Below are 121,507 nucleotides of genomic sequence, written 5' to 3' on the forward strand. Positions count from 1 at the left end.
CTCATAGTTCTAGTGGTTTCAAGATAGCCCAGAAAGATATAGTCAACAGTTTTCGGACCTAGTTTCTTTCTCTTGTGTTCATGAACAAGCACCTTAGCAAGGCACCCCCATACACGAAGATACTTAAGACTAGTCATCCTGCCTTTCCACAACTCCAAGGGTGTCTTTTCCACGTGTTTCAGAGGGATTCTATTCAAAATATGGCATGCCGTATTTAGAGCCCCTCCCCACATGTATTTAGGCAACCCAAAGTTAATCAGCATACTATTAATCATATCTTTAAATGTTCTGTTCTTTCGCTCAGCAACCCATTCGACTCAGGTGTGTATGGTGGAGTAACTTCATGAACTATACTTGTTTGCACAAAATTCATTAAAAGTGTTACTCGTATACTCAACACCTCTATCAGATCTCAATCGTTTAAGTAACTTACTAGTTTGTTTTCTACTTCAGTTTTATATAAAATGAATTTACTAAGTGCTTCATCCTTATGTCTAAGTAAATAAACATAAAAATATCTACTACTATCATCTATAAAAGTAATGAAGTATCTAAACTGGTCCTTGGTCAACACACCACCAAATTCACAAATATCAGTGTATACTAAATCTAACAGGTCTGAATCCCTAACAATGTTATGAAAAGGCCTCCTTATTTGTTTAGCAGACACACATACTTGACATCTAGAATTCTTTTCTATGGTATATTTTGGAATCAACTATAAGTTCATCATATTATTAAGAGCACCAAAGTTTAAGTGACCTAGTCTAGCATGCCATATATCCGAGGATTCAACACAGTTAACAGAAGGAATAATATTATTATTCAAATTTTCCAAAACGGGTTCAGCATTAATAACAAAATAAACCATTTGACAAGTAACCCTTTCCAAAAAATATACCAGTGTGAATAAGAACTACTTTATTACACTTGAAAGAAATTTCAAAACCACTAGAAACTAAACAGATTCCACTTATTATATTTCTATGCATATCGGGAACATGATGCACTCTAGTCAGAGATAGTATACGCCCTGAAGGGAACTTCAGATCCACGTTTCCTATTCCAAGTACTTGAGCGGCACTAGCATTCCCCATCTTCACAGTCAAGATATGACTCTGTTGATAAGATACAAATAAACTAATGTCAGCATAAATATGCACATTAGCTCCAGTATCTATCAACCATTCATTTGATAGATATGTAGAAAATATTACAGGGTTGTAGGATACATACAGGTCAACGTCGGTTTCAGAAGCCGTAGCCTCACCAACGACCATGTTCACTACGGGCCCACTTGCGGTTCCAAGCACAGCATTCGCTTGCGCTACCACCCCGGTATGTCACAACAATTTCAATTCATCAATTAATGGACTATAATAAACATATAAGTCTTTTGTCGAACCCGTTGGCCCGGGAATTTAAAGAGGCATGAACATATATATAGAGCCTTGGTACACATAGAGGGAGGAAGATTGTACACAACAACCACCACAAGCCATACATTATCGTCCTTGGAAGTTTATCAAGAAAGGGGTCAAATCCATCAGTAGAGAGCCTGAGCCTTACATTTCAGATCTCTTTTTAAAATCTTTAAAATCTACGATCAAATTGTTTTCATTCATCTCCATCCGCAGTGTGACTTAATTCACCTTCAACTGTAACTCTATCATGGTGCCCTCTCATTGCTTGTGCAATCTTCTCCACCATGAATAAATGCTACAATCTCATTGTCATAGGAAAGTAATGCAATATTTTCCGGGGGATCTTCTGCTTTTTTGGATCTTTGTGCACTTTGTACCGGTCCTCATTGAAAATATCACACTTTGCCTTATTGTGATTTTCTTCTAAAATAACATGCAATCATTCTTGCAAGCATCAATATTTTCATATTACATATTCAATCCTTTAGTCATCTTGCGCACATTGTAGTAGTTTTCAGGCAATTTATGATCTTCAGGAAATATAGATTCAATGAGGTGAAGCAAGTCATCAAAGCTATTATTACTGCAATTATGCTTGTTTTTCAAACGAAGTATCTTTAATACAAACTCAAGTGTTGTGAATTTGGCATTGTTTGGATAAATTGGTTCAGAAGCAACATTTATCATCTTGTAAAAATTTCATGCCGCTTCATTCGATTCTTCCTCAAAATCCTCATAATCCACAAAATCATCATCATGCACATCATGCATCTCATAATCTCTGTAGCTGATGTTAACAAAACTCGTTTCCGCCTCATCCCTCGACACATTTTCCTCCCCATGACAATCCCACCTAGTATACCATTGCATGATACTCAATCGATACAAATAAAGTTTCACGCTACTAGGAAGTTTATAGTATTGATTCACACAATCTTTGCGTGGACATCTTATAAGTCCATTGTCTTCGACTTTAAGATGTTCCATAGCAAATTTAATGAAACTATCAACACTAATTTTATATTCTTCCGTTAATTACTTTGCCTCATCAAATCGATTACGACCAATCCAATTATGATCGAATGACATCTATAAATACAAACAAATTAATATTAGAAAATTATACTAATTAACAAATTCAAGTAATTAATTCATTAGACAAAATATTAAAGATAATTATATTAAAATTAATAAATATTACACAACTTACAATAAAAAAATTAACAAAAAAATGACGGGATCGCTAAAAATTATACTTATTTGAAGATTTAAGATGATTACATGAAAGCTTTTATGGATAAAGTAGAGGAGAGAAGAGAGAGAGAAAATGATTGAAGGGGGTGATTTTGCAGCCATTGGAAATGGAAAGGGGATGCAGTAGTGTTTATAAGTTCTGGCATTTAATACGGCTACAACAAGTGGTTAACAAAGCACGAATAAACATGACCATGTACAGTTGTAATTAAATAAGTTAAAAACGACATAACAGCATTGAAAATGAGGGCGACCCAATACAACCGACTGGTGTTGGAAATTAAATACAACCGAAGAAGATTGTAGGTAAATACAACCATATTCTATTGTAATTTGCTTGTTTATTTTAAATTTATTTTAAAATGTTTAGGAAATAGAAGTTTTAAAAATATTTTTTTTAAACTTTTCAAATTAAAGAGACTCGTACGGTTGGATTACTCAAAAAATTCAAATAAATTATAAACTCCAATATCAATAATTAATTTTTAGCTAAATTTTTAAATAGATTTAAAACTAAATACAATGGGCGGCAGTTGTTTTTACAAATACAACCGACTATGCTTGCAAGAGAATTTGAATTGGCTGAAAAAAATGGATCCCTTTCCCTGATTCTCAACCAAAAATTCAAATAACCCGGGAGTTTTGCCGCCTTTTCAAAAACTGAAATATGATGGATTTCGGTCGTATATGTTCGCAAAAATTTAACAATTTGACGGATTTCTTTCGCTCCTTTTCCTTTTGGCTAAATACGACCGTATCAGAGAAGGCGGTGGTATTTGTGTCTAAATATGACAGCCTTAATACAACGGCTTCCTCTGACTACGAACCTCCGGCGTTGTTTATCTTTTTCTGGCGGGAACTTGAAGTTTGACCCGATTGACTTTACAAACGACCGTAAACCGTCATATTTAGCTACCGTTGTATTTAAATGGCCGTTTTTAGCCTTTCTTTCTTGCCATTAATATAAATATAAATATATATATATAAATATATATAATTAGATCAGATTATTAACGGATTAGATCATATCAAATTCATATCCTATACTTATCAATACTTATCGGATCGAATTTTATTTTAGATGATTCATATTCGTATTATTAGTTTTCGGCTAGGATTCGGACAGAATATCGATTCACGAGTCACCCCTACTTGGATGTATTATAAACTGAACTTGCGGTTTCTAGGAAAGAAGTATTTCTCTGACGACTTGAAAATGAGGCATACAAAATAAAATAGTGCTGATAGATAACTAAAATCTAAAGTAAATTATAAATACTTTGCTAAATCTGTACCATGTGGAAGCCTGCAGCAAGTCAGAATGTGAACCAGTTGAATTTTATTAAATCAATTATTTAATTATTTAAACTGAAAAACATGCGCACCTGGGCAGGCATGGAAGGCCAGAAAAATAAAATCCATTCAGTATACAGTTCTCAACCCTAACTTTAATATATTTTTTTAAAGAGAAAACTGGGCTGAGGTTTACCTCTGCTATCTTAAGATTATAATACTTTTCTATAACATTTTTATAATAATTGAATCTCTCACTATGTATTTACAAAAATAACCTCCACTTGTATTGTATTTGTTTTAATTTCAGGGTTGTTACCTGAGGGTGACCCCTCAAGGCTAGCAATTTTTTTTTAATATATTTGTTAAAAGATAATAAGACGATAATCGAGTTTTCCTCTACTATCTTGAAATTTTAGCAATCTTTTTTTTAATATATTGTTAAAAGATAAAAGACGATAATCGAGTTTTGCTCTACTATCTTGAAAGTTTAGAATGATTGATTAATTAACATGGTATCAGAGTTTAGTTTAGAAAAGTAGTCGGCTCCGAGTTCTCTCACCCTTATTTATTTAGTTTAATATTTATGATTGATATGCGTATTTGTATTGATTATATTGATTATATTTCTGATTAGGTTGTAGAAATCACCCTGATTAAAAATATAAAACACATGATTTTCGAACTCACTATTTTTCAAGATAGGTAGGGCTGAAAAAATACCTGTTAATTTTTATTTTACAAAATTAGTCTAAATTTTATATAAACTGGGTCGTGGTTGTTGCCCACAACGTGTGGGGATAACTCCTTGAACAATTGTTTTGCATGAGTTGTCTAAATAACTAGTAGAGTTCGTATATTGTTTTCTAGTTTTGGACACCAGAAGTATTAAAACATTTAGAAATACATGCAGGATGCAGCTACTTGCCATCAACAATATTTCTTATTTATTCTTGCTGTCATTAATAATAATGGACTGTTTCTTTATACCCAACTTGTAATTTTTACTTTAATATAACTAATTATATATACTAGTTAGTAACCCATGCCAAGAAGGGGGTTGAAATTATATACTTGTATATTAATTTAACATGTTAACTTTTACTAATAAGATTATTTAAAAGTAAATTGATGCTTGTATGAACACTAACAAATAGAAATTAATGTGAAAAAAGTATACAGAGTTTAGAAGTCAATTCGTGTTAGTTGAGATTTAATTATTAAAATTTTAGTTATATAATTTTTCTAGTGAGTACCAAGATTTGGTAATTTTGTGTTCTAATAGAACATGATTTCGCTTATTAATATAGATAGTTGATAACTCGTGCGCAGAAGATTAATATATCGAATTAGGTGCGAAAAAACGGATCAAAATTAATATATTAATATAAAATATTAAATTGGTACTTACAAAGTATAATTGTGTAGTTAAAAGGAATCAAATCATCTATGAAATTTTTCATAATAATTTTAATTCTGCATTATTTTACTAGTTATAAATATCTATAATATTAGTTTTGTTTGTGTGAAATGAATTGTATAATTATCTTATGAACAAAATATTGTTATTTTATATAATTTAATATTAATTAATATTATTTGATAATTATTTTTAATTACCTTTTTCAATATAGTTTATTAAATATTACTTAAGTATTGATAAAAAAATATTTTTCAAATTAAAAGTAAATATACGTTTGGATGAATATTAACTAATAAAAGAACAAAATTTAAAGATAATAGAAGTCAATCTGTGTTATGTGAGTACAAAAAAACATGGTTTCGCTTATTAATAAAGATTATAGATTTAATAATCTCATGAACCAAATATTTGTTATTTTAGATAATTTAATTTTATTCAATATTATCTTATAATTATTTTATAATTAGTTTTTTCAATATAGTTTATTTAATATTACTTAATTATTGATATAAAATATTTTCAAATTAAAAGTAAATAGACGCGGATAAACACTAACTAATAAAAAAAAGTTTAGATAAAATAAGAGTCAATTTGTTTAGATAAGTACCAAAATTTGTTACTTTGTTATTTCGGTATTTTCTGTATCAATAAAACATGGTTTTAAATAAAGAGTATAGAAGCAATATATTTGTAGTTTTGCAGGCAATTGTTGACTAATGGTAGAGTGAATTTCAGTACCTTTTATAATGGCTTCTGTTTAGACTCTTGGTTTAAAATTTTGAAAATGTAATGTCAACTTCAACAAAAAATATAGTGTATCATTTCCCATTTATTTCGGTTTCAATTCGTTTTGTGTATATAGATAGTAGTACACACGAAACAGTTCCTGTAATTTAATGGTGTTCCGTGTCGGGTCATATTTAACCCATATGTGTGTTAGTTTCGTTTTCGCCTATAGACACAAAGCACAAGGAACGGGGACACGAATGAATTATCAGGTCTAAGTATTTGTGATTTGATAAAATATACTCTCTCGTCCTTAAAAACGTTTCTTATTTATATTGGACATATTTAATTTCGTATTATTATTAAATATAACAACTTCATTGTATTAAAGTACTCATAAATACGAATCCAACAAAATCACTCATGACTATGTTTGATGTTATAAATTAGACGTAAATTAGTAGTCTATCGTTTAACATGAACAGTACAAAAAGTCAAAACGGGAAGAATATTATGGGACGGATTGAGTAATGAACAATAACAGTAAAAATGAAATGATAATTGGTATGAAAAATTAAAGATGAAATGGAACTCCATTATTGAACTCACAATCTATGTATCTATCGATCTCTATGTGTATCTGATTGACAGTCTTGTTATTCTTCTATCTAACTAACTGATTGTATATATACAAGTGAAGTAAGCTTGACATTAGCAAAAGTTGGTTACGCAGGTGGCCTTCTATTTGTGTTGGTTATGATCGGGTACAATGCTGAGCTATGGTAAATAATATGTAGCTGCATCATGGAGGATTAATCTCAATAGTATTCACGAGGAATTTCATGGTTTTACATCCTGAAACCTATCCACATTAGTTGCTTGGCTCAGAACTCCATTGAATCAGAATCTTGTAATGATTATGTATACTTTTAACTGTATTCAACAGTTACTGTCAAAAAAATGTTGCTTCTTGTCTATGTTTTTTTTGTTAATCTGGTATTCAGGTCAGTTTTCGCCCATATCAACTAATCCGGAGGACTACTAGCACACTCGTAACCATCAAACATGGCAATCAACACTGTTTCACCTCAAATGGACCGCGTAGAATACAAATATTGCCGATGAATAACAACCCTGAGTGACTCAAAGAGAAACAGGAAGATGCAGAACAGAGACTTACTCAAGAGAAAAATCCTTGAAATTTAAGAATTAACGAAATGATCTCGAATTTTAAACATATGTCTGAAATTTGATTAAACAAAAACTTCTAAATTTAATTGTCTTTTGGGGTTGTTATTAACGGGAGACACAAAGCTCCCCAATATTCTGCAATACCTCGGTCAGTATAGGACGTTCATGAGGACAATGATCACAACAAGCTAAGGCCAGTTGCAAAAGCTGAACCATCTCGTCCTCGGCATGTTTATACTTAAGGAGCTCAACATCGAAAACCTCAGATGTCCATTCTTCCCTCACAGCAGATTCAACCCACCTTGGAAGATCAACATCGTTTTCTTTCAAGAAAGCATGAGTAGGCAACATGCCTGTTAAGAGCTCCAGTAGTAGAACCCCGAAACTGTAAACATCTGTTTTCTGAGAGACTTTGCGAGAATTGGTTACCTCTGGTGCCCGATAGCCACGATTGGGAATGGTGTCAGGCCCGTACAATTCAGCAAGTCCAATGTCAGACACACGAGCCTCGTGTGAGGTAGTAAGTAGGATATTCGATGATTTAATGTTTCCATGGGAAACTGCTGGCCCTAGTGAGTGAATGTATGCAATTCCACGGGCAGCACCAAGCGCAATTGCTGCTCATGCAGCCCAGTTTAAGGAAGTCCTGCCTGCAGCTTTGTTTTCTGCAACAAAACAAAATTGAAAAAAAATCCGTAAAAGGAAAATTCAGAATGTAAACAATATCGAAAGGAAAATGCTTGATGTACAGAATTGTGTACATAATGACATGAGGTGAATATTAATTGGAATGGCCCCCCTGTACTCACATCAACAACACCATTTAAAACGCCCCACATCAAGTGCCATGTCATGTCATTCTGTACAATTTTTTTGTACAAAAACACTACTCAAATCGAAAACCAAAACAAAATTGCATGAATGTTCTCACCATGCAGAAGTGCAGATAAACTCCCCATTGGCATGTAATCAGAAACAAGCAGATTCTGGCCTACACCATATGAATATGCTCTCAGAGGCACCAAATTCTCATGATCCATACTTCCAAGCCTCTCAATCTATCCCTATATACTTTCTCTGCTACCTCCACCTCTTTCAATCTCTTAACCACCATCACCTCTTCATTATCTAAAGTCATCTTATACGATATCCCGAATGCACCCTTCCCTAACACCTCAGAAAAAGCTCCCAAAAGATCATTCAAATCAGAGACCACGTCTGGTTCCCGAAAGTACACCAATTCACCTCTCGCCTTCTCATTAACTTCACTTTCTTGACATGACCTAAGAACCCTAGCTTCCTTATTTTTACGACGACATACAAGCCATAGAAGACTAACAAAGATCAAAATAACCTGATAGGGTATAAGAGACTCGGCTAGGATTCAACTCGGATCTAAAGGATATCAGGCTCGATCGATGGACCGAGACCCCCTCTCCCAGAACAATCAAATGGAGAGACCAGGCCCGGGCCCATCCTATGACCCGGATCCGGATCCAACAGGGAGCCCGGACCTAATGCCCACCCGGATCCGGATCTGGACTCAGACCGCCATGCACGGGGTCCCATCAAACACATGCACACCCTACAACCCGCCAAGGAGGGGTACGTGGGCACGTGACTATGAAAACTATCAACAATCGACATTCCAGACAAGCACGGCGCGTGTCAGAGGCTGTTAGGACACTCTGGAGGTGGTCCTCCCCTGGACACGTGTAAGCAATCCGCCCAAGCCAGGCGTCCTCCGCTCTCAAGATCCGACGGCTCAGGTTTAGAGGTAACTACCCCTAAACCCTACCTTGGGGCTATATATACCCCCAAGACTGAAGGGTTTAGGGGTTGGAAAATATTTTTCTCTTACACTCACACACTCTCATACACTCAAAACACACAGCAGCCATCACATATAGACACACATACAGAGCAGCCTCTAAATTACATAAATATATACCCTCATCTTCTCCAAAGCCTGTTCTTATTCTCACACCAGAGGCGCCGTGGGAGCCAAACCCCCCTTCTGGTGTTGTTTTGCAGGTGCCCAACCAGCAACTACACCTCATCCACGCATAGAAGGTCCAGGAACGCCGTCGGACGGAGCCGCCCGCTCACCGGAGTTATCATTTGGCGCTAGAAGGAGGGGCGCTCCATCCTTGGGTCTCGGTGCCCCTGGATTCATCTTCATCAGCAAACTCTTGAGAGAGTCCATTTTCAAACCTGTAAGAACATAAACAACCAAACCCTTTCTTGAATATGAATGTTCATTTTAGCCACGTTTGTGTGAGCTTGTTGCTTTAGGCCACGTTTGTGTGAGCCCGCTCTTGTTTGTTAAGTTTTAGTTGTTTAGGGTTTGATAATCTTGATAATCTTGAAGCCTGGGGTTTAATAGTCTTGGTGATTTTAAAACCCAGAACTGTTTTAGCTTGCATATTTTCTTTTGTGTTCAAGAGCCTGCTGTTCTTGTTTGGTATTGTTAGAAAAACCCAGAAAATTTGCTTGCTGTTATTCTGGAAATTTTTTGTAATCTTCAAAAAAAAGCAACCTCAGATCCACATTTGTAGCCTCAAATCTTGGTCAGTTGTTTGTACATATGGGGTGATGGCAAGAGCAGGAAAAAGTACAGCTGGTAGGCCCTCCGCCAGTACCCATATTCAGGATCAAGACCCCTCTCAAGTTCAAGAACCTGGAGGAGACAGGGAGACCTTCCAGGAGCAACCACTGACACAGCATACCCCGATCAGGGATGCTAGAAATGTCATAGAGCTAAATCAGTACAAGTACACCAATGTTCCAGTTGCAGAGGAACATATGGCTAACTTAACAAGCCATGAACTTGCTGAAGCAATCAGGCTCTACAGAGATGAACAAGCCCGGGCTCAGATGGAATTTGAACAAGATGATGAGCAAGAAGAGTCCGGGGACTCTCAGCAATCCAGGAGATCTGTCTTCGACCGAATTGGGGCCAAGGCAAAAAAGAATCAAAAAGAGCCTAGTAAGAAGGAGACAGAAGCAACCAGAAAGAAAAAGTTAGAAGAAATCAGAGAAAAGATAAGAAAAGAAGAGGAGGAAAAGCTGGAGCAAAAAATTCAGAAAAGAATGCAGATGGAGGAGGAGAGGCTCCTAGCTAAAACAAGAGGAAAAAGAACTCGGAGGGACCCTACCCCCGAACTCATTTCCGATGACGAAGAGGAGGTTCAGAAAGACCTCAAGGAAATGATCTACGAGCTCCAGAGAAAAATGGAGAAAGAATCCGGGGTGGAAGTTGGGGAGACCCTCACGCCCTTCAGCCACTCCCTAGAAGCCATCCCCCAGCAGAAAAATCTCAAACACTACAACTTTGATTCTTTCGATGGCTGGGGGATCCGGAAGAGCACCTCAACTACTTCGAACAGATAGCTCAGATATACTATTACAATGACTTGACGAAATCCAGATTCTTCGCCTCGACCCTCAAAGGGGGGGCTCAAAGATGGTTCAGCAGAATCCCATCAAGAAGCATCCACTCCTGGAAAGAATTCAGAGAAGCCTTCCTTAGAAGATTCAGAGCCAAAAAACACATGAAATGCACATGTGCCACCTGGAGACAATCCGCCAGTATGATAACGAAGCACTCTCAGCCTACATGCGGAGGTTCCAAGAAGCCATCAACAAAGTTTCGAATCTCGATGAAAGGGAGGCTCTAAGCATATTTCGAAGAAACCTGGATCCAGAACACAACGAGAGGTATATTGTGGAGTTGATAAACAAGGAACCCCAAAGCCTAGCCGCTTCTTATTCTATGGCAGCCCGGTTTATAAAAGAAACGGATGTTCTCCAGGAAATGAGAATGACTCGGAATGGAGGGAACAGGAACAAATCTTCTGATGACCGACCGAAAGGGGGTTACCATCAGGAGAAAAAGTTCAAACAAAGCAACCAAACCCAGAAAATAAATGTTGTACAAAACACCCCAATATTCCAAAGATTGGGTCCTAAAATAGAATCCAAAAGTGATCCCGGTCCCCCTAGGCAGCAAAGGGAGCCTAGGCAAGAACCAGAGTGGACACAACTAAATAGGACCCGAGAAGAGATACGGAAGGAGATCAAGGGAAAGCAATTCTACTATCCTCCAAAGCCAATGCAGACTCCCCCAGAGAGCAGGCCTTATAACAGGCAGTGCGACTATCATGAAACCCATGGACACAAGACTGAAAATTGTCTCTCTTTAAAATACTTCATTGAAGATCAAGTCAAGAAGGGGAACCTGAATCAATACATCTCAAGGGAGAAAAATCAGAGAGAGGAAAGGCAAAGAAAAGGTAAGAATGTGGTAAATGTGGTCCTGGGAGGCTCACACTCTCCCCCTAGGAGCCCGGGCTCAGGAGATGAGGTATTCTCAATTCAATCCTACCCGGAGATGATGATCTCATTCAGTAGCAAGGATTATGAAGAGGTCAACCCAAATCACAACGAAGCCTTGGTGATAACACTTGATATCTTTGACAACGAAGTGAGAAGGATGCTGATTGATAATGGATCTTCAGTAAACATACTCTTCAAGCATATTGTGGACCGGATGAAGCTAGGGAGCGTGCGCTCAAATGAATGCCGAGAGGACCTCTGTATGGGTTCGAAAACAAATTGGTCCCGATCCAAGGAACTTTGTACTTGCTAGTGATATTTGGATCGGCCCCAAACCAAGTTACCCATGTGATTAAGTTCTACGTGATCAATACTCCCTCATCTTACAACGGCATAATCGGGCGCTCAGCCTTGACCAGGATCCAAGCAATTGAAAGGAATATGTCCTAAGTCCAATCATGTATTAGGATTTAGGAATAACTTTTATGTAATCTGTTTTGATTTCATTAATATTAATAAAGACTTGTTTTGTTTTTATTACGGGCTTTATCTATTTAAGTGTTTAAAAAAATATACCATAGTTTAGAGTAAAGCTTTTTATGGATTATGATGAGATCATAATAGTGAGATCTAAAAAGATGATAACTCTAAACTTAAATAGTTCCTGGTCATAGGATTACTAACTGGTAATTAATAATCCGCAAAGATCGGTACATACTATGCTTGCTTCATTATAAAGGATGTCTGTTCTCATAGACATTTGTGTGATGACACTATAGCTAGTATGTAGGTGCTTATTATGGAATAAGTTCACTGAACATGACTCGCCTAGCTGAACAACTGATGGAGTTCACTCACGTGTCAGCAGTTGTTCGCTAAGTGATAGTTGTACAAGTATCCTTAGACTTGAGGTCATCATAGTCATCTTGTGTACACTGAACTATGCTTTGGTTTAGTTCTTAGTCTCCAGGGACAATTATTAGGGCTCTTCTGGGTATAGGAATTTGTACACGAAGATAGTGTATGATCAATAAAGGATCTACCCCTTCCAGTGAAGGAAGCGAATGTTCAAGGCTGATCCACTTATGCTAGTTCAGGAATCTCTGGCCAGAGTAAATGAAATTAGAAAGGAGTTTCTAATTTGCATAGAACTACGCATAATAGATGGTAAGCAAGTGATTGAATTAGATAGGCTTGACACGAGATCCATGCCTTGTATTTAATCGGGACATTGTAGGGTAGAAGGAGTTTATTGTACAGTAACTATTCACTGACAGGTTCTTGGTATTCTAAGCAGTGAATTCATATTATCCGGATAGTCGCGATATGTTGAAAAGCATCACTCACGATGTAGAATAAATGTGATTAATTAATTAATCATATTTAATAAATTAGAGAATTTATATAAATAATGATAAAATAGTTTTATTATTATTTATTTCTACTACCGGCTTAATATTGAACCTACAGGGTCACACCATAAAAAGAGAATGATTTTTTGGTGGAGGAATTAATTAATAATGGCTAATAAATTATTTATGAAATAAAATTAATTGGCAAATTTAATAAATTGATTAAATGAGATTTAATTGATTATAAATTAATTAAGAAAAGTTCTTAATATTATTAATTGAGGATTTAATTTTTGGAAATTAAATCAAGAGAGATAATTATTTCTAAAGTATTTAGAAAAAGGATTAATAATTAAAAGGTGTTTTAATTATTAATGAGAATAATAAATGGGATATAATAATATTATTTATGGGAAAATTTCAGCTGAAAATTTTGCCTATAAATACACTATTATAGACCATATTTTATTCTTACCCCAGAAACCCAAAAGTTTCAGAAAACCAAATTCTCTCCACCTCCTCCTCCTCCTAAAAGTCGTTTTCTTGGTGGATACCGGTGGAGTGCTTCACACTTGAGGAGCAACTGCTAAGGATCTCTGATCGTTATCTCCGAATTAATTTTAAAAGGTTAGATTCGATCCCTCAAATTTTTATTCACGATTTATATGCTTTTATTTGGATTTTGTATGTGTAAAAGTGTTTTTCCACGCCCCGCTGCGATTAAAAATCCAACAATGGTATCAGAGCATAGGTTGTATGCATATACATCTGTGGTAAAAATTTCAGAATTTTATGTGCTTGTATGAATTAATTATGATTTTTAGAAGTTATATCATGGATTAATTTTGTCTGATGAGAAATCGTTTCTCAGAATATTTTGAGTGTTGATCTGGGTTCTACAAGTGTTGTAGATCGTCTGGGTATTTTTTCCATAATTTTAGGATGTATAGATTTTTTATTATGAATTTTTGAAGTTCTTAAATTTAAATTCGTAATTAATTAATCATATATATATATGAATTGTATGTATATATGTTTGTATATACATCTGCTCTGCTGGTTTTTCTGTTGATGGCACGGAGGAGACAGTCTGACAGCACGCAAACCGAGGAAGAATAAGGCGGCGGCGAATCGCTGTAAAGGTCAGGACTGCGCGTCGACCACGCGCGCGTGGGGCTCACGCGCTGGCGTGCCACGCGCGGCGCGTGGAGACACGCGCTGGTGACGTCGTGCTGACGTCATGTTGACGTCATCATGCTGACGTCATGCTGACGTCAGCACAGGGGTTCAGGCGCGTGGGGCGCGTGAAGCGCGTGGTTGAATGTCAGACACGCGCCGGACAGCGCGTGTGCGCATGTCGGCGCGTGGGGAAGCTTGTTTCGGCGCGTGAGGTCGCGTGGTAGCTCCGTTTTGGGTGATTTTGGTGCCGTTGGATTCGTATTTTCGAGACGCTTCTAATGGTATTATTTGATACGTTATGAAATTGTTTCGAACTGTTTATAGCTAACAGAAGTGTTTTTTAAGCTATTTTAACTGTTTTTAATTGCTTTTAAATGCTTCTTGTGATACATAGAGATGTATATTGCTTAGAACAATGTGCTAGATGATATAACATGCCTACCTTGATGTTGATTCATGTTGATATATGTGATATATGCTTAGTTTATCATGCGATGATAGATTTAGGTGAACTTAAATGAACATAAGGCGTTTGTTAGACAACCTAGTATAGTGAAATTGTTTCATAACCTTAATAATAATATTATGAATACAATCATGAGATTGTTGTGAAACACGTAATTGAATATGAATTTTGATATGAGAGAAAGGATGATTCTGTCAACAACAGATTTCTATCTGTAAGAAAGGGTTATTAAGTGACGCCTCTTGACAATGCTCCACCCGATCTGGGAATCGTCTGATTATTGATTATTGATTTGAAATATTTAATTTAAAAGGAAGAATCTCTTTATAATATGATTATGATTGTAACGTAATATAATCCCTCTAAAATTAAATAATATCAAGTAGTAATTGGCCAATGACACAACGGGCTTGTGTCGGTCATAGCCTTCCAACATGATAGAAAAGTAGTTCTTATTTTTGAATCATTGTCGGTTCGTGCTACAGCCGAGGGCTTTGATTTCGAAATAAGAAATACTTGTCTATTACATAGAGATGTGTACATTGAATAAGAATCTAAAGGTCGGTACGTGCTACAGCCGTGGGCCTTTGGGGACTGATTCAACTGTACGGAATGTTGGGTTAGACTTGACTTAGAATATTGAGTTTGTCGTGCTACAGCCGAGACTCAATTATTCAAGAGGCTAAAGTTTGATTAGGGAATAACATGAGATGTAATTGACAAGAGTTGTCTGCCTATTGAACATTACATGGCGGTTCGTGCTACAGCCGGGGTCGTGTAATGGAATGTAGGATCCCTATTCCCACTAGCATTATGAATGCTTAATTTTTCATGTAGGGGTTGAATAAATTAGGAAAACTAGTGGGAGCCACTTATGAATAAAGACCCGATTCATATAGTGTTTTGAAATGAAATCGAATATTTGCTAAGTGTTGTTATGTGTTTATCATTTACAGATTTACTTTGTACGTTATGTCTTCTGCACTATCACTCAGGAGCATACTAGATGCTCACAAATTGACTGGTCCTAATTATGCTGACTGGCTTCGAAACTTGAGAATTGTTCTCAGGATTGAGAAGCTGGAATACGTGATTGACTCACCTAAGCCTACTGAACCTGCTAGTGATGCACATAATGATGAACACGTTGTGTATCGTAAGTGGATAGATGATGCAAATGTTGCTCAATGCATCATGCTAGCTTCCATGAACATTGAGCTACAGAAGCAACATGAGCATATGGATGCTCACACTATCCTCATGCATCTACAAGAGTTGTATGATGTGGCAGGGAGGACAGCTCGATATGAGATATCGAAGGAGCTGTTCGGTTGTAGGATGTCTGAGGGATCATCTGTGAATGACCATGTACTTAAGATGATCAATTTGATTGAACGTCTTGGACAACTTGGTTTTGCCATGGATGGGGAGCTGAGCCAAGACTTGGTCTTGCAATCGCTTCCGAGTTCGTTCTCGCAGTTTGTTGTGAACTTTCACATGAATAAGTTGGATGTCAGCCTGCCTGAACTCCACAACATGTTGAAGACTGCGGAATCGAATTTTCCCCCTAAGAAGAGTTCTGTTCTTCTAATTGGTGAAGGTTCCAATCCTAAGAAAAGGAAGAGGAACTCTTCCAAGAAGAAGAAAGTAGGTGAGAAAATGCCGGTTCCACCAAAAGCTGAAGACCCCAAGAGCAAAGTTGTTTGCTTTACTGTAACAAGGTGGGGCACTGGAAGAGGAACTGCAAGGTTTACCTTGCAGAATTGAAGAAGAAGGGTAGTGAGACTACCGCTTCTGATTCAGGTATGTTCATGATAGAAGTGAATATGTCATTTCTACTTGGGTATTAGATACCGCCTGTGGTTCTCATATCTGCAATTGTTGCAGGGACCAAGGAGAAGTAGGACTCTTGAGGAAGAGGAGGTGATTCTACTGATGGAAATGGAGCAAGAGTTGCTGCTAGATGTAGAATCATTTCATTTACATATGCCTACGGGCAAGACATTGTTTTAAATAATTGTTATTTTGTTCCCTCGATTGTGAGGAATATTATTCCCATGTTAGACTTGGCTGGATTTTCATTTATTATTGAGAATAATGAATGTTCTATTCTTAGAGATAATATTCTTTATGGACGTGGTACTTTAAATAATGGTCTGAATATATGTGACATAATTTACTTCAGATTGAACAAACTAATAAAAGAAAAGGGATGATGAAAATCTCACTTATAGTGGCACTGCAGTCTCCATTTAGTAGACATGGAGAGAGGCTGCAAATTTGCTAGGAATGGTACACACAGATGTATGTGACCAATGTCTAAGCAAGCCATGGGTGGATTTTCATACTTCATTACTTTCATAGATGATAGATCTAGATTCGGATATGTGTTTGATGAAACACAAGTCTGAGGCCTTTGAAAAGTTCAAAGAATATAAGTATGAAGTGGAGAAACAACCAAACATAGTATTATAACTCTTCGATCAGATCGAGTGGTGGAATACTTTAATGGAGTGTTTCTAGATTATCTCAAAGTAAATGGTATAGTCTCCCAGTGGACTCCTCCAGATTAGTATCTGAAAGGAGAAATCGAACTTTGTTAGACATAGTTCGGTCCATGATGAGCTATGCAAATCTTCCAGTATTCCTATGGGGTTATGCATTGGAAACCTCAGCATATTTACTGAATAAGGTGCTTTCCAAAATCTGTTCCTCAAACTTCGTATGAGATATGGAAAGAAAGGAAACCGAGTCTTAAACACGTTAAGATTTGGGGATGTCCAGCTTATGTCAAGTAAGTTGACCCAGATAAGCTGGAATATCGATCCGTAAAATGTAGTTTTGTGGGATATCCTAAAGAGACTTTAGGGTATTACTTTTGCACCGATCATCGGGTGTTTGTCTCCAGACATGCTACCTTCTTGGAAAAGGAGTTTATCCTTGAAGGAAACAGTGGGAGCAAAATTGAACTTGATGAAGTTCAAGAAGCACAAACTACTACAGATCAAGTGGAAACACCTGTTCTGACTGAACAACCTTTTGTGGAACAGCCCATTCATAGGTCAGGGAGAGTGTCTCGCCAACCTGAGAGGTAATATGGCCTTGTCATTGAGAATGACAATGAGTTGTCAATCATTTGATGATGACGACCCTGTGACCTATAATGAGGCTATGAGTAGTGTTGACTCAGAGAAATGGCATAGTGCCATGAAATCCAGAATGGAATCTATGTATACGGTATACAAAAGATAGATTATAGCAGATGGCCAGGTGGAGACCTTAAGGCCAGGCTTTTGGGAAAAGGATTCAAACAAAGGCAATGGATTGACTTTGATGAAACTTTTATGTAGCCCTGTTAAAATCAGTTCGGATTTTGCTTGCGATTAATGTGGTTTAAAGCAAGCTTCTCGTAGATGGAACATCGTTTTGATGAGACAATCAAAGAGTTTGATTTTATCAAAAACGTGGATGAACCATGCGTCTACAAAAGGGTTAGTGGAGCGCGGTAACATTTCTTATATTGTATTGAATTAGAGTTGACACACACAACAACATAGCAGACCCACTCACAAAGCTACTTTTTGAAAGTCACTTTGATCGTCATAAAGATGAGATGGGTATTAGATACCAGAGTGATTGGCTTTAGTACAAGTGGGAGATTGAAAGGAATATGTCCTAAGTCCAATCATGTATTAGGATTTAGGAATAACTTTTATGTAATCTGTTTTGATTTCATTGATATTAATAAAGACTTGTTTTGTTTTTATTACGGGCTTTATCTATTTAAGTGTTTAAAAAGATATACCATAGTTTAGAGTAAAGCTTTTTATGGATTATGATGAGATCATAATAGTGAGACCTAAAAAGATGATAACTCTAAACTTAAATAGTTCCTGGTCATAGGATTACTAACTGGTAATTAATAATCCGCAAAGATCGGTACATACTATGCTTGCTTCATTATGAAGGATGTCTGTTCTCATAGACATTTGTGTGGTGACACTATAGCTAGTATGTAGGTGCTTATTATGGAATAAGTTCACTGAACATGACTCGCCTAGCTGAACAACTGATGGAGTTCACTCACGTGTCAGCAGTTGTTCGCTAGTGATAGTTGTACAAGTATCCTTAGACTTGAGGTCATCATAGTCATCTTGTGTACACTGAACTATGCTTTGGTTTAGTTCTTAGTCTCCAGGGACAATTATTAGGGCTCTTCTGGGTATAGGAATTTGTACACGAAGATAGTGTATGATCAATAAAGGATCTACCCCTTCCAGTGAAGGAAGCGAATGTTCAAGGCTGATCCACTTATGCTAGTTCAGGAATCTCTGGCCAGAGTAAATGAAATTAGAAAGGAGTTTCTAATTTGCATAGAACTACGCATAATAGATGGTAAGCAAGTGATTGAATTAGATAGGCTTGACACGAGATCCATGCCTTGTATTTAATCGGGACATTGTAGGGTAGAAGGAGTTTATTGTACGTAACTATTCACTGACAGGTTCTTGGTATTCTAAGCAGTGAATTCATATTATCCGGATAGTCGCGATATGTTGAAAAGCATCACTCACGATGTAGAATTTATATAAATAATGATAAAATAGTTTTATTATTATTTATTTCTACTACCGGCTTAATATTGAACCTACAGGGTCACACCATAAAAAGAGAATGTTTTTGGTGGAGGAATTAATTAATAATGGCTAATAATTATTTATTTATGAAATAAATAATAATTGGCAAATTTAATAATTGATTAAATGAGATTTTTGATTATAAATTAATTAAGAAAAGTTCTTAATATTATTAATTGAGGATTTAATTTTTGGAAATTAAATCAAGAGAGAGAATTATTTCTAAAGTATTTAGAAAAAGGATTAATAATTAAAAGGTGTTTTAATTATTAATGAGAATAATAAATGGGATAATAATAATATTATTTATGGGAAAATTTCAGCTGAAAATTTTTCTATAAATACACTATTATAGACCATATTTATTCTTACCCCAGAAACCCAAAAGTTTCAGAAAACCAAATTCTCTCCACCTCCTCCTAAAAGTCGTTTTCTTGGTGGATACCGGTGGAGTGCTTCACACTTGAGGAGCAACTGCTAAGGATCTCTGATCGTTATCTCCGAATTAATTTTAAAAGGTTAGATTCGATCCCTCGAATTTTTATTCACAATTTATATGCTTTTATTTGGATTTTGTATGTGTAAAAGTGTTTTTCCACGCCCCGCTGCGATTAAAAATCCAACATCAATCACCTCCATATCACATTTGAAAATCAAGTTCCCAACCCCAACCGGGGTAGGAGAAATCAAGGGAGACTATGAGGTAGCTGAAAGATGTTATAGCCGGACTCTGGTAATGGCTCAGACCCATCAAGACAACAAGAGAAAGACTGTCGTGCTCCGGAAACAGCAAAGTATTAAGAAATATCGCCAACAATCAAGGGATGACGGGAGAAAAGAAGTTCAGGTCATAGAGACCTTCTCAGATCCAAAAGCAACCAAACAAGGCTCAGAAGAGCAAAAAAGCAACCAAGTCACAGAAGGGATTGAATTGAGCCTAGGCCTTGGCCAAACCAATCCTACTGTGCAAGCAACCAACACAGAACAAATTGGAAAAAGAAACAATAAAGAGATGACAGCACATGCTCAGATTTAAATGAAAAAGAACACAGAAGCTCGGATCCAGAAGATGGTATCAAATACGGATCAATCCAAGATAGAGGCCGCTGTTGAAACAGAAACAATTCTGATCAGTACAAGCGATCCTTCCAAAAAGATAAAGATAGGATCCGGGCTCGAGGCTAATTTTAGAAAAGACCTGGTGTCACTACTCCAAGGATACTCTGATATATTCGCTTGGACCCCGAAAGAAATGCCCGGGTTGGATGAATCCATAGCGATGCATAACTTGGACGTCAACCCAGAGAGGAAGCCAGTCAAGCAAAAGAGAAGAAATTTTGCCCCGAAAAGGCAGAAAGCAATCGATGAAGAAATTGAGAAACTACTGAAAGCTGGAATAATATGCGAAGTCAAGTACCCGAAATGGCTGGCAAATGTAGTGATGGTGAAAAAAACAAACGGAAAGTGGAGAATGTGTATCGATTACACAGACTTGAATAGTGCATGCCCCAAAGACCCGTACCCCTTGCCAAATATTGATTAATTGATCGATACAACCTCTGGGCACGTGATGCTAAGTTTCATGGACGCCTACTCGGGGTACAACCAGATCAAGATGAATCCCAGAGACATTCTAAAGACAGCCTTCATCACCCACAGGGCGGTCTATGCCTATGTAATGCTACCGTTCGGATTGACTAATGCGGGAACAACATATCAAAGGGCAATGAATAAAATCTTCAAGGACTAGATTGGAAGGAATCTGGAATCATATGTCGATGACATGATTGCAAAGTCCACAAGCATCCCCGGGCACATAGGAGACCTGAGAGAATGCTTCGACAACCTGAGAAAGTACTCACTCAGGCTCAATCCAGAAAAATGCACATTCGGAGTAGGGGCAGGAAAATTTCTTGGATTTATGATAAGCAACCGAGGAATTGAAGACAACCCAGAAAAGATAAAGGCAATCCAAGAGATGAAGGCCCCTAGAACGCAAAAAGATGTGCAGAAGCTAGCAGGGTCACTGGCTGCACTAAGAAGATTCATCTCCAAGTTAGCTGAAAGATGCCTACCCTTCTTTGACCTGTTAAAAGGAGCAACCAACAAGAGAGAAGTTAATTGGAGCCCGGAATGCCAAAGCGTATTTGAAGAAATCAAAAGATACCTTTCTCAACCCCCTGTGTTAACAAAAGCTCAACCCGGGGAACCCCTATCCCTTTACCTGTCAGCAGGGGCCCTGGCAGTTGGAGCAGCCTTGATCAGGGAAGAGAATGGCAAACAGCAACCAGTTTATTATGTGAGCCAAGTGCTAAAAGATGCAGAAACCCGGTACCTGAGGCTAGAAAAGTTTGCTTTTGCCTTAGTCACAGCATCCAGAAAACTCAGACACTACTTCCAGGGAAGGGAGATACGAGTTGTAACAAATCAACCATTAAGAAAGATAATACACAAGCCAGATGTCTCAGGGAGGTTGGTAAATTGGGCAATTGAGCTAAGTCAGTTCAACCTAAGTTTCATTCCTAGAACAGCAATCAAAGCCCAGGCTCTAGCTGATTTCATCATAGAATGCAATTTCCCAGAAGAAGAGCCCGTGCCCATGTGCATTGACCCTGAGAGAAACACAGATCAAGAAACAGAAGTCTGGGCTCTCAAAGTTGATGGTTCTTCAACGAATGAAAGATCGGGAGCCGGGCTCATCCTAAAGAGCCCAGAAGGGTTCACAATCCAAACAGCGATCTCCTTTGCATTCTCAACAACAAACAACCAAGCAGAGTATGAGGCCTTGATTGCAGGATTGAAGCTAGCAAGAACACTCAGGATCCAGAATCTCAAAATCTACAGCGACTCCCAGATCGTCGTAAAGCAAACAGATGGCGAGTACATAGCCAAGGATCCAGTTCTAACCAAGTACCAGGCTCTGGTCCAAAGCTACCTCGCCTTGATACCAAAAATACAAATCATCCAAATCTGCAGAGAGGAAAATTCAGAAGCTGATACACTATCTAAGCTTGTTCAAAATTCATCAGACCTGGATTGCTCCGTCTACTTCGAAGAATTGCAGAAACCAAGCACAGATTCTGAGGAAGTCATGGAAATAGACAACAGCCCGAATTGGATGACCCCATTCATTAACTACTTAGAGAAGGGAGAGCTCCCGGAGGATAAAGGGAAGGCACAAAGGTTAAAGGAAAAATTCAAAATTCTTCATGGAAGAGGAAATACTCTATCGCCGGACCTTCTCCTCCCCAATCCTCAAGTGTATAGGCCCAGGAGAGGCACAGTACTACCTCATGGAAGTTCACGAAGGAATCTGCGGGGACCACATGTCCGCAAAAGCACTAGCTCACAAAATCATAAGGCAGGGGTACTACTGGCCTACTATCCATCAGGATTCAATAGACTTTGTGAAAAAATGCAAGGAATGCTAACTCTTCAGCAATGTGACACGGGTGAGCCCAGTCCTACCTTCTTCAGTCTTGTCACCAATCCCATTTGCTATATGGGGAATTGATATCATGGGACCCTTTCCCAGGGCCAGAGGAGACCTCAGATACTTACTAGTCTCAATTGATTATATGACAAAATGGGTAGAGGTAAAGGCAATGAGAACAATAAACCAACAAGACTGCATCAAGTTCATGGACAACATATTGATGAGGTTTGGGATCCCGAGGATACTGGTCTCAGATAATGGTCCATAGTTTGTTGGTTCAGAATTCGAATCCTACCTTCAAGAAAGGGGCATCCGGCACAAGAAGTCATCAGTAGCCTACCCTCAAGGAAACGGCCAAGTTGAAGTAACAAACCGAATACTTCTCAAGGGAATAGAGAAGAGACTCAGGGAAAGCAAAACCAAATGGCCAGAAGAATTGCCTAGTGTACTTTGGGCATACAGAACAAGCCCCAGAACAAGCACAGGAGAAACCCCCTTCAAGCTGGCTTATGGAACTGAAGCCATGCTACCAATTGAAGTAGGATCCCCCTCCCATCGAGCAATCAACTTTGATGAGATAGCAAATGAGGAGGGGCTCAGAACGAATACTGAGCTAATTGACGAAGTCCGAGACCAGGCAGTGGCAAGAACGGAAAAATATAAGCAGAAAACAAGAGAGCACTTCGGCAAGAAGTCCCGGGTCAAAAACTTTCAAGTTGGAGACCTGGTCCTTCGAGACACGGAAGCTTCAGACCCCACCAACACTGGAAAGCTAATGCCAAAGTGGGAAGGCCCATACAAAGTCAAGGAAGTTCTAAGGCCAGGAACATACAAGCTCATGAACATGGATGAGTCTGAAGTACCGAATACATGGCATGGACTCAGGCTCAGAAAGTTTTACCAGTAGAAAAAGCAACCAAAAGCAACCAGAACTTGTAGCCTATGGCAAGCAACCAATCTATGATCCTATATTTTGTATGAAAAAATTTGCAAATCAATGAAAAGAATTTTCCTTTCTTAGAAAGTTATTACTTCTAAATTACCAGTTATGGAAGCAAAAAACAACCCGAGTACCTTCTCATACCCGGGTTAGAAGCAAAAAACGAAAGCAACCACTATTTGCTTAGAAAAAACGAAAGCAACCACTATTTGCTTAGAAAAATTCTAAGTAAATGGAGCAATCACCAATCCGGATTAGACATACCCGGATTGAAAGTAAATTTAAAAGCAAAAAACAACCCGGATTAGTATTCAAATCCAGGTTGCAAAAAACCATTATGTACTTAAATTTTCCAAGTATATAAAGCAAAAAAAGCAAACATCAACCCGGGTGTGTCATATACCCGGATTGAAAGCAAATTTAAAAGCAAAAAAAAACAACAACCCGGATTAGCATTCAAATCCATGTTGCAAACAACAATTTTGTACTTAAATTTTCCAAGTACATAAAGCAAAAAAGCAAACATCAATCCGGGTTAGACATACCCGGATTGAAAGCAAATTTAAAAGTAAAAAATAACCCGGATTAGCATTCAAATCCTGGTTGCAAACAACCATTATGTACTTAAATTATCAAGTATATAAAGCAAAAAATTAAACATCAACCCGGACACGGTTCCATACCCGGACCATCCTTGATATGAACCCAATCCGGATTAAGGGCCATAACCAGGATCCGGATTGCTAAAAAAAAACACAGATCGAAGAAAAGCAATATTTTCTACAACGAAATAAGAGTTTAAAACACAATCCGGATTGCCATCAACCCGGAACAAATCCAAATATTACACAAGGTCCAAATCAAAGTACGACAAATGGGAAATCCTAGAAAATGAAATTACATGGGCTGGGCCCGAGAAGCTTAGCAAAGCTGGTCCGGATCTAGAGGAAGCTGGGGCTCGGACCATCATAGGGTTCCGGTTCCCCTTGACCCTGCTCAACTGCAACCTTTGCAGCAAGGAACTCCTAAATAAAGCTCTCCCAGGAAGCCAAGGGGTCAGTCTTGATATGGCGCTCGGCAACGACCCAGGACCTGCGCACCTCGGGAACCCCGGCCTGAGCGACCTCGAAGTCATAAACATCACTAGCCTTGAACTCAGCAATGATAGCCTCCTTGTTCAGATTTTCTTTAGCAGCAAGCTCGGCCTTGAGCCTCTCCACTTCCTTGGCCAGCCCCTCAGCCCGGGTCTCCGAATCCTTCAGCTTCTCGTTCAACCCGGCCTCCACCACACGGAACCCCTCCCGGGCCTCCTCCAGCTCACCCCTCAGGGAATCGGAAAGCATCTTCTCAGCTTTAGTCCGGTTGTTGGCCTCCTTGAGCTCAGTGAAAGCAACGTCGAAGTAAATGGATATTGCACTCCCAAGCTGAGAAACAAAAACACACATTGCTATTAGCAGAGCACAAAGTAAATTAGGGGGCATACTCCGGAAAACTAAGAGCATAAAAAATTCAGAATTACCTGCCCCATTGACATGTGAACCCCTCTTCAAGGCAGCAGTCATAATGTAGCCCTCAACCTCCTTCCCAATCTTGCTTCGAGGGGATACTGGACATGAACCTGGCTAGTCGATTTAGAGTTTTGGTGCCTATCTTCATGGCCTCTCCGTCGGGCCCTCGACCTTCCGAATCACATATAACCCGGTTGGAAACAACAGTTTTTCCCCGGGGTGGCTGTTCGGAATAGATTTTCTTTTCTTACTCGTGGGGCCACCTCACCGCCCGATCTCCTGAACCTCCGGGCTCAGACTCGTGGCCCGGATCCGGGATGTTCTGAGGGACGGAGGACTCGGCCCCTCCCTTAATATCTGCGGAGCCAGATCCGGGACCAGGGCTCCCTTACTTGTCTTAAAGGCCAGCCCGAGGGTGTTGAAAGCAGCAGCATATGCAGAAGAAGACATGATTTTCAGGAATTGCGGTTGAAATGAGGCAGACCTGTGGAAATGAAACAAAGGGAGATTAAATACCGGATTAAAACTTATGCAAACAGAAACCAAATTGGACTTTGATCCAGATCATCAAGCTGGATGAAAGAGATCCGGATCAGAAGCAAATTATATTCTAACATTAAAAGCAAACTGGACCTTGATCCGGATCATCAAGCTGGGTGAAGGACATCCGGATCAAAGGCAAAAAACTTATGCAAATAAGTTACAATCAAACTGGACCTTGATCCGGATCATCAAGCTGAGCTAAGAGATCCGAATCGAAGGCAAGCATCTAATCCACAATCAGAAAGAAAAAAGGAAACTTACATCCTAGATTAAAAATCAGGCTAATGGTTCATAAATGTGTCCCGAGTCGGCTGGAACTCGAGAGATTCACAGAAACATCTAATCTGCGTAACAGCCCGGTCTTCGAGCACAGCCGGGTTAAACTTAGTTTGAACCCCCTCAGTAGTAAAGTAAGGGAGATAGGCCAAGTCATATCCCTTCAGAAGGATTATCTCCCCATTCCAGTACTTCAAAGAAGACTGGTGCATTATGGGCTTAGCTCTACCCGGGCCGTAACCACACTCCGAGGCCCGGAACCTGATCTCATAAAAGGTTTCTAACTCGACTTGGACAGATAAAAAATCTGATGAAAAAAGCTTCAAGGTGGGCAAAAATCCGAATTTGTTGCAGCAAAGCGATGAACCATGTCATCGACTTTATCCCATTCGGGGTGATTTGCATCGGGGATATTCTGTACACGTGCTTACAGATGTGCTTGATAAACATATGGCACCGGGGGCTCCACCCGGATCTGAGATGTTCCATCCAGACCGGGACAAACCATCTTCTGGCTGATGATAGATCCTCTCATGGGGTTCAGGCCATCTCCACTCAATATCTGGAGTCAACTGGAAAGCAGCCCGTGACCGCCTCATTCATCTCACCCGGATCAGCCTCAGAAACGAGTCCTTCAACTGGTAGTGATCCCGGCTTATAGGGAAACGCAGCGAACATCCTCTCAAGAGCTTCCTGGTTATATACCCCGGGGTTGACCGTCAGGCTGTCTATCATATCTAACCCGGCTATAATTAGACCTCCGTTTTCGATCTCGGTCGGCTTCTCAACAAAGTGATACTTGACATCTATCCAGTACCCCTCGGGCCGTGAAGGGAACTGAGCCCCTAGGCATTTTCTTATACCTGAACTTTGAGATTATCTCGGCGGAAACAGAAGCTTTCTTAGCCATCACTACCCGGATATGTTCTCTACCAGATGAATCCGGGTCACTCTCCTCTCAGAAAAGTTTGGATAGCAGTTATAGACTTTTCTAGCCCCGCTCCTTGATCCGGACCATATACCTATTAAAATGAAGGTCAGTTAGCCTGGTCCCTAAATATTTTAATTGTTTCACTAAGAGGTCCGGATCAAGTGTGTTATGTTAGTATTAGCATAACCTAATGATCCGGACCACCAATGCAAGTCCAACCCGGAAAAACATCAACGATCCGGGATCATGCTAACTATAAGCCAAAAATATCAACTTATAACCGGATCCCGGTGGCAAGCACCCCGGACCCAGATCCAAAGCAACAAAAAACAGATTAAAAACACAAGTCATATAATCCTAACAAAACACCCCCCAGGATCCGGATCCTATACCCTCGACCCGGATCAAAATCAAAACCCTAACCCACAAATAGTTAACCCAAGAATCAAACAGCGAAATCCACCCTTTTTACCTATACACACATATATTTCAGCCAAGAACACGAAGAGCACAAACAAAAAAGCCAGGAAAACCGAACTCGAAAACTCAGTTTCGCACAAAAATACCAACAAAACAAGCAAAAATAAACAGATCTAAACAAAAAGCAGCCATACCAACCACAAAAAAGACTAAAACACTAATTGTTACCATGGATTCGAAGGAAAAGAACAAAATCGAAGCATGCAAATTTGGAAAATCTTTGAAAAAACTCGAAGATAAAGCAGAAGAAATCGAACAAGGGAAGAATCAACTTACGAGTTAAAAGCAAATAAGGAGACGGCGCACATACAGCGGAAAGATCCAAAACAAGAGCGGCCCTTTAAGAAACTTTTAGAGAGAAAGAGAGACTGTTGGTTTTCTTTCTAATGGAGAATAAAGAATGAATGAAGAGGAAAGAGCAGCCTTTATAGGCCCAAGAAAATGAACAGACCTGCCACGTGGCAGGGTATAGTTGGCTTGACGTAAGCGGTTACAAAACTGCATTGAAAAACCCATAATCATTATAAGACCGATTTTTTAGGAATTAACTGCAAAAAATTCAAATTCATGGGGGGGAATTAACCAAAAAAACGTTACAAATCAAAAACTTTTCAAATCCCACAGCCCACTACCCGGACCAAGAGCCCTAATCCGGATCTTCATATATTACTACTGGTACGGATTGGCCACAACCGGGAGCAGAAAATTTTCTGAACCTACTCTACCTTAATCCGGACTGAACCTAACACCCATATCTGGATTGCGGGGCAACCAGGAGTAGAAATTCCTCAAAGACAGCATCCATTCTACCTTAATCCGGATTGGCATCTACTACACCAGATCCGGATTGGGGGGCAACCAGGAGCGAAATCTTTCTAAGGCATCAACCATCCTACCTTAATCCGGATTGGCACCCACTACACCAGATCAGATTGGGGGGCAACCAGGAGCAGAATTTTCTCTGAAGCAACTATTCAACCTCAATCCGGATTGGAATCCATTACACTATATCCGGATTGAGGGGCAACCAGGAGCGCAAATTTTTTCTACCAAGGCGACTATGTGTAATTCTACTCTACTTCCCTCATCCAGAAAATCTGCATAAGGGAGTGGGGGCAAATGATAGGGTATAAGAGACCCGGGCTAGGATTCAACTCGGATCTAAAGGATACCAGGCTCGATCGATGGACCGAGACCCCCCTCTCCCAGAATAATCAAATGGAGAGACCAGGCCCGGGCCCATCCCATGACCCGGATCCGGATCCAACAAGGAGCCCGGACCGAATACCCAGCCGGATCCGGATCTGGACTCAGACCGCCATGAGCGGGGTCCCATCAAACACATGCACACCCTACAACCGCCATGGAGGGGTACGTGGGCACGTGACTATGACAACTATCAACAACCGACACTCCAGACAAGCACGACGCGTGTCAGAGGCCGTTAGGACACTCTGGAGGTAGTCCTCCCCTGGACACGTGTAAGCAATCCAACCAAGTCAGGCGTCCTTCGCTCCCAAGATTTGACGGCCCAGGTTTAGAGGTAAACTACCCCTAAACCCTACCTTGGGGCTATATATACCCCCAAGACTGAAGGGTTTAGGGGTTGGAAAATATTTTTCTCTTATACTCACACACTCTCATACACTCAAAACACACAGCAGCCATCACATATAGACACACATACAGAGCAGCCTCTAAATTACATAAACATATATACCCTCATCTTCTCCAAAGCCTGTTCTTATTCTCATACCGGAGGCGCCGTGGGAGCCAAACCCCCCTTCCGGTGTTGTTTTGCAGGTGCCCAACCAGCAGCTACACCTCATCCACGCATAGAAGGTCCAGGAACGCCGTCGGATGGAGCGCCCGCTCACCGGAGTTATCATAACCAAAGGCGTACCAACAACTAAGCCAATTAAACGCACACCCTTAAATTTCTTATCACCACCACTACAAGACTTAAGAGGCCGTCCACATAAACGGTTCCCAGCAAAAGCACTCTCTGCCTTACTCACAGCTTCTCCTGTATGTTACCAGTCAACAAATTATCCGAAACATTAAACTAAATTAAATCTGGCAAATCCAAATTTGGTATTTCACCACTAAAGCTGATTTTTCTCCAAATTCAAACTACCTAATCGACTCAACTTATTAAAATCACTTGAAATAGGCCCCGAAAAGTTATTAGAAGCCAAATTTACGCGAACTATGTTCTCCAAAGAAAATATAAACGCAGGTATCGGCCCAGAAAATTCATTAGACTCAAGATAAAGATTTCGAAGATCACTCAAATACGAAAAATCCAAAGGGAGTGATCCCGACAGTGCATTGGACCGGAGACTTCAACGTGATCAAGTTACTTAAGTTTCGATTGTATTTCAGGTATATGTCCTGTAAGGTCCCTACCAGGTAAATGCAGTTTCGATATTCGATGATTTGTACATTCTACTCCAAGCCACTTGCATGGGGAGGTTTCAGTAGCGTTCCAAGCAAGGGTTCTGCCCCCGACGGCGGAGCCGAAGGCTAACAGTGCAGCTCTGTCATTAACAAGGTCGGGTTTCACGGCGGTGAGTAGAAAAGAAAATACAATGGCAGCGCCGAGGAGGAGATGGTGACACTGACTCATTGTGGTGCAATTTTTGTTTTTCTGGTTCGAGAGTCGAGAGTTAATTTATAGATGACCTGCGTGAGAAGTGAGGACGTTACCTTGTCTTGTGTTGGTCCTTGTCTTGTGGATTTAAAACTTAGAAATTGTTTCCGAGATATGATTTGTGTAGAGAATGAGGAAAGTTTTTTTTTATATATATGCGATGTGCGAGGGTATATTTCCTTTAAATATTTTAGATGTAACAAAAACATTTGCTTAAAATTTTTAGAAGATTCTGTACCATTTTTTAGTAAGTCTATATTAACATGTACTTTACACATATTATATAACTTACGCATATTATATAATACTAACTTAAAAATCGTGCAGTGCACGGATTATTTTTAATATTATACTTTTTTACAATTTAATTTGAAGTGAAAAATTTAAACTCTGAAATTTATCTATTAGAAATTTTTGATAATATGATTTGATAATTATTTTAAATATGCATGTGTATAATTTACTGAAATTTTAGTTTGTAAAGAAATATCACTGATAGCAAGATTTAATTTTGTTGAAATTCAAAGGTGCGTTTATAAAAGATAATTATATTTTAATTAAAAGATAAATTTTAGCTCAAATCAATAGTAAACGAATTATCTTTACTTGATATACCGAACAAATCTAACTAATTATATTAAAATTTATTTTGGTTTAATTTGTTTAAACCCGAATCAATGATAAAAAGTTAATGTATCAATAATGAAAATTAATGCTAACCGGAATAAAAGTACATATTATTTTATTTTATCCGATATAGTTATTTTCTTATTTTAATTTTAATTTATCATAAATCAACTGTATAATTTTTTTTAGCCCGGATGAATAACATGTATTTATTTTATATTAGTCCTACGCAATTATACTGACTAAGGAATCATCTATATTTTTATTTTATTAAAATAATTTTGAATATTACAGAAATTGAAAAAACCCGTAATTATATAAACCCAAACATTTCATACATAGATCTTCAATCAAAAGGGCCGGATCTTAGTTATCCCACAATCCTAACCTACATTATACCTAACAACAAATTAGGTTGACTTTAATTTTATCTTAACACTAATCAATAATATCCTTTAGTTTGAATTTAATTTTAGTTTTAGCACAAATCAATAATATACATTGTTTTATTTTAGCCCTAGGCCCCTTATATCAACTATCTAATTACATTTATTTTGTTTTTAATTTTATTTTAGCTCTGATTAAATATTATTTTATTTTAAGACGGATAGATAACATATTTTGTTTTATTATTATGACATTATAGAGACGAACACATTATGTTATAGTCCCATTTGATATTATTATTTTTATCTATATCGGTAGTATTTATTATAATGTTTTATCCCGAGATAGCAAATCTTGATTTTAGTTTGAGACTCGTTATGTCAATCAAATCCAACTAATTATATTTATTTATTTTTGTTTAATTTCATTTTAGTCGGGAATGGATATTATTATGTTGAGACCAAATGGATTATAAATATAATTTTATTTTAGTCGGATGATATTATATATGCCAAACAAATTTACTTTCAATTTATTTTGTTTTAACTCGTTTATTTTTTGTTTTAGCCTAACATTATATCGACCAAACGAATTAATTTTCAAATTTTTATCAGTATTTATTATTTTATTTTAATCTGAGGCTGCAAATTCAACTAATTGTACATAATTTATTTTTATATTTTTATTTAGGAACAGATCAATAGTATAAGTTTTTTAATAATATATATTATTTTGTTTAAATCAAAAATCAAAACCATTAGATATATTACAAGTCTATTTGTATTTATATAATTATATTGTGAATGATAATGTAATTATGAGAATATTTTATTTTAAACACTACTATAATTACCGTGACCACACCGACTACCAACCAAATTTTCATTATTTTTAATTTAATTTTAATTCTGGTTAAATATTATTTTGTTTTAATTTGAATAAATAACATACTTTGTTTTGTTATGATGACATTATATCGACCAACACATTATGTTGTAGCCCGGTTTGATAATATTTTGTTAGCTATATCTGTAGTATTATTATTTTGTTTTACGTTGAGGTAACAAATGTTGATTTTAGTTTCACACCCGTTATGCCAACCAAATGTAACTAATTATATTTAGTTTCTTGTTTAATTTCATTTTTAGCCCGGAATGAATATTATTATATTTTAGACCCAATTGATAATATGTATAATTTTATCTTAGTTTGATGATGTTATATCTGCCAAACGAATTTACTTACAATTTATTTTGTTTTAGCACGTTTATTTTTTTTGTTTTAACCTGATGACATTATATCGACCAAAAGAATTTGCTTTCAAATTTTTATCAGTCTTTATTATTTTATTTTAATCTGAGCCTGCAAATCCAACTAATTGTATGTAATTTATTTTTAATTTTTATTTAGGATTAGATCAATAGTATAATTTTTATTTAATATTATATATTATTTTGTTTAAATCAAAATCATTAGACATATTACAATTCTATTTATATTTATATAATTATTATATGAATAATAATCCATTTATGATAGTGTTTTATTTTAAATATCATTATAATTACGATGACCAGAGTGACTACCAACCAAATTTTCATTGTTTCGTCTTTAATATAATAGTATAGATATAGATAGATAGATGGTATAGAAGATTGATAGATTGATTGATAGATAATCAACATATATTAAAAAGAATTGTACATAATATTTTTAGAGTAAGAATAATTTTATTTGGAGAAAATAAAAAAGACAACATATTTTACTTAAAAAGGTAGAAAATAATAGGAATAGTCTAAAATATTTGTAGAGAAAGAGTTATTTTAGTTGGAGAAAATAAAAATGGCAACATATTTTACTTATAAAGGTAATTGGTTAGATATTAATTAAATAAGAGTAATTGAGTAAAATATTAATTTTTTTAAGAAAGGGCAATTATGTAATTGAAGGAAGAACGGTAAAGTTTCGTATTTAATATAATAATACAGATATGTAAGTAATTCGACTTCAAAAATCAAATATTTTTTTATTTTGTTTATGTAATTGAAGATAATACTTATTTTAAGTATATTTGTATTTACATTAATAGTAAAAAATATATAAAATAAATATTTTTTACTGTGAACCCGTACAAAATATATTTGCGACAACTACTGATTAGAGGTGCAAATGGTTTTGACTTTTGCATTATTTTAAGAAACAGGGGGTTTTTGCATTGTGTAAAATGATGAGATGAGATTGTCGTTGTTGGAAAAAGGATGATGATGTTAAGAACATTAAAAATTTATGGATTGATAAAGTCAAAGAGCTTAACAAAGTCATAAGCAAACCAATATTTAAATAAAATAAATAATTAAATTGCTGAAAAATATAATTTACTAGTCATTACTGGTTATAATATTATTATTTTATTTTATTAAATAAACATGTATGTGATATTTAAAAGAAATTATTTTAATTGAGAGGAATAAAAAAGATAATGTGTTATAGTTGAAAACGATTTTTATTTCTTTTTCTATTATAATTGGTTACTAAAAGAAGTTGTTTTAGTTGAGAGAAACAAAAAGGTAACGTGTTATAGTTGAAAACGATTTTTATTTCTTTTTCAATTATAATTTGATTACTAAACGAAGTTGTTTTAGTTGAGAGAAATAAAAAAGGTAACGTGTTATAGTTGAAAATGATTTTTATTTCTTTTTCTATAAGAATTCGATTAGTAAGGCTAATAAATTTTTTAAGTAAAATAAAGGTAATTCAGTAAATTCAACGTGTACCAAGAAACAGGTACCGTACCAAAATTTTCAATGTTTCATCTTTTATATAATAGTAATAGACTAGCTTAAATCTCGTGCGATGTACGGGTTCCCGTTAATGTTTAAATATTTTATTTATCTCGTCATATTCTAATTTCTAAAATATTTTTTTTTAATATATAATAATTATAAATTCATAATAAAAATGTTGGAAATATTGACTATTACAGCAACATAGAAGCAGTTATATATAATATTTAACAAGCCAAGAAAACAATTAACGAAACAAAACATGTAGGTAAATAACATGCATATCAGTAACTATAAGAACGAAGAAAGAAAAGAAAGTGTACCAGTAACCATAGCTTTAACACAGTGAAAAGAAACAGAAAAGCAGTGGTAGCGAACCGGTACAATGAAACAAGAAAACTAATCAGCTGAGTCATCAGGCCTTGCTCGAAGCCCTGACTGCTCTTGAAGAGATAATTGCCCCCACCTGCTGCGTTGGGTTGCTTGTAATTCCTCCTCCAAGATAAAACAACTCCGGATTTGATGTTCACAGCAACAACAAATCCTACTTCGACTAGCACCTCAGTCACCGGGAAAAATCAGCAGCTTAAAATTGTGTTTGGGAGAGAGGAGAAAGAAGAGAGAAGAAGAGAATGATGGTGTGGTATATTTTCATCAACAACTTAGACCTCTATTTATAGTAGAGGCTAAGTGTAACTTGCCATCCTGACATTAATAGACTTTAATATAAGGAATCAAAACTCCTCATTCAATACATGAATCAAAACTCCTGATTTTGAATTTAAATAAAATATAACAGCTTTTGTATTTAATCCACACATTAAATCAGTTTTAATGTTTTTCAATTATGAATATATATTATCAGTTACATGTCCAGATTCATTGAATCTAACCCAGCCCACTTACAATGTGACCAAGCCCAACATAAATAATAACCCAGCCCGACTAATAAATTAATTCTGATTAAAAAATTATATGACAAATAAATAAAATCCTCACTTTATTTATTTTCAATGTGGGACAAATGACACATTCTCCATTTCAAGCTTTTACAAGCTACTAGTTTCAACTCTATTTCTCTATGGATTTCACTAAGAAATTACTTAAATCCATATATAAAAGTTTAAGTTCACATATCATGGAACAACTTTCAATCATTAAATTTTAGTATTATCATCAAGAACATAATAAAATTATGATCTAAAATCCATTTTTCTAACAATCCCCCACAAATCCATACAGAATTACGATCAGGTTTTTCATCATGACTTGTTTTTCAGAGTAGGTACCCTTCCGGATTTGAACCCTCCTAAGTCCTCTACTTCAATGGCTACCGGATTTAGATAGAATGTTTCACCTTGAATCTTAATCCATTTAGTATAATCATGTTCCATAGATGACGACAAGTCAACAGCTATGGTGCCAATCTACGGCTTTGAGACATTAATGGTCTTGTCTCGATCCTGTTCGTCGAATGCTTCAAGGAATAACCATTTCCTCTAATTGCGACCACACAATTACATTCTCTTAGTTGGGCATCTTCAGAGATATACTACTACTATCTCGTCAAATAACTTCACCCCATTCATAGTTTTAACACTCTTACTTTTCTAGCAGTGTCAGTACCTTCTAGGTTTACAGGGGATAGACTCAGATACAGTAGTATCATCTATGTAGCAAAGGTACTACCAATTCATCCTTATAGCTTGTTATTATCACATTAAATACACTTCGAGGGATCTCCTCTCATGTGTATTGGGTTCCCTACTATTGATGAATTATGATGGGTTGACAGTCTCATCCCCAACCTTGACTTGAGGACCACCGCAGGTTCCAGTCCCTTAGTCAAAGGATCAACTATATTATTCTGAGTTCATATGAACTCTATAGCTATAATCCTATCAGACACTAAACCCCTTATAGACTTGAGTCTAACTCGGATGTGTCTCTTTGTTTTAGCATTATATTTTTTACTGCTAATCTTGTCGATAGTTTTTCGACTATCACAATGAATAGCAATAGCAGGAAGCGGTCTGCTTACTACAGGTATCGCAGACATAAGTTCGTGTAACCATTCAGCCTTTGTCCCTGTGGCATCTAGTGCACACAACTCAGCCTCAAATGTAGACCGAGTCACCATAGTCTGTCTGCTTGACTTCCAGGATATTGCTCCACTTGCCAAGGTGAACACATATCCAGTCGCTCCATTGGAACCAGACTTCTTAGCTATCTAACTTGCCTCACTGTACCCTTCAAGCACATCAGGAAATCTCTTGTAGTGTAAACTAAGGTACATTGTGCCTTTTAGATATCTAAGTACTCTATCAAGAGCATCCCAATGAATTCTGTTTGGACAGCTTGTATATCTAGTCAACTTAGATAAAAAAATATGAAATATCTGGTCTAGTACAGTTAGCTAGATACTGTAAACTCTCAATAATCTGAGAATACCTTAACTGAGACACAGGCAATCCTGAAGTATTCTTGACAAGGGCAACTTTAGAATCATAAGGTGTACTAGCGATTCTACACTGTGAATAACCATATTTCTCTAGTATAGATTTCTCTATATAATGAGATTGAGTCAAGGTTATTCCCTCAGCTGACTGAATCAGTTTGATTTCAAGAATCACACTAGTCTCACCCATATCCTTCATTTCAAAATGCCTTTTCATGAATTCTTTTATCTCATTAATAATCTCAATATTGGTTCCAAACAATAAGATGCCATCCACATATAGGCACATGATAACACACTCACTACTTTTAACTTTAGTGTAGACACACTTGTCACTTTCATTAATCTTATAACTGAATGGCAATACAGTTTCATCAAACTTTTTATGCCAATCACTGGGAGCTTGTTTTAAGCCATGAATGGATTTGATCAACTTACATACTTTCCTCTCATTTCCAGATGCAACAAATCCCTCAGGTTGGTCCATATAAATCTCTTCTTCAAGTTCACCATGAAGAAAAATGGTCTTTACATCCCTCTGATGGATGATAAGACCATGGAAGGAAGCCAATGCTATAAGCATATGGATTGTTACCATCCTTGCAACCAGAGAGTATGTATCAAAGTAATCAACCCCTTCCTTCTGCTTAAAACTCTTAGCTACCAGTCTACCTTTGTACTTATCTATTGAGCCGTCTGGGTTCAACTTTCTTTTAAAGACCCATTTGCACCCGATAGTAGAACACCCGGGAGGGAGATCAACCAACTCCCATGTTTTATTAGAAATAATAGAGTCAATTTCACTCTTCACAGCGCCCTTCCAATGCCTAGACTGCGAAGAATCCATATCTTTTCGGAAAGTTAAAGGTTCGTCCTCGACATTATAAGTGATAAAATCACCTCCAAAGTCTTTAACTACCTTTGCACGCTTACTTCTCCTTGGTTTCTCTACTTCCTCAGGAATAGAGCTACTACTAGGTTCCGCCCCCACATCTGTCATCTTTTCCACATGATCAGGAATAAAACTCGATGTGTGAGTAGGATCTTCCTCGGAAGTCGTTTCCAGTCTTCATAGGGTAGACATCCTCAAAGAATGTAGCATCTCAAAATTCAACTATCGTGTTTGCCACTATACCATTTAGTCAGATTCTGATACCAAAAATCTCATAGTTCTAGTGGTTTCAAGATAGCCCAGAAAGATATAGTCAACAGTTTTCGGACCTAGTTTCTTTCTCTTGTGTTCATGAACAAGCACCTTAGCAAGGCACCCCCATACACGAAGATACTTAAGACTAGTCATCCTGCCTTTCCACAACTCCAAGGGTGTCTTTTCCACGTGTTTCAGAGGGATTCTATTCAAAATATGGCATGCCGTATTTAGAGCCCCTCCCCACATGTATTTAGGCAACCCAAAGTTAATCAGCATACTATTAATCATATCTTTAAATGTTCTGTTCTTTCGCTCAGCAACCCATTCGACTCAGGTGTGTATGGTGGAGTAACTTCATGAACTATACTATTGTTTGCACAAAATTCATTAAAAGTGTTACTCGTATACTCAACACCTCTATCAGATCTCAATCGTTTAAGTAACTTACTAGTTTGTTTTTCTACTTCAGTTTTATATAAAATGAATTTACTAAGTGCTTCATCCTTATGTCTAAGTAAATAAACATAAAAATATCTACTACTATCATCTATAAAAGTAATGAAGTATCTAAACTGGTCCTTGGTCAACACACCACCAAATTCACAAATATCAGTGTATACTAAATCTAACAGGTCTGAATCCCTAACAATGTTATGAAAAGGCCTCCTTATTTGTTTAGCAGACACACATACTTGACATCTAGAATTCTTTTCTATGGTATATTTTGGAATCAACTATAAGTTCATCATATTATTAAGAGCACCAAAGTTTAAGTGACCTAGTCTAGCATGCCATATATCCGAGGATTCAACACAGTTAACAGAAGGAATAATATTATTATTCAAATTTTCCAAAACGGGTTCAGCATTAATAACAAATAAACCATTTGACAAGTAACCCTTTCCAAAAAATATACCAGTGTGAATAAGAACTACTTTATTACACTTGAAAGAAATTTCAAAACCACTAGAAACTAAACAGATTCCACTTATTATATTTCTATGCATATCGGGAACATGATGCACTCTAGTCAGAGATAGTATACGCCCTGAAGGGAACTTCAGATCCACGTTTCCTATTCCAAGTACTTGAGCGGCACTAGCATTCCCCATCTTCACAGTCAAGATATGACTCTGTTGATAAGATACAAATAAACTAATGTCAGCATAAATATGCACATTAGCTCCAGTATCTATCAACCATTCATTTGATAGATATGTAGAAAATATTACAGGGTTGTAGGATACATACAGGTCAACGTCGGTTTCAGAAGCCGTAGCCTCACCAACGACCATGTTCACTACGGGCCCACTTGCGGTTCCAAGCACAGCATTCGCTTGCGCTACCACCCCGGTATGTCACAACAATTTCAATTCATCAATTAATGGACTATAATAAACATATAAGTCTTTTGTCGAACCCGTTGGCCCGGGAATTTAAAGAGGCATGAACATATATATAGAGCCTTGGTACACATAGAGGGAGGAAGATTGTACACAACAACCACCACAAGCCATACATTATCGTCCTTGGAAGTTTATCAAGAAAGGGGTCAAATCCATCAGTAGAGAGCCTGAGCCTTACATTTCAGATCTCTTTTTAAAATCTTTAAAATCTACGATCAAATTGTTTTCATTCATCTCCATCCGCAGTGTGACTTAATTCACCTTCAACTGTAACTCTATCATGGTGCCCTCTCATTGCTTGTGCAATCTTCTCCACCATGAATAAATGCTACAATCTCATTGTCATAGGAAAGTAATGCAATATTTTCCGGGGGATCTTCTGCTTTTTTGGATCTTTGTGCACTTTGTACCGGTCCTCATTGAAAATATCACACTTTGCCTTATTGTGATTTTTCTTCTAAAATAACATGCAATCATTCTTGCAAGCATCAATATTTTCATATTACATATTCAATCCTTTAGTCATCTTGCGCACATTGTAGTAGTTTTCAGGCAATTTATGATCTTCAGGAAATATAGATTCAATGAGGTGAAGCAAGTCATCAAAGCTATTATTACTGCAATTATGCTTGTTTTTCAAACGAAGTATCTTTAATACAAACTCAAGTGTTGTGAATTTGGCATTGTTTGGATAAATTGGTTCAGAAGCAACATTTATCATCTTGTAAAAATTTCATGCCGCTTCATTCGATTCTTCCTCAAAATCCTCATAATCCACAAAATCATCATCATGCACATCATGCATCTCATAATCTCTGTAGCTGATGTTAACAAAACTCGTTTCCGCCTCATCCCTCGACACATTTTCCTCCCCATGACAATCCCACCTAGTATACCATTGCATGATACTCAATCGATACAAATAAAGTTTCACGCTACTAGGAAGTTTATAGTATTGATTCACACAATCTTTGCGTGGACATCTTATAAGTCCATTGTCTTCGACTTTAAGATGTTCCATAGCAAATTTAATGAAACTATCAACACTAATTTTATATTCTTCCGTTAATTACTTTGCCTCATCAAATCGATTACGACCAATCCAATTATGATCGAATGACATCTATAAATACAAACAAATTAATATTAGAAAATTATACTAATTAACAAATTCAAGTAATTAATTCATTAGACAAAATATTAAAGATAATTATATTAAAATTAATAAATATTACACAACTTACAATAAAAAAATTAACAAAAAAATGACGGGATCGCTAAAAATTATACTTATTTGAAGATTTAAGATGATTACATGAAAGCTTTTATGGATAAAGTAGAGGAGAGAAGGAGAGAAAATGATTGAAGGGGGTGATTTTGCAGCCATTGGAAATGGAAAGGGGATGCAGTAGTGTTTATAAGTTCTGGCATTTAATACGGCTACAACAAGTGGTTAACAAAGCACGAATAAACATGACCATGTACAGTTGTAATTAAATAAGTTAAAAACGACATAACAGCATTGAAAATGAGGGCGACCCAATACAACCGACTGGTGTTGGAAATTAAATACAACCGAAGAAGATTGTAGGTAAATACAACCATATTCTATTGTAATTTGCTTGTTTATTTTAAATTTATTTTAAAATGTTTAGGAAATAGAAGTTTTAAAAAATATTTTTTTTTAAACTTTTCAAATTAAAGAGACTCGTACGGTTGGATTACTCAAAAAAATTCAAATAAATTATAAACTCCAATATCAATAATTAATTTTTAGCTAAATTTTTAAATAGATTTAAAACTAAATACAATGGGCGGCAGTTGTTTTTACAAATACAACCGACTATGCTTGCAAGAGAATTTGAATTGGCTGAAAAAAATGGATCCCTTTCCCTGATTCTCAACCAAAAATTCAAATAACCCGGGAGTTTTGCCGCCTTTTCAAAAACTGAAATATGATGGATTTCGGTCGTATATGTTCGCAAAAATTTAACAATTTGACGGATTTCTTTCGCTCCTTTTCCTTTTGGCTAAATACGACCGTATCAGAGAAGGCGGTGGTATTTGTGTCTAAATATGACAGCCTTAATACAACGGCTTCCTCTGACTACGAACCTCCGGCGTTGTTTATCTTTTTCTGGCGGGAACTTGAAGTTTGACCCGATTGACTTTACAAACGACCGTAAACCGTCATATTTAGCTACCGTTGTATTTAAATGGCCGTTTTTAGCCTTTCTTTCTTGCCATTAATATAAATATAAATATATATATATATAAATATATATAATTAGATCAGATTATTAACGGATTAGATCATATCAAATTCATATCCTATACTTATCAATACTTATCGGATCGAATTTTATTTTAGATGATTCATATTCGTATTATTAGTTTTCGGCTAGGATTCGGACAGAATATCGATTCACGAGTCACCCCTACTTGGATGTATTATAAACTGAACTTGCGGTTTCTAGGAAAGAAGTATTTCTCTGACGACTTGAAAATGAGGCATACAAAATAAAATAGTGCTGATAGATAACTAAAATCTAAAGTAAATTATAAATACTTTGCTAAATCTGTACCATGTGGAAGCCTGCAGCAAGTCAGAATGTGAACCAGTTGAATTTTATTAAATCAATTATTTAATTATTTAAACTGAAAAACATGCGCACCTGGGCAGGCATGGAAGGCCAGAAAAATAAAATCCATTCAGTATACAGTTCTCAACCCTAACTTTAATATATTTTTTTAAAGAGAAAACTGGGCTGAGGTTTACCTCTGCTATCTTAAGATTATAATACTTTTCTATAACATTTTTATAATAATTGAATCTCTCACTATGTATTTACAAAAATAACCTCCACTTGTATTGTATTTGTTTTAATTTCAGGGTTGTTACCTGAGGGTGACCCCTCAAGGCTAGCAATTTTTTTTTAATATATTTGTTAAAAGATAATAAGACGATAATCGAGTTTTCCTCTACTATCTTGAAATTTTAGCAATCTTTTTTTTTAATATATTTGTTAAAAGATAAAAGACGATAATCGAGTTTTGCTCTACTATCTTGAAAGTTTAGAATGATTGATTAATTAACATGGTATCAGAGTTTAGTTTAGAAAAGTAGTCGGCTCCGAGTTCTCTCACCCTTATTTATTTAGTTTAATATTTATGATTGATATGCGTATTTGTATTGATTATATTGATTATATTTCTGATTAGGTTGTAGAAATCACCCTGATTAAAAATATAAAACACATGATTTTCGAACTCACTATTTTTCAAGATAGGTAGGGCTGAAAAAATACCTGTTAATTTTTATTTTACAAAATTAGTCTAAATTTTATTATAAACTGGGTCGTGGTTGTTGCCCACAACGTGTGGGGATAACTCCTTGAACAATTGTTTTGCATGAGTTGTCTAAATAACTAGTAGAGTTCGTATATTGTTTTCTAGTTTTGGACACCAGAAGTATTAAAACATTTAGAAATACATGCAGGATGCAGCTACTTGCCATCAACAATATTTCTTATTTATTCTTGCTGTCATTAATAATAATGGACTGTTTCTTTATACCCAACTTGTAATTTTTACTTTAATATAACTAATTATATATACTAGTTAGTAACCCATGCCAAGAAGGGGGTTGAAATTATATTACTTGTTATATTAATTTAACATGTTAACTTTTACTAATAAGATTATTTAAAAGTAAATTGATGCTTGTATGAACACTAACAAATAGAAATTAATGTGAAAAAAGTATACAGAGTTTAGAAGTCAATTCGTGTTAGTTGAGATTTAATTATTAAAATTTTAGTTATATAATTTTTCTAGTGAGTACCAAGATTTGGTAATTTTGTGTTCTAATAGAACATGATTTCGCTTATTAATATAGATAGTTGATAACTCGTGCGCAGAAGATTAATATATCGAATTAGGTGCGAAAAACGGATCAAAATTAATATATTAATATAAAATATTAAATTGGTACTTACAAAGTATAATTGTGTAGTTAAAAGGAATCAAATCATCTATGAAATTTTTCATAATAATTTTAATTCTGCATTATTTTACTAGTTATAAATATCTATAATATTAGTTTTGTTTGTGTGAAATGAATTGTATAATTATCTTATGAACAAAATATTTGTTATTTTATATAATTTAATATTAATTAATATTATTTGATAATTATTTTTTAATTACCTTTTTCAATATAGTTTATTAAATATTACTTAAGTATTGATAAAAAAATATTTTTCAAATTAAAAGTAAATATACGTTTGGATGAATATTAACTAATAAAAGAACAAAATTTAAAGATAATAGAAGTCAATCTGTGTTATGTGAGTACAAAAAAACATGGTTTCGCTTATTAATAAAGATTATAGATTTTAATAATCTCATGAACCAAATATTTGTTATTTTAGATAATTTAATTTTATTCAATATTATCTTATAATTATTTTATAATTAGTTTTTTTCAATATAGTTTATTTAATATTACTTAATTATTGATATAAAATATTTTTCAAATTAAAAGTAAATAGACGCGGATAAACACTAACTAATAAAAAAAAGTTTAGATAAAATAAGAGTCAATTTGTTTTAGATAAGTACCAAAATTTGTTACTTTGTTATTTCGGTATTTTCTGTATCAATAAAACATGGTTTTAAATAAAGAGTATAGAAGCAATATATTTGTAGTTTTGCAGGCAATTGTTGACTAATGGTAGAGTGAATTTCAGTACCTTTTATAATGGCTTCTGTTTAGACTCTTGGTTTAAAATTTTGAAAATGTAATGTCAACTTCAACAAAAAATATAGTGTATCATTTCCCATTTATTTCGGTTTCAATTCGTTTTGTGTATATAGATAGTAGTACACACGAAACAGTTCCTGTAATTTAATGGTGTTCCGTGTCGGGTCATATTTAACCCATATTGTGTTAGTTTCGTTTTCGCCTATAGACACAAAGCACAAGGAACGGGGACACGAATGAATTATCAGGTCTAAGTATTTGTGATTTGATAAAATATACTCTCTCGTCCTTAAAAACGTTTCTTATTTATATTGGACATATTTAATTTCGTATTATTATTAAATATAACAACTTCATTGTATTAAAGTACTCATAAATACGAATCCAACAAAATCACTCATGACTATGTTTGATGTTATAAATTAGACGTAAATTAGTAGTCTATCGTTTAACATGAACAGTACAAAAAGTCAAAACGGGAAGAATATTATGGGACGGATTGAGTAATGAACAATAACAGTAAAAATGAAATGATAATTGGTATGAAAAATTAAAGATGAAATGGAACTCCATTATTGAACTCACAATCTATGTATCTATCGATCTCTATGTGTATCTGATTGACAGTCTTGTTATTCTTCTATCTAACTAACTGATTGTATATATACAAGTGAAGTAAGCTTGACATTAGCAAAAGTTGGTTACGCAGGTGGCCTTCTATTTGTGTTGGTTATGATCGGGTACAATGCTGAGCTATGGTAAATAATATGTAGCTGCATCATGGAGGATTAATCTCAATAGTATTCACGAGGAATTTCATGGTGTTTACATCCTGAAACCTATCCACATTAGTTGCTTGGCTCAGAACTCCATTGAATCAGAATCTTGTAATGATTATGTATACTTTTAACTGTATTCAACAGTTACTGTCAAAAAAATGTTGCTTCTTGTCTATGTTTTTTTTTGTTAATCTGGTATTCAGGTCAGTTTTCGCCCATATCAACTAATCCGGAGGACTACTAGCACACTCGTAACCATCAAACATGGCAATCAACACTGTTTCACCTCAAATGGACCGCGTAGAATACAAATATTGCCGATGAATAACAACCCTGAGTGACTCAAAGAGAAACAGGAAGATGCAGAACAGAGACTTACTCAAGAGAAAAATCCTTGAAATTTAAGAATTAACGAAATGATCTCGAATTTTAAACATATGTCTGAAATTTGATTAAACAAAAACTTCTAAATTTAATTGTCTTTTGGGGTCTTGTTATTAACGGGAGACACAAAGCTCCCCAATATTCTGCAATACCTCGGTCAGTATAGGACGTTCATGAGGACAATGATCACAACAAGCTAAGGCCAGTTGCAAAAGCTGAACCATCTCGTCCTCGGCATGTTTATACTTAAGGAGCTCAACATCGAAAACCTCAGATGTCCATTCTTCCCTCACAGCAGATTCAACCCACCTTGGAAGATCAACATCGTTTTCTTTCAAGAAAGCATGAGTAGGCAACATGCCTGTTAAGAGCTCCAGTAGTAGAACCCCGAAACTGTAAACATCTGTTTTCTGAGAGACTTTGCGAGAATTGGTTACCTCTGGTGCCCGATAGCCACGATTGGGAATGGTGTCAGGCCCGTACAATTCAGCAAGTCCAATGTCAGACACACGAGCCTCGTGTGAGGTAGTAAGTAGGATATTCGATGATTTAATGTTTCCATGGGAAACTGCTGGCCCTAGTGAGTGAATGTATGCAATTCCACGGGCAGCACCAAGCGCAATTGCTGCTCGTGCAGCCCAGTTTAAGGAAGTCCTGCCTGCAGCTTTGTTTTCTGCAACAAAACAAAATTGAAAAAAAATCCGTAAAAGGAAAATTCAGAATGTAAACAATATCGAAAGGAAAATGCTTGATGTACAGAATTGTGTACATAATGACATGAGGTGAATATTAATTGGAATGGCCCCCCTGTACTCACATCAACAACACCATTTAAAACGCCCCACATCAAGTGTCATGTCATGTCATTCTGTACAATTTTTTTGTACAAAAACACTACTCAAATCGAAAACCAAAACAAAATTGCATGAATGTTCTCACCATGCAGAAGTGCAGATAAACTCCCCATTGGCATGTAATCAGAAACAAGCAGATTCTGGCCTACACCATATGAGTATGCTCTCAGAGGCACCAAATTCTCATGATCCATACTTCCAAGCCTCTCAATCTTATCCCTATAAACTAATTTCTCTTCAACCTCCACCTCTTTCAATCTCTTAACCACCATCACCTCTTCGGTATCTAAAGTCATCTTATACGATATCCCGAATGTACCCTTCCCTAACACCTCAGAAAAAGCTCCCAAAAGATCATTCAAATCAGAGACCACGTCTGGTTCCCGAAAGTACACCAATTCACCTCTAGCCTTCTCATCATTAACTTCACTTTCTTGACATGACCTAAGAACTCTAGCTTCCTTATTTTCACGACGACATACAAGCCATAGAAGACTAACAAAGATCAAGATAACCAAAGGCGTACCAACAACTAAGCCAATTAAACGCACACCCTTGAATTTCTTATCACCACCACTACAAGACTTAAGAGGCCGTCCACATAAACGGTTCCCAGCAAATGCACTCTCTGCCTTACTCGACAACTTCTCGGGTATGTTACCAGTCAACAAATTATCCGAAACATTAAACTGAATTAAATCTGGCAAATCCAAATTTGGTATTTCACCACTAAGCTGATTTTTCTCCAAATTCAAACTACCTAAATTTACATGAACTATGTTCTCCAAAGAAAAAATAAACGAAGGTATAGGACCAGAAAATTCATTAGACTCTAGATAAAGATTTCGAAGATCACTCAAAGACGAGAAATCTAAAGGGAGTGATCCCGACAGTGCATTGGACCGGAGACTCAACGTGACTAAGTTCCTTAAGTTTCCGATTGTATTTTCAAGTACATGTCCTGTAAGGTCCATACCAGGTAAATGCAGTTTCGATGATTTGTACATTCTACTCCAAGCCACTTGCATGGGGAGGTTTCAGTAGCGTTCCAAGCAAGGGTTCTGCCCCCGACAGCGGAGCGGAAGACTAACAGTGCAGCTCTGTCATTAACAAGGTCGGGTTTCACGGCGGTGAGGAGAAAAGAAAATACAATGGCAGCGCCGAGGAGGAGATGGTGACACTGACTCATTGTGGTGCAAATTTTTGTTTTTCTGGTTCGAGACTCGAGAGTTAATTATTTATAGATGACTTGCGGGATAAGTGTGGAGGTTACCTTGTCTTGTGTTGTGTTGGTCCTTGTCTTGTGGATTTAAAAACTTAGAAATTGTTTTCGAGATATGATTTGTGTAAGAGAATGAGGAAAGTTCTTTTTTTATATATATGCGATGTGCGAGGGTATATTTCCTTTAAATATTTTAGATGTAACAAAAACATTTGCTTAAAAATTTTAGAAGATTCAGTACCATTTTTTAGTAAGTCTGTATTAACAGGTACTTTACACATAATATATAACTTACGGATATTATATAAATTTTAGACTCTGAAATTTATCTATTAGAAATTTTTGATAATATAATTTGATAATTATTTTAAATATGCATGTGTATAATTTAGTGAAATTTTAGTTTGTAAAGAAATATCACTGATTGCAAGATTTAATTTTGTTGAAATTCAAAAGTGCGTTTATAAAAGATAATTATGTTTTAATTAAAAGATAAATTTTAGCTCAAATCAATAGTAAATGAATTATCTTTATTTTGATATACCGAACAAATCTAACTAATTATATTAAAATTTATTTTGGTTTAATTTGTTTAAACCCGAATCAATGATAAAAATTTAATGTATCAATAATGAAAATTAATGTTAACCGGAATAAAAGTACATATTATTTTATTTTATCTGATATAGTTATTTTCTTTTTTTAATTTTGATTTATCATAAATCAAATTGTATAATTGTTTTAGCGCGGATGAATAACATGTATTTATTTTATATTAGTCCTACGCAATTATACTGACTAAGGAATCATCTATATTTTCATTTTATTAAAATAATTTTGAATATTACAGAAATTGAAAAAACCCATAATTATATAAACCCAAACATTCCATACACAGATCTTCAATCAAATTTTTAATATTTCGGCTATTAGGGCCGGATCTTAGTTATCCCACAATCCTAAACCTACATTATACCTAACAATAAATTAGGTTGACTTTAATTTTATCTTAACACTAATCAATAATATCCTTTAGTTTGAATTTAATTTTAGTTTTAGCACAGATCAATAATATACATTGTTTTGTTTTAGCCCTAGGTCCGTTATATCAACTATCTAATTACATTTATTTTATTTTTAATTTTATTTTAGCTCTGATTAAATATTATTTTATTTTAAGGCGAATAGATAACATATTTTAGTCTCAGACCCGTTATGCCAACCAAATGTAGCTAATTATATTTAGTTTCTTCTTTAATTTCATTTTTAGCCCGGAATGAATATTATTATGTTTTAGACCAAATTGATAATATGTATAATTTTATCTTAGTTTGATGATGTTATATCTGCCAAACAAATTTACTTACAATTTATTTTGCTTTAGCACGTTTATTTTTTTTGTTTTAGCCTGATTACATTATAGCGATCAAAAGAATTTGCTTTCAAATTTTTATCAGTCTTTATTATTTTATTTTAATCTGAGCCTGCAAATCCAACTAATTGTATGTAATTTATTTTTAATTTTTATTTAGGATTTGATCAATAGTATAATTTTTATTTAATATCATATATTATTTTGTTTAAATCAAAATCATTAGACATATTACAATTTTATTTGTATTTATATAATTATTATATGAATAATAATCTATTTATGATAGTGTTTTATTTTAAATATCATTATAATTACGATGACCAGAGTGACTACCAACTAAACTTTCATTGTTTCGTCTTTAATATAATAGTATAGATATAGATAGATAGATGGTATAGAAGATTGATAGATTGATTGATATATAATCAACATATATTAAAAAGAATTGTACATAATATTTTTAGAGTAAGAATAATTTTATTTGGAGAAAATAAAAAAGACAACATGTTTTACTTAAAAAAGGTAGAAATTAAAAGGAATTGTCTAAAATATTTGTAGAGAAAGAGTTATTTTTGTTGGTGAAAATAAAAATGGCAACATATTTTACTTATAAAGGTAATTGGTTAGATATTAATTAAATAAGAGTAATTGAGTAAAATATTAATTTTTTTAAGAAAGGGCAATTATGTAATTGAAGGAAGAACCGTAAAGTTTCGTATTTAATATAATAATATAGATATATAAGTAATTCGACTTCAAAAATCAAATATTTTTTTATTTTGTATATGTAATTGAATTGTAAGATAATACTTATTTTAAGTATATTTGTATTTACATTAATAGTAAAAAATATATAAAATAAATATTTTTTACTGTGAACCCGTATAAAATATATTTGCAACAACTACTGATTAGATGTGCAAATGTTTTTGACTTTTGCATTATTTTAAGAACAGGGGGTTTTTGCATTGTCTAAAATGATGAGATGAGATTGTCGTTGTTGGAATAAGGATGATGATGTTATGTTGTTCTTGTAAATCAGTTAAAAATTTATGGATTGATAAAGTCAAAGAGCTTAACAAAGTCATAAGCAAACCAATATTTAAATAAAATAAATATTTAAATAGCTGAAAAATATAATTTACTAGTCATTAGTGGTTATAATATTATTATTTTATTTTATTAAATAAACATGTACGTGATATTTAAAAGAAGTTGTTTTAATTGAGAGTAATAAAAAAGGTAACGTGTTATAGTTGAAAACAATTTTTATTTATTTTTCTATTATAATTGGTTACTAAAAGAAGTTGTTTTAGTTGAGAGAAATAAAAAGGTAACGTGTTATAGTTGAAAACGATTTTTATTTTTTTTCTATTATAATTTGATTACTAAACGAAGTTGTTTTAGTTGAGAGAAATAAAAAAGGTAACGTGTTATAGTTGAAAATGATTTTTATTTCTTTTTCTATTAGAATTAGATTAGTAAGGCTAATAAATTTTTTAAGTAAAATAAAGATAATTCAGTAAATTCAACGTGTACCAAGAAACAAGTACCGTACCAAAATTTTCAATGTTTCGTCTTTTATATAATAGTAATAGACTAGCTTAAATCTCGTGCGATGTACGGGTTCCCGCTAATGTTTAAAAATTTTATTTATCTCGTCATATTCTAATTTCTAAATTTTTTTTAATATATAATAATTATAAATTCATAATAAAAATGTTGGAAATATTGACTATTACAGCAACATAGAAGCAGTTATATATAATATTTAATAAGCCAAGACAACAATTAACGAAACAAAACATGTAGGTAAACAACATGCATATCAGTAACTGTAAGAACGAAGAAAGAAATGAAAGCGTACCATTAACCATAGCTTTAACACAATGAAAAGAAACAGAAAAGCAGTGGTAGCCCACCGGTACAATAAAACAAGAAAACTAATCAGCTGAGTCGTCAGGCCTTCCTCGAAGCCCTGACTGCTCTTGAAGAGATAATTGCCCCCACCTGATGCGTTGGGTTGCTTGCAATTCTTCCTCCATGATAAAACAACTCCGGATTTGATGTTCACATCAACAACAAAATCTACTTCGACTAGCACCTCAGTCGCCGGAAAAATCAGCAGCTCAAAATTGTGTTTGGGAGAGAGGAGAAAGAAGAGAGAAGAAGAGAATGATGGTGTGGTACATTTTCATCAACAACTTAGATCTCTATTTATAGAAGAGGCTAAGTGTAACTTACCATCCTGACATTAATAGACTTTAATAGACTTTAATATCAGGAATCAAAACTCCTCATTTAATACATGAATCAAAACTCCTGATTTTGAATTTAAATAAAATGTAACAGCTTTTGTATTTAATCCAAACATTAAATCAGTTTTAATGTTTTAAATTATGAATATATATTATCAGTTACATGTCCAGATTCATTGAATCTAACCCAGCCCACTTACAATGTGATCAAGCCCAACATAAATAATAACCCAGCCCGACTGATAAATTAATTCTGATTAAAAAATTAAATGACAAATAAATAAAATCTTCACTTTATTTATTTTCAATGTGGGACAAATGACACATTCTCCATTTCAAGCTTTTACGAGCTACTAGTTTCAACTCTATTTCTCTATGGATTTCACGAATAAAATACTTAGATCCATATATAAAAGTTTAAGTTCACATATCATGGAACAACTTCCAATCATTAGATTTTCGGATTTTCATCAAGAACATAATAAAATTATGATCTAAAATCCATTTTTCTAATAATCCCCCAAAAATCCATACAGAATTGCGATCAGGTTTTTCATCATGACTTGTTTTTCAGAGTAGGCACCCTTCTGGATTTGAACCCTCCTAAGTCCTCTACTTCAATGGCTACCGAATTCAGATAGAATGTTTCACCTTGAATCTTAATCCATTTAGTATAACCATGTTCCATGGATGACGACAAGTCAACGGCTATGGTGCCAATCTACGACTTTGAGACATTAATGGTCTTGTCTCGATCCTGTTCGTCGATTGCTTCAAGGAATAACCATTTCCTCTAATTGCGACCACACAATTACATTCTCTTAGCTGGGCATCTCCAGAGATATACTACTACTATCTCGTCAAATGACTTGACCCCATTCAGAGTTTTAACACTCTTACTTTTCTAGCAGTGTCAGTACCTTCTAGGTTTACAGTGGATGGACTCAGATACAGTAGTATCATCTATGTAGCAAAGGTACTACAAATTCATCCTTATAGCTTGTTATTACCACATTGAATACACTTCGAGGGATCTCCTCTCATGTATATTGGGTTCCTACTATTGATGAATTATGATGGGTTGACAGTTCCATCCCCAACCTTGACTTGAGGACCACTGCAGGTTCCAGTCCCTTAGTCAAAGGATCAACTATATTATTCTGAGTTCATATGAACTCTATAGCTATAATCCTATCAGACACTAAACCCCTTATAGACTTGATTCTAACTTGGATGTGTCTCTTTGTTTTAACATTATGTTTTTTACTGCTAATCTTGTCGATAGTTTTTCGACTATCACAATGAATAGCAATAGCAGGAAGCGGTCTGCTTACTACAAGTATCGCAGACATAAGTCCGTGTAACCATTCAGCCTTCGTCCCTGTGGCATCTAGTGCACACAACTCAGCCTCAAATGTAGACCGAGTCACCATAGTCTGTCTGCTTTACTTCCAGGATATTGCTCCACTTGCCAAGGTGAACACATATCCAGTCACTCCATTGGAACCAGACTTCTTAGCTATCCAACTTGCATCACTGTACCCTTCAAGAACACCAGGAAATCTCTTGTAGTGTAAACTAAGGTACATTGTGCCTTTTAGATATCTAAGTACTCTATCAAGAGCATCCTATTGAATTCTGTTTGGACAGCTTGTATATCTAGTCAACTTAGATAAAAAAAAATATGAAATATCTGGTCTAGTACAGTTAGCTAGATACTGCAAACTCTCAATAATCTGAGAGTACCTTAACTGAGACACAGGCACTCCTGAAGTATTCTTGACAAGGGCAACTTTAGAATCATAAGGTGTACTAGCGATTCTACACCGTGAATAACCATATTTCTCAAGTATAGATTTCTCTATATAATGAGATTGAGTCAAGGTTATTCCCTCAGCTGACTGAATCAGTTTGATTCCAAGAATCACACTAGTCTCACCCATATCCTACATTTCAAAATGCATTTTCATGAATTCTTTTGTCTCGTTAATAATCTCAATATTGGTTCCAAACAATAAGATGCCATCCACATATAGGCACAGGATAACACACTCACTACTTTTAACTTTAGTGTAGACACACTTGTCACTTTCATTAATCTTATAACTGAATGACAATACAGTTTCATCAAACTTTTTATGCCAATCTCTGGGAGCTTGTTTTAAGCCATGGATGGATTTGATCAACTTACATACTTTCCTCTCATTTTCAGATGCAACAAATCCTTCAGGCTGGTCCATATAAATCTCTTCTTCAAGTTCACCATGAAGAAAAGCGGTCTTTACATCCATCTGATGGATGATAAGACCATGGACGGAAGCCAATGCTATAAGCATATGGATTGTTACCATCCTTACAACCGGAGAGTATGTATCAAAGTAATCAACCCCTTCCTTATGCTTAAAACTCTTAGCTACCAGTCTACCTTTGTACTTATCTATTGAGCCGTCAGGGTTCAACTTTCTTTTAAAGACCCATTTGCACCCGATAGTAGAACACCCGGGAGGGAGATCAACCAACTCCCATGTTTCATTAGAAATAATAGAGTCAATTTCACTCTTCACAGCGCCCTTCCAATGCCTAGACTCCGAAGAATCCATATCTTGTCGGCAAGTTAAAGGTTCGTCCTCGACATTGTAAGTGATAAAATCACCTCCAAAGTCTTTAACTACCTTTGCACGCTTACTTCTCCTTGGTTTCTCTACTTCCTCAGGAATAGAGCTACTACTAGGTTCCGCCCCCACATCTGTCATATTTTCCACATGATCAGGAATAAAACTCGATGTGTGAGTAGGATCTTCCTCAGAAGTCGTTTCCAGTCTTCATAGGGTAGACATCATCAAAGAATGTAGCATCTCAAAATTCAACTATCGTGTTTGCCACTATACCATTTATGTCAGATTATAATACCAAAAGTCTCATAGTTGTAGTGGTTTCAAGATAGCCCAGAAAGATACAGTCAACAGTTTTCGGACCTAGTTTCTTTCTCTTGTGTTCATCAACAAGCACCTTATCAAGGCACCCCCACACACGAAGATACTTAAGACTAGTCATCCTGCCTTTCCACAACTCCAAGGGTGTCTTTTCCACGTGTTTCAGAGGGACTCTATTCAAAATATGGCATGTAGTATTTAGAGCCCCTCCCCACATGTATTTAGGCAACCCAGAGTTAATCAGCATACTATTAATCATATCTTTAAATGTTCTGTTCTTTCGCTCAGCAACCCATTCGACTCTGGTGTGTATGGTGGAGTAACTTCATGAACTATACTATTGTTTGCACAAAATTCATTAAAAGCGTTACTCGTATACTCACCACATCTATCAGATCTCAATCGTTTAAGTAACTTACTAGTTTGTTTTTCTACTTCAGTTTTATATAAAATGAATTTACTAAGTGCTTCATCCTTATGTCTAAGTAAATAAACATAACAATATCTACTACTATCATCTATAAAAGTAATGAAGTATCTAAACTGGTCCTTGGTCAACACACCACCAAATTCACAAATATCAGTGTGTACTAAATCTAACAGGTATGAATCCCTAACAATGTTATGAAAATGCCTCCTTATTTGTTTAGCAGACACACATACTCGACATCTAGAATTCTTTTATATGGTATATTTTGGAATCAACTCTAAGTTCATCATATTCTTAAGAGCACCAAAGTTTAAGTGACCTAGTCTAGCATGCCATATATCCAAGGATTCAACACAGTTAACAGAAGGAATAATATTATTATTCAAATTTCCCAAAACGGGTTCAGCATTAATAACAAATAAACCATTTGACAAGTAACCCTTGCCAAAAAATATACCAGTATGAATAAGAACTACTTTATTACACTTGAAAGAAATTTCAAAACCACTAGAAACTAAACAGATTCCACTTATTATATTTCTACGCATGTCGGGAACATGATGCACTCTCCTTTCTGTCTTTTCGGGGAGAGAGAGAACTCTTCCCAAGACTTCGGGAGCTTTTCAATCACTCTCATAACCTTGAACTTCTCAGGAAGGTCCATTCTAGACTCCTTCAAAGCATGCACTATCATCTTGAACTCATGCACTTGCTCAGTCATAGACTTATTGTCCACCAGCTTGAACTCAAGGAACCTTGCCACATAATACTTTTCCAGACCTTGTGAGTCAGTATTATGTGTCTGGTCCAGCTTCTCCCGTAAGAGTTTTGCGGAGTAGGCATCAGAAAAATAGACATCAAACAAAGTGTTTGTTAGAGCAGCCCATCCTAGCCACCCCATCCTTCTCAGCCCACTTCGCAAAAGCCTTAACTGTGTCAGCCTTTTCTTGATCTACAACCAATTTCTCATACTCCATAACCGGCCACAAACCCTTTATAGTCAACCACAATTTCATCCTTTTGTGCCAGCGAGAAAAGCCGATGCCAACATTAAATTTCACCGGTAAACCAGTTAATTCAACAGCTTGTGAAAAACTATAAGTGGTCCAATCAATGACCCCAGCAGTTGCACCAGAACTACCACTACCTACGGGAACCTCAGTTTCGCTAACCATTATACGAAATAATATATAACTAATTATCTCTTCAAGAATGTTGGAAATATTGACTATTACAACAACATAGAAGTAGTTATATATAATATTTAAGAAGCCAAGACAACAATTAACGAAATAAAACATGTAGGTAAATAACATGCATATCAGTAACTGTAAAAACGAAGAAAGAAATGAAAGCGTACCAGTAACCATAGCTTTAACACAGTGAAAAGAAACAGAAAAACAGTGGTAGCCAACCGGTACAATGAAACAAGAAAACTAATCAGCTGAGTCGTCAGGCCTTGCTCGAAGCCCTGACTGCTCTTGAAGAGATAATTGCCCCCACCTGCTGCGTTGGGTTGCTTGCAATTCCTTCTCCTGGATAAAACAGCTCCGGATATGATGTTCACACCAACAACAAATCCTACTTCGACTAGCACCTCAGTCGCCGAAAAAATCAGCAGCTCAAAATTGTGTTTGGGAGAGAGGAGAAAGCAGAGAGAAGAAGAAAATGATGGTGTGGTACATTTTCATCAACAACTTAGACCTCTATTTAAAGTAGAGGCTAAGTGTAATTTACCACCCTGAAATTAATAGACTTTAATATCAGAAATCAAAATTGCTCATTTAATACATGAATCAAAACTCCTGATTTTGAATTTAAATAAAAGGTAACAGCTTTTATATTTAATCCACACATTAAATCAGTTTTAATGTTTTCAATTATGAATATATATTATCAGTTACATGTCTAGATTCATTGAATCTAACCCAGCCCACTTACAAAGTAACCAAGCCCAACATAAACAATAACCCAGCCCAACTGATAAATTAATTCTAATTAAAAAATTAAATCACAAATAAATAAAATCTTCACTTTGTTTATTTTCAATGTGGGACAAATGACATATTATCCATTTCAAGCTTTTACAAGTTACTAGTTTCAACTCTATTTCTCTATGAATTTCACTAAGAAAATACTTAGATCCATATATAAAGTTTAAGTTCACATATCATGAAACAACTTTCAATCATTAGATTTTAGAATTATCATCAAGAACATAATAAAATTATAATCTAAAATCCAATTTTCTAACAAAAAATAATAGAATAACTTGAGTAGAATAAGTAGACTGTGTCTAGTGGTTTAACAATTTAGTAGTTTAACGGATATATAACACTATGATACGTTGTGGTCATAGTTTAGTATGATAAGTACACTATATCTAATATTTTTACAATTTAGTAGTTTAGCGGATATATAACACTACGATACGTTGTGATCGTAATTTAGTAGAATAAGTACAGATATAGTAGTTTAACAATTTAGTAGTTTAATGGATATATAACACTATTTATTTATTTTTTTAATAACCAAAATTCACTACAAAAAAATGGCTAAATACAACCGTTTTAAAACCGGTTGTATTTAGCTAAATTCGACCGTTTTCGGTTGTATTTAGCTAAATACAACCGGTTTTTGGACCGGTTGTATTCGCTCGAGTAATATTTAGTAAACCGGTTATATTTAGTACTAAATATGAACGACTAAATACCACCGGCTAAATACAACCGTTTAAATACAACAGGCTAAATACAACTGCTTCCGGTCAAATTTAATTTTTCAGATAAAATTCAAATATCCCGCTCAAATAATTAAATTTTACAAAAAAATTTAAAAAGTCCGCCCAATTATGAAATTCAACCGTATTTGACCAAAAATAGGATTCTAAATACTACCCAATACGGTTGAATTAACGCACATCAATTTCAAAAAAAAAAGAACTCGCCAGAAACTACTACCCAATACAGTTGAATTCTCTATCAAATAATACCCATTTCCGATTTTAACAACCACGTTCTGCAGCAGTTAGTCAATTACTACTTACAAAAACAGCCATGTCTTGCTGTTATCTTTCATCTCTAACTCGCCACACGACTCACGACTCACTTCACACCCCTCCTCACTCGTTTGTTGTGCTCAGCCCCAGTAAAACCCCAACTCGTCCCATCTCTCCAACCCTCAAACGATGCCGATTTGATCTCCCAAAATCTCCTGCAACACCACAACCCATTTCACTCGATGGAATCATCTATCCAACTCCACGGCGTTTCTCTCAATTATAATCTCCTTCATCAGACCTAAATATAAAAAGAGAATCATAATCAAAATCTGAAAAATCAAACCAAATTCGACGATACACAAATACAAAGTTTTTACCTCAAATTTTCGATGCTCATACTCTTTTACCCTTTCTAAATACCAACCCACAACTAAAAAAAAGAATTGAACTTAAAATTTTAAAAATCCATCTCATTTTTAACTTGAAAAATGAAGAGAAAAGAAAGAGGGGGATGGGGGTTTCTCAACTGGAGCTTGAGATTTCGGCTGAACAGTGGGAGATAACAATATAAAGTGTGTTTAAGTTTGGTGAAAGAAAAGAAAGAGGGGGATGAGGGACTTGTGCGGTGAAAGAAACAGGGGCGAGGAGAAACAGGGTGAGGGTGGGGGTGGGAGGGGGTGCGTTATAATATTTTATTTTATAGTTTTTTTATTTTTATTATTTTGATTAGTAATATTCACCATCCGTTATATTAAATTTTATAGTTAATTTGGTACGTTGGATCTTGTTTACACAGATCGCTGACATGACACTAAATTCAACTGTATTTGGTTGAACTTAGGAGTGTTAACTTAAAATTTTATGTAATGATAATTAAATTTTTTTATGGAGGGATTTAGAAAATTTTACCTTATTTGCTAAAATAATTAAAATCTAGTAATGAAAAATTCTTAAAATTTTGTATATAACTCTTTTTTTAACTATTTTAACATCGATACGATTGGATCGTTAATTATCAATTCCAAATAGGTGGAATATTCTAGGGTTAAAATCTCAACCCCTAAATTTAATTTTGTAAAATAATTAAGTTATTTGGTTTGCTTTTTAAAAAGTCAACTAGTAATTTGACGAGTACTCCTAACTAGTGTTTAATCCCATATTGATGATTCGATATTTTTAAAAATATTAATGAATGATCCAACCGTATGTCAAGATCTGTATATTTTAGTGATATGACAAAATTTTTAGAAAAAAAATAAATATATTTGCTTTGCCTTTTTAAGAGTCAAAGAGTAGTTTAACCAGTACTTCTAACTAGTGTTTAATCTCATATTTATGTTTCGATATTTTTAAAAATATTAATGAATGATCCAACCGTACGGATGTCAAAATCAGTATATCTTAGTGATATGACAAAAATTTTAGAAAAAAATAAATATATTTGGTTTGCCTTTTTAAGAGTCAAAGAGTAGTTTGACCAGTACTTCTAACTATTGTTTAATCCCATATTGATATTTCGATATTTTTAAAAATATTAAAGAATGATCCAACCGTACGGATGTCAAGATCTATATATTTTAGTGATATGACTAATATTTTAGAAAAAAAATATACTTGGTTTTTCGTTTTTAACAGTCAACTAGTAATTTGACTAGTATTCCTAACTAGTATTTAATCCCATATTGATTATTCGATATTTTTAAAAATATTAATGAATGATCCAGCCGTACGGATGTCAAGATCTGTATATTTTAGTGATATGACAAAAAATTTAGAAAAAAATAAATATATATGGTTTGCCTTTTTAAGAGTCAAAGAGTAGTTTGACCAGTACTTCTCACTAGTGTTTATTCCCATATTGCTGTTTCGATATTTTTAAAAATATTAATGAATGATCCAACCGTACGGATGTCAAGATCTATATATTTTAGTGATATGACTAATATTTTAGAAAAAAAATATATATTTGGTTTTTCTTTTTTAACAGTCAACTAGTAATTTGACTAGTACTCCTAACTATTGTTTAATCCCATGTTGATGATTTGATATTTTTAAAAATATTAATGAATGATCCAGCCGTACGGATGTTAAGATCTATATATTTTAGTGATATGACAAAAATTTTAGAAAAAAATAAATATAATTTGGTTTGTCTTTTTAATAGTCAAAGAGTAGTTTGACCAGTACTTCTAACTAGTGTTTAATCTCATATTGTTGTTTCGTTATTTTTAAAAATATTAATGAATGATCCAACCGTACGGATGTCAAAATAGTTAAAATTTAAATATTCAAATTACTTACATTTTTTGGTGAACTTTTTTTTTTGACAATTTTCATATATGTATGGTTGGATTATAATTTAAAACAAATAAAAAATAAATTGAAACTCAAACTATAAATATTAATTGAACGATAAATATCTAACTACCATAATAACTTTTTTGCAAGAACTAAAATATAAATTTCGTGTAAATTTTATTTTATATTTTTTTTCCAGAAATTTTCTGCCATTTTTAAAAGTAATTCGACCGAAATCGGTTGAATTTAGTACAAAATTCGCTGGCGGGAAAATTCCCTCCATTTTTTGGCAAGGCTAAATTCGACCGAATGCGGTTGAATTTAGGAGCACGCCTAAACTCAACCGTATACGGTTGTATATTGTTGACGGAGGAATTTGGTATCAACAAAGTTTGAGGTTCGTCGCCGGAATCAAGATCTACGATGGTGGTTCTTCGCCTGAAAAGTGAGCGGAGTGTGGTGGTTGTGATAAATTGGGGGCTGAGATTGCTTAGGGTCGGTGGTGGCTCCTTATGGCTCTCGCTTCCCACCCCTCACAATTTGCCTACGTATCCCTATTTATAGGGAATCAAGCCCACGTAGTTCTTGGGGAACAAGAAATCTAATGGGCTTAGACATCTTATTCCCAGGCCCGGTCCAGAATCCATCTTCCGCTAGCTTTAGGAATGTCCAACTATGAGGCCCAACCGCGAAGGCCCAAGGCTCGTTTGTAATCGCAGGACTTCACGGATAATGCATCTCCCTGCGCAAGGATAACATTCCGCTACAGCTATCTCCCTTGAATTACGAACGCAGGTATAGCCACGGTTCACCCCAAATGCCAGACGCGTCCCTGTCCCCCGAATGAGGATAACCCACCAGATAGCAGGACAGGTGATCCCAAGCTCTTGGGTGCAAAGTGCAGGATGACTCCAAAGTTCTCCAACGAGGACACCCGTTGAATACAAGAACAGAGTTCCCAAAGCACACACCAAAGTTAACCCCGCATCCCCAACGAGGACACCCGTTGAATACAGGAGGAGGCCTTCAATCATCAGGCATACCCCTGGAGGCCTTCAAGCTTTTCACGGACATCCCCCTCCTTGACCGTCTCAAGGAGGGAATTCTTCAAAGAGTACCTGCAACAAATATGTTAGTGAAAATAATCCTCCATTGCTCCTTCCACGCTTGTCTTGCTTTAAACTTACTCTTGATCATGCATTCTTCACACATAGGACGCGTCCTGAACGATTGGGCGCGTCCTGACGCTACAAACTCCACATATTGCTATATCTTCCAAGTATCTCTATTTGCCTTGTCTTGAATGAGAACAAGCTCAACCATCCCAAAGTGTGCATCTCCAGGAGGCAGGACGCGTCCTCCCCTTGTAAAATACACATATTCTCCTTGCATGGCAACCTTATTGCCTGTACAGCTCATCCCATTATTTTTACTTATCAGGGCGCGTCCTCCTCCTTTCAATATCTTCCTCATCATCTCTTTACATGATAACCCAAAATACAGCCTACACAATCATGAACGCATCCTACATATACATGGCGTGTCTTCGCTTCATACAATGTAGACCAAAACCTAATTATTCATCTTCTTGCCCCAATTCAATTCCAATTGACCCGTATTTGACCCGAGATGATCCAATACCAAATTTTGGCTATAACAACTACCCCCCGAATTCCATATGAAGTTGGAAACAAAATTGGAATTCTAATATCTACATCCAAGCAAAAATTTGTGTCATCCTCCACTCGTATGAGTATGCGTCTTCTACATCTTCCTCTATGAGGGCGCATCCTCAATTAAGGCCGCGTCTTCGGAATCTTATCCTCCTTATTGACCATGACGGCGCGCTCTCACTCTTTGGCGCGTTCACAATTGTTATTCACATTTCTTCCCGCCTTCACCTATGAATACCCCTTCTCTTCCTGATAACTTTAACCTTGGTTTGTCTAGAGAGGTTTACCACTTATGTACCATATCTCTAAGCTTACATGAGCTAACTCGGCGTAAGAAACAAGAGAATTTATACAAAAGTGTGCACCTCACATACTTTGGAAAAGCACAATCCATTAACAAAGGTTTGAGGGTTCTCTAACTTTTTCATCCCAATATTGGTCTCCCATGAGCGTGCCTTAAACTGAAAGGGTCATCATATGAGGGCGCGCACTAAGGAAAGCGCGACCAGAATAAAACACTAGCTCTCTGATCTTCAAGTAATAAATAATCTTTGACGCAAGGAGGACGTGCCTTGTTGGTGATAGTGATCCTTCCACCGATGACACAATATCATTCTATATTTGATTTCCTGCTTCTTTCCAAATCATGACTCCAAACCGCTGATCTCATCTTTTCGACAAATAGCGTGATTCATTTATTCAAATCAAAATCAAAACTTTTACAATCTTCTTCAATCATCTATTTTTAGAGGGCGCGCCCTTTAAAGAGGTGACGTCTTCCTCAAATAATTAACATCATTAGAGGGCGCGTCCTCTTTACGAGGAGCGTTTTGCTCGATGAGAGGAGCGTCCACGTCGACAAGAGTATCATTCTTGGAGGGCGCGTCCTCTATGAGAGGAGCGTCCACCTCCACAAGGGGAATCACCCTTGGAAGGCGCGTCTTCTCTAAGAGCAGCGTCTACTTCGACAAGCTAACATCCTTGGAGGGCGCGTCCTCTCTAAGAGGAGCGGCTTATCTCGACAAGGTCTTCATCCTTGGAGGGCGCGTCCTCTGTCAGAGACGCATCCTCCTCGACAAGGGTATTCATCCTTGGAGGGCGCGTCCTCTGTCAGAGACGCATCCACCTCGACAAGGGAAATCATCCTTGGAGGGCGCGTCCTCTGTCGGAGACACATCCACCTCGATAAGGGAAATCATTCTTTAAGGGAGCTACCTCTGTAAGAGGTGCGTCTATCTCGACAAGCTAACATCCTTGGAGGGCGCGTCCTCTGTAAGAGGAGCATCTACCTCGACAAGGGTCTTCTACAAAATCTTCATGTAACAAAACTAAATCAAAGATCAATATTTTTAGAAGGCTTTTATCTTCAACAAAGCTCAAGCGATGTAGAAACTATCTCTTGTTGAAACATCTCCCAACGAGGCATCTCACGAAGTGGCATCTGATAAAAGGGCATCTCACTCTCAGAGACATTTTCTTAAAGTTGAGCGTTTCCTTAAACATGAGTATTTTTCCGACCTTAAGCATCTCTCTTATTTTTAGGAAAAGCCATGTACCTTACTCATGTGGCAATATGTAACACCACAGAACTAATGAGAGGTAACCTACCCCCCGAGCGTGCACCTTGTCAAAAGTACTTTGTAGCCTCATCTTCTTCATCTGAACTAATGCAACTCCCACATTCCCTTTTTGCTAAAGACAACCAGATGACCTTGGTAGTCATATCGAAAGAAGAAGCCTTAATATATGAGCCAAATATGCTCAGGGCGCGTCCTGAAAACTCACTCAGATTATTGAGGATGTGAGGGCGCGTTCGCTGAAACTAAACTCTCGACATACTAGGAAGATCATTGTACTTCATTCGCTTCTGTATAAATCATGTATGTAATATCGAGGAAGATCACATGGGTATTTCAATAAAGGCGCGCCTTGAGAGAGATAGCCTTGGAGAGTTTACTTATAACTGTTGAGGATATAACATTATATCCTTAGATGAAGGAGCTCATTCATGTCCTGGGGCCTCACCTTGACAATTAAGGGGCGTGTCCTAGGATTCATGGTACCTCTACTCTGATAGATTCTTTTCTCTTGAAGTTCCAATATTAAGATTCTCCTTGTGGTCAATAAAGTTCACCTCACCATCAAATTTTTTTTTGAGGGCGCGCCTTAAGGAAAGGGCGCGTCTTGAAAGATGAGGAATTAGTTCCAGTCGAGCCATTCTTCAAGTAGTGACTATAACTCATCTGATTATCATGACATCTTTATTGAAAACTTCCATAGACTTTTTCTTCTGAGGGCGCGCCCTGGGAGGGCAATTCTCCACTGGATGTTTCACATGCAGAGGGCGCGCCTTAATATATTGTGAGGCAGCACTTGGTAACTCATGAGATTTTTTCTTGATAAGATTTCCTACCTACAATAAACACAATTAATATGGAACTTGGAATGTTACCTGGAGGACGCGTCCTAGAGGGACGGACGTGTCCAGTCGGTGAATTTTCCTGGAATTTGCTGAAAGTCATATGGGCCCCAAATATTTTAATCAAGGCGCGTCCTAAGAGTTTGTGGGGGATTTTCTCCATGCCAAATCTCTTTCCCAATCCTCTTCCTGCACAAGTCCCAAAAACAAGTAATGGAAAATACAATGAAACTAGTTGAGTGTTACCTTGATGGATCTTGTTAAAGGCGATGACTAGCTCATGATAGTAATGCCTTCTTCTTGGAGTGTTCTCCTCCCGATCGTCCTCAGATTTGCGCCTGATTAAGTCTTCTGAACTGAATAGTGTTCTCAAATCTTCTAAATCAAATAGAATTGTTCAGTCTTCTCGTTGGAGTAGGATTCTCCAATCTTCTAAATGGAATAGGATTCTCCAATCTTCTAATTAGAACATGATTCTCCCATCTTCTAGATAGAATAAAATTCTTCAATCTTCTAAATAGAATAGGATTCTTCAATCTTCTATACCAAATAGGTTTCTCCCAATCTTCTTAATGGAATGAGTTTCTTGCAATCTTCTAAGACAAATAGGATTTTTTGGTAAAAATTCGTAGCTGCTGTTTTCCTCTGTTTCCGGGCTGCTCAACTTGGATTGTCCTATCCATATCATCTCTGAATTAAAGAGAATTCAATAAGCTTCGCGTAGGCTGTAAGATCGTTCAAATCTGACTTACGGAACTCGAGATACGGCCCAAACAGTGTAAGCAAATCGCTTAACCCACCAAATCCGAATTTTTCATCCAACTTTGCTCCTTTGTGGCCATGGTTGTAAACTTCAACCCTCATGGCTGGAAATCATCATCCATGGATCTCCCTCGTGGCCGTGGATACTACATTCAAATATCCTTCGACCCCCCTGGCCAAAAATATTTATTTTACGGATCTCCTTCGTGGCCGTTGTATGCAACACCTCCGTGGCTATCCTTCAATTCTTGCGTCAAAGAACCTTCATCGTGACGAGACATCTCTTCCTCCTGAGATTATGATCTTGATGAGCACCCCTCCTTCTAGCGCCAATTTGTTGACGGAGGAATTTGGTATCAACAAAGTTTGAGGTTCGTCGCCGGAATCAAGATCTACGATGGTGGTTCTTCGCCTGAAAAGTGAGCGGAGTGTGGTGGTTGTGATAAATTGGGGGCTGAGATTGCTTAGGGTTGGTGGTGGCTCCTTATGGCTCTCGCTTCCCACCCCTCACAATTTGCCTACGTATCCCTATTTATAGGGAATCAAGCCCACGTAGTTCTTGGGGAACAAGAAATCTAATGGGCTTAGACATCTTATTCCCAGGCCCGGTCCAGAATCCATCTTCCGCTAGCTTTAGGAATGTCCAACTATGAGGCCCAACCGCGAAGGCCCAAGGCTCGTTTGTAATCGCAGGACTTCACGGATAATGCATCTCCCTGCGCAAGGATAACATTCCGCTACAGCTATCTCCCTTGAATTACGAACGCAGGTATAGCCACGGTTCACCCCAAATGCCAGACGCGTCCCTGTCCCCCGAATGAGGATAACCCACCAGATAGCAGGACAGGTGATCCCAAGCTCTTGGGTGCAAAGTGCAGGATGACTCCAAAGTTCTCCAACGAGGACACCCGTTGAATACAAGAACAGAGTTCCCAAAGCACACACCAAAGTTAACCCCGCATCCCCAACGAGGACACCCGTTGAATACAGGAGGAGGCCTTCAATCATCAGGCATACCCCTGGAGGCCTTCAAGCTTTTCACGGACATCCCCCTCCTTGACCGTCTCAAGGAGGGAATTCTTCAAAGAGTACCTGCAACAAATATGTTAGTGAAAATAATCCTCCATTGCTCCTTCCACACTTGTCTTGCTTTAAACTTACTCTTGATCATGCATTCTTCACACATAGGACGCGTCCTGAACGATTGGGCGCGTCCTGACGCTACAAACTCCACATATTGCTATATCTTCCAAGTATCTCTATTTGCCTTGTCTTGAATAAGAACAAGCTCAACCATCCCAAAGTGTGCATCTCCAGGAGGCAGGACGCGTCCTCCCCTTGTAAAATACACATATTCTCCTTGCATGGCAACCTTATTGCCTGTACAGCTCATCCCATTATTTTTACTTATCAGGGCGCGTCCTCCTCCTTTGAATATCTTCCTCATCATCTCTTTACATGACAACCCAAAATACAGCCTACACAATCATGAACGCATCCTACATATACATGGCGTGTCTTCGCTTCATACAATGTAGACCAAAACCTAATTATTCATCTTCTTGCCCCAATTCAATTCCAATTGACCCGTATTTGACCCGAGATGATCCAATACCAAATTTTGGCTATAACATATATAAATAGAGTTGTATTTACTCGGTTGTAATTAGTAAGGCTAAATTCGACCGAATGCGGTTGAATTTAGGAGCACGCTTAAACTCAACCGTATACAGTTGTATATAAATACTGTTGTATTTATTCAGTTGTAATTAGTAAGGCTAAATTCGACCGAATGCGGTTGAATTTAGGAGCACGCCTAAACTCAACCGTATACTGTTGTATATAAATACGATTGTATTTATTCGGTTGTAATTAGTACTAAATTCGACTGCGTATATACGACCGTATTTAAATACGACCGCCTGCGGTTGTATTTAGCCGCGCCCTTAATTTCAACCGAAAACGGTTGAATTTGATGTCAGTTGTATTTGTGCGGTTGTATTTAGCCTTGTTTTCTTGTAGTGATTAGTGAATAACTGTTGAACCAAATTAAACCCCATTCCAGTTATTATAATATAGTATATTGAAATATAATATTTTTTCGAGTATGCCTTATACGGGAATAATAATCTAGTTGGGTAAAAAATCCTATATACAATGTTTCATGTTGAGATTGCTCAATATTTAAGCATGATGTTTCTTCGAGTATGCCTTGTACTGAAAGTGGATTAATGTAACCGAATTTATAAATATGCTATACAGATTTAAAACTTGGTGGAAATCTTTGAGATTTAATTAATTATCAGCTTCTTAACAAATAAAACAATATGATTCCCTGTAAAAAATTAAAATACAAATTGGTTCGGAAGAAATTGATAGCTACGGATTACCAACCATTAATTATATGTAGTTATGTTATTGACAAAAATAAAATAAAATTTGTAGTACTAAGGCCCCGTTTGGTATTACTGTTGCAGACAACTACAGCGCAGTTTTTTGCTGAAAAGCTGTCAGAAATGTGTTTGGTAAATTCTAAAAGCTGATGTCTGAAAAAACGTTTTTATGTAAAAGCTGCTGTTAGAAAAAGCATGTCCCCGTACTTTTGGAAAAAGCTGTTTGCAACTTTTGCAGCTACTCAGTTTCACCATCAAACCTTCTCAAAAATATTATTTTTATATATTATATCTCAAAATATGCATAAATTAAAAAAAATTACCAAACAGTCATCTAATTTTCCTGAACAGTTTTTAACAGCACAGCAGTTTTTAACGGCACTCCAAAACCGAGCCTAAGCCTAAGAGAAAGGAGGAATACTCTGCTCATGCCTGAAGAAGTTATGAGGATCCACAATGGACTTGATTACGACGAGCCTAGCGAAATTATTCTTGAAGTATTTTTTACCCCATTTGCTTGCTTGCTTGTAGCTGGTAGGACCTTGAAGATTGTTCACTCCCAAGTCTAGATCATTATAATTTACGTATGCACTTCTGGGAGAATTAGTAACGTAAGGAGTCAAGTACTTGTACAAGCCTCTAATCCATTTCATGGAATTTGATGTGTCTCCATCAGTTCGCACTCTCATGTACATCATGTACAGTGTTCCTGCTCTGTGAGGGAATGGACTTGCGGATTCTGATATTTCAGCCATCTTCCCTCCATACGACGTCAAGAGGAAATTTGTTCTTCCGGGCTCTTGCTGCAGAAGTATTTTCCACAAACCCTCAAGTCCTTGTTTGGAAATAGGTTTTTCCACAAAGTCCGATTTGGCCTTGAAAGGAATTTTATAGGCAGTCCTATTTAACAAACCAATAGGCGAATCATCAGCTCTAAAAAGAGAGAAAAGGAGCACTGATTGAATATAAGTAACTTCAGTGCAGGCTTCTTCCACCAATCCTAACTCTGGAAACCTTCGGTTCATCATTGAGAGCAGTCTGTCTTTTCGTCCAAGATACTGTCCTAAGAAATCTACTCTCACAGTTTTATTATCTTCCAGACTTCCAGAAGAACCATCATCCTGTACAGTTTTCTGAGGTTCATTACGTGAATTCTTCCATATTGTGTTTGCTGCAACTCGGAGTTCAACATCTTTGGGAAGCCTTGGGGCTACAGTCTGCCAACGGTGAAGTACTTCAGTTGCATTCTGCTCTAAAGTTCTTTGAACTTGGAAGATTGTTACAATTTTCGGAACATTGACTAGCTTGAGTTTCCAAGAAAGAATGACACCAAAACTAGAAGCGCCACCTCCTCGTATGGCCCAAAACAGATCTTCACCCATTGATTTTCTATCAAGAATTCTGCCGTTAACATCAATCAACCGTGCATCAAGTATGTTGTCAGCAGCAAGGCCATACTTTCGTCTTAATGTGCCATATCCCCCACCACTAACAAGCCCGCTAACACCCACTGTTGACCATATTCCAGCTGGAAATCCAAGTGTATTACTCTTCTGAGCAATGTTATAATAGACCTCACCGAGTGTTGCACCGGCTTCAACCCATGCAGTTGCTTTTACCGGATCAACACTAATAAAACGAAGATTAATCATATCCAGTAACACAAACGGGACTTGTGCTACATATGACAGACCTTCATAATCATGTCCTCCACCTCGAATCCTCATTTGAATGTCATGCTTCTTGCAACAATAAATGACAGTCTGGATTTGCGAAGCATCTTCAGGCTTGACGATAACAATAGGTTTCGGAGTACTTGGGGTGTCAAACCGGAGGTTATTAATTGAAAACTTCAACACAGATGTGTAAGTAGAGTTCTTCGAGGTGTAAATAACTTTGGATATGGAAGATGAACTCGAACGGATAAGACATTGAACGAAATCTTGAGGAGAACTATTGGGATTATTACTAGCTTCTGATGAAAAGGTTAAGAAGAAAAGAAGAAAAGAGAATGAAACAACTGAACAAACTTGAAACTTCATTCCTTACTGTGTTTTTCCTTATAAAAGAATTGTGATTACTTTGTGTAGATTTGTGTTTTTGTGCTGAAGATGGTGTGCTAGGTCAGCTATTTATAGGAGAGGGGCAAGTAGTTCTGTTGTTACAGACTGACTGTATCAAACACACAACACGATGTACAAAAAAGTAAACGTGACCCGCGCTTATTATAGAAAAGGTCTATTTATGGTTTTGCCGAACATTACATTATTTATACATATACAAGGTCAAAGTCAAATGTATAGGGAAGTTATACATCAGTTTAATCTTTCAACAGGTTGACGTGCATGTTTTGGAGTCCCTAAAGTTGTGAGGGCTAATGTGGGGGTGTGCGTGTCTTCGCATTTTTATCTCAAAAATTTTGTTTTTATTTATTCTAGTTGATAATCTGCACGAAGTTAATTAATTTAAATAATTTTTAAAATCATAAGTGTATGGATGTTATGTCAAAATTTCTAATTTTTACTCATAAAACCCAAACTAAACTATCCGGCGTTCAGGAAAGATTGCCCAAAATACCCACTAAACACGAATGTGAATAATATATCACGAAAATGCGTATTTTGTATATATGTAGGCATAAATATGTCGAACATGTCTTATAATTTTCTTTTAATATATGATACGCATATTGAACATTCGTATTCAACAAATTTAAAACTTTAATTGTAATGATTACGCATAAAAACATGTGTATAGTTCAAACAAAATATTAGTACGCATTAGTTGGTCGGTATTTTAACCACTATTCCACATTAATATGTATTTTTGGGCATCTAGTTTTCAGCCATCATACAACTATGTTGAAATCAGTATAAGAATTATAATTAAAAAATACGTAAAATAATACATATAATATTATAAGTCATATAATAATTAAAGAAGAATACCTAGGTGATACTTAGAAATCAAGAAGTATAATTAAAGCAAAATTCTACTAATTATATTAAATCAAAACAACTAAAACCAATATATTTTCAAGTAGGAGTGTATATATATATATATATATATATATGGAATTAGGATGGCTTGAGTGTTGTTTGGAAATAAAAAAGTATAATTACAATAGAATTTTAATAATTATATTAAAAAAGTATATGATTAAAAAAAGTTAAAAAGATAAAATTACTTTTATTATAGTGGTACAATATATTGAATCAACAATATATATCAAAATTAGGAATACAAAGGTTAAAGGCAAAAAGGTGAAATAAAAATAAAACCAAAATTAATAGGGTAAGACATATAAAAGTATAAGATAACAAAATAAAATCACATTTAATAGAATCATATATACATATAGGAATAAAGGATGTAACCAAAAATTTTAGTATAGTTAAAAGATATATAAAAATAGAATTATAAGATATATATGGATGAATAATTGAAACCACTCGTAACAAAAATTAGTGAAACAAAAATTTATGTACCACTTAAAAAGGGTTTCGCTTATTAATAAAGGTTATTAATTTCAGTATTTTAATTTAAATGATCAATCAAATTCCTAACTTAGTTGATTAATAAAAAATAATCCCTAATTTAGTTGTTCAACCTTTCAAAAATAAAAAACCTAATTATTCAATCATTCACTAAGTATATATACATAAGCACCTTATACGGAGAAAGTATTTGGTATTGTTGTTGCAACAGCTACAACAGTTTTTTGCTGAAAAACTGTTAAAAAGTTGTTTGGTAAATTTTAAAAGCTGTTGTGTGGAAAATGCTTTTAGTCTAAAAGCTGATGTTAGCAAATGAATGTCATCAAATGAATGTCCTTCATATTTTTGGAAAAAACTGTTTCAGCTTTTGCAGGAAATAGGTATCAGTTTCATCGTCGGACCTTCTAAAAAATATTATTTATATATATTATATCTCAAAATATGCATATATTAAAAAAATTACCAAATAGTCATATAATTTTCCTGACATCACTTTTTTCACCAGCACTTTTTTTTACAGCAAAACAGTTTTCAACAACACTCCCAAACAGAGTCTAAGTAAATGAGAACATTGGGTTTTTTCTAAAAAAACTAAGGGTACTGTATGTGTGTATTTTATGTTTCTATGTTCAATATTGTTGATCATTTTTATTAAAATAATTTGATTTTAATGAAATCATTCAAAAAAATTAATACTTTTAATAATATTGAATTTTATTTAATTCGAGTGAGAATAAAATAATGTATATAACTGATTTTTTATATTATAAAAACTTATTATTTGTGAATACTTTTGAAATTATAAACAATTGAGAGGGACTTGAAAAAAAAGATTTAATTAAGTTCTCTATTTTTATTAAATATACTAGCTTAAAATCCATGTGATGCAGGGATCACACAGATTTTTTTAATATTATATAATTTTTTAAATATTTTTTGAATTCAATTCTTAATTTTGTTCATTTAAAATTTTAAATAATATGACTTCATAATAATTATATTAGTAGACGTATATGTTCATAACTTTTTAGAACATTTAAACTTATTTAAAGTGATAGCATTGGTAGGGGGAAATGTTATTATAACGAAATTATAATTTTATTGAGGGTAAAAATATAATGTCTTCATTATTTTGGGACCTTAAAAAATATTATTTTAGCATGATAATTACTTAATCGATTAACTATAATTCTATTAAAGATATTTGAAAAAGACAATATTACTAATTGAATGATATAGTTTTATTGATAATTTTATGTGTATTTAAAAAAAATATTTATGTTTTAATTAAAATTTGATTTTTTTAGTTCACAATAATAGGACACGAACTATACTTAGTCTAATATTAATTTGATTTATCTCGGATCAGTGTTTTACATTATTTTTTTAGATGATGCCCAATACAACGATCAAATCAAATTAATTATTTTTAGTTTAATTTTTTTTAAAGTCTGGATCTATAAGATAATTTTGTTTTAGACTGAATAATTAATATATATTATTTTATTTTTGTTGGTCGAATTGTATTTTTATTTTAGTTTGTTTTAGTCTGAATCAATTATATAATGTATATTTTTATCCTGGATACATAAAATATATTATTTTGTTTATCCAAGTTCAAATATATAATATTTTTAGGAGGACTGATAGTATTATTATTTTATCTTAGCCTGATTCACATGACATATCAACTAAATCTTAATAATTATATTTAGTTTGCTTATTAATTTAGCCCGAAGTAACAAATTAGAATAATATAGAACTCGATATGAATTAAAATATAAATTGGTAGAAGAAGTTGGATTTAATATAAATTATAATGATACAGAGTTCGATATAAATTAGAATTGAAATTGTAAAGCAATAGAGGAAGTTGACTTTAATATGAACTAGAATTAGAATTAGAGTTGATGAACCCAATAATTAGAATTGAAATAATTAAGTAAGGGTAATTAAGTAATTTCACCAAGTACCGACCCACCGACTACCAAACTTTTAATGTCTCGTCTATTATAATATAGTATAGATATAGATGATTTCATAATAATTATATTAGTAAATGTATATGTTCGTAACTTTTTAGAATATTTAAATTATTTAAAGTGATACCGTTGGTAAGGGGGTGAATGTTATTATAACGAAATTATTATTTTATTGAGGATAAAAATATAATATCTCCATATGTTCGGACCTTATAAATAGTATTTTAGCATGATGATTACTTAATCGATTAATGATAAGTGGCATTTATGACACTTATTTACACTCTAATAGATTTTGATTGGTGTATTTGTACTCAAGTTATTTGTGTTTTAACATGTTTTCAAGTGTTTTTGTATTTCAGGCTTTACTTCGTGAATTAGGTGAACTAACATTGTTTTTATGCTAATATAATGTTTAGGATGTGTTGGAATAAAAGTTTGGAAGATTGGCTCAAAGCTGCAAGGAATAAAGAAGAAGAAAAAATGAGTTTTGGCAGAAGGCAGGCGTGCCCGCGCTGGTGTTGCGCGCGGCCGCGCCGGGAGAACAGAATGTCAGCGCGCGGCCGTGCTGGGTCAAGATATTAAAATCCTGATTCTATTATAATTCGATTTGCTGGACTCTTGGGATGCATGGGCTGCTATATAAGCATAATTTAGGTCATTTTTCAGGATATATTGAGAGATATCAAAACATCAAGCAAGGAGAAGACAACAAGAGACCTTTTGGGCACAATTTAACAAAGGCGAAGACGGTCTAATTTATTCTTGTGAACCTTTGTTTTGAGTTGTAATTTGGATGCGTGTTTCTTATTTGTTGAACCTATATTCTTGTTTTGTACCCGGTTTTAATTATTCGTATAAAGACTATGTTTGCTATATCATGTTTTCATTGAAACCCACGTTGGCGATGAGTTCGACTATGGGCTAATCGTTATCGTGGGGTTCTAGCGATTTATTTATGGATTTATTTAGTTAAGTTGTTTGATGCCTTATTATGTGGTGATTGTATGATATTCTAGTATTGGTTGTGCTTATTCGTCTTGTGAGCGTCGCAAACTTATAAGATAGTGTGTTAATTCTTAATAAAGCGAAAGTGAATTTAAGGATTTAGAACTTGTCATGCTATCATAGGTTCATGTATTTATTGTGCATGATTCGTAGGTAATTTTAACCATCTTACTTGCCCAATATAATCATGATAAATAACTTGTGCTTAAACCACCATGTTATCAAATTCTATAGACATATAGGGTCTCAATATAATTGGTGCCTATTCAGCTTCTATCCCTTTTGTGGATGTCTGGTAGAATGATACTCGTGCAACGAAAGTTGGCGTTTATCAGTTTAGTGTTGTCTGATTAGTGTCATCACCATTGCATGCTAAGGTTGAGAATAATAAGACTATTAAATGAAGTATTTAATGAAGTTAGAATCCCATGTCTGTCTTATATATTATCCAATCAATCTTATTCTCGTAGTTATAATAGTTAGCGTAATTCTTAGTTATAAACATTCTCAATTTGTTATCGTCTTAGCATTGGATAATAACCATACATTGTTGCTTAGGTGCTTAAATTAAATAGTTAACCAATACAGTCTCTGTGGGATCAAATCTGATTTATATCTTATACTACTTGCGAACTCGTATACTTGCGTGAAATATTAGCGCGTGTTTAGCGACTGACAATTAACTATAATTCTATAAAAGATATTTGAAAAAGACAATATTATTGATTGAACGATATAATTTTATTGATAATTTTATGTTTATTTTAAAAAAAATACTATTTATGTTTTAATTAAAATTTAATTTTTTAGTTCACATCAATATGATACGAATTATACGTAGTCTAGTATTAATTTGATTTATCTCAGATCAGTGATTTACATTATTTTATTTTAGCCCGATGCCCAAGTTCATTAGTATAATTTTTGTTTATCCAAGTACATTACTGTAGTATAATATTTTAGGAGGATGTATAGTATTTTTATTTTATCTTAACCCGATTCACATGATATATCAACTAAATCTTAATAATTATATTTAGTTAGCTTAAATTTAATTTAGCCCGAAGTAACAAATTAGAATAATATAAAACTCGATATAAACTAAAATATGAATTGGTAGAAGAAGTTGAATTCAATATAAATTATAATGATATAGTGTTCGATATAAAATAGAATTGAAATTAATAAAGTAATAGATGATGTTGACTTCAATATCAATTAGAATTAGAATTGGAATTTATCGGCCCAATAATTAGAATTAAAATCATTTAATATGGGTAATTAAGTAATTTTAACAAGTAACGACCGACCGACTACCAAATTTTTAATATTTCGTCTATTATAATATAGTATAGATAGGTAATATAATAAATTCTAAGCATACCAATTTTTTTAAATAATAATTCTAAGCATACTAATTTTTTTTTTGTTAATTTTTGGGATCTCATCATCTTTTAACCCTAAGGAGGGAAAAAATATAGATGATATTTTATAACTGCACATAATATTGAATAATTTTTTTAATTTAAATTTTCCATTATTAATTTCTAACAAATTCTAATATCATAATCACAGAAATAATCACTCCATCAAAATTATAAAGAGTTATTTTTAATTTAGAATATTTATCTTGTAACATAATTTTAGATCATTGGAGCTCTCAACTCACCGTGATTCCTTGCTCCCTTTCCTTGCATCAACTGTGAGATTTTGGCTTAAGCACTAAAAATACTCATCAGACTTCTCCAAAATACTGTTTTAAGATAATATTTTCTAAATTAATAAATACTAAATATAATTTCAAACTAGATCTAATCGTAACTTGAAACCGAATAAATCCAAATAATAAATTATCTGAATCGAATATGATCCAAAATATGAGATCCCTTATAAATCCAAATTAAAAAAACACGATCATAGCTTATTGTACATGAATGTTAAAAGAGGCAAAAATTGATTATCCATAACTAAAATTCGAATATAAACCATTATTCATTCAAAATGACATAATTATTTAATATACATATTTTTAAAAGTACGTTATTTTCATTATAAGTATTACATTTTATACTAAGATAAATTTTAAAGTGTCACATTTTGAAAAAGAAGAATATGCTATGATTCAAAATTATTAAACCCAATTTAATTCAAATAAATTTGTTCGATCTCAATCCAAAATTCATCCAATTTAAATTTAAATCTATATATTATAAATTGCTGGATAACCCTTTCCTAAGGTTTGGTATCCATATTTTGGTTTGGATATTATTTTTAACTGTAATTTGACCTAATGGACTATCCATTTTTAGGTTTGGTATCCATATTAAATTTATAAAAATCCATGTACTTATTATGACCCATTTTAATTATAGAAACTTTACAATACAATTTTAAATATGAATTATGTTACTTATGGTAAGTTTTTAATACAAATTTGAAGTAAAGTTTAAATTTTAATAGATCTATTTATAGAAATAATCTCATAAAATATATAACATAAAAATAATATATGTAACGAAAGTAGTTTTTAAATAAATTTATCATAATATGTAGATGCAATACATTTATTATATAGATAATTTAATCTTTCATAATCATATTATTCAATTTGAATTATAAATTTATTTATTCATTTTATTAAAAAAATTTTGAAATTCCCGTGTGCGTAGCACGGGCTATAAACTAGTTATACCTGAATTAGATCTGATCCTTTCCGGATCCGAACCCAGTATCCTAATTTCGGGATCTACTCTCTAGAGTCCAGACTCTGGAAACGAGTATATAACGGCCCGAACAACTTTTACCCGAATTTCTCAACACAGAGTCCGGCCCATTCTCAAAACCGAATTTAACAATCTTCTTCTGTATGGTCGCATATCCAAGACCGTCTTACTCCTATCCTCAAAAACAATATTATTAAATATGCTCCTTATAATTTAAAATAGAAATTTGTCTTTTTCCTCCAACAATCCTCCCCAAATTTATCTTTATTTATTTTTTAAACTATATTTTGAACATAAATAGGGTGCATACGTTATTTATAATTACACATCACTACACACTATTATTATATATGGCTTCTCTTGCATGTTTTTCAACCAATTCAAATATTTTAGTTACATTTTTTTTTCTAAAATAATATAAAATGTTGAATCTCCTTTATTGTAAGGTATAAAATATTGAATTTTAACTATATAAAATGTTATGTATTTTTTGTCACGGAAACTTTTTTATATCACCGAGGCCGTAAAATGAATTCTATCTACTAAGTAAATAATGTAACTTAATATCAAAATCAAAGAAATTCAATCTACTGTTTAAATAATGGAGTAAGAAAAATTATATTGATATAAAATTAAGAAAATATGTATATACTAATAAAAAATAAAGAAAGGAGAGAAGAGAGACTCCTAAAATTGAGGAGAAAATAATGTCTCCTAATAATTTGAGGATAACTTAGGTGTCTGGTGAAGTTAATTTTCAATATATTCTTTTAAATTTTGACTTATAACGTGATTTAAGAACATTTTGGAGTTGCTCTTTATCTTAAACCTCTTAAACCCAGATTCTCTCTCTCCCCCTCTCTCTATTTATTAAATTTGATTGTCAAGGAGAGAAAGTGAATTACAATGAAGCCCCCAAAATCAAAGAAAGATTCAAAGGCCAAAGAGAAAGAACCTGTAATTCAAGAAGAACAAGACCCTGTAGTTTCTGATTCTGATTATGAGGTATATAGTTTCTATTTTTTTAAAATTAACTCAATATTATTGTTTTTTTTTGTTATACATAATTTTTAATTAGTAGTTCCTGTATTTTGTGTTAATTGATGGCTTCACACTTTAGTTTTGTCCTATCAATTATATTTATATATATGCATGTGTGTATTAATTTTGGCCTTTTCGAAAAAGTTCGTTGTTTGTTGTGTTAATTTTGTAGCTAGTTAATGATTAAGTTGAAGCTAGGCCTGCAGTTGTTAATATTGTTTCAGTCATTTGCGTTTTTCGAGAGTGTAGTTGTTAACAGGAATGAGAGTTCGTTAAGCTGGTGTGTTTGGATTAGTTCTATGATCACTTGGAATAGGAATCTGAGTCCAACTAGCTGGTTAAAGAAAACCTAACTGAACCCCTGGAATTCGTATATCATTCCAGATGTCTATCTCTCTTCTCCCGTAGACTGGCACTTATTTCAGCTGATATTTTCATATACGGGAGCTGATATTTTACTTGAAGTTGTTGTGTTTAATTTTGAATATATTATTCATATTCCATTAATCTGCGTGAGTTTTATAGAATTAATGGATTGTAGAGTACAATGTGTGAGCTTTTGCAATTTTATCAAATCTGTATCACCTGAAAATTTTTATGATGCTCATATGCTTGATGGATGTTCTATGTGAGTATTTAAAAAATTTTTGTAATAAAAAAAATTAGTTTGTTTCAAAGTTTGATCTATAATATTTCAAATTTAGATTAGAAAAGTAAAATAAGTTTATTTTGATTTGGATTCTGATTCCGATTCCGGAACAAACCAGCTCCCATTGATAAACCTGTTCACATATCCGTTTCCCCCATTCCCATTTCTTCCAATCCTATTCCCGATTCTCATTCCCTTTGACGATCCAAATGTGCCATTTTTATATCCAAATGGAACCTTTACGGTTTTTTTTGTTATGTGTAGGAATGGTCAGGGGATGAAGGTTCTGATGGCAGTTTGAGTGATTCGGGATCGGAGCAAAGTGATTTTACAGAAGATAAGGTACATTGTAAATGCAATGTAAAATTATCTGTTGTGGGGAACTGTTATAGAATATTAAGTTATTTTTGATATTTTGGTACTGAATGGTGTTTTTTATTACTTCTGAAACCTTGTTTTTGCCATATATATTGATAAACTGGACAGGTAGGTTAAATTGTTTACAAACAGCTCCTGGTTTAGCGAATATTTGTTATACTTTTGGACAGTTTTATGTTACTGTATGTGGTTTCTATTTTTCGTGTTGCTGAAAATATTAGGGGGACCTTACTCCAAGCGATGATGCTGTCTCCCTTGATGAGGAGGACGATGTTGGTCAGGGAAGTGAAAGTGAAAGCAAAGAAGAATCCCATCAAGGAGTTGAAGAGAGCGATTCATCCGAAGATGAGGTGTTTCACATTAGCTCATAATTTTCTCTTTTTCTAGTTTAATTAGGTCTGCTGTAACCTGGAAATGAAATACTCCTGGCTATGTATTGAATTCATTATCCTGAGTCCTTCATTAGGTTGCACCAAGAAATACAATTGGTGATGTCCCTCTTGAGTGGTACAAGGATGAGGAACACATTGGATATGATATTACTGGGAAGAAGTTAAAGAAGAAACAGAGACAAGATAAACTCGAACAATTTTTACGTAGTGCTGATGATTCAAACAATTGGTGAGTTATTTATGTAAGTGGTGGCGCATATAAGAAATATTAAATTTGTAGACAAATGTGCGCACACTCATATAACTTTTTTTGCTTAAGCATTATTTTTATGGCAATTTTTCCATAATTATGTTTGCTACAAGGCAGCTAAGAACAGTTCATTTAATTTTTTAGTTTGTCTAGTGACTGTAGCCTCATCGAAACAGTAATATTTATGTGATTAGAAACAGGTTTCTTCAACTTTGCTTAATGAGAGAATAATAGTGGACAATAAATCGCAAATTAAAGAGGGCGGAAGCAAAGTCAAAATCATCTTTTGTGACAATTGTTTGCTTACATGACGTTCTTGTATCTTTTGTGTTTATAATTAATAAAATATATTGAGGTTGCTTGACTTTATTCATTGCCAGTCCCAAAACTAATAATATACATGTTTAATTGTACCTATGTTATTCTGTCCTCTTATCGTTTAGTGGTCGTTAGATAAGTGGTGCCAAATGCTGTAGTTAAAAGGTCCCATAAAATCTAAGCAATCTGTAAGGTGTTTAAAATCTTTTGGCTAAAAATAGAAAAGTTTTACCTATTTAAGAGGAAACAGAAAAGTTAATGTAAACTTCCAAGTCCACAAGTTCCTGCCGTAGAAGCTTCTGAGATAAGTTGGTTTTCTTTGTGTTGATCAGGCGTAAGATCTATGATGAGTACAATGATGAGGAAGTTGAATTGAAAAAGGAAGAAATTAAGATGGTTCGTAGATTGCTGAAAGGGAAGGCACCACATGCTGATTTTGACCCACATGAGGTCTGTATATTTTTTTTCTTTGAAGCCCTTATTACTCCAAAACTGTACTCGTATAAAGATAATTTGTTTTCATTGGATACAGTCATACAGAATACAGATCCTTTAGCTTCTTTTGTTGTGTTTATTGCAGGATTCTATAGACTGGTTTGCTTGGGATGGTGCTGACCATCCACTTTCAGATGCTCCGGAACCAAAGAGGCGTTTTATTGAATCAAAATGGGAAAATAAAAAGGTATTATTATCACAACATCTGCTCATTTACTTTGCACGTAGAGAAGATTCAAGAAAATCTTATATATATTTAGGCATAGGGAATAACAAAACAAAATAGTGTGAATTTACCTAATAGAGGACAATAATGACGTCCTGAGGCGACAAAAAAGGAGACAAGGATGAGATAGATGTGGAAAGACAAAAGATAATGATTATAATTGCACTGAACTAGAATTTTAAGTCATGAATCGCGTGTATTGTGCGAAACTGGCTATTCGTATTTAGTTTTTATTACATTACTGACAAGTAACAATTAATACAGTCCTTAAGTCTTAATGCAATATGATGTTTAGCTACTACATCTACATAATTTATTTTTCTAGTTTATTTGTGCTTTCATATATCCCATCTTCGATCATAGATATGCTTATCATATAATGATTTAAGTTAGAGCTTTTGGATGAAGTTATAATTTCTCATTGTCTCTTTGTAATAGTACTTTCTTTGACATTTTTATTGATCAATTAAGACTTGAAAGCATTTAAAGGGCTTCTATAACTGAAAAAATATAAAAAAAATAACAAAAAATATTAAAAAGTTATATGTGGTGGTGGGGGGAGGGGCACTAAGAATGGCCATCTCAAACTCGATAACAAAGAACTCGACTCGGTTCATTTACAGCATGTTGGAAAGTAGTGTGTTGTTCGAACTGCCATAATAGTTGATCTTATGTCTTCTGATTTCTTCCCAAATCCCACTAATCTGCAGGTTGTGAAGTTTATTAGAGCAATCCGCAATGGATGGATAAAATTTGATAAGCCAAAAGAAGAACCAAAAGTTTACAACTTGTGGGGTGATGATCAGGCAGAAAAGGCAGGTGGTTTAGCATATATTCCTGCTCCAAAGCCTCATCTTCCAGGTTTGAAGTTAACAATTTCCTTTTGTATCATTTCAATTCCATTTACTATGAAGATCCTGAATATTTTTCTTCTTGCCCGGTAAAATGGACATTATCGTGGTTATAATAAATTTTTTATTTTCAGGCAACGAGGAATCCTATAATCCTGCTTTAGAATTCATTCCAACACAAGAAGAGTTAGACGCATATCAGCTTGAGTTCGAAGAAGATCGTCCTAAATTTATTCCAAAACGGTAATTAGTATAGGTTATATACTCGTTCTTAATGTCTAATTTTTGAACATCTACCACTATCTTATTTTATTTCTGTTTTTATAGGTTTTTGTCATTGAGAAGTGTCCCAGCATATGAGAAAGCTGTCAAAGAATCATTTGATCGTTGCTTGGATCTATACTTGTGCCCTCGAGCCAGGAAAAAGCGTGTAAGAGGAGCAAAATTCTTACTCTGTACCTTGAACTCCCACATTGCATATTAATTTTGATTGAAATCTTGACGATTGTACATTCATTTCATCTTCAGATTAATATTGATCCTGAATCTCTAAAGCCCAAGCTGCCTAGCCGAAAAGATCTCAGACCTTACCCAAGCACATGTTACCTTGAGTACAGAGGTCACAAGGGTCCAGTTATGTCAATTTCTACCGATCCGTCTGGACAATGGATTGCTTCTGGTACAGACTATAGAACCTATGTTTCCCTTTATTCGTTAAATAGAAAAACTTATAATTTAACGGTAATAAGACTTCATGTGTGTGAATAGTATATTTTGCTGTATGTTGAAAGTTGGAAAATAGTGTAAGCTAACCGACAACTGTAAAATGTACATTATTGGGTCTTTTCTCATTGCTGTGGGAACTTAAATATTATGGGAAGTGCCTCCTTTTTTACATTTTGGTGTGTGAACTGGTCATTACGAGTAACTAAAATTTCTAATCCATAAAGGGTCAAGTGATGGAACTGTGCGTATCTGGGAAATTGACACTGGAAGATGTCTTAAGATATGGGACCTAGATGAAGCTGTAAATTATGTGGCATGGAATCCTTCTCCAGAGCTTCCTATTCTAGCAGTTGCTGTGTAAGACTAACTTGTATGTGTGTGTGCGTATATATTTATTTTATGTTTCCTACAACTGAATAGGTATACTATGTTGGCGCAAAACAAATGCAGGGGGGCAGATGTTTACCTTCTGAATGCCGGGTTAGGAAGTGAAGAGCAACATAAGATTGAAGAACTTCTGCATGTTGAAACCCCTGCAGCACCTGCGGCAGATGACTCTAGTCTGTTTAATTTTGATACGCTGTTTTGGCTTTATGTCTTGTGTGTAGTGACTGATGTTTGATAATTACATAATTTATGTTGTATAGGTAAAGGTGCACCGAGTGTAAGTTGGAGTCAAGATGAAAAGCAAAAGGGAATCAGGTTGAAGCACACAAAGGTACTTCCGTAATATTCTCCGTGATGTTTTAAGTAGTGCAGTTGTGTAAAATATTCCTTTGTAATAGAAGTATAGAACTACAAGTAATTTTAATTTCATGCTTTTTACTCCGCAGACAGTGTCTTCAGTGGAATGGCACCGGAAAGGAGACTATTTCTCTTCAGTAATGCCATCTGATATCCTTGTTATTTGTTTTGGCATTTCTTATTTAAGATATTAAATGAAAATCCAAGGAAAATAAATAAATTATGAACTCATGATTTCTGCTCAAGCTTGCGCTTTCATTTCTTTGTCTTGTTCATGTCTGTGACCTAGACAGCTAGACTATAACATTTTATAAACACCTTAGATTATGCACTTGCTTACGGAAGATAACCTATATGCTTTTTGGGTTTGGTTCCTGCATGATGTAGGTACTTATGTAACTTTCTTCATGAATGACCTGATTATGTAGACATGGGCCCAATGCTGCCTTTTTTTTAGGGTCCTAAATGCAGGATATGAAGGAAGGTGTTTGTAATGTCATAGCATTCCCTAGGGGGAATTCCCTTTTCAGCATGCAGAGCTCATTTATTTCACATGATTTTTCCTTCGGTCATTTAAGTGATACCACTTTTCAATATTATGTGCTATTTCTTAACTTGTTCAATACCAGAATCTAGAGCAATTTCAATCCACCAGCTTTCAAAGAAAGTTACGCAAAGAATACCTTTCAAGCTGCATGGATTGCCTGTTTCAACATCCTTCCATCCGAGTAGATCAGTTTTCTTTATTTCAACGAAAATGACTGTACGTGTCTATGATTTGCTAAAGCATGAGCTCATTAAAAAGCTTGAAACTGGTCTTCGTAATGTTTCTTCTATTGCCATTCATCCCGGTGGTATGTTACCTGTTTCCTGTTCATCTCTAGTTGCAGTTTTTTCTTGCGTCGTATTATTAGCCAATTTTATGTGCGAGGATATTCATCCTGGTGGTATGTTAATAATTGGTATGCTCTGCTCTTGCAGGGGATAATGTCATTGTTGGTAGCAGAGAAGGAAAATTGTGCTGGTTTGACATGGACCTTTCATCTCAACCTTACAAAATCCTCAGGTATGCATCTCGTTCTTCACGCTCTACTGTTTCAAGTTATTCTGTTGCTTCATTTCAGAATATTATATTAGGTATTTTTAGAATCTAGATAATTTAATGAAATATGAAGTGGAAGGTCACTTACAACTAGTAATTAAGTTTTTATACATTTTTGTTTTTGTTTCTTTTAGAATTATATAAACTAAGGTGAAGCTTTGAAACATGTCAATTGTCACCCTGCCCTGACCCTAATTCATACTGGGTTTTCACTAGGATTATAACCGAAAAAATTCTTTGAAATGGAATCTTGGGATTACCTTAAACTAATGTCTTTATATAGTAGAAAAATATGATTTAGGCTTAAGGTACATAACATAAGCTCAACTTGATATTTACTTTTTTCACTGTCTGTCATAGCAGCACAAGTCTTTAGATCATCAGAGTTTCTTGCCCATAAAATTTATAAGCTAGGTGTGTCTGGGTAGCGAATTGTTGTTGAATAGTTTAATCCATACCAAGAAGATCATTGCATTTCAAAGATATTTTCTGCAATGTAAGAAGTATACCTACATAGTCAGGATTCAATAATACCAGTGTTGGCCCGTTGCTGTTCCGCTTCAACTACATAGCTCTCTGGTTTTTCGTGCCTGTTGCTGCTTCAGTGAATAAAGGCAAATTTACCATAATGTGAATTATAGTATTGTTAATAACATGGGCAAATAATCTTTTGATTCAAGTCTTTGATAACCAACTCTAGTTGTAAATATTGGCATGATATTTGTTGCTTTGGGGAAAGGATCTTTGGGGAGTGATTTGATATTTTAGTACTTCGGATTAGCTCTCTTTGTGGCTGTACTCAGTTAAATATATATATATATATATATATTGATGTAACTGCTGAGACAAGTATAGCATTATTGTAGACTTTGAGATACGGATACTCATTATTATGATAAATGGATAATTGATTGAATCTCTACGCATAGAGACATGTTTTTACCTGACTGAGAAGTACATTTAGTTGCACAATTCGTTTAGCATATGGCTCAAAATTGCGTGTAATATCTGGAACAAACTAAATTCTTTGATCCGAAAATGTTATTGTAAGATACTAGCCTGCTAGTGGTATAGAGTGAATTCACATACATCCTTCATTTTTGTAAAAAATATTTGTTAATGCTGGGCAGATCTCCTTGCTTCTTATTTTTGAATTTATAGGTGTCACCCAAAAGACATAACCAGCGTAGCATATCATCGGAGCTATCCTTTATTTGCATCATGTTCTGATGACGGCACAGCGTATGTATTTCATGGCATGGTGTATTCTGATCTAAATCAAAATCCTCTTATTGTTCCATTAGAAATTCTTCGGGGACATCAAAGCTCAAATGGAAGAGGTCAGTGCTCTAGTTAATGGCTTAATGCCTCCCTTCTTGTTATGCTAACTATATTCATGCTTAATTCGTTTAGAGCTCCAAGTATATAATACTATATCGAAGAAGAAATGTATTCCTGAAAATGTTCATCAAAGTTTTGCATGCGATCAGGTGCATCTGCTGAGAGCCATATTTTACGTAAACAATTTATCCAGTTTTAGTGAATCAAAATTATAATCTTATACAAGTACTTATATTGTGTGTACAAATAATTAACATAACATTTAAACAAAAGAAAAAATAGAAAACAGACTTGAACTGAGAAAGTGACCAACCGATCGGCCATCATATTAGCTGTCAGGACCAGCACAAGTAGTAGTAGTAGTAATATAGCTAAGCAGTATTAATGTGTGATATTAGTAGTACTGTTAGTAGTAAGGGTAGGTTGGTCATTTGTTTGTCGTTTCAGTTAGTTGTCAAGTGTGCCTATATATACAGATGTAATATGCTACATTTCAGTTTATGCATTATGAATATATGAAAATGGAACTTGTTCCACAAGGCTCTCTCTTCTCTCTCTAGGGTTTCTCTCTAGAAATCTATCTTCTTCTTCAAGTTACTATCTGATTCTGTCTCTCTCTACAATTTCTGACTCTATCTCTCTGTTTCTGCCTCTAATCTGCTGTTTTTCTCTGTTTCTTTGCTATATCTAGCTGTTATCTCTCTAATATAACCAGAAAATACCAAAAACAGTTGCAAAACTAGTTCAGGAACCACCAATTCCTGACAAATTAGTACCAGAGCCCTAAAATCAGATCAATCACTGCTTCAAACATGTTGTGCACTCCAATCCGAGCTGATCCAGCTTAGATTCACAGTAATCGCAGGTCAAAGTTCAGAACTTTTGATTTTCACTCAATTAGGTGTTATTTTAATCTCTACTGCTAGATCTGATCTTATTCCGTGGAGTTCAGTGTTTGTTAGTATAGATACTGCTACTTCAGTGGTGTTTAGACCTAATTAGTGTTAGTACTGTTGTTATTGAAGAAAAACACAAAAAAGTATTAGGTTAACACTTGCTTAGAGCTCTTCTGTACTATAGTTCTGTTTTGGTGTGAATTGGAGTACTGTGAGTAGTTGTGATCGAAAGTATTGAGAAGGTTTGGAAAGTATTGTGGATTGAAGAGAAGTTGTGTGTTGTGTTTATTGTAGTAGTATTGATTAGCTGAGCTATTGAGACTTAATCAAGTATGTGTTGTTGATCATCCGAATTTGTAACTAGTGGTGCAGACCAGGTGTTTGTGTGAATTCCTGTGAGTACAGTTTACTTGTGGTGTTAGTTTTTGAGATTATAGTAAAGTGTTAATTGGTTTGTGAGAAGTGAATATTGTGTTGGAGTTGTGATTGTGTTGTATTCAAGTACTAAAGGTGTTTGAGGAATTGTGTGTGAGAGCTGACTCTAGTGAATTGCTGAAATTGTATCACTGCTCAAGGACTATAGGTGTTTGATTAATTGACTCAGAGAACTATAGCAGAGTATATAGCTGCTGTGTAGTAAGTTTGTTGTGAGAATTGTGTAAAGGAGTTGTTGAAGTAAGGAAATATGGAAGAAATTAGTGAAGTATGTTTTGTTCAAAATGAATTACTACAAGAAGTTCAACAACAATTTCTTAGTTACAAGGATGAGGCTGCTAAGAGATTTATAGAACTGGAAGAATTGATTGATAAGGCTGCACAGAACATGGAAATTCTGAAAAAGAAAGCTCATAGAAGGAGAAAGACTAGATCTAATACCGGTGTTGCTGGAATGATGCATACTGACCCTCTAGACGACATTGAGGAAGCCTTAAATCACTTAAAATTTAGTTTTCCCAAGTTCTCTGAAGGTTCTGCAGTGGTTGAATGGATTCAAGAATGTGAACAGTATTTCAAGGTTGAACCGGATGTGCACTTTGGTGGAGTAATTGAGCTAATTCCACATCAACTGGAAGCTAGATTAAAGGAAGGACTTATTGTATGGACAAAGATGGACCTAAGCATCAATATAAACAGCCCTGTCAATTCATAATGAAGAATCTGGGTAAGGACAAATTGGAGAGTAGAATTAACAACACTTATAAATCCAATTCTGAGAGTGAAGCTGATGAGACTATTGAAAACACTGTGGGGTGATTAGGGACCATGATGCTGGAGGAACATGTACGGGGGAACCTCTCTATGATGAAGAACTTGTTTATGATGCATTTCCAGGAGAAGATTTAGAAGATTGGAAATCTGAAGAAATCATTTGTAAAGCCTTGGGTCTGGAGAACTTCTTTCAGTCTAAGGAAAATGCCGAAGGAAATTATGGTGGTACAGAGTTAACGGAGGGTGAGTCTCTTCAACTTGAACCTCTGGATGCTCATGTGTTCTGTAAAGACTTTCAGGATAATGATTCAAGTTCAGAAAATGGGGCAGTATATAGAGTATTAGACATTGGAGTTGGTGTTCCTTCTTCCACTAAAGAAGTGGAAGCTGCCAATGTTCTGAATCCAGCAATTATGGAAGGAACTCCATGCTTTATGGAGCTTGATAACCTGAGCAGACCTTTTGCAGCTGGTCAGTTTGAGTGTATAAAGGGGAAAGAGCAGCAACCTACTGACGAAGAAATACCTCCAGTGACTCCCACTCAAACGAGAGAAATGACTGAGACTTCGATTCACAAGATGACTGAAGATCCCTTAACAGTGACAATTTCTTACAGATGTGGGAAGTTGTCTAGCAATTTTAGCAAGAATAAAGTGCTTATATTTGATCCTGGTGGTTATATTTCAAGTGGCCAGCAAACATATGTTGTGGGAATGTTCACAGAACTGATCATGTATAAGAAAGGAGGAAAATTAAATGAAGTTGCAAAAATAAACTCAGTCTGTGGTAAGTTGGGACAATTGCAATTTCAGGAAAGAATTATTTCGGAGTTTCTTGCAATAAATCTGTTATTGAAGGACTGTCCTCAATTAAGGAGTAAAGTGTTCGAAGGTGATATAATGAATCAAGATAGAACTCATGGACAGGGTGTGCCTGAAATGAACAAGTCAATGAAATTTCCATATCTTGAAGCCTCGAGGAAAAATATTATTGTATACATATTTGATCCTGGTGGAGATTCAGGTTGCCTTCAAGGTGCTTCTGTTGGAGTTCCTGATTACCAATCTCTACTATATAATGTTCATAATGGAAAAGAGTTGTACATAAAGAAAAATAGCACAAAGGTTCAGGCTTTATCCATGGTGCATGAAGACACAACAGTGATTGATATTGGAGCTTTGGCTATCACGGTAGGTGTGATGTACATGGTGGGAAGAAGGATTAACCAAAACACTTTGGTTGACAAAATAATGATGTATTATTCCCTCATTAATGTTCATGAGCAGAATTTGAAGAAGCTGGTGCTAGCCTCCTGCAATGATACATTAGTACATTTAGAGGATGGGAAGGTTTACTTAAAACAACTAAGGATTTCCTTTGAAATCCATGATCCCCCATGAGGACATGGTTAGATTTTGAAGAGGGGAGGAATGTCAGGACCAGCATAAGTAGTAGTAGTAGTAATATAGCTAAGCAGTATTAATGTGTGATATTAGTAGTACTGTTAGTAGTGAGGGTAGGGTGGTCATTTGTTTGTCGTTTCAGTTAGTTGTCAAGTGTGCCTATATATACAGATGTAATATGCTACATTTCAGTTTAAGCATTATGAATATATGAAAATGGAACTTGTTCCACAAGGCTCTCTCTTCTCTCTCTAGGGTTTCTCTCTAGAAATCTATCTTCTTCTTCAAGTTACTATCTGATTCTGTCTCTCTCTACAATTTCCGACTCTATCTCTCTGTTTCTGCCTCTAATCTGCTGTTTCTCTCTGTTTCTTTGCTATATCTAGCTGTTATCTCTCTCATATAACCAGAAAATACCAAAAACAGTTGCAAAACTAGGTCAGGAATCACCAATTCCTGACATTAGCGCTAATGAGTGTTATTATTGAATTTGTTTTAGTTCTTTTTGCCGCTCGAATCATCTATCTATAATTTTTTTTATATAGTTTAGCACCCATATATTTGCAACTCCTGAATTATTTGATGCGAGTCATCTTAGTAAAATCGTTTCAAATTTGTATATGATATTTTAGTATGAAGCAAGGATACGGGCGCAATAGGATTGGTGGAAGGCAAATATGAAGATATGGGGATTAGGTGCGGGTGGATATGGCATATATAAAAACCCAATAAAGATGTATATGAAATGTTATGTACTTAATTTTAAAATATACTGCTTTCTCTCAATAAATAAACACTTAGCAGATGAATACATATCCTACTGATGCAAAATTTATAATTAGGGAAACAAGAGGTAAGGTGAGAATTCCTTTAATAAAACTTGAATAAGCTCATGGGTGGTAAAAACAAGGTGTTGACTGTTGAATAGTTGAACAGTATGTGTCTGTAAATAAAATAACAAAGATTGTATATCAAAAACATACTTGTAATCAAATGTAGTCATCAATCTCAAGAAATTCAATTGTAAATTATTAAATTAAATTAACAAGTACATTGACTTTAGCTTTTATTTGCGTGATTTTAGGTTATGTTATAAATCAAAGTGAACAAAAACTTACATGTATAATTATTTTAATGTGTGTAGGGGTCATGGATTGCAAGTTCCATCCAAGGCAGCCCTGGTTATTCACCGCCGGTGCTGATTCTGTTATCAAGCTTTTCTGTCACTAAGAAGCCTGCAACCGGCCAATGTATACGTAAACAGGAGATTTGATTTTTGCTAAACTGAGTTGTCCATACTCAGGAGTCACAACCTGATAAACATGCAACAGGCATGCAAGGTATGTCTTATTATGTCCTGATGCTAGTTTGAGCTAACCGGGCCTTCCAGATGATTAGTTGTTGTCATACAATGTAGAACCATGTGCTGTTATCAAGTTAATTTTGATTGCATTTTCTGGTTCAGTTTTATAGTAGCTCTATTTTTGTTTATTTTCTTTTTAGATTTGGGATTACACTATCGTATGTACTACTTTATTTTATCATTATGTATTGATAGCTTTATTCAGTGATTAGCGAGACTTAAGCGCATAGATTTGGAATATAGTTGCAAATTTATTTGAACCTATACTGTGATTAGCGAGATTACCTGGTTTTATTGTTCACAACTAATATCAATTGAGCTCCTTATACTCTAGATTGCGGGCTCATGTATTACCAACTGTTGTAATAGTGCTTATGAAAGTGAATTGTATGAGCATAGTATGTTCATTTTATCTCAAGGCCACTTTCTTTACTGGACTTGATCCAACTACATAATACATGTATAAAGTAGAAATTGTCCTGAAGGTATGTATTGCCTTAGTATTTCCATTTCTTCAAAGCCTTACATCAGCTCTTCAAGTGAACCACTCGAAAGCTGGGGAAAGTAGTAGATGGCTAGATGTAATGAAATTATATGCTATATTTTAACTGTGCCTTTGCCCGAAAGTCCTTTTTTAAGTCGAGAGTAAATCACTAACAACCCATCTTTCCGAAAAATATATGCCTTGTATAAAAAAATTTGGAACGTTGAACGTCAAAGTAAATCTTGAGATCTTTCCCGACCTGCTCAAGAGGTGAATCTCGTGATCTTTCCCGATCTGTTCTAACATATTTGCAATGTATATTATTCAAGGCACAAAACAAACTATTTCTGCATACCCTCTGAGGGACAATAGTTACCGATACAAGGCATCATTCCTAAAAAAAGGGCTTATTCGTAGCATTTTTTGTATACTCAGCAAATTGTGCATAATTTCGAGATAATTTCATGCTTAAATATTTGGTTTTAAGTAATGATCTTGTTCACATTCTAACCAATGACTATTGATCAGCTAAAGCTGTCATTTTCCTTTTGTATTTTGGTTCTGTTCTGATCAGAGAGAACATATTTAGTCAAAACAACTGCAGAAAAATATGAGAATACATTGTAGTCCTAGTCCTCACAATGTTGCCGTAGCCGTCTTCATTTCCAAGAGCTTTGTACAGTCCAAACACCATCCTTTTCTATTCTATATATAGTACAACATTCAGGTTCATATCATTATCCAACATCAACGAAAACAGTATACACAATGGCCTCACCAAAATCAACATTGAACCAGTTTTTCTTACTAGTATCGGCTTTTGCAGTTATCGAGATAGCAATGGCAGGTGATCCAGACATCCTTACAGATTTTGTAGTCCCAGCAAACCTGACCTCAGTCGACGGGAACTTCTTTACGTTCACTGGCCTTAGGGTACTGGTCGGTGGGCAAACACCACCTGGTTTCAAGATTTTTAAAGCAAGCATGGCTGAATTCCCAGCTCTCAATGGCCAAAGTGTTTCGTATGCTGCTCTTCAGTTCCCTGCAGGCACCACAAATCCTCCCCACACTCACCCTCGTGCCTCAGAGCTTCTTTTCGTTGTTGATGGAACTCTAGAAGTAGGCTTGATTGACACGACTAACAAGCTTTACACTCAAACACTTCAAACTGGTGACATGTTTGTGTTTCCTAAAGGGCTTGTTCACTTTCAGTACAATGCTGATCCAAAAAAGTCTGTTTTGGCAATCTCTGCATTCGGAAGTAGTAGTGCAGGAACCGTTTCAGTTCCGAGCACAGTTTTCGCCACTGGGATTGATGATAACATCTTGGCTCTATCGTTCAAATCCGATGTTGCAACAATCCAGAAGATCAAGGCTGGTCTTGCCCCTAAGCCGTGAAAAGTGAACACATACTGATTTATCGTATTGAATGTTATTCTTTCACCATGTATTTGCATTTGTACTTCTTTAATTTTTTTAATGATTAACAAGTCTTCCCAACAAAAATTTTCAACTTTTAGGCTTTTACTCCAAGTTGTTCGTTAGAAAATGTTATGAGATTTTGAGATCATACGATGCCATGAAGGCAAATTAAATCTATATGAGATTTATTTTTATGAGCCTAACAATAAGTTTTATGGTTTAATTCGAGGTTGGGCTAATTTCCTCAAGAGCACAGTATGAGTGAACGGGCTAGTAATTCACCTTTGGGAAAACTAGTTCCATGCCTGTGTTCATAATGGAGAAGTTAACATAGGGAAAATAAATTGAATTGTCTCTTAATTATTGTTATTTTAGTATTTAGGTCTGTCAATTAGGTCATTTAATTTTTTAAAATTTTTCTGATTAAGTCCCTCCATTAAAAAGATTCTAATGGCCGTCATAATCTTGCTAAAAAAATTCCGGTTACTTAAAATTTTGGGAAAAATCTGGCCAAGCCTAACACACCTCGAAAAAATCAAATTAAATAATCATTAGGTTCACAATTAACAGATTTATACATATGCATAAAGGGGTCGATTAAAGGTTTTCCGGTCAAAACTCAAAAATTCCGGTGAATAATACAGTTCGGTCACCAAAAATTTGAAATTACACCAATTATAAAATCTGAATTTAGAAATAAGAAGAGTTTGATATGGGTTTCAGTTTGATTATTAGAAATTGTGATTTGGAGCACCATAAGACCTTCAACCATGTCTTTGATTCTCAGAATAGGTCAAGAAGTCAAAAAAAGGCGTGTGCCATGTCAACAAAAATAACGCCCGTTCATTATTCATTAACGGAAAGACTTGAATCAGAAAAATTAAAAGTTAAATAACTTGAAATACAGAATATTTAGTTTAAGGACCCAATGAATAAAATATCAATAGTTGAGGGACGAGCCATATATTTTACCTTAACCATTGGATATGCTATGTTACTCGGACTTCAGCGAAGTGACCCATATAAAAGGACCATCACTTATGATCATAATTTCCCTGACATGTTAGTGTGAGCAAACAAAAATCGAAAAACCGAAACCAGATCAAAAAATCGAAAAACTTCACCGAAATAAACCGAAACTAATAAAAACTGAAAAAACTGAAAACGAACCGACATAATGGTTTGATAACACTTACAATTTTACCCTTCTAACCGAATCGAAAAACAGAGCCGCTTATATTATTTTTTTTTAAAATATTTAATATACATATATATATGTATATTTATTTATTTAGCTATCTATTTTATACCACATTTATATACTTATGCCGGGGAGGTTGTAGCCTCCAGATTTAAAAGTTGTGAAAACCAATTCTAATACCTTCTGCACCAGCCCTGTAGTATATAGATTAGACCTGGAAAAATAGGTCTGGATCCGAAAAACCAAACTGAAATTCATAAAACTGACATCCGATCCGATCTGAATCATACAATCCGATAATTAACCGAAAATAGATTTAAACCGATTCGAAAAATACCCGAACCGAAAATTTAACAGAAAATGGTCCGAAATACAACATCCGATTATAACTTGGAACTTATTAAAACCGAATAATATATTATTCAAACCGAATGTGACTCGAAATAAGCAAAATTTATACTTTAAATAATTTAATATTTATGATAACATACTTATTTAATCATATTCTTTTGTAAAAGTACGTTATATTACACTAAAAATACTAAATTAAATAAAAATATATATTTTAAAACTCAAAAATTGAAAAAATAAATAAGTTATGATCCGAAAATATCTGAGCCAAATTTAATCCGAACAAAATTTTGTCTGATCTTAATCCGAATTTTATCCGATTTTAATCCGAATTAGACCTGAACCGAATCACATCCGATTCGATCTGAATGTTCTTCAAATATATCATAATCCGAAAATAGATCCGATCCGAAATTGAATCGGTTATCTGACTTGCTAGGTGTAATATAGATCAAGAAGTTTTTATTCGAAAATGCCCATTATGAGTAGTACTAAATCTCATATAAATCATGTGTGTAGTCCGTAAATGTTTTGTTTTAACTTATCTTAAATTTGTATAGTCATTCATGTTAATACTCGATTAATCCTAATTTTCAATGCTACTTATTCCTTATTATATTATATTAAATAATTAATTTTTTTAGCATTATATTAAATAACATTTATAAAATTTTCTTAGCATTATATTAAATAATATTTTTTTTTAAAAATAAAATAAAAACCGAAAAAATGGAAACCGGTTAACGGTTAACCAAACCGAAAATAACCGTTCCGAACGATTCGGTTACCCTTAATAACGAGAAACCGCACCGCACCGACATACACGGTTCGGTAACGGTTTTCGGTAAAAACCGAGCCAAACCGTTTTCGGTAAAAACCGAGCCAAACCGAACCGTGCACACCTACCGGTCACTTAGGCCTGAATCCCGCAATTAATTTATGTTCTACAAAACCGATTTTGGGTTTCAAATTATGGATATTTATGTTGGACTTGTTTGGAGCGGAAGGATGAGGGAATGAGATGAAATTACGGGAAAATGTTTATAATTTTCATTCATGCCTCCATAGTAATCTAAATTCGCGTTCAAATTCATCAATTTGAGAAGCAATACTCAGTTCTCCATCCTACTAATGTTCATCACATAATTCATCCTAAAAATTTGCACTCTCTCAATTTTTCTGGCCAACTATTCTCCGTAGAGTTACTTTCACGATTTCCCATTCCATTCCATTATCCCCTACCAAACGGAGTATTAGTTTTGTCAGGTGTCACGAACCGTTAACTGATTGCTGAAAACATAAGAACTAAAACTTCTTTATGTTTTCTGGCCAAGAATCAGCCAATATCAATGTATGCAGCGAGGGTAAGATTGAATAAGATTTAGGAAAATGGTGTATATGTGCAAAGTACAAACTTAAGAGGCACAAAGTTTAAAGAATAACTAAATTAATTAAAAACATAGAGAAACAGAAAAAGAGTAAGTAATCCAACAACATGTGATAAATGCTAGATGGAATAAAAACTACATCTTCATAATATTCTCATAGGTTTTTACACAACTATTAGCAATTCAACATCAAAAACAAAGGAAAAACATTGTAGTCCACAATGGTATGTGATCCATGTGCAACAACAACTAGAGCACAAGAATGAAAATCAAAATTTGCATACTATAAATATTTGCCTCACGCGGGTTTGTAGTCAAAACATCGAGCAAACGAGCCCAAATTTTGTAAATTCAATCTTATAAGTTGAGATTACAGATACCATGGGATCATCACCAAGATCATATTTCAATTTGTTCATTTGGTTGGTAGCTTCTTTTGCCATTGTCGAGATAACAATGGCTGGTGATCCAGACATCCTCACTGATTTCGTAGTTCCATCAAATGTAACCACAGTTGATGGCAACTTATTTACTTATACTGGTTTGAGGGTACTTGTTGGTGCAGAAACACCACCAGCTTTTAAGGTTTTAAAAGTAAGCATGGCTGAATTTCCAGCTCTAAATGGTCAAAGTGTTTCATATGCTGCTCTTCAGTTCCCTGCAGGCACTACAAACCCTCCTCACACTCACCCTCGTGCATCCGAGCTGCTTTTCGTTCTTGATGGAAGTCTAGAAGTTGGCCTTATTGACACCACTAACAAGCTATACACTCAAACTCTGCAAACTGGTGACTTGTTTGTTTTTCCCAAAGGACTTGTTCACTTCCAGTTCAATGCTGATGCGCAGAAACCAGTTTTAGCAATTTCTGCATTCGGAAGTAGTAGTGCAGGAACTGTCTCGATTCCAAGCACTGTTTTTGCAACTGGAATTGACGACAATATCTTGGCCATCTCTTTTAAAACTGATGTTGCAACTATTCAGAAAATCAAGGCTGGCCTTGTCCCTAAGCCTTAAAAAGTGTGCACCTGCAGAAAAATTGTTCTTTCATCTTGTACTTGCATTGGGGAACCTATATGTTGTACTTCTACAATTGTTTTTGATCAATAAAAGACTTCCATACCAGAATTTTATTTCTTTGCCTTTTTTTTTCTACGTTGTTTGTTACAAGAAAGTTATAAGATTCAGGAGTCCTACCTTCAATATTCCAAAATGATCATGGCCAATATAACAAAACTCAAATTATTAGAAATATATAGAAGGCCGGGAGTTCCTAAAAGCTGCACTAGAAATTACTTTGAGACAATTTATTTATTAAAAATTATTTGATCACCCTTCATAAATATTAAATTTAATAAAATATATTAATTACATGTAGCTCATTGATTACTTAAAATTATATACTTATTACTACTCCAAAATTGTATATTAATAACTTATAATTACATATGTATTTTTGAGAGCTCATGAGATTGAAATTGCAAGTATGTCAATCTTCCTATCAGAATTCCTATGGAAAATAAGGGTGGAAAATCGTACTCTGTAAGTTCTAGTTTTATATCAAAAGTAAATACACTATACTTGAATTTCATACATCTTAATATTTATCTTTTATCTAGGCTTATTAGTAGACTTGAAATTGTTCCTAAGAATCTTACTCATAATTTGGGGGAGATTATTAACAAACCTACTCAAGTGATAATGTCACTTTACATAGTCAAATAGATTCTACCATTTGGATTAAGTGATAGGTTGTAATTTACTTATCTTTTACACTTTTCTAGAGACCTCAAATGTTATAGTAGTTTAGGGATTTCTATGCAACATATTCTGGTAAATATTAATCATAAAATAAATCAATTTGGTAGAAGTTCGATTAGGTAAGCTTTTTAAAGATAACAAGTTGCATAAATTTCTCTAAGTTAAATATCGTGAAGTCCAGAAAAGCTATGTCGTGAATTCCACCAAATCCATATAGTGAAGTCCAGTTCAAAGCCATATTGAGAAGTCCAATTTTGTACTAGATCGTGAAGTCAAAAATGATGTTATATCATGAAGTCCAGTATTACACCATATGGACTGAGTTCCACTTTCGATTGCTAACGATCAATTGACAAACGTAGGTTTCTGTAAATTCCGGCCCGATCGATTGATTGGTATAACGACATACGGGGAAGAAGTCCAAAATTATACTAGATCATGAAGTCCAAAATGAACTATATCATGAAGTCAAAGGAAATCAGAGTTAACGATATCTTTACTTAGTCATTTTACAATAAGACAAATGAAGGTAAAATTTTCAGAAATGAAGAAACAAATCACTACAACACATTGTAAATAAAGATGATCCATGAACATGTGTCAAATCTATACCTAAATTGGTGAAAAAAGAAAAAAAAATGCACAGCTAAAGATCAGGGGCGTATAACAGAATCAAAGTGGCCCTCATAAAGTTTTAGCATGTCTCCTTGCAGATAGGACAACTTACTGTAAATGTGTGTGCATAATTTGTAGTACATTGCTTTATTAATAGAGCACACACCCCATATTTAGTAAGTGTGGAACAAAGTGATTTTCAAGTTGTAATTTTCTTTTATTTGCAAGCCAACTCGAGAGTATTGTTCTTGAGTAGAAGTCAAGAAAATACTATTATTTAATTGGAATTGTAGTATTAGATTACTTCAATTTATATAAAGTAAGCTGGATAAAATTTATCGTGTTTGCACTTGTTTGATATCTACTTTGATATTTTGCATTCTGAGTTTTAAGTTTAAAAATTAAGTAAAGAACAGTTTTTTTGAAACTAGTCATTCACCCACCCATACTCTCCCTTATTTTGGGATCCTTGTTCTTTAACATATACTTATAGTTTACATCACTCGTTTACACAAAAGTAATCCTTCCGATCCTATTTAGCTTTTTTCATACACATTATGATGGATAGATATTTCAAAGCATATCTTTTTTAACAAGGGTCACACAAAGCAATCACTGGGTTAACGAATGCTTAGTTGTGATGAAACAAGTGATATAAGCATAACATCATAAATCTCCATGAAACACTAGTATAGAACCTTAAAAGTGTACCTCTTCCACTAATAGGGAAAAATCCATGATTTTGACGGTGATACTTCTTAACAACTTCTTCATAGTAGGAAAATAAATATCACCAGTAGCAAATACAAGAGTAGACTGAGGTACCTTTAATTCAACATTGTCGGTCTCAACATTAGCATTTGCCATAAGAGCATAATTGATCCCATCAACTGGGTCTGATGAATCATCTTAGTTTTTCTTATTTGAGATCAAAGCTTATTTCTTCTCAGCTCTGGGTTTTCTGCAGTCAGCTGCAAAGTATCCAAGTCCATCACAGTTGTAACATCTCTCTTTTGACTTATCAGGTTTTCCAGATCTAGTTTCCTTCCAATCAGTATCTCTTCTGTTGTTCCTCTTATCATAGTTTGAGGAACTGGAACCTTTTCTGGAAAGTCTTCTCCCTTTCTTGAAGTTTTTGTAGACCATCTTCTTGAAACTTTTAACCTGTAGGGCAACCATTTGATCCGTATCTCCATTGTTGTTATGATCACTATCAGTATCTGATTTAGTATCAGGATTTGAGTGATCATCAGAATTTGATGATTCAGTATCTGACTTAGCAATCATGACTTTCCCTTTGGAGTAGCTTTTCCTCCTAGCTTTCTCCTTTGGCTTCTCCTCAACTTTGAGTGCAACTGGTCTAGCTTTTGATACTTTCCTCTTGCTCCTTTGCTCTATCTCTAGTTCATGAGTTTTCAGAACTCCATAGATCTCATCTAGAGGTGTGATATCAAGATTATAGTTATCCCTGATTGATGTGACTTTAGCATCCCACTTTTCAGGGAGAGCAAATAGGAACTTCAAGTTTAAGTCCTCCAAATCATATTCTTTGTTGACAAGGGATAAGTCATTAGCAACTTCTGAAATCTGTCATAGATCTCAGTTAGGGACTCATTTTCCCTTGATTCAAAGTGCTCATATTTTTGAGTAAGTACTGTCCTCCTGCTCTTTTTGATAGCAGTTGTAGCTTGACACTTTACTTCTAAAGCATCCTATATCTTTTTATTGTTTTTTATCCAATGACTTTGTTGGACATAACACTATCAAGACTGTTGTGCAAGATATATCTAACCTTAGCATCCTACATGATAGACGAGATATCTTCAAGAGTATACTCCTTTCTGTCTTTATCTATCATCTTCTCTGGTTCTTCTGTAAGCGAAACAACTACCTTCATTAGTTTATGAGGACCATCATAGATCCTGCTTAGGTATTCAGAATCTGTGGCTTCCAAACACATGGCCATCCTGACTTTCCAGATTGGATATTCATGTATCTTCAGGATAGGCACCTTGATTGATTCATACCTACTCATGTTGCTGCTTATCTGTGATCTGGATGGGGTTGTGGCTTCGGATTCTGCGTCTCTTCTTCTTTGTCTGCCATCGTAGATTGATCTTCAGATCCTAAACTGTTTGTACGTTAACAACAAGCTCTTATACCAATTGTTAGTCCCTTAATCAAATGTAGAGGGGGGGGGTGAATACAGTTAACACAATCTATTCGACAAAACTTCAACAAAATTAACAGTTTTTATATTAACTGATAAAAACTTATTACACATGTACTCTCTCGAAAGGATGAACAAATATCCTTGAGAGCTGCTAGGTTATGCGAAAGATATAATAATGTCGCAATACTTATTGCATGAACCCAATTTGTGCTTTATATAGAGCACATCTACCAATGTATAAGGAATCATATTCTATTAACAATAAGGAAACCTATACTATTATTTCTGAGATAAATTCCTTCACCGCCTTGAGTTCCTGTTTCCTTTTCCTCCTTGAAGATCAACTGATTTGACAAATACTGATTTCATTATCCGTTCATATCATCATCCGTTGAAATCCTATCATCCGTTGATGTTGTCATCAGCATCCGTTGATATATAAGTTCTGAAATGAACTTCTAATAGAATCTGTTTGATATCATCAATTTCTCATAACAAGTGTCATAATGCCCTTGCAAAACTGAGTATAATACTTTATAGAATCATAAAATTTAATTTTTCTTTGTCAAGTTTGAAAAAATATTATGAAAATATTGAGTAGAACCCTTAACATGATCGTAAACTTAGAAAAAGATGATATTCAATTGTTTGTTAGAGGGTCCTCATTGTAGGATAATTTTTCTCCATTATGTGCTTGCTTAATTTTATTCATATATGTAATGAAATGTATTGGTATGTACTGAAATTACATAAATAATGTGCTTGTGGTGATAAAAAACTATCAACGTAATTAGTTATATGGTGCAATATAGGTTTTCTCACATTTTATTTAATAGTAAAAAAAGTCACGATCAATATTAATTAGTCTATATGCAGTAATTTTTTTCAATCTACACTCTAAGAATAGATCTCTGAGTATATTTTATATACAAACAAACTACTCCCTTCATCTCACTCATTTATTTACATGTTGTTCTCTCATGCACATTTTTTTAAAAATTAATCACACACACAAACTACTCCCTCCATCTCACTCATTTATTTACATGTTGTTTTCTCATGCACATTTTTTTTTGAAAATTAATCACACACGTACACGCTAGGAGTCGAACTCGTGACCTTCCGTAGGTGGGACACGAGCTAAAGTACTGCACCAACACTTTGTTGGCAAAAACTTTATTAATGAGTTCCAATTTTGTCATCAATCTATTTTATTTACATATTTTTCTCTCATGCGCATTTTAAGGCTCCTATTATGTATAGTTCCATAATTTATTTTTAAAGTTATTTTTTATAAAAATTTGGACATTATTTTAAAAAAAAATTAAGACAACTATATTTTAAAAGAGTCTTAAAGTGCACGCCGAACCGCTTCCCCAATATAAAAAATTTGGTTGGACGGAGGGAGTAGTAATATTAGTTATAAGAATAGAAAATTAAGATAAGGGAAAAAATAAAAAAAATTAAGACACTATATTTTTTGTATAATGATAATTAGATTCAGTTCACTACATATTTGACCAATAAATGAATTGGGCTTTTTTGATTCTTGGGTTTGTGAACTTTTGTTTACTTATATTGAATTCTAACAGATAGCTTCATCTAGTTATAATTTTGACCCAATTTGTAACTGGGACCATGTATTGGCACTTTATATGTAAGTCAACCCAATTCTAGTACCTTCTTGACTTTTCTACACCTTTCAACTTGCTTGATAAATATTCATTTCTTACATTACTAATTCTTCATTCCATGTTGTGTTTCATGTCATTTTTTCCTAAATTCACCTCTTCATCTCTTTCTTTTTGAGAAACTCTACGTATTTCTCCAATTTAATATAATTGATCGCCAATTTTTTTACCCAATTTGTTATTTTCACTATCTAAATCAACCTTATCTACTGTTGAGAAAATACTTATCAAGTTGTCTTTTTATGATTCAAACCGGTAAGATATCCTAATTTATTTCACATTGATTTTTTATAATGCACAAATTTATCTAATATCTATTTACCTAAATCATGATGTTGGATCTTAATTTTTTCCAAGAAATAAGATTATAGCATTTCAATTATTGTTAGTAATGTCCTCCATCAAAATTCTTTATATGTGATTTATAAATGGAGTTATGCAGAAAAAGGTTCAACTATATATAGTTTGCATTTTGTCCTATTATGCACAAGTATTTCTAATATTTTCAATTGCAATGTGATTTATTCATTGTAAAAGCCACTTACTATACATTTTCTTATCTCAATACATAGATACAAGATATATGCTACAAACAATGAAGAAAATGCTCCATGAAAAATAAATAACCTCCACCATTCTATGTAATTGCATATAATTTCCTTTGGATAATAAATATTAACATATCTATATGTGTTATGGTGTTCTCATCCACAGATTATTAGACATTAACTGAAACATAGAATGTATTGATATTCTTTTTTACAAAAATTATGTGGCTCAAAAATTCATTGATATTTATTGACAATTGCAGAATCAGCAATGGAAATGTTTCAAGAACGGATTAACTATTATGAACTGGTAATTGCTGATATTGGGATGCCGGTAATGGGAATCTCTGAGTTTTTGGAAAAACTTCATGTTCCTGGCATGAATGTTCTCGTCATTTGTAATTCATTCAGTTTAATTTTCACAAATATCTTGTGGCGATTTCACCTTTTCTATTTTTTTTTCTTGTTTTAAATTTCACAAATGTAATAAATATTTGAACCTTATTTAAATGCAATGATTGCTGAAGATTTAACAATGAATTACTGATTGATACTCTTGGCAAACGAGTTTGCTACTTCTTCTCAAAGCCACCAAGCTACCTTTATATTTCATGGATGCATATCCTGCTTGTGAAACATGTATTCTTCAAAGAGACTAAATACATTGATATAGATAGAGATTGCAATCTTGGTAGTACTTTATTTGATCGACAATGGTAAGAAAAATTTAATAAGAAAATAAAATTAGATTGACTAAAGTGACAATTTAGTCAATTTTGTAAATTAAGGGGCAATTTCCTTTTGTGGGGCAAGTTCTTGTTCCCTATTTTAGTTGAGAATACATAAAGTGATTCTAAATTATATATTATACAAATTTACTTACAGAACATGTACATTGTTCTAAAAATCATGTGTATCTAGTTTTCCTAAAAATATGTTTTAAATAGGAAATTAGATAATTTCATCACAGTTATACAAATAATTTCAATAAAATTTAACATGTGCAATATTTTGTTTTCATAATTATATTAAAAGTTTTAATGTCATGCTAAAAGAAAATCCTATAATGCCAATTTTTATCTATTCTCTTATTATCTTTTGCTCTTATATATATGATAAAAGTTTAAATTTAAGAACAATCTTAATCTAATATATACTAAATTATAATAACCGTATTAGTTAAAACTCTAGTGTTGATAGTCGACTACCATACCCATTCTCCACTTTCTGATCCTTCACCCCATCCCCCTTGCTCTCCATTTTCTTTTATTTATCAATTTTTCAATATAGCCGAGATCTAATTCTTTTTGAATAAGATCTTGTTGAGTATGTTATTTTAAAGATTGTTAATCGTGCCCATTTTTTAGGAAGTTATTGTGTCATACTTTGATGTTTTTATTGGCCATATTACGGTTCTATAGTTTCTGTGAGAAAGATTTATTTGATATTTTGTGAGATCTGTAAGAATTGTATTGAACCTCGGAGCATGGTGGATATGGCAATAACTCACATTTCACAACAAAAATTGTTCATATTCTTGGGATATTAATTCCTCCAATTTCAGTTGATGCAACTCATAATTATTAAAATTGGGCTACAAATGATACTTATGTATAGGTGTTACTAGTTTCACAACTAGTGAAGGATTTTTCATTGATCTAGACGTCATTGTAATATTTTTTGGATATTATATATGTTAACTGATGTCCAAATAAAATGGCTATTTGTTTAGCTTCAATTTTGTTTGACAATCAAATTATAGTTGAAAGTTCAGAAGTTTGTCGGGGCCGGATTCCGATATTTTAATGAATCTTTTGTTTGTTCGTAAAAATACTATAATAACTTGAATAGAGTATACTTTTGTTTTTTTAGTTTCCTTATCTCTAATTTTGACTGTCAAAACCTCTTTATCAAACAAAACTGTTAGTTCAAAATACCAAAATAATATCCACACTCAAGTTCCTAGGTTATTATCGTATTTATTATGTTGCATATCACATTTTAATTATTACACTTATAACAAAAGAAAATTAAATTCGAACGAAATAACAAATATTGTATTCTTATTTATATCTGTATAACACTTGGATTATAAGTTCACAATATATACTTATTTCAAACTAATTATCGTATAACTCATTTTCAGATATTTAAAATTCAAAAAAATACAAACATACATACATATAAACATACATACATATTATACCATGTCATACGTTACGTACCCGGTATATACCACATAACTAGTGTCTATGAAGGGTATAATGTATGTAGCCTTATCCCATTCAAAAGAATGAATAGCTTGTTTCCGCAAAAGATCTTGGCCTGTGTATTCACAAATATGTGTATTCTAGGTAAAAAATGATATATACAGTGATATGTTAAAATATGTAAAAACTCAACATAAAAAATTTGGTCCTATAATCTGCAAGTAAACGAGATAATACATTTGCCCATGATTTCTTTACATAGGACTTACATATGCCGTGAAAATCTTCGTTCATTAGATTATTTAAGTCCTTTTTGTCTGACCAGTTTGCGTTAAAGCCTCAATCGAATCAATTAAGATGGCAACATTGTTTGCTTTCTTTGCAATCTCGGGGTATCGACTAGTCTTTCTGTTTTTGCAAGTAACACTCTCTTCTCTTGTAATATTAATTAATAAGTTCTAGTTTAATCTGATTGATGCAATTCTCTGTCCTCTATAAATCAACCAAGATTTTATGGAAGGCATGTTGTGTTACTTGAGAAAATCAAAGCCTTGTTATACATCATCGGAGGATTAGTCGCAAGGTTTTGGAGCCGCCGAGTTTTGATTCTTCATTGTTACTCACATACATACATATTATTATACACGTGCATATATAAATATAAATACAGTGGCCGACGCAGGATATTTATACACGGGAGGGCCTAAATGTACAATAATTTCTTTATATATAATTTGCAATCAAAATTCTTATAATATCAATAAGGCTTTACATACTTAAACTTACAAATCACAACGCTATTCTACGAGATTTCATATTTTGAAATCTTTGAAGTACATCATCCGTCTTAATGGTTAAAAAAATATCCCGTTCAACATAAGTGACTAATATATCATTTAGCCACTCATCTCCAATTCTATATCGAAGCCTAGTCTTTACAATATTCATAGCAGAGAAGGATCTCTCAACTCCAGTGGTTTCCACAAGTAAAAGCATAGCTAACTTTATAAGTAGATATACTAATTGATGAAACAAATGCTTTCCGGTTTTAACCATTTTTTGCGAAGTCCCGCAATTCCATTTATGTAGAGAACCTATCATCATGACTTGCATCTTCAAAGTAAACCGGAAGTGCCGTTTCAAGCTCCATAATTTGTGTAGGAGAAAATTCGAAAGGATACAATTTTGTAAATTTGATCAACTTCTCCTTATCAAAAGCACGAAAAGAATTTTTTGGATCAAGGTGTGGCATGTCTAAAAGTAATTCAGTACCAATTTCACTAAATTGATCATTCAATCCCTTAACTTGCTTTTCTAAAATATCCACAAACTTGTCGTTATGATAAACATGGTATTTTTCAACACCTCAGACTTTCTTAAAGGTCTTCTTGGATCCTTAAAACTTGCATTCATGTAAAGAAGGACAATCTCATGTTTTACACAAAATGATGTAACTTCTTTCATAAAGTCCTCTCTTCCATCTCTCCTCATTGTTTTAAGAAAAGATTTAGTGATATTAACAAGATTCATTGCATTTAAAATATCTTGATCTTTTCTTTACAAGGCACATGATAGCCCATCACTAATCCCCAAGATGTTTTTCATCCAGTGTAAGAAAAATACACATCAAAGTTGTTCATTGTTAACAACATTAATTCAACATTAACTCGAATACCTTGATCATCCGTGTTCTCCACAATATGTTCAAGTACACTATTAACCGGATTAAACAATCTAATTAAACTCAACAAACTTGAGTAATGAGAACCCCAACGTGTATCATCCCAGTTTTTTTAAAGTTAATTATTGATTTAATCCCTTCCAGGTAACAATCTCATCACTATAAATCCCTTAAATAACTTCTTGACTTGTTTGTCACGAAGCAAGTCTTGACGTTTACGAGATCTGAAAACAATATTTATAATGGTAGATATTTGTGTAAAAAATATTGATATCTTTCTTTCTTTCTTTATACCACAAATAAGTGCGGGTTATAATTGATGAGGAAAACAATGGACATTAAAAGTACAAGGATTTTATTTTACGCGGATCGGTTGGTATGTCATCTAAATTTACACATGGATGAACACTTGCACTAGTTCGAGTCACGAATTAGGTTCTTGATTAACTACATCGTCCATCTTTCTTTTAGAAAAATATCTCTGCATCACTATTAAACAATTAACATTCAATAATTTGATACACAAAAGTTAAAAGTACTAACAAAAAGTACACAAAAACCCCCAAATTTGTGATAAACTTACCCCTAATTAAAATCTAGATAACATGAAAAAAATAAACTAACTAAATAGATAAGTATTACAGTAGAGGACAACCTGTTTAGAAGATTACAAACTTTTTATTGAATGTTTACTTTAAATTTCTTGAACCTCTGCTGCTCCTCGTGCTCTGTTTTTGTGTTCTGCTTTTGTCTCCCACTCCCCAGCTTCGGGTTTGTTCTTTTAGTCTCGGGATTTATTTTTGTATGTATTTTTTATACGCCTCCAAACTTGTATACATATTGGGCCAATTAAGTTAAATTGTGGATTGGGCTGGGCTACCTGGACAAGGTACATAAAAAATAAATTAAGAGACCCAAAAATAAATTAAGAGACCCAATTAAGAGACCCAAGCTACATACATGATATTAGAAATTAACTCCATTTTTTCATAATCGATGAACAATAATCTTGTCAAATAATGAATTTTCATACTATACGGTTATAATTTTAGAATTTAAAATTATTAAACACTATAAAATACATCTTTTACGAAAGTCATCTATTAGTTGTCTGATACAAAATTGAAAGAAAGTTCATCTCACACCATACTATAATTTTCAACTATATAACATGTATATATTTTATTAACATCTGAGTTTTGATTATACTTGTGTCTCATATCTGCTATAAAATACACACTCTTCCTTATAAGAAATTAGACTTTACACAGATGAAAATAATTTCTCGTAATAAAAAATATATTACATTCCGCAAGCATATATACAAATTTTATAATAGTTGATGTTAGATCATGACACTATGAAACTACTTAGTCCTAAAGTTTTTTTTACCATAAATCTTAAAATTTAAACATACACACATTTGTATTCATTTATTAAAATTTATGTACATATTTGTTTACGAAAATACCAATATCCAATTTTATCAGCAAGGAAAGTAATAAATTGGGCGAAGGCCACAATTCTTAATTTTCAACAAAATTTAATCAAAGTATCATTTTTCTTCAAAGATAAACCGTCGGCCATTATGTATTCAAATTTGATTATGTATTAAGTTTAAATCACTACAAAAAAATCGCACATTTCTGACTACTAAATTTGGTCAGAAATGAGCTTACTCGGTTGGAAATGAGGGTCAAAACCGACCACAACCAATCGATAGGAGTGGTCGGTTAAAACCATGTCGTAAATGAGCCCTCAGTCGGTTGGTTATAACAGTTATTACCAACCGCCATCTGACCAGCATGAACAGTCGGTTATCATTTTATAGTTGTCACTTCTTGGCCCCACTTAAGACATGACATCCACCACGATTGCCACATCATGTTATAACTACCATGGTTGGTCACAAAAAATTGGTCAATAATGTTTAAATGATGAACTTTTTTCTGACCAATAATAAACGACCACTACTCAATGAATATGGTCGGATTTCTGTGTATATATTAAATACGAACTAGTCAGTAATAGCTTGTGGATGGTGACTTTTCTGGGAACAATTTAGGGAAAAATAACCAGGTGTGCCACACTACTTCTGCCACCTGCTACTATACCAAAATCAACACTATGCTACAACTCGCTTCTGTACAAAAAATCATAATCTAAAATTTGAAAGCATAAACTATAAAACAATAAACCTAACGAAAAAAACTAGAAAATTAAATATACCAACTTAAATAAAAAGCAACACAACATTCCGTAGTTCACCATTTGTCAACATCCATGCCAAATGAAAATATAAACTACTTAAGTTCATTACCATACATGGAAAAACACAGCTACTTCCCATCATCAAATTTAAGTCACCAGACTTTGAAAACATAAAATAACAGTTCATTACCAGTCCACTAAAGTTAAGTTGTAGCATTAAAACAAGAAAAACACTACAACATGTTTAATTTCCAGATCCAGATGGTAATATTTTAGCATCACCGCAATAATGACTTTCGAGACTGCACCTGCGTCACTACTCATCAAATTTAGAAATTTGTCCGTCCATAAATTCTTCATTTTCTTCTTCGATTGCCTGCAAGCAATAAATATATCGATAAAATTATTTTACTAGTATTATGGTATTATCAATAATACTTGATATTAGAGTAGAACTAATTGAAATTCTTTGCGGACAACATGGCTTATTTTACTCACCTAATGGTTGTAAATCTACAGTACTTAGTTCATCCTAGTATACTAATTAGTAAATGATAGCCTATAATAATTCACGCCTAATAGTAGAGGCCCAGGGCCCAAGTACAAGAGCCTAGGAAATACTCAGCTCTGACCTTGGGGAGCCCAGGACACGTGACAACATCACCACCGTCCAGGTACCCGGGATCCAGAACGTTCCTACGGTCCGGATCTGATAGTACTCTGACGCATTTAACTTTGACCTTGAGGAACCCAGGACACGTGGCAACATCACCACCGTCCAGATACCCGGGATCCAGGACATTCCTACGGTTCGGATCTAATAGTACTCTGACGCATCCCAGACGTCCAGATGCCCTACAGTCCAAAAGGCAAACCCACGGTCCACATTAAAAGGTGCAAACCCCTAAACCCTAGGGAGAGGCCTATAAAAGGGAGAACAGAAGGAAGGTTACAGGTTACGATCTCACATACCCTCTCTCACCTATACATACATACACACACGCGTTCACCATAAGATATATTCGCATAATCCCTGTTTTGCCCTTCTTCTCCTTAAAACCCTTTCTCATTCTCACGCCGGAGGTGCCGCGGGGACGCCACCCCCCCTCCGGTTCTGTTTTGTAGGTTCCCACCCTACAGCAACACCGCACGCCGTCGCCGTTTCCGTCCAAAAGGAGTCTGAGTCCTGGCCCGGCAAGGAGAAGGTCCCGGGGTGATTCGGGATTATCAGTAAATGTGACCACATTCTTACAAGTATCTTGAATTTACAATCACTCATGTAAGGTTACTTTATTCATGCTTGGGTGGCTCCTCCTTCAGAGTTATTATACCCACGTCCCTTTGCTTTAAGTGTAATTATTAGTCTTACTGTACTTTAACCCAGGATGACGAAATGAAAGGAGAAAGTGACAAATTGAGAGCTAGTTCTTACCTTTGTCTTGTATTTAGGTACTATGTGGTAAACAGTATTTTATGATATTTGGAGGATCTTGTAAAATTATTTTGAAAGCGTTAAAAGAATCTACTTGATTTGTGTGTGCAATGGAAGAACTGCGGAAAGTTAGCGTATGCTCTGATAGAACTGCCAGCCCTTCCACTGGTACTCCTTTCGGATGCAGTCACTTTAGCCTTTCCCTTTTGTAGTCTTGATGCCATGTTGTCTGCTAGATAAAACACACATATATACATATATAAACTGATCATGAACATATCATCATTACACAATTAATAACATACATAATACATGTGCAGTTTGATAACTAAAATCAGCAAGAACTTAACAGTTACAAATTATACACATTACAGTGCATATATTGTATAATAACATAGGGGAATACAGGGGAAGGTAGCACACAACTCAAATAAGAACAAATTGTATATTCTTTCGGTTACCATAGTCCTAAAATTTAAAAACCAGAAGGAAAAAGCAGGTACCGACCACTGCTGTGCATTTGAGCATGTAGGAATTTTATTGAGTTGCTACTGCAGAGCTCCTGATATCAATGTGAAACTTATGATTTTTGTATATATTCATGCTGAAAAAGTACAATGTAATATATATGTCCTTACAGATGTTTCTAGAATATTTGTAGATATCAGATTCAATGAATTCTTCATAATCAGATTACTATGGTCCTGAACATATAATTTGTTCATTAAAACAGATCTTACTAGAAAATACTAGAGATACATGAATGTGAAAGTGCATTAATTCCAACACCCCCCTTAATGCACTTGTTTGACAACTCCAATGTGATCTCGTAGATAGCAGAACTTCTCTCTGTGAAGGGCTTTTGTAAAAATATCAGCGAGTTGTTCTTGAGACTTGTAATACTGTAGTCTAATTTCGCCTTCTTCAACCGCATCCCAGATGAAGTGATACTTGATTGCTATATGTTTTGTTCTTTCGTGACATACTGGATTCTTTGCAATAGAGATGGAAGATTTATTATTACAGAACAAAATAGTTGCTTCCTTTTGCTTTTCGCCAATATCTTCAAGAATTCTTCTTAGCCAAATAGCTTGGGAGGTGGCCTTTCCAGCTGTTACATACTCATCTTCTGCTGATAATTACGCAATAATCTTTTGCTTTTTTGACAGCCAAGAACATATGTTTGTACCTAGTAAAAATGCGTACCCTGAGGTACTTTTCATGTCATCAATACTTCCAGCCCAATCACTATCCGAGTAAGCAATCAAATTTAAATTTTTTCCAGCCTTGTAACAAATGTCATAATCCAGAGTTCCTTGCAAGTATCTTAAAATTCGTTTTGCTGCTCCAAAGTGAATTTGACTAGGATTTTGCTTAAATCGTGATAGTAAAGTAGGAACAAACATGATGTCAGGCCTTGTGGCGGTAAGATACAACAAGCTACCAACTAAACTTCTATAGGGAGAGCTGTCAACCCTTGATGTACCATCATCTTTTCATAACTTTTCACTAACAACTAATTGTGTAGAAACATGCCTTGCAATGTGACATATTAAAATTTTCAAGAATACTTTTTGCATACCTCTTTGGTGAAACAAGAATCCCTTCTGGTTTTTGAGTTACTTCGACACCCAAAAAGCAGTGAAGCAGCCCTAAATCACTCATCTCATATGCCTTCATCATGTGTTCTTTAAAGCCTTGCATCATTGTTTTATCGTTTCCTGTAAAGATGAGATCATCTACATAGAGACAAACAATCAGAAAATTGCTTCCATTTTTCTTTACATATAAGGTTGCCTCACTCTTACTTATTTGAAATCCATTTTTTAAGAAGTATCAATTTCTTTGTACCAAATTCGAGGCGATTGTTTTAGACCATAAAGGGCCTTTTTGAGTTTAATACTTTAATTTCTCCCCCTTCTACCAAGAAACCTTGCGGCTGCTCAACATAAACTTCCTCATCCAGCTTTTCGTTTAAGAAGGCTGACTTAACATCAAGCTGAAAATTTTTCCATCTCTTTTGTGCTGCAAGAGCAATCAAGGTTCTTATAGTTTCTAGCCTTGCCACAGGTGACAATGTCTCTGAAAAATCAATACCAACCTTCTGAGTGAAACCTTTAGCGACTAATCTCGCCTTATATTTCTGTATTTCTCCATTTGATTTAACTTAGTCTTGTAAATCCATTTTAGCCCGATAATTTCTCTTCCTTCAGGCTTGTCTACAAGTTCCCATGTTTTAAATTTCTCAATCATATGCATCTCTTCTTCCATTGCTTGCTGCCATATATCATGCTTCATTGCTTCTTCAAAGGTTTCTGGTTCACCAACTATAAAATTACAGGTCTGATAGATGTCGCTTAATCGCCTCCATTTTCTTGGTGGAGATTTATTATCATCCTCAGATCTAGATTCTGATATATGAGCTTGTACTTCTCTTTCATCACTTTCTTCACATTCTTCACTTATTATTGAGGAATTATGATGACTGATATGGTCTTCTTATTTTTCTCTCCAATCCCAGGCTGCTTTTTCATCAAATAAAAACATCTCTACTAACAATCAGTTTGTTAGTTTTGACATTATAAAGTCTGTATCCTTTAGTCTCAAGAGTATATCCGATAAAAATGCATTTTGAACTTTTATCATCTAATTTAGTACGCTTCTCTGCAGGAATATGAGCATAACAAACACAACCAAAATTTTTAAAATGACTTACCGAAGGTTTTTCACCACTCCATGCTTCCAAAGGTGTCACGTTTTGTACAGTTTTCGTGGGACACCTATTAAGGATATATACAGCCGTGTTTATAGCTTTGCTCAGAACCTTTTTGGCAGCCCTTTTTCATTCATCATGGATATGCCCATTTCAACAATCGTTCTATTTTTCCTCTCTGCAACTCCATTTTGTTGCGGACTATATCCAGCTATTAGTTACTTCTAAATTCCTTCATCTTTACAGTATTCTTCAAATTCTTTAGATGTATATTCTCCTCCTCTATCGCTTCGAATGCACTTTATACTAGAACCAGACTGCTTTTCTACAAGAGTTTTAAATCTCTGAAGACAGTAAAAGGTTCTAACTTTTCCTTCAAAAAATAAATCTAAGTCATTCTTGTAAAATCGTCAATAAAAATGATAAAGTACCTTTGTTTTCCCAGAGAAGGAGCCTTCATTGGGCCACAAATATCGGTATGTATAAGCTCTAGACGTTCCCTAGCTCTCCATGACTTCCCTATAGGAAATGGAATTTTGTGATGTTTTCCCATGATACAACCTTCACAAGGATCCATCTTACTTTATAATTCTGGTAGTCCGACCATCATGTTTCTTTGCTTGAGAAGCTTTAATCCCTGAAAGTTCAGGTGACAAAATCTTTTATGCCAAAGCCATGACTCTTCAACAACATCAGCCTTTAAAGCTTTGTAGTCAAATGTTATAGGAAAGTTTTTATTGCTCTCCATTTTTACTTTAGGAATGGTCTGATTGTTGTTCTTCTTGTCAAAAATCTTGCAAAACTTATCTTCAAAAACAAGACAATAATCATGCTCCAGAAGCTGTCCAACACTTAACAAATTTTCTTTCAAATGTGGAACAAGAAGAATATCACGGATATATTTTACACCAGATTTTGTTTTGACAGCAATCGTGCCTTTGCCTTTAGCTTGAGCTGATGTCCTATTTCCCATTCTCACCTTTGGATTTACTATAGTATCCAGGTGCACAATTTTTTTTCATTTTCAGACATATGATTATTGCAGCTACTATTGAGGAACAAACATTATTATCTTCATGGTGACTAGAATGACATGCATAAAATAAACAATCTTCCTCTTTGTTATCCACCTTTTCTTCAGTAAAATTTGCTCTTTCCCGAACTTTAAATCTGTAATCTTTCTCGAGATGACCAAATCTATTACTATAATGACATTGTGGTTTCCCCTTAAACAACATTTAGATGTCATATGACTAGTCTTTTTTCAAATTTTGCAGAATAGTTTAGAGTTAAAGCTTGTACCTCTGTCATTGTTATCTACCTTCTTGTTTCTGTTAAAATATTCATTCTTTTTCCTCCAATCAGCCTTTTTATGCTCCTGATTGTACCACCCTTCCTTGTAAATGGTTGCGCCTTCACCTTTGTCTTTGACTGAAATGTATTCTCTGTTTTCTCCTTTTGTTTAAATCTTCTTTTTTCATGTGCTTGAAGAGAACCCATCAATTCTTTCACTGACAACTTGGTGAGATCTTTAGTTTCTTCAATAACATCAACGATATTTTCATACTTGTCCGTCAAACTGATCAAGATTTTCTCCACAACATGTTGGTCAGATATATCATCACCATAAGTTCTCATTTGATTCACAATTTCCATTACTCGAGCATGATAACTTTGAATATTTTCAGATTCCTTCATTTTTAGATTCTGGAAATCTTTTTTAAGAGCTTGAAGATTGATACTTCCCACCTTCTCATCTTCATGAAATTCAGCCTCGAGGATTTTCCATGCTTTTTTTTTGCCGTAGTTGCCCTTGAAATCCTTAAAAAAATTAGTTTTGTGACACCCATCTGAAGCTTGCTTAGTGCTCTGGCATCTTGGCGACGAAATGCTTTAATTTTCTTTAATTCTGCTTCTGTCAAGCTAGCCTCGTCAGCAGGTTCTGCAAAGCCTTTCTCCACGATATTCTACAAGCCTTCAGCCCGTAGAACAGTCTTCATTTTTATCTTCCAGTAGACATAATCTTCACCATCGAAGACGGGAGTTATTGATGACTGGGACTCACCACTGGGAACTGAAGTAGATGCCATATTTAACTTCTTATTTCAATCCCAGATTGGAATCGAAACACTACTCTGATACCAATTTGTAGGAATTTTATTGAGTTGCTACTGCAGAGCTCTTGATATCAATGTGAAACTTATGATTTTTGTATATATTCATGCTGAAGAAGTACAATGTAATATATATGTCCTTACAGATGTTTCTAGAATATTTGTAGATATCAGATTCAATGAATTCCTCGTGATCAGATTACTATGTTCATGAACATATAATTAAAACAGATCTTACTAGAAAATACTAGAGATACATGAATGTGAAAGTGCATTAATTCCAACTGAACATGTGGATAGATTAATATGCTCAGTGTGCAAGACTCATGTACACTTCTAAACTTTTAATCAGGAGATTTAATGCTAAAACAGGATGAAGATAAGAGGTAGACAACGTAATATCAAAAATATTGCATGGGAGGAAATTGGAGTGTACTGATAAACTCTGGGTAAGACTCCTTCCAGCAACAAACATATGTGTAATTACAGTGGGGTCTCAATCTTCAGATCAAACTCAACAAGTGTGATTATATTTACACTCTCATATACTGAGTAGATAATTTGAAATGTGTAGAGTTAAACATATATTCTAGCTAACAAGGCACAGAACTTACAGAGAGAGGGTGAGAGAGAAGTCCTGGAAGCTTAAACACATTCGCAACAGTGGAATTATAAAAGACCTGCAATATATAGTGCCAAAAGACCATACACAAAACACATGACATAAAAAAACAACCATGTACAAGATCTAAATTAAACTAAAAACTACATGTAAAAGTATACAACTGTGTGAAGATCAAATAAAAAACAAATCAAAAAATAGGAGAAAATAAAAATCAGACGAATGAAAAAACAAAACAAGAGAAAAATTGATATCGGTTGCGGGCTTGCAAACAAAACAAACAATAAGGATCAAACATTAGAATTTAACAAGGCCTAAAAATTTATAAAAAAACATAAACATACTTGCAAAAAGACATGATTACAAGTTATCGAAACAGAGCAGAATTGAGTAGACTTAAGCTGCAAAAACAAAAAAAAAATTAAAAATTCCAGAAATTAATTATATCATTATATACAAAATTATATGTATAGATACCAGATAGGGAATTTTAGTTCACGGCCCAATTTCATAAGATCTGATCGAGTTTCATAAGATCCAAATCTAATATGTTATTTCTCTGTTCGGATCAGGTTCGGTTCTAGATATTAATAACAAAGATTCAAATCTGATCCATCAGATTTTTTCGGATTTTGGATCAATTTGGGTTAAATTCGGATATTTTAAAAGTAGCTAATTAAAAATAAATAAATTTATATTATTATACAAATATCTTATGTAATAGGTTTTTTGAATGTTAAGAATACAAAAATAGTACTCAATATATTGTTAATAAAGGATTATTGCAGTGGTCGATGTCTTAATTGCTTTCCTAAATGTAGGTTAAAAGTTTTGACTTACTCATCTGTGCACGTTTATTTAACTAAAAAAAATATACTCTTCATATTTAGATCATTCAATATTAGCATCAAATATGGTTTAATCATCGCTAATCATTCAACGTCCCAGTTATAAACATTAAATTATATATTTGATGTATATAAATCATGTATTATTATTATAAAATTATGTAAGATAAGAATATGTCATCAGATTTTTTTCAGATTTTGAGTTCAGATCGGATTTGAAACGGATTTCGGGTTTCAGTTCGGGGATCGGTTCGGTATATCTAAGATCCAAATTCAGATCCAAACTTTTTCGGGTTTAAAAATAAGATCCAAATCCAAATCAGAAAAATCGGGTTCGGGTAAATCCATACGGATCGGGAAGGGTCGAGTATCCGACGCGTCGCGTCAAATTTCCACCCCTAAAGGTTCTTAATCATAATCAAACAAAATTAGTTATCTTATATCGTCCCAGGTCCTGGATTCGATCATCTCTCAACCCGAAAATTTATGAGAACGGATAATCATTGTAAGGTTATAAATTATATTTGCCTAAAAAATCATAAACAAATAAAATTAGTTATGTTATTTATCATTATAATTATGCTAAGTTAAAGCACGTCATATTGAGGTATTTTGATTTTTAATTTAAGCACATCATATTGGTGTGCAAAAAGTTAAATACCCTATATTATCGATTAGATGGAGTACCATACTTCTAACTAATGTTTCGTCATTTATAGGTTTTTTGATTTTTTAGCTATACATTCAAAGCACATCACTTGAGGTGTATGCAAAAAATCAGATGTATGCAAAAAGTCAAATGTCCTATAGTATGAATCAGATGAAGTACTATACTTCTAAGTAATTTTTCTTCCTTTATAGGTGTTTTGATTTTTTTTAAACATCAGTTGGTGATTTCACCAATACTTCTAACAAGTGTTTTATCTCAGGTTGTTGTTTATTATTTTAAAAAGTATCTATCGACGTTTGAATCTTCAGATCTATATATTTCAGTTGTATTCCCAAAATTTCATAAAAGAATTAATTTATTCGGTTTGAGATTTTAACAGTCAACTAGTCATTTGACTAGTACTTCCAATCAGTGTTTCATCTAGGATTTGTGTTTTTATTTTTTAAAAATATTTATCAATGATCCAACCATATGTATATCAAGATCTATATGTTTAGTAATATTATCAAAATTTCATAAAAGAATTAATTTATTTAGTTTGTTATCTTATGAGTCAACTAGTTATTTGACTGTTACTTCTAACCAATGTTTTGTCATATATTGGTGTTTTTTTATAAAATATTTACCAAATGATCCAACCATATAGATGTCAAGATCTATATATTTTAGTTATATTGCCAAAATTTCATAAAAGAATAAATTTATTTGGTTTATGAATTTATGAGTCAACTAGTCATTTGACTCGTACTTGTAACCATTGTTTCATCTCATATTGGTGTTTTGATTTATAAAAAATGTTTATCGACAATCAAACCGTATGGATGTTAACATCTATATATTTTAGTTATATTCTTAAAATTTTATAAAGAAATAATTTATTTAATTTTAGATTTTGACAGTCAACTAGTCATTTGACAAGTACTTCCAATCAGTGTTTCATCTAGAATATATGTTTTCATTTTTAAAAAAAATATTTATCACATATCCGACGATATGGATATCAATATCTACATATTTTAGTAACATTCCCAAAGTTCATAAAAGTATTAATTTAAACATATGATTGTTTTGATTTTTTAAACATATTTATCGACAATCCAACCATATGGATGCCAACATCTATATATTTCAGTAATATTTTCAAAATTTCATAAAAGAAACAATTGTTTGTTGTTTTAATATTTTCATACATTTTAGTAATATTTTCAAAATTTCATAATAAAATAAATTTATTTGGTTTGTAATTTATATCGTAACACGAAGATTTCTTTCTGAATTGAAACTATTAAATTTAGTTGGTTGGAAATGATATTGTCGGTAGGAAATGAATTGGTCGGTTTTGACCTAGTTGGTGGGTTATAAGTTGGTTGAAAATGACATAAGGTGATGGTGTGGCCCTCTATACCTAGGGTTTGGTCGGTTTTGAAGTAGTTGGTCGGTTATAAGTTGGTTGAAAATGACATGAGGTGACTCTCCATACCTAATATTTTGGTTTTTTACGTAGTTGGTCGGTTATGAGATGGTCGGAAATGATATTGATGTGGATAATGGGCCCAATCATTTCATAATCGACCGTTATTGGCCGCTTATGATATTAGTTCCGACCGATTTTAGTGTTTGGTAGTTTCGGTTAGTTATAATCTATCTTTTCCGACCATTTTTTGTTGGTTGGAAATGAGTTGGTCAAAATGTCCGCTTTTCTTATAGTGAATATTTTAAAAAGTTAGATGATATTCTGTCAAGTTTTTTAAAAAAATATCTAAATTTTAAAATATTAAAACAGATTTTAAATAATTCTTTAAAATCTCATAGTATTAAATTAAATTTTCTTATAATTTTTACAAACTTACCATATTTACAAATTTATGAATATTACAAATCGATACATTTTTTCAAATATATTACTTAAATTAGTAAATTTTCTTTGCTACCTGAATCGTTAGGCTTCACTATAGATACAACTAGAATCTTTAAAAAATCTAAATTGAATCTAATAAACCAAATACTCGACAATGGGATTAGAATATAGTGTATCTTATGAGTTCGATTTAATTTAGATTGTGCAAACAAATATAGGTGGATATCGTAAATGGAATATTTAAATTAGATTTTAAAAAATCCATTCCAGTGATATTTAACTTGAATCATAAAATTAGTATTATTTAAAAACAATATATATATATATATATAATATAGTTGCATTCATTTTGAATTAAAAAAAGATTCATTAAAATATTATAAAATTCAAATTTTACACATAAGAGAAAAATGAATTTTGATATATTTACTAATATTTTTAAATATAAATATTAAAATCCTGCTAAAATCAAGAAGATTTCAAATTTTTATGATATGATCTTAAAATTTATGATTTTTTTTTATATCAAATTTTACAACAAAAATTAGCAAGATGTTTGTACAAATCATATCATGTATTTTTTAAAAATCAATTACTTACTCCACTTCATTGGGTTGATGGAGAAAGAATATGTAAAGATATTTGGGAGGATGGTTGGATGTTCAACCAATCATAGGAATACATTTTTCTATTACTCTTCAAATACCAAAATATTACCCGTAACCAAACTGCTAGGTCTTACTGACTTTGAGTGTTATAAACCAGGCCCCTACATATTCTTTAAAATTATGAAATTTAAGCCGTAGCTGATGTATAGAGTGAGGTCTAGCAAGGTGAGATCACTTAACATAGGTATTGCCTATAAACAGCTGCTTCTGGATTTTCATCCCCAATAGATATTTGATATAAGGGTTTGAAAAAATGACATTATCAACATTTACCATAAGTATCTGTGTGTGTAGTTAATTGAACGTATGATTAGTGATATATAAAATTGGCTAGAAGGCAGGTAGATAGCAGCAGGAATTATGCATGACAAAGTAAGAGTTTACCAGTTTTTGCAATAAGAAATGCTGCCATGTGCCACTATACATCTATGTGCAATAAAAAAATACTGCCAAAGGTTCTAAAACTCAAAAATTGGTTGGAGTACAACTTAGTACAATATGATAAAATGATACAAGTTTATGATTCAGTTCATAATCACTAATTCATATTGTTGTTTACATTATGTCAGTAAATAGTATTTTACAATTTGTGATCCGATTCATAGCCATTGCTGAAGCATTTTTTCTCAAAAATATCAAAAAAATGGTTTTTTAAAACAGCCCTTAGTCACTACTACTCATAGTACTAAATTATTTTAGTGATTAGTCTATTTTATTAAACATTATCACTAATGAATCTCTAATATATTTTGATCATTTTCCAAAAAAATAATTTAAATTTGAAATTAAAAAGGTATGTTTATAACATGCTTGATATCCTTTTTTCAGAATTTTAATATTATTTTTTCTATTTTTTTTAAAAAAATTATTATAATTCTACTTGTTTGAATATATTATAGATTTTAGAGGTTTTACATAATAATTTATTCAAAATTTCTATTCTTTTTTGTTTAACCAATTCTATTTAGTAAAAAGAATAAGTTTTGGAGTAGCATCTTAAAATATGTTAAATCATATTTTTATTATTTTCTCGTCTATGGTTTAGAATTTTATTAATACAGTGTGTTAGTTTTATGAGTTTAACATAGTTTTTTTCTTAATCAACTTTTTTAATTGAATTAGACATATTTTTTGAATTAATACTATGTCTTTAACTTTTTTTTAAAAAACTACTATTTGTAATATTTTTAAATTTATATTTAGGTTGAACATACAATTTTAGAAAAATCATTTTAATATTGTATTGCAGGATACTCTAATCTATTTAATTTTTTTATTATTATGTAATTAACAAATGCCTTGGAAACTATTAAATTTATACCGTATATCCATCACATGCAAATTTTAAGTCAAATGTATCAAACAATGAAAAAAATTAATAGAATTTTAAAAGTGAATACAAAAGTTTCGAAACATAATGATCATACGAGATACAAGAATGTATATTGAAATTAACAATACAAGATTAATTTTTTTCCCTATAAACTTATAAGTAAACGACAAAAAGTAGATTGATCTAAAAAATGGTTGTAATAACTGTATAAAATATTATTAGATTTAGGGTTATTATATATATACATGTATATAAATATATCACAAATAATGTAAGGACATGTTTATTTGCAAATATACCTTCTTTCTTTCTCCATTTTCAAAAATACGTTAATTCAGTTTGAAGAAAAAAATTCGCTCCAAACGCAATTTTTCCTCACTCCAACACTATCTGATCATCAACTAGCATCTAAACTCTATAACAAGGTACAATTTAGTTTTTTAATTTCAGTTTTAGTTGCAATTGAGATTTAAAACATATGATATTAATTCGATTATGTAGATTTGATTTGAAATTGAAGTTGAATACTATGTATTTTTGATTGCCTACGGTTCCAGATTCTTGTATGATTTTGAGGTTTGAGATTACAAGAGTTTTGTAGATGTTAATGATGATTTTGTAAGTTTGTATTGTAGTTTATCTTTATTTGAATGTTATTCTGAGTTGCAATTAAAGTTTATTCTGATTGAATTCATCATGCTAGTTGAACGCACTTTTAGTTTTGAGCAAGTTTATTGTCCATACTTGTATTTAGTTCATTATTTCAAATGGTTGATTTCAATTGCAATTGAGGTTGATTTTGGTTGACTAACCATGATATATGAGATTATGGATTTTGCAACCAAATAACATGAGAGTTCATTTTTTACTTGAGCTTTAATTTGGACTAGTGGTTACCATTGAATTTGGTAGTTTTGAGTTACAATTTATGTTGATTAAGTAGTGGTTTTTGTGATTTAGTTATATTATATCCCAACTAACATGTTAATTCAGTTGTTGCTAAAGTTGGTTATGCTAATTCAAAATTGAGCTACTATAGTAGATGCTATTGAAATTGGTTGATTGAAATTGCAATTCAGATTTATTTTGGTTGACTAACCATGACATGTGAGATTCTGGATTTTGCAACCAAAGTAACATGCATATTTCTTATGTTGCAATTTATGTTCATTTGATTGATTCAGTAGTGGTTTTCTGATTCAGCATATTTGCAATCCAACCTAACATGCTAATTGAGTTGCTGCTAAATTTGATTGTTCTAATTCAAAATTGAGTTGGTATAGTTGGCATATATTGTTGAATTTGATTGATTGAAGTTGCAATTGGATATTAATTTTTAAAATTATTTTCTAAAGGATAAATGGAAAATATCGCGGTCATAGTACAATATGGTGGCCAATGGAATGAAAACCACAACTACATCAACTTTAAGGTTTGCGGATTGCTAATTCCAAGCAACTGCACTTAAAATAACTTGCTGGGACTTATTCACAATCAACTGATGTTGTCTCTAGAATCATCTATAACAAAAATCGAGTATCAAGTTAGAGATAGTTATCCTCCGTTTGATATTACTAATGATTGTCAACTTTATTTTATATTGAGTTAGAGAAAAGAGAACCAGACTTTACAAGATACCCTCTATGCTTGACAATCAGAGAAAATAATGTCCAAGACACTATTACGTCAAGCATGAGTGAAACAACAAGTGATTATGTGTGTATTGAAGCCGTGCAACCTGAAGATGCAACATCAAAGTCACTTACTAAAATGGATGACGATATGATTGCAGATAATACATTGACTATGCAGAACTCATATCTGGTCAACTTGTGCATATCTCAAATGAGTTTGAAAATATTGGTGATGCTACTCATATCGCCATGAGAGCATAATAAAAACTGTCAGCAAAGTGTATCCAGAGATACCAAATGGATTTTGCATCTTTCATCTCTTGAGCAATATTAAAAGTAAGTTCAAGAAGAACTCAAAAAAGGTTAAAGAGTCTTTTGTGACGCCCCCAAACCCGGATCAGAAGTTTGGGGTTCACAACAACACACATACAATATATAAACCGGTATATGAAATATTATATGCAATGACCCTTCTTTACAAACACGGATCACAACAGGTTAAAGTATGAAAACAAGCCACAACCTTAACTTTATAACATCGTACCAAATCCCAATTAGGTTAACTTACAACTGATAATGAAATCATTCTTACAAACTTGTATAACTCAAAACTACAACATAAAGCTCCTGTTGGCTCGATCCAATTCAACTTGGAATCCCAGCGCGCACATTGGACCGGGAATCCTCGCTACCAACAATTTTTTTTAACTATAGCATAACATAAACAGATTCACAAGAGTGAGCTAACTAGCTCATCAAGTCATAATAACAATAACGGAGGTTAAACAATGATCAATTGAAATGATTCAGAGGAATCAATTTCTTGTTAAACTCACCCTTACGGTTTTTTCTATGCTCAGTTCTATGTACTGATCACCTGC

At 34.2% G+C, this 121,507-nt stretch overlaps 7 protein-coding genes and 1 pseudogene across 7 annotated transcripts; 3 read left to right on the plus strand and 5 right to left on the minus strand.

The window, feature by feature from the left end:
* Positions 1-7,416: 7,416 nt before the first annotated feature.
* On the minus strand, positions 7,417-8,958 carry LOC141699862 (putative inactive receptor kinase RLK902). The gene is given in 4 exon segments (XM_074503668.1): positions 7,417-7,976; positions 8,243-8,371; positions 8,374-8,665; positions 8,773-8,958. Coding segments are annotated over 4 exon segments (1,167 nt in total).
* Positions 8,959-44,901: 35,943 nt separating this feature from the next.
* LOC141699863 (putative inactive receptor kinase At1g48480) lies at positions 44,902-50,438 on the minus strand (annotated as a pseudogene).
* Positions 50,439-66,715: 16,277 nt separating this feature from the next.
* Positions 66,716-68,474, minus strand: LOC141699858 (berberine bridge enzyme-like 8). The gene has a single exon (XM_074503663.1). It carries the CDS (start codon positions 68,447-68,449, stop codon positions 66,809-66,811), a length of 1,641 nt encoding a protein of 546 aa, XP_074359764.1. The 5' UTR covers positions 68,450-68,474; the 3' UTR covers positions 66,716-66,808.
* Positions 68,475-76,402: 7,928 nt separating this feature from the next.
* On the plus strand, positions 76,403-89,212 carry LOC141699859 (ribosome biogenesis protein BOP1 homolog). Its single transcript, XM_074503664.1, has 18 exons — positions 76,403-76,622; positions 77,572-77,649; positions 77,907-78,035; positions 78,152-78,306; positions 78,978-79,095; positions 79,226-79,327; positions 80,077-80,227; positions 80,352-80,460; positions 80,545-80,647; positions 80,746-80,896; positions 81,168-81,300; positions 81,394-81,503; positions 81,591-81,661; positions 81,777-81,837; positions 82,314-82,541; positions 82,669-82,753; positions 83,951-84,129; positions 88,783-89,212. Exons 1-18 carry the CDS (start codon positions 76,524-76,526, stop codon positions 88,866-88,868), a joined length of 2,148 nt encoding a protein of 715 aa, XP_074359765.1. The 5' UTR covers positions 76,403-76,523; the 3' UTR covers positions 88,869-89,212.
* On the plus strand, positions 88,840-91,055 carry LOC141699860 (germin-like protein 9-3). Its single transcript, XM_074503665.1, has 2 exons — positions 88,840-88,978; positions 90,312-91,055. The coding sequence occupies exons 1-2, from the start codon at positions 88,972-88,974 to the stop codon at positions 90,881-90,883; spliced, it is 579 nt and encodes a 192-aa protein (XP_074359766.1). The 5' UTR covers positions 88,840-88,971; the 3' UTR covers positions 90,884-91,055.
* Positions 91,056-94,190: 3,135 nt separating this feature from the next.
* On the plus strand, positions 94,191-94,907 carry LOC141699861 (putative germin-like protein 9-2). The gene has a single exon (XM_074503667.1). The coding sequence runs from the start codon at positions 94,229-94,231 to the stop codon at positions 94,859-94,861; it is 633 nt and encodes a 210-aa protein (XP_074359768.1). The 5' UTR covers positions 94,191-94,228; the 3' UTR covers positions 94,862-94,907.
* Positions 94,908-111,462: 16,555 nt separating this feature from the next.
* Positions 111,463-111,852, minus strand: LOC141699864 (uncharacterized). The gene has a single exon (XM_074503669.1). The coding sequence runs from the start codon at positions 111,850-111,852 to the stop codon at positions 111,463-111,465; it is 390 nt and encodes a 129-aa protein (XP_074359770.1).
* Positions 111,853-112,196: 344 nt separating this feature from the next.
* LOC141699865 (uncharacterized) lies at positions 112,197-112,969 on the minus strand. Its single transcript, XM_074503670.1, has 2 exons — positions 112,851-112,969; positions 112,197-112,755 (listed from the first exon to the last, which is right to left on the minus strand). The coding sequence occupies exons 1-2, from the start codon at positions 112,967-112,969 to the stop codon at positions 112,197-112,199; spliced, it is 678 nt and encodes a 225-aa protein (XP_074359771.1).
* Positions 112,970-121,507: the final 8,538 nt, after the last annotated feature.

Source organism: Apium graveolens, unplaced genomic scaffold (assembly GCF_009905375.1).
Source record: "Apium graveolens cultivar Ventura unplaced genomic scaffold, ASM990537v1 ctg143, whole genome shotgun sequence".
Lineage (NCBI taxonomy): Eukaryota > Viridiplantae > Streptophyta > Magnoliopsida > Apiales > Apiaceae > Apium > Apium graveolens.

Excerpts from the sequence above, each read along its gene's own strand:
- LOC141699858 (XM_074503663.1), bottom strand. The coding sequence starts at position 68,449 with ATGAAGTTTCAAGTTTGTTCAGTTGTTTCATTCTCTTTTCTTCTTTTC.
- LOC141699859 (XM_074503664.1), top strand. The coding sequence starts at position 76,524 with ATGAAGCCCCCAAAATCAAAGAAAGATTCAAAGGCCAAAGAGAAAGAA. Across the intron at positions 76,623-77,571 it reads TTTCTGATTCTGATTATGAG|GAATGGTCAGGGGATGAAGG; the intron begins GTATATAGTTTC and ends TGTTATGTGTAG. Across the intron at positions 82,542-82,668 it reads TATTGCCATTCATCCCGGTG|GGGATAATGTCATTGTTGGT; the intron begins GTATGTTACCTG and ends CTGCTCTTGCAG.
- LOC141699861 (XM_074503667.1), top strand. The coding sequence starts at position 94,229 with ATGGGATCATCACCAAGATCATATTTCAATTTGTTCATTTGGTTGGTA.
- LOC141699864 (XM_074503669.1), bottom strand. The coding sequence starts at position 111,852 with ATGGGAAATAGGACATCAGCTCAAGCTAAAGGCAAAGGCACGATTGCT.
- LOC141699865 (XM_074503670.1), bottom strand. The coding sequence starts at position 112,969 with ATGGCATCTACTTCAGTTCCCAGTGGTGAGTCCCAGTCATCAATAACT. Across the intron at positions 112,756-112,850 it reads GTTCTACGGGCTGAAGGCTT|ATGCCAGAGCACTAAGCAAG; the intron begins GTAGAATATCGT and ends TTCGTCGCCAAG.